At 38.3% G+C, this 116,590-nt stretch overlaps 7 protein-coding genes across 7 annotated transcripts; 4 read left to right on the plus strand and 3 right to left on the minus strand.

The window, feature by feature from the left end:
* The first annotated feature begins 2,527 nt into the window (after positions 1-2,527).
* On the plus strand, positions 2,528-3,980 carry LOC106917267 (P2Y purinoceptor 3). The gene has a single exon (XM_014986084.2). It carries the CDS (start codon positions 2,528-2,530, stop codon positions 3,929-3,931), a length of 1,404 nt encoding a protein of 467 aa, XP_014841570.2. The 3' UTR covers positions 3,932-3,980.
* Positions 3,981-9,901: 5,921 nt separating this feature from the next.
* alox12 (arachidonate 12-lipoxygenase) lies at positions 9,902-21,677 on the minus strand. Its single transcript, XM_014986083.2, has 15 exons — positions 21,482-21,677; positions 18,505-18,651; positions 17,921-18,122; positions 17,103-17,184; positions 16,901-17,023; positions 16,539-16,645; positions 14,730-14,902; positions 14,446-14,589; positions 13,929-14,132; positions 13,492-13,578; positions 12,798-12,967; positions 12,390-12,511; positions 11,648-11,748; positions 11,318-11,488; positions 9,902-10,515 (listed from the first exon to the last, which is right to left on the minus strand). Exons 2-15 carry the CDS (start codon positions 18,649-18,651, stop codon positions 10,336-10,338), a joined length of 2,013 nt encoding a protein of 670 aa, XP_014841569.2. The 5' UTR covers positions 21,482-21,677; the 3' UTR covers positions 9,902-10,335.
* Positions 21,678-25,056: 3,379 nt separating this feature from the next.
* rce1a (Ras converting CAAX endopeptidase 1a) lies at positions 25,057-40,288 on the plus strand. Its single transcript, XM_014986082.2, has 8 exons — positions 25,057-25,394; positions 26,145-26,247; positions 28,210-28,293; positions 28,834-28,912; positions 30,398-30,565; positions 31,812-31,883; positions 31,980-32,042; positions 32,575-40,288. The coding sequence occupies exons 1-8, from the start codon at positions 25,255-25,257 to the stop codon at positions 32,802-32,804; spliced, it is 939 nt and encodes a 312-aa protein (XP_014841568.2). The 5' UTR covers positions 25,057-25,254; the 3' UTR covers positions 32,805-40,288.
* Positions 40,289-46,305: 6,017 nt separating this feature from the next.
* On the plus strand, positions 46,306-50,326 carry cd248a (CD248 molecule, endosialin a). Its single transcript, XM_014986079.2, has one exon. It carries the CDS (start codon positions 46,865-46,867, stop codon positions 48,965-48,967), a length of 2,103 nt encoding a protein of 700 aa, XP_014841565.2. The 5' UTR covers positions 46,306-46,864; the 3' UTR covers positions 48,968-50,326.
* A 1,398-nt stretch (positions 50,327-51,724) lies between these two features.
* On the minus strand, positions 51,725-57,386 carry znf16l (zinc finger protein 16 like). Its single transcript, XM_014986081.2, has 3 exons — positions 56,558-57,386; positions 55,868-56,086; positions 51,725-52,983 (listed from the first exon to the last, which is right to left on the minus strand). The coding sequence occupies exons 1-3, from the start codon at positions 57,297-57,299 to the stop codon at positions 52,283-52,285; spliced, it is 1,662 nt and encodes a 553-aa protein (XP_014841567.2). The 5' UTR covers positions 57,300-57,386; the 3' UTR covers positions 51,725-52,282.
* Positions 57,387-58,277: 891 nt separating this feature from the next.
* On the plus strand, positions 58,278-74,127 carry acox3 (acyl-CoA oxidase 3, pristanoyl). Its single transcript, XM_088015513.1, has 19 exons — positions 58,278-58,385; positions 59,893-60,040; positions 60,455-60,552; positions 60,688-60,823; positions 63,590-63,664; positions 63,829-63,918; positions 64,882-65,025; positions 65,727-65,815; positions 66,229-66,325; positions 67,607-67,789; positions 68,076-68,198; positions 68,272-68,392; positions 68,466-68,588; positions 69,419-69,532; positions 69,853-69,968; positions 70,397-70,571; positions 70,666-70,733; positions 71,454-71,540; positions 72,289-74,127. Exons 2-19 carry the CDS (start codon positions 59,921-59,923, stop codon positions 72,406-72,408), a joined length of 2,079 nt encoding a protein of 692 aa, XP_087871639.1. The 5' UTR covers positions 58,278-58,385; positions 59,893-59,920; the 3' UTR covers positions 72,409-74,127.
* An 11,929-nt stretch (positions 74,128-86,056) lies between these two features.
* nat16 (N-acetyltransferase 16) lies at positions 86,057-89,665 on the minus strand. Its single transcript, XM_088015735.1, has 3 exons — positions 89,158-89,665; positions 86,944-87,602; positions 86,057-86,386 (listed from the first exon to the last, which is right to left on the minus strand). Exons 1-3 carry the CDS (start codon positions 89,371-89,373, stop codon positions 86,158-86,160), a joined length of 1,104 nt encoding a protein of 367 aa, XP_087871861.1. The 5' UTR covers positions 89,374-89,665; the 3' UTR covers positions 86,057-86,157.
* Between the last annotated feature and the right edge of the window lie 26,925 nt (positions 89,666-116,590).

Here is a 116,590-nt window from a genome sequence, read left to right on the forward strand (position 1 = left end):
TTTAAATTTTTTTTACTTTTGTAATTTAACACCTTGAAATTGGGCCTTTCTCTTTAAAAACTCCTGCTCTTTCTGAAACTCCACCTTCAGGAGTGACCAGGCCGTCACATTTCCATCACTGAGGTTAAGTGATGCATAAACTTTTATATTTATTTTTTTATTATGTCTGTTTTGCATCATATTTAACAGAAGACATACTGCCTAGAAAATTCCACTTTCTAGAATTATATACTTTCACAAAAGTCTCTGAAATCAAAGTCAAAATGTTTTGGTCAAAGTCAGACAGGTGTTAGTGTGTTTGTCCTCTTTTTGCTCAGTAATATTTCTGATCTTTGAACTCTCCTGTTGGTGCAATTTCTTTCCAGTTGGCTTCTTATTGTTCTGTCATGACCTCTGACCTTAACTGAGGCTAGTAAGACATGCTGCTTTTTATATGCCGCTTTGGGTTGGACCATTTGGATAAATCTTTGATGTGCTTTTACACTAATTTTCTTAGGTTGGCTCCTCCTATGAATAGTAATTGATATTCCTTGTTTTTCCTTTAAGAGGATAATGTGTCACTGTGTGGTTCACTGGAGTCCGAAGAAATAGTTTGAAACTCTTTCCAGACTGAAAGACTAATCTGTTCTTAATTTGTTAGATTGTTGTTTTAGATGTTTTGCTGCTTTAGATATTTTTGCTGATTTCATGTCGATAGTTTCTCCTTGATAAACGATTTGATTCTCCGGGTCTTGGAGTCGTGTGGAGGAGGTGTGGCGAGTGAAACTGAACAAAAAATGACTCAGTTTACTGGGTTTCTTTATAAGTCACTTTGAATGATTAATTGAGCTTACTGTACTGTTTGATAACTAGGGTCAGTTGCAATGTAAGTATGATTGTTGGGAATTGACCTCAAGTCAATTCAATTTGAGTTGAATTGACTTGGTTGTTCATGATTTGACAAAGGGGATAATCACTTTTTACATGACCAGGTTGGTGTGGAATATTTTCACCCGTAAATTAATAAATGATCGTGGGAAATCTGATCTATGTATTTACTCAGGTTATGTGTGGCTCACATAAAAAAATTATTTGGTAATTAAGAAAACATTTAACTGTAACAAAAAAGTAAAAATAGTGGAAATCTGTAAGAGGACAAATACTAAGACTCTCCTTTGCCAATTGTTCACACAATAGAGCCTTATTTAGAGTCAAAAGGGTTAATGCATGCAGTACTGTAGTCCAACATGAATGATATCTTAATGGGAGCAGAACTCATAAAAGCTTTTACTTTGTTTTACATCAAACAACAAAACAAATATAATGATATCAGCAGGTATATCCTGTGGTAATGGATGTCTGGAACTATGCTACATTTCACATGAAGAACATCCTAAATTACATTCCAATCAAAGATGTTTAAATATGAGAAACACTCAGTGATGATGTTCTGTACTTCAAGTGAAAAAATTAAAATACATTCATCTTTTAGAGCTGGGGTGCCATCAGCTACCATCCACCAACTTTTAGATTCATCTCTTCTCCATCACACCTGAATCAAGTGACCGGCTGATCACCGGCTGAGTGGCAGACCGACTGCTGACCTCAAGGACTGGACTTGGACACCACTAGTTTAGAGTAATGTTGTCAAAGTCCAAAAAATAAATGCATTTACTTTCACATAAGAATAATACCATCCTAGGCGCCTGTTCTATCCTATAGTTTTCATGGTTCCATTCAAGCATTTCAATGTCAGAAAGCTTTCCTTTGACTCTTTTTGGTTTTTAATGTATATACATATATAACACCCTAACTGATAAGTCCCATTCCTTTAATATGCAGCAAAGTCCCGAACCTTGTTTTTACTGAGGTTGATTCTTTTTACCTTTTGGTCTCATTAATTAATGTTGAAAAATATATGCTAGAATGCACAACACAGGTGTCCATTGTGCTCTGTAGTCTTACAGACACCACTGTGCCACGGCTGGCTGTGTTTAAATATCATGCTGTTCTACTTACTGCTGTCTTGCTAAAGGTTTTCTCAAGGCTGGGGTCAGACACAATGAATAATAAATGCAAAAATAATATACAAACATTTGTTGTATAATAAATGCAAAAATAATATACAAACATTTGTTGTATAATAAATGCAAAAATAATATACAAACATTTGTTGGTGAATGACACGTGTCTGTTTCAGTTATAGCAGTAACCCATCCCTTGGCACAATGCCCAGTGATACCTTACAACGCTGCTCTATTTTTAGTTGAAAAACAAAAAAAGTGGAAGTAGCATTTCAGGTCATGTGTTTTTGTTGACTGGGTCTGCTGCTGACATGGAAAGTTCTGTCACATCAGTTGAGGAAAGAAGCACAAACAACACACAGCGCTCATCAGCCACCTGTGACGCACTAACACTGACCAAAGGTGACGATTCTCCATCTTTGTTTCTAGGTCAACAACAGTTCGCCGACATCCAAGATGTGAAAGCTACAAACAATTCTCCTGATGGATTCCTGAAGATAAGCTAACACAGCTTCATCCCTCCCATGTCATCCAGAGCTGAAGAGTTTCCAGACATCAGTTCCACTATGCTCCAGGATGTCCTTAGTTCCTTGTCTCCTTCCACTTCCCCCATGACTCCTCCAGCTTCATCCTGCAGTATAAATGAATCTTATAAGTACATCTTCCTCCCCATTTGTTACTCTTTTACCTTCATATTTAGCATTACTTTGAATTCTATCATCCTCTACCGTTCCTTCCGTCAAGCCAAGCGCTGGAATGCTTCCCTCATATATATGGTCAACCTGGCCTCCACAGACTTCATGTATGGACTGTCTTTGCCATTTCTTGTGGCTAGTTACATAATGCGTGACCGCTGGGTGTTTGGGGACTTCATGTGCCGTCTGGTCCGCTTCCTCTTCTACTTCAACCTCTATTGCTCCATCTTCTTCCTCACCTGCATTTCTGTTCACAGATACCTGGGTATCTGCCACCCGATAAAAGTGATCACCTTGGAGACCAAGAAAGCTGTCAAGAACACTTGTGTGTTGGTGTGGATCGTAGTGTTCGCTTTGACTTGCCCTATTTTCCGGTTTGCCCAGACAGGCTATGTGACCAGAATGGCAGGAACGTGGATCAATGCAAGCAAAAGTATTTACAACGAGAGTCACAACATGCCATCATCAAAGGGCAATAGCAGCTATAATAGCCTGGGATTGCCCCATGAGGAATACCAGAATTGTTGGGACGATGCCATAGACAAAGAATTCCTTGACTACATACCCTATGGGATTATTCTACATTTAATTGGCTTTTTTTTACCCTTTTCCATAATTGCTTGGTGTTACTCTCGTGTAGTCCTCACCATATTTAAGACCCTGCATTCCCAACCCTCATCCCGCAAAAGACCCAGAAATACTGACAGCAAGGTTGTGGAGAGAAGAGGTAGAAGTGGCTCTGCAGCGGGTGGAAGAGGAAGCAACGGCTTGTTCAGGGGGATAGAAAAGGATGAGGAGATTTCTGTTTTCCTTGGAGCTCGTTCCCCGTACGCGAGCCGCAGACGTAAATCCATCAGGACCATCATCACCATCACCTTGCTCTTTGCTTTGTGTTTTTTCCCCTTCCATGTGACCAGAACCATCTTTCTGCTGCTGAAAGTCACTGGGAAAGTTCCCTGTGAAACCATGACGACAGTATCGATGTGCTATAAGGTGACGCGGCCGCTAGCGTCCTTCAATGCATGGCTAAATGCTCTTCTATATTTTCTGACCAAAGACAAGGTGGGAGCTCACTGCTGTCCAGCAGGGAGAACTAAGAGCCCACAGCAGGCTGGACCGCTGCTGCCGCTGAGAGTGATGGGAAAAGGAGACGGTCCAGTGGAAGAAACTATGGGAGACCAGATTAACAACGAGGAAGAGAAAGAATTTCACCCCTGTCATCCAAAAAAGTAAGATAAAAAACACTGAAAGATAGATAAGTAGATAGGTTGATTGAATGAAATAGTGCAAAGCTATTAACACAAATAGCTTGTACAAATACAAATACTGATTGTAGTCTATTGCTAAATGACAGAGATGATGGTATAAATTACACAAATAATACATTTCAAACATGCTATTTATAATCACGTAGCTCAACTTTGTAGTTATTTACATTTGTATGATATGTATGCTATTATGGAAGCTGCAGTTTGTGTGTGAACATTTAAAGAGAGCAGGAATATTAAAGTGAAGGAGTTCAAGCATCACAGAAATCTAACATTGTCTTGGTCTCACCTTTATTAATCCTTAGACTTTTTCACCTAGGGGGCGCGCCCCACAGTTTGGGAACCTCTACCTGAGATGGAGGATTTTAAAAAATTATTTCATCAAGAGATCATCTGGAGATTTATTTATTTAAAAAAAGATAAATTTTTAGTTATTCATGGAACATAATAGCTCCAAAAAATCCCTACCACCCTTTTAGATGCAGATAAGACTGTAGAAAAATATGACTTTATTTGCCTATCTTCCCATTCATGCACAGGAGATGAGCAAACACACCAGGCAAGGCACGTTTATTTGCGTAGTGGGAAATTCAAAGTGCTGCACAGCAAGAACAACGGAACAAAAATTGAGAGAGAAAAATAAGCCTGACACTTAGAAAGACAGAGGAAGTATCACAAGTTAAAAGTTAAACTAAAATTAAGCAAATAAAAATCTGAGACAAGACAGCAGCAATAAAGCAAAATCTGGCTTTCATGGAAAAACAATTGTAAACAATAATGTCTTCAGCACTGAACATCTAAGGTTTTGCTGGGATTACAGAAAATATATTTTCCTGTTGGTCATTTAGCGTGAATGAGCTGGCTGATTGTTTTTGTCTTCTTCTTCTTTTTCTTCTTTATAGTGATCTGGATAGAACCTAATCTATTGAAAATGTCTTCTGTGTCATCCTTTTGGTGAAAAACTTAATGTTTCACATTTATTGAAAAGACAAAGTCTTGCGGTGGCAGTGGGTTTTTTTATTGACAGACCTTCTTAAGTTGTTGCAGTTCAGGATCCATGATGTGTTTTTCTCGCTCTGTGGTCTTTAGCTCCATTTCTCCATTTTGATTTTTAATCTTGTCTTTTTAAATCCAAAAAACGACGTCTGACTTTTTTTATTTTTTGTTTGTTTGTTTGTTTTGTTTTATTTTTTCATTAAGCTGGATAAAATGCCATCCCATCCACTAATGGACATTTTGTTTCTAAATTTAAACAAAAGACTGATTGTGCTAAGTTCAGATTAAGAAAACAAGAAAAAAAAAACACAGCAGGTTGTTTGGTCCATTGTTTGGTTTGATTTTTGTCTTTTTAGCCAACAAACTCAGCTAGTAAGAAAATAAATATATGAAACTTTTTATTTGACTGAAGCCTTATTCTCTGCATACTTAAGGGACATTAATCTGTTTGATCTGTTCTATTTTTTGTTTGTTTATTTCTTCAGTGTCTTGGTATTTAAATCATTTGGTCAAATTCTAACTCTCTCGCTTTGATTTAAGAAGTCTTTGTGATTTTATATCTTTGTGGTTTTGTGATGTTGAGCACCAGATCCTATACAAACAGTTACAAACAGATAAGCAAAATGTTTGGCACTTAAAATGTTCCCGTTTAGTTGAAACTCCCTGACTAATAACCAGTGGTGGAGAAAGTACTCAAAAAATGTACTTAAGTAAAAGTACAAATACACAGGCAAAAATGTACTCAAGTAAAAGTCAAAGTACCACATTAACATTTTACTTAAGTAAAAGTAAAAAAGTACTGGCTTTTAAAAATACTTAAGTATTAAAAGTAAAAGTACTTGCTGAATACATAACCTAATCGCTAATATCATTAAGTGTGCCGATAGTATTTAATTTGAATACATCATAAATGTGCCATTTTAATAAACAATATCACAGATTAAACATGTTCTTATTGTGTTTATTCTCTGTAATAGTTTAGACTTAGATATGTGATTCTATGCATCATAATTTCAGGGATGGAAACATCTTGTCTCCTGTCCTAACATAGAATGAACTTCATTAGTGACATTTATTTAGAAAGAAATCCAACTGAAAGGGGATGGAACGAAGGTGTGGGGGGGAAGACATGCAATCGAGGAGCCACGTAGCAGAGTTGTAGTCAAGACCACTGAACACGAGACCAAGACCAGCACCCTGCGCTACATGACACAATAAAATGAAGTGCACCTATCAAAACTGGTTCTCAGATTGATCTGAAAGATCCACATTTCCATAAAAACACCTAGATATTAAATACTTAGAGCTGAAATATATTTAACCAGTATCAATTACAACTCATTTCATTCTGTTTTGCTTTCATCGCTGTGCTACAATCCGCAGAGGTCTCCTGCCATCCCTATAAAAATAACGCCCTGGGCGGTTGCCCATATTGCCCATGTCAGAAACCACAACTGTCTGCACCATTAAACCATGAAACATAGCAATTAACTGTAAACAACACTATGAACACTGTCCAACGGCGCAACAAGAAGAAGGAGCACCATGACTGTTCTCATCCTCCCTCCCACTGCATGTTTGCCACCATGACAGGAGACGAAATCAATCAATGAGCATGCTCTGTGTTCATACATTCAACTTTCACTTATTCGGCAATTAAATAAATGTGTGTGTGTGTGTGTGTGTGTGCGTGCGTGCGTGTGTATATATATATATATATATATATATATATATATATATATATATATATATATAGCTATTGCAGTGTACACAAGAACAAAGAACGGCTCTCAGTGAGGCTTCAGTCCCATCAACCTTAGTAAAGATCCGTCCAGAAGAATCGGATCGTTCCTGAATGTCATATCACTATATTGCACTTTGGTCACAGCGTTGTCCCATATTTGCGACACCTCAGTCAACACGTCCACACAATAATTCAGCGCATGAGTGACAACTTTTTTTCATCGCAGATGCAACATGTGTCTCAGTACAGCTAGTTTTGCAGCATCACGTCCACAGATCTTACCTTTCTTTAAGCTTTCCTTCCAAGTGACGCTAAAAGTTGGACAAAGTCCCACCGTCTGTGAAAGCGAAGCGCTGCTGGTTTTACATGTCGCCATATCTTATGATTTATGCAGCTATTATCGTTTAGTTAGACATCTTCTCCCGCTCAGAGGAAACCACTGCGCATGTCTGGAGCTCCGCGTGCGAGTAAAGGGGGAGGCGATGGGTGACAACAGACACTAAGTCACGTTATTGCTTGGATTTTACGGCGCCACCTTAGACCCTGAACTTCATATTTTAACGGACAAAAAGAGAGCAGTGCGACTTGGATGTAACGAGTAACGCGACACTTTTGTAGAAATGTAGTGAAGTAGAAAGTACAGATACTTACTGTAAAATGTAGTGGAGTAAAAGTAGAAAGTACCCATTATTAAATCTACTTAAGTAAAGTACAGATACAAGAAAATTGTACTTAAGTACAGTAACGAAGTACTTGTACTTCGTTACTTCCCACCACTGCTAATAACAAACAGTGACATTTTGTAGAAGCTCATTTCTGTCTCACACTTTCAACAATCCACCTTACAATTATTAGGCCCGAGCAGCTAAGCGCTGCGAGAGCCTATTGAAACCTTGCTGTAATTCATTTTGTCCTTTTAATCCATCGTTCTTTTTCATATTACTGCTGGTCGGTGAAACAACTGACAGACTATCTGTGCAAACATAAACATTGACTTGCAAATGAATTCTCAACCCTTGAAGATTTGAGCATAATAATCACAAACTATAATCATATTCAGTTTATTACATGTCCCAATCAGTTCAAGCGTTTGTTTTGAACGTTAAAACTTTTAAGCAGGTATTAAACAGACTTTTTTTTAATTTAGCCCACATTTCTGTATTCAAATATTCTGTACTGCTCTAATTTTACGTGCTCTCTGTAACAATGTGTTCTTTTTATCTGTAAGTGGAAAATCATCATAATTAACAGAAATAAAGGCTTGAAAACATTGTTCTTTGTGTAATTAATCTATATGACATTTCAGTTGAACTTTACTGAGACAGCTTTTCAAATATTACTCTAATTTATTAAATGGATTTTGTATCTGGAGCTGAAAAAAAACCATGTTTTATTTTGTGGCAGTGGAAAACAATATTCATGATGTCGGCATGGTGACGTTTTGGTTTACGTCAAAATCAGTGGAGAGTTATGAAATGTTCCTCTTTGTTTCAAGCTCTGGTGTGGTCTGAGACCAGCACTCCCATCTCTCTAACAGCCAGCCACTTTTCCGCCAAGCTTGACTTGTGAAAAAATTACATGAAAAAATACATGAGAGTCAGACACACACTGAGCACAGGGACCGGCCTGTCATCTACAGACTCAGCTCTGTCGCTTTGCTTTTTGCACACACTCCCAAAATAACCAGGCACCTTTTTGTCCTTCCAGTTATTGAAGGTTTGTTGCACATCTCTGGCATTTAAAGTAGACTTCTGACATACAGAGCTTCCTGTGAGAGACTTTTATTCATCTTTGGTTCCTCTCTTCACTCAGTCTTTTCCTTTTCATCCAGATGTTTCACAGTCTGCTCTGTTCTTTCAGGGTGGCAGTGTGTTGGAGTAGCTCTGAACTTTCATTGAGATTTTTTCTCTTTCAAAATTTTATTCTTGCCTTTTTGAAGGAAAATAGCTTTTTTGGACAACTGTTCCTTCTTGTTTGGATACTGTGTAGTTGGACTGATTCTGGGCAATGTTTTTCATATTTTTGCTATTTTGCTGTGATGCTTAACTGGGTGGTTTAAGCATCTAATCAGCAGCTGATTAACATCAGAAAAGCAGAACTAATACCACAAGTGAAGTCAGAAATCCCAGAGGAGTAGAAAGGGAGGCAGAACAGGAGCAGAGAGGAGGAAGTTCAAACCATCGCTTCCATCCATCTTGATGGGCAACATGACATGGATAAACAGCCAACACACATCAGCATCTACAAAAACACTTTGAATCTGAATTAATGAGTTATGACATTTCATTTCCCTTTGGGATCAATAAAGTATTTTTGAATTTGAATTCTGAATTCTTATCAATGAAATTTTAGTGCATGACATTAATTCACATCTTTCTCCAAAATGAGAGTTCTCTTGCTTTCTCATGTGGTGTGTACATTCGCAGGACGTCATTATTATGATCATTTTGTTGAGTGCAGAGTCATCCTCTTTAGAGCATTAGTGTCCATAGTTTGGCTCCAAAGAGGCAGGATTGACTCAGATAGGAGTTAATGATGTGAGGTGAGGTGGTATAGCTCTGTATTTCCTATATCTGTGCTCTCTGTCCCCCACACTTTTTTCAACCGTTACAAATATTTAACCCATTGTTAACATGTCATAACGTGTTTTTCCGAGACGCTGTTAAATGTAGCAGGAAGGTTTAGCTGCTCATCAGAGACATGCTGCTGTGTAGAACTGCATGGCCAAGTGTAAGAATCATGGCAGCAAAACAAGTTAACAGCTGAAATAACAGCAAATAATGCAAAAATGGAGAGCAGTAGAAGAAGAAAGTAAGAAGTGGTCGGTTTGTTCTCCAGTAGAATTAACCCATGGCAGCTCAACCATAGAAATAGCTCAGGATAACCTAAACCAGTCGAACTACAAGCTTTATCAAAAAGGAAAGTTTTAAGCTGAGCTGGTTCCACTGCAGAGGAAGCTGAAAAGAATCTCCCATCCTAAGTTTAGAGGTTCAATGTGTTAAAATTTGACTTTATTTTAGTCGCTCAATTCATCAAGTGAAGCATATCATACAGGTTAATTCCACACAGACTGATGTTTTTTAGCCTTATAGCCAAGGGAAAACATTTAACATTTGAATATTTTATGAGATCAATAAAATTATTGCAATGTAGTTATGTACACTTAATGAAAAGAAGGTTCATTACCTGCTTAGATTATTTTCAAAAGATATTTTTATTGAAAAAAAGCCTCATTGGAACACATAACATATTGAATATGTAACATGTAAGTTATTCACAAAACATTGTAGAAATACCAGCCATGTACGCTTTGCTTGGTTATGACCCAAATGCAGCATTGTTTCTTGGTTCATAATTATGGATTCTTTAAAAATGCTGCAATAGTTTTAATAGAATTGCTCACCTAATAATGCTAATAATTTAGCATAAAGCTTAGATTTTTGGATTAAATAAATCTATCGCCATGTCTGATGAAATCCATCACCATCCTTTACTGCATTAGACATATGGTCTGGTTCCTCCTCCTGGGGTTTCCATGGCAATGTGTTTTTCTTCAAAGTTTCAAAAGAAATCAAGCACTGCTCAAGACAGACAAAGGAAGTGGTGTGATGATTACACTGGATGTGTTTCTATATGGTGATGCTGTTTTCTATGCGGCTGGGGAGAAGGACGAGGTACTGAAGGTCCAGTCCGGCATTCTGATCCAGGATCTGGTCCTCAATCTCCTTCAGCTTCTTCCGGAACGTTTCAATCATTTCCAGGGCCAGAGACTCGGTGAAGTGTTCCTGTGTGTACTGACCCAAAGGGATCTGGACAAAAACAAACAGCAAGCACTTAAAAAGAGGTGGTTTCATTTCACCGGATACTGGATAAAACAGTAAAGACTGTGAATAACAAGGCACCAGTTAAATAATGTGACCATCCTGGACTGTACTTCAACTTTAGTTTTTAGTAAATATGCAGCATTGTGAGTAGGTGTTTCCACACCTTTGCTGTAGCTCCAGTTTGGGATTTTATATCTAGAGTTTACATGTTTTCAATCTGAACACAGAAAATAGTGGCTTCCTGCACATTCTCCACTCATGGCCATCAGGTTTGTGTAAACGTTTAAGCTTTTTGATTTTAATTACCTTCTGACGTTTTCAGCAGGTAACCAAAGAATAAAACATTTGAAAAATAAAGTTTTGCCTTATAAGTAAATCAGCTCTTTAAATAATTAGCCAAATTTAACTTTTAGAAATTCTCATACAGTTAATATTGAAATTTCTGACCAAACCCATGAACTGTTGAAGTCTCCTCTGGTTTCAGTCAGCTCTTTGGATCATCACATGACTTCCACAGAGGAGAGCGAACCCAGCCAAATGTTTGACTTTTAAATGCACTACTTTAATGATTTGCACCTTATGCAATATGTCATTTTAAGTGAAATAATGAGGAAACTTAGCTTTTAAAATAGCATTGGACAGAAAACTTTACTCTCTTCTGTTTAGATTATATATTCCTCTTAAGTTCTTCAGTGGTGTTGAAATTTAAATTAAATGCTCATACAGAATCTCAAAGGATGTCCTCATATTTTCCTTTACTGCAAAATGAGTAAAGTCACAGACTCACTGCGTCTGGCTGCGCTCGTCCCAGATGCCATGTGATCGCCATCTGCACACAGGACTGGCCCACGTCAGGAAGAGAGGCCATGATCATTTCCATGGTAACAGCATCTTTATCTGACGGTGGGGGGAGTCTCATGGTGCATGGGGTGTTGGGAACCCAGGCACACCAGTCAAACTAAAAATGACAGAACACTGGTTGTAGTGGAGACTGTGGACAGAACAGCCACAGTGGATTAAACTCCTTCAGGTTTAATCCATCAGCAAGAAAATTTGAAGCTGTAATTTAGTTGGTTTGGTCATTTCAGAGCTTTTTGTGTGATTTACTTGTTGGTACCTGTCCATTGTTGGTTGCGGCATGCTGAGCTGTGCTGGTGAAGATGGCCACAGTCAGTAGAGTGGACAGTTCCTCTTTGCTGCAGAGTTTATTTGACAGACCTAAAAAAATTAACACAACAAAAAAGACAAAAAAAATATCTGTAACACCTCGTCTACTCTTCAGATGACATACAGAAACACCTCTATCATGAAATGATGTCATGAGCTTTGGGACTTTTAGAGTGTTTCCACACCTGATGGTCTGGCAGACTAGTAGTAAATGCTCTTAGGTCTGAGGGCATGAATGAATGCTTGTTTTCTGTGTTTCTGTATTGCCCTGTCTCACTCAATGGCAGCTGGAGTTAGTCATTAACCTCCCTTCAACCTGACACATACACTAGTATGTATGTACGGATATAGGTATGGATGTATGGAGCACATGGTACCAAGACAAGTAGATCATTTTTGAGTAAAGTTAGAATGGCTGGTTGGATGAATGAATGGATGTCACTAGAAGTGCAACAACATGGGGAAGCAGACATTAGAGCCTTGGGCTCATTCAGGTCTAACACCTGCTCTGCAGGTGTTAGACCTGTTGCCTTGACAACCCAGACATCCCTCTTTCTCCTGCTTCCTGACACTTTTACAGACATCAACTGGCCAAGCCAAAAGAGTAAAGGCTTGATCATTGGACACTCATTAGCATGTTTCCAAAATAAATAAACAACTATTTCAAAAAAGAATCACTAAGAATGACTTACCAAAGTTGGGCAGTTCAGTGAAGCCTTCCTCTGCTATGTCTTTGATCCAGGCTTGCAGCTCTGGGTCTTTCTCCACATCCTGGTCTGTGTGGTAGTACAGACTCACCATGTCTGAGACGAAACTAAGCAGAGATCTGCAGTTATTTATTATGCACCTACAAGAAACTAAAGACCTGTTCAGAGACGTGTTCTGTATGAGTGTCCAGGTGGAGAATAGGAGAGTTTGACAACATAGTGAGTCAACACTGTAAAAATCATATCGTACAATTGTTCTACATCATTCTACAGAGTTGAGAGATCATATACCACAAACAGGACTGGTTTGAGGTATGTGGTAAGACTGGTTCTTAGATTTCCTAATAAAGGAAAACTAAAGATGAGAAGTCAGATGTACAAAGATAAAGGTACCTATGAATGGCTTCCCACAGCATCAGGGAATTTTCTCTGTAGAAATAGTTGGGGACCTGAAACACTCCTCTATCAGTGAAGTCAAAGTGTGGCTGCAGGGAGCGATATGTCAACACCTTGTATTCCCTCTGGGCAAGAATCAGGAGGCCATCACCGCCTGTAGAGACAACCTGTCCACAAACAGGACTGAGTCACCACCATCCTCAGACTGCAGCCGATGCTACAGAGGGAGAACTTACACATTTTTGTTATTTTCACATGACATCAATAAAAAGGGTAACACTTTATCTGAAGGGCTGTGCATCAGACTGGCATGACACTGTCATAAACATGACAGAACATCTGTCATGAAGATGAAGGAGTGTTCATGAATGTTTACAACTATTGTCATAAACTGTTATTCGGTACATAATTACTATTTTAATGTAAAGTTGATACTTTTAATTCAACTTTTAGTGCAACTTTGCATTGAAAGTGTCATTATTTACCAAATGACACTTCATGACAACAGTCATAAACATTCATGAAGACTCCTTCATGTTCATAAGAGATGTTATGTCATGTTTATGACAGTATCATGTCGGTCTTATTCACACCCCTTCAAATAAAGTGTTACCATAAAAAGATTGTTGCTTTTTTTATCGTTGGCATTTTTAGAGATTTTTGCACTTCATCAAATAACGTAGCGGTATACTCGTTTGAAAATGCCGTTGGGAGAGATTAGCTGCGTTCGCCCCCTGCAATTGATCTCCAGTGTGTAGCGCAGATGAGGAGCCAGGAGCTGCAAAGTGAGAAACACAAGGAGTAACATGAACTAATGATATAATAAAAATACTAACTATTATCAAATCAAACAAGTCAGTCAGGTTTCAGGTAATAAAAAAAAAAGAAATGGCTCAGCTTTTCTATCACCTCATTGTTCCAACAACTAAACTCTTCATCCTTCCCAAATACACATATGATCTGCATGAACTGGACACATTTTTGGAACAATATACTGTATGTAAGCAGCATGTCACTAATTGTCAGAAAATTCCACAAATTCCAAAACTTAATTTGTGTGATTTACTCAAATCTGTCAACATATATGAAACCGCCCAGAATGTGATGGATCCCACAAGCAATAATTACCTTGTACATGGGGTGTACCGCAGGCAGCTGGCGAAGAGTTGCGACACAGAACACCTCCACCACCAGGTGAGTCCGGAGAAGGTGAGACAAAAGCTGGAAAACCTGGAATTCTGAGTGACGCACCCACATCTTGGCCAGCAGCCAGGCCAGAGGAGGGTCTCTGGGAAGGAATATGGGCGTGTCCAGGTCTGGAGTCTGCTCCAGCTGAAGATGAAGCAAAGGAGACTGAAGGCATTATCGACTCCTACATATGACAGTAAAACATGAAGTTTCACCACCAACCATCAGTTTTGTTAACTGTCATTTTAATTGTCATAATCTGGTCATAAACCTTGTAGAAATTTTTCATATAACTTATCCAAAGGCAACATATATGTAAATATTTGTAAAGAAATTCCAATAATTTTAAAAGTCTAATCTTTTGAGTATAGTAGAGTTAGGAATCAGAATACTTTCTCAGCGTTTGTAGTTAAATCATTGAGTATTTTGTGAAGTACAACCAGTTTAAATGGAATACTTGAATTGCAATAGGAATGAGTCCTTCATCTGGATGCTGGTACAGGAGGCAGAGCGGAGCAGCGATGAACTGAGGTTTGCCCTTGATTGTGTTTGCAGGAATCCCATCCATGATGGCGTAGTCCAGCAGGAATATGTTTCCTGCCTGGAGAGATTAAACACAGGAGCAAAGAAAAAGAGGACAGGAGTGTGTAACTTTAGAGAATATTAATTTTGAATGGAAAAAAAGTGTATCTGATGTATAAGTGCATCTACAGTGAAAACAGATGCTGAATTTTTCTCTACCTTGAGTTCTTTGTCCAGGTTGGTTTTTGCTGGCATTGAGCTCTGGACCATGTCTGACGTGACGGGGAAGTTTCCCGGCAGAACCGAACACTTCTTGATCATTCTCGGGTTGCTGCCGTTCAAACACTGGTAGCCGAAGAGCCAGTCCTCCTTCCAGTGATCCATGCAATACTCTTAAATCACAACATCCATGTTTGCATTACTAAATTTTTTAAATATCAAAAAAGTAACTCAACTTGATCCAATCTGCTTAATTGTCCTATAAAAAGCAACAAACATTAGTTTAGGACACTGTTGATGAGCTACATAGTGATGTTTGTGATGTAACACACGTGTTAGAATGTTAAATAAAATTTTGCACAAAATCTAATTTGTAAGTTCATGTGAATTGAATAATTTTATTTTCTAAAAACCCTTCTTTGGGCCTTTTTCACAATGTCACTTCCTGTTCTGCTTGGGCAAATAATCCCAGCAAGAGGTACATAAACTGAAAAATACATGTCTTTAAAATTAACTTTAACTAAAAAAATATATTTAAAATTGACCACCCCTTCCATTCTCCTGCCTCTGTGTGGTGGGAATTCTGATGAATCCTCTGGTGTCTTCTGCTAATCTGAGATTAGGTTATGAGGGATTACATGCCCAACAGGGAAACTCAGATACCTCTCTGTCCAGCAATATATCCAATAGACATGTACTAAAAGTCCAGAAATAATATGTACATTCTCCAGAGGTCATGGGGGTCTGTGCCCAGGTCTTGTTCCAGTTGGAAGTACCCAGGAAATTTTGACCAGGAGGTATTCTAATCAGAGGCAGGAATGATCTAAATGCACAGAAGCAGATGATTAAATATTTCAAGGGTGAGGGAAAAAATGGAGTGAGAGATCAGCAGGTGGATAGATGCAGCATCTGCAGTGAACAGGTGCTATACCTGCCTGTTGTGGTGAAGAGAGAGTAGTCTAAAAGTGAAGCTCTCGATTTACCTGTCGATCTACATTCCTACCCTCATCTATGGTCATGGGCTGTGGGTCATGACTGAAAGAACAAGATCACAGATACAAGTGGCCGAAATGAGTTTTCTCCCCAGGGTGTCTGGGCTCTCTCTGGAGAGACAGGGTGAGAAACTCAGCCGTACAGGAGCCACTGCTCCTCCATGTCGAGAGAAACCAGTTGCAGTGGCTGGGGCATTTACTTAGGATGCCTCCTGGACGAGAACATCCCACCAGGAGGGGAAGACCCAGCACACATAGGAGGGATTATGTTTCTCGGCTAGCTTCAAAACACCCTAGGACTGCCTCAGAGGAGCTGGACCAAGTGGCTGGGAGAGAGATCCCAACTCAGGATAAGAGGAAGATGGATGCATGGATGGGTTTGAATTAAACCCGTTTCACTTGAAAAATGTGTTGAAATGATGTGTGTTGTGAACTGGCGCCATATTCATAAAGTCAACTAAAGTTAAAATTAGTTGAATTATGTTGTTATATCAACACAGCAGTTGTGATTAAACTGTAGGTGGAAAGCAAAAACATTTCTGCATTACTGCATATTATCACAACACTCTCTCATTATGGACAATTAAGTAATTTATTTGGAATGTGTGTAATTCTGAAATTACAATTCAGATTTTTTTTTCTTTCCTCTGCATAGTTGACATATTGCTCTGTTTCTTTCTTTAGAATCCCTCATGAAGGATTTGTTAACACTTCTGACTAAAAACAATCCTCAAAATCATTTCTTGGGAATAAAAACTAAAAAAAATCTTTGCTGTCAGCTATAATAGATGCTTATATATGACATACGTTTGCTTACCAGCTATTGGGCTCCTCAGTTTCCAGAAGATGCGTTTGAAGTCATCCAGGTCACTCCATGATTTCCCAAAAGTGATGGCCAGCTTCTTTAGGGACAGCTCGAGCAAACTAAGGAAGAAGACCCATTTTTACTTTTATTGTCATTTACAGTATCAAGGATGACCCGTCCTGTGCTGGGGAGGTAAGGTCTGACAGGTTTTGTTTAGAGATACAAATAATCTCTGACAAAATATCCTTTAGGTTTGAGAAAATGTCTGGGTTTGCATTTACTAAAATGAAATGAATAGAAGTCGATAAAAAGTCCTAAAATTTATAGAAATACAAATCTGTGTGTTTTTGTGTGTGTTGGTGTGTATCACTCACGCATATTGCAATGAATGTTCGAAATCACTTCTCTTCTCATTGTCGAAGCGAACATCTTGGGGTAAATCAGTTTCTGCTTTGGCATCAACACATCTAGGGATCCCTGTGGCCCACGTTACCCACCTGACAAACACAGACAAGCTTTAAATGACAGTGGTGGGAAAAGAAATAATTCTTCATTGTTTTATTGTATTTGTGGGACCTGAAGGTATTTTGTCTCTCTTGCAACTCCGCCTTCCTGTGTTGCAGCAACTTTGCTGAGGAGTCATCCACCAGGGTCTTTGCTGTGAATGCAGAAAGTAAAATCAGACATGTTCTGTTGTTAGGCCAGATTAACATGCGGATTTGGCAGCATGTGTGAATAAAACTGTTGTTCTTTGCCGTCTTTTTCTTTTTACCCAAAATCAGACCATGTACCTTCCAAACGGGGAGTGTGGCTTAAACATTTATTTCTCAGTGAACTGTGTGTAACCAAGTGGAGCGGTGTCAGATGAAGACCTGTGTGTCACCACAGTTCACCTGCAGAGTTTTCACCATCGACACATGAAACCTAAAGACTCTTCAGACCCATAATGGCTACGACACGTAAATTCAGTTTGGCTATTCTTGTTCCTGAGACGTAAATGATCTAAATGAGAAGAACAGCAAATCATCCCTCACCATCAGAGACAATCATCTGAACCTTTTCTGAACGTGTGATTGATTCATTTGAAAATGATTGGTGTTTTGTAAAGACTCTGATAATGGCTACACTGACCAATACATATCGGCCTATTAATAAAGTTATTCCTTAATATTTAAAGAGTTGTTGGAGTCTTCACCTAAACAGATCTATGTTCCTCTCAATGCATGTTGGGAGAAGTTGGAGCGCTGCCATCATTTTTTTTGGCCCATATAACCAAACATATGGGCCACGTAGATGTCAGAGTGAAACTTGGTATGTGAAGAAACTTCAACATGTCAATGCAAGCAGCATTCACTTTCAATTCTTTAAATGTAAACGTCTGAAATTTCTCCTACCTGTTCCTTCTCTTATTTCCACCCTGGCTTTTCCTATAAGCCAGCGGTAACATGGGAATGTCAAAAGTCGCTTTTCTCCTGGAGGTTCCACTGTGACATATCGACAGAACCAGTTGTCTTCAACAAAATACTTTTCTTTCTCCAGTCGAACCAGTAAGAGGGACCCTAAAGGCTCCTTGCTGGTCACCCTGTACTGGTCCACCTGATGACAATTGGAAAGAAAAGGGAAATCTGTAAGTTGAACATGTCTGGGTTCAGTTATGAACATTTTAACATCATTTCAGTAGGACTTGTGCAGGTATTCATGTGTGCATTCTCATGATAATGCTGATTATTATTATTATTATGATCATTAAGATAGTTATGATCAATATGATTATTTTAATTTGAGACATTTTTGTAAGATTGTAGAATTTTTTTTTGATCAAAGCAACATTTTTATTTATGCAGCCAATTCACGAATAAAATCTAACTGCAGCATTAGTGTGTGCCTATAGAGGTCTCTGCAGATATAACCCAGCCTTGCTCCTAAGCAGTGTCTTCATCATTGGACAGATGGTCACCACTGAATTTCACACACTCACTGCTCCTCGACAGAAATCAAGTCCAGGGTTGTCCAGCAGGGTGCGCTCACTTTCCCCTTTCTCCCCTATCAGGGTCATGAAGATGTAGTTGTTGGTGCCGGAGTACTCTGATGTCCCGGTTGCCACGGTGACAGTGTAGACCTCCATCTGAAGATGTACACACAGAAAACAAACTAGTGATGTTTGGAAAGACAAAGAAGAAATGTGTCACTATATGTTGTTCTGTTGGTAGTTGGCTGCCAGATTCACACATGGTGAATTTAAGAACCATGTAGTTCTATTATTTAAACAGTTGTGAAGCAAAATTATTTACTGCAATCTCCCAATAAATTTTCTCCATATCAGAAGATGGTGAGAAACGTCACCAGTTTGTGTTGATTTCCTGGTTTCTTTGATTTGCTGGAAGAAAACCAGTTTGCTGGTTTTCAAGGTAATTTCACAGTAATTTCACAATCACTGTGAAATTACAGTAATGAAATTACAGTAATTGTAATTTCACTGATTACAATCAGTGAAATTCTCATGCTAGAGTAATCCAAATGTAAAAAAAAAAAAAAAAAAAAAAATCAGCTCAGGGCATCTGGAGGGTTATTTTCCTGTTATTGGTAAGAGACATCTGCACCGTGACTCTGAAATACTTCAGTGTGGGGAAAAACGTGTTCAGTCTCCAGATAAGGACATTCCACTCAGGTTTGTCCAAACTGTTTACAAACGGCTCCTTCTCCATGACCGTGGTTTTAACCGGTTAGGCTGCTGTCAGATTCACCTCCAGGTGCAGATCCTGCTCAGTTCTTTCCTATGTTTTGTACCCAGCTGTCCATTCCTCACAAGCAGACTGCATTCGTTTATTGGGCCATAATTTAATTCACTGCATGAGCAAAGGTGTGTTGATTGGAGAACTTACAAACTCCAATCAACACACCTCAACCACCGAAATGGAGGGGCGGACATGGCATCAGCTGTCAGACCTGCTCATTGTGAAGAATGAGCATCTCCAGGAGCAATGACAGAACGGCTAGGCGACGAAGAAGCAAGAAACTGTCAGAGTTACAGTTCTGCATCAGGACTACATAACATTAGTTTGGAGTGATGCGCAAATACTTTGAGTTTTTCTTTTCAATAACGTTCATGTGTGGATATTGGTGTCCATCTTTCACTGCATTAACTAAATCCAAAAAGGTTGGATGTTAATATAAACCGAATACCATATTATAGATTTGTACATATAATAAGCTAATCAGCTAATATTAGTTGTTTTCATTATGTTTGAGCCACATTGAGCTTATATAAGACAAAATAGAATATCTGAGTTTATTTGAGTCCATTTTTATTTTGTCTCTAGTTGTCTTTGTTTCACAGTAGACTGACAGGAAAGCAGGTTGTGAGAGAGGGGGAAGGCCTGCTGCAAAGGTCAACAGGTCGGCTGCGTGGTGGACTGAGGCCTCCGTACGTCAGTCGTGTTCCTCTGTCCCACCGCTGGGCCCACAGCCTCACGGTTCTCCATTGATAAGTTTTTTCTTCAAATATCATCGTACCGTCGACCACAGCTCCTGTGTGCTCATGTTCCACCCACGTTCCTACGTTCCTTCCCATATTCACGTTCGCAATAGTGAGAAAGCAGAACACAAGGAAGACGGAATCAAGATAGCTAGAACCGGATCAGACATTAACCCACCTGAGTGAGACTTAATCAAGAAGCAGCTATGGAGCGTTTACAGTTTAGTATAACATCTGTATGGGTCTCTTCTTCACCACACATTTGATGACAAAACATAAACTGAGAATGTTTGTCATATAGTCAAACTCCCTCACTGCCCTGGCTTCATGGACATCATGCATCCCTCCTACTCCTCAGTTAAACTAAAGACTTGTTCTTAATTTTGCCTAAAGTCAACAATAAGTATTTTTTAAAACTGCAGATGTTAGTAAAATAAATAAACAAGTAAATAAATAAATACACATTTTCATATTGGTTGTTTTAATTATTATTTAAAATATTAAGATAAAAAATACAGTTTAAATGAGAATAAATTGCGTGTGTATGTCAAGTTGAAACACACAGAGCTGTTCCTGCTTAACCAACAACTAAGGTGAGCCAAACTCTGCAGTGTGAAAATCTCTACTTGCGACAGGATTGCCAGTATATCATGGTTAGATAAGTGGAACATGCTGGACTCATTGAGAAACTGAATATATTGCTCCAGGAAATGTCCCACCCAATATGTCAAAACAAAATAGAGCCATGTTTTAAAATAGTGCTTCAGTGAGGTGGATGCTAATCTGAATGATTTGAATATCACACGTAAGCAAATGGCTAAGCCACATATTTGCAAAGATGCAGATAAAGTGAGACATGCATTGTGTGATACGGAAGGTGATACTTTTTTTTGCTTTGTTTTTTCCTGCAGCCCCAGGCATCATGACTGGAAATGAGATCAGACGTCACATCTTGGTCTTCACATCACATAGAATTTTACAATATATACAGTTTCCAAGTCTTTGTTGCAAATAATATTTTGTAATAAACACACACATACACATACAAATAAATGCAAGTGAGTATATGAGTAAAATATAAAGAAACATGCTTTATAAATTAATTGAAATTGCAGCCCTTTCAACATTCATCTTTATAATACCTGAATATTGGTGCTGACAATATTGTGAGGTATAAGGCCTCATTAATATTTTATGTTTTGGTTTTATGAACACAGGTAGTATTTCCTGCTTCAGGGACACAGAGAAAGTTCTTCTCCGATCAGCTCCAAATTCGACGTACAAGATATTTTTGGCTAAAAATATTTGACTTCTCTCTAATTTTCAGTTATAATCAGCAGCTTTTGTCAATAAAAGTTTAGGACGCAGCCTATGAGAGTCATCATCTAAAGCAAAGTCATTAAAACGCTCTTACTATTGATCTTAGAATGAGAAAAAAAAAACACACTAAAACATCAACCTGTCATCAAATCAAACTGACCTTGTTTTCCAGCAGATTTCCTCTCAACCAGTTTGTCGCCTGACCAGTTGCCGGTTTTATCCTCTCAGCTCGGAGCTCTGTGTCGTCTCTCTTCTTCCTCCTGAATAGTTCCAGCAGGAACGCTCAACTGGATATCACTACTGAGTAACTGTGCAGCTCTCTGTCACTCCTACTCAAAGAACAAACAAGCCCTTTGTGGGAGCTCACCTCACTCTTCCACAGACACACACACACACACACACACACACACACACACACACACACACACACACACACCTACACACACCTACACACACACACACACACACACACACACACACACACACACACACACACACACACACACACCTACACACACCTACACACACATAGAGAGAGAGAGGGAGGAAAGAGATTTAGCAAGATGAAGGAAGTTGGGTCAAAAGGAATGTCAAAACTAGCTACACTTTGCTCAAAATCTAAATTGATGTTGCTTATTTGCAATGGATTCCAAATGTAAAGGGTTGTATTTCACACAGAAAGCAGAAGTTACAGAGTAACACTTTTGTTAAGAAAGCCATTGAAATCATGAATAGCAGTAAATAGTAAATAGGTATTAAATAAATAGGCAGTAAATAGGCATTCAGGTGAACTCAGTTCACCTGAATGCCTGTAGCTCTACGACAGAGAGTGAATTCAGAACCTTCACACTGAAACTGTACAAGACTTTCTTCCCAAAGACTTCAAAGCAACCTAGCAGTGAAGATTTTGAAGACAGACATCCTGCCTACTGATGGAAAAGCAGGAGAGACAGTAATGGAAGGAAACATTATGATGATGACACACACACAGTCACCATCCCATTGGTCAGACAGCAGCAAACACTTTGATGGAGTCTGGCAGAGAAGCAAAGGGCTTCTTATTTGAAACTGTTGGAGCACGCACCCAAACACTCTGCGAGGTTGAGCACAGCATCAGGAGATGATGTAGCTTCACACAGCATATCAGAGACCAGCTGTCACCTTGTCACCTAACTTGTCACCTGACTGCTCACTGGTTTCTGTCTGACTGCTCTCAGTTCTGGTTCATCTCTCTTCTCTCTCCTTAATACTTTGAACTGGCTCCACAGTCAGTGAGCAGGCCTCTGTCGCTCCTACCGAACAGCTGGATGATGTGGCAATCCTGGAAGAATGACACCAGCAAGAACAGAGTGAACACTGCTCTTAAAAGGGTTAAACTGAAAAGAAACACAACCAGTGATGGCACAGTTACTTTGAAAAAGTAACTTTAGTCAGATTACTGATTACTCCTTGAAAAAGTAACTTAGTAACTTAATTACTGATTATTTATTTAGTTACTTTCAGCAGCTGCTGACAACAACCCTCCGCCACCTGTAAAAATGACATTGAGCTTTGCCAATTCTTCCAGCAACAAATTGCACATCTGCCTCCTCCGTCCATTGTTTACATTTCTGTTACAGCTGCTAACTGTCGCATAGAGACAGCGGTCACTCCCCAAAACCAACAGAGGAAATACAATTACAAGAGAAAATAGTAATGCACAGTCAGTGATGTCACAGTGATGTGATGTCACAGTCAGTGATGTCACCACAGTCAGTGATGTGATGTCACAGTCAGTGATGTCACAGTCAGTGATGTGATGTCACAGTCAGTGATGTGATGTCACAGTCAATTATGTCACAATGTAGTGATGTCACAATCAGTGATGTAATATCGTTAAAAAAAGTTACTCACATCACTGACTATGACAGCTAGATAAAAAGGTCAGGAAACAGTTAATTTAAAAAAATAGCGAGGGAGAGGTAAGTACTTCAGTTATGCTAGCTTGACTTTGACAACTTTAACATATAGATGTGTGGAATTCTGTGTGATTTGATTTAGATCAAAAATAAAAAAGGCAACTTAAACACTAACTCTCTGACAGATCATGAGTAGAGCAGGTGTTTAAGTGTCCTAATCAACCACCATTGTGTTAGATTAGCCAATAGTAGCAGTAGCTAATCTAATAATCTCAAAATAAACATCAAGCCTAAAAACATAAATCAGAATCAGAAGAATTTATTGTCATTGTCAGAAAGACAACGAAATTGCAGTTTCAGTTACAACCATCCATCACACAACAACACAAGGAGGGGGATGGGACAGGGGTATAGTTGGCTGAGGCCTTGCAGCCTGACAGTCGCCGCCATTAAACGGGCCTGTTAAACCTTTTACAGACTAAATGTTCTGTTCATTGCGTGGAAATATAATAATAATATTAATCATAATAACATTATGTTATTATATTGTATTGCTACTACTACCATCATTAATAGTAATAATTACAATTATTATTAATATTAATAATAATTATAAAGTTTACATTTTCTTCCATCTCCATCTATTGTCTAATGTGCACAAAATCTTTTTGGACTGTGGGAAGAAGTTGGAGTACCTGGAGAGAACCCACCCATGCAGATGAAGAATATGCAAACCACATGCAGAAAGAACCCAGGCTGGGATTCAAGCCCAGGACTTTCTTGTTGCAAGGCAACAGTGCTACCAACAGTGCCACTGTGCAGACCTGATGTTTTATTTTTGATATTTTATTCATGAAATGTATTTTTTTATTTAGAATTTAGAGACCAGTTGACTGAACAGCCAACACCAAACAGTGATTTCAGACTGTGGCCAGGAAGCTGAAGCAACAGTGAGAACCCAAAACAGGAAATTTAATTACAATTGGTAAATATGTTTTACCAGTTGTAATTAAATGTAAAGCTAAACTGTCAATGCTTGACTTGATGATCCCAACAAATCAGAAAGTCCACAGAAAAAATATAGAAAAAAACAAAAATGTGAAAATACCACTAAAGTAGATAGCAACCCAAGGAATGCTTAAGATAGACAAACCGTCGTTCATCTCTGTGTTTGCTGAAAACGAGACAGAGATCATAATATTCTTTGGAAATAATAAAAAGATCTGGAGGGTCAGTCCCTCCTATGGCTGCCAGGCCTGGAGGAATGTTCTGCTCTTAGTTACTTGAGTGCAATTTTTGGGTAATCTATACCTCTGGTCCTAAGATATTTTTCTAAGCATTGCATGTTTTAAAAAGCTGACATTTTCCTTGATTTTAAAAATTTTGTTTTTATTTTGAATGTCTTCAAATCCCATTGCATCATACAGCCACATAAAATTTCACAGACACCTAAAAAAAAATCTTCCAATCTAGATTATCTCCTCAGTGGCAGTTTCCAATAAAATGTTTTTATTTTTGTTAAATTAATTGTTGTAATATTTTAATTTTAAATGTCACGTTTTGCTTAACGAAAGCAGGATTAAATCATTGTAATTAACAGAAATAAAGGCTGTGGAAGCCAGTCTGTGTGTAGTTAATCTATGTAATATGTTTCCATCATCACTTTCACAGTGTTAAAGTTCCTGAAATGAATGGAATTTTCAATAAAATTCTAATTTATAGAATTAATCTCTAAACCATTTTGATTCACATTAACAGAGTGCTGCAGAGGGGCTGGAAAACAAACTTCTAGAACCCTGGGTTACATATGTATCTCCACCTGTTGGGGGCGATAACAAACTACAACATACCGAGGAAAAGGAAGGAAGCCGATGATGACGCAGTTAGAAAGCGCCGAATCGCTAGCAGTTGAACTAACAGGTATAATAGAGTTTTGACAGATTCTTCTGATTTGTGCTGATGTTGGCGCGTGCCAGATGGTCCAGAAGCCAGCCCGGCTCTGCTTAGTGCTCCTTCTTCACCTGTATGAGCCATCATGGCGGAGGAGGAAGGCATTGTGACAGAGCAGATGGAAGAGGCTTCGGGTGGACTGTGCTGGCTGTCAGTGTTGTCCTGTCTACTGCTTGCCTGCTGCTATGTTGGCAGTTTGTATGTCTGGAGGAGCGACCTGCCCAGGTGAGTTTTAACGAGCATTAGACTAAAGGCTATTCCGCGGTATTCAGCTGCTCTAAGCTACGGCTGCTCCAGAACATACCTAGAATGCTCAACTGAACTGGATTATTCTACAGTAAATGCAAAATCTATTAAAACTAGTTGATAAAACTCGTGAAAAACAGAAAATAATTTGTTCTCAGTTTCCCTCTTTATCTCCATCCATCCTGTCTCTAGCTGAAAACAATATCCCAACAAACCTTGTCAAGTAGCCCATATTTCTGTGACTTTAGTTCTTCTGTTTCGCTTTCTTGTTCCTTTTAACTCACCACTTAAACCCACATTTTACGACTCCAAACGCTTCACTGAGTATATGAAAGAAAATGTGTGTCAAATGAAGGATTGTGATAGTTTTCACCTATTTCACAAAATGACAATAAAGCTAAAGCAGTTTAGAAATGGAGATTTGTTGCTACTGGGGCTTTCTAAAGGTGATTGTTTATAGATTTACTTGCATCCTGTCAGCTGCTGTCTTCAGCTTATTGAACTGTTTTAACATAGATCCAGTTTTTCTTTAGTCACAAAACAAACTATCGGTTTTTAGAAAAAAAAAAAAAACACCACCAGACAAGGTATATCTCCTCCACTATCAAAGATTAACTGTCTTAGAAAAGCTCCCAAGTGGCAGCAACATGTCATGACATGTCAGTGTGTTTGTGGCCGTCTAAATCTCACTAGTGCACTTTGACCCTAATGTTTGTTCTCTGTCTTCAGAGATCATCCTGCGGTGATAAAGAGGCGCTTCACCAGCGTCCTGATCGTGTCGGGCCTGTCGCCTCTCTTTGTTTGGGCATGGAGAGAATTCACAGCAGTCAAGGTGAGTTTAAAACAAACTTTGTTCAAATGAACTGTGTATTTGAGGGATTCAGTCTTTTACAAAGAGCTGAAAAGACAGAAATAAACTATACTGAAATATATCCATATATTTATGTGCCAAATAAATAAATAAATTTCCTCGAAAGAAAATGATTCTTTCATTTAAAAAACTTGATTTTATTTAATTTCTTGAGCTGTATAACATCCCATCATGTTTTGTCATTATTACATCATATGTTTGATGGTTAAATTAAAGATTGATGCATCAAACTGGGCCCAAACCAATAAATGTGAGCTTTGGCTACAAAGGGGTGCAGTTTTTTATAAAGCAGTAACTTTTCAGGCATGTAGAACAGGTATTCATATGCAGCCTGACATACATGATCAAAACATAGCTAAGATGTGTACCATTCAGTCATTACTTACCTGCATAAAAGATTGTGCTGTTTTCACACTAAAACTTGGCGTATTGAAAAATGTAGATAAGTGCGGCCCACAAAAAATTTGGTTGTATAAAGCCATGTGCAAGGCACGTGACTGCGCAGCTTTCCTTGCAGCTGCTGGTCCGCCCTGTCGCTCCCATAAATACATATGTAAATTAGTATAAATACCCGGACGTCTGCCACAACGTGACAGACGTCACGGCATGTAATGTGACATGGCAACATCCTTGTTTGTAGCAGTATAAATATTTATAATAATAATAACTATATATTTTATTTAAAAGGAGCTGTCAGGGCACATGAGGTAACCTCACAAAAATAAAAATAATACATTTTAAAGAGAAAAAAAAAATCCAAATAAATAAAGAGATGCAAATGCCTGTGTGAACAGTAGCGCTTTCAGCTGGGCAGACAGCCTGTCAGAGAGTCCTTTGAGTGGGAATGTGGACGTTTATTCTAAATAGTGGAATCATGTGCATAAGTTGTATATTTACAGAATAAAGATGCTTTCTGTCCATAAAGGCGCATTCACAAAGCAGGCATGGCTCAACTGAAGGATGACTGCAGCTGGACCGGTATCGGTACCGCATGGCTCTTTCAGTTTTGCTCAGAGATCCAGGATGATCAGTCTGGATTAATCTAAACCCTAATAAACCATCATCAACATTTCCCAGGAGATCAATATGATCAATGTCTCCCTCTGAATCCTTCCATTGGTGATGTTCTCCATCAGAGCCAAAGCGCTCCACATTTACGCAACTCACCTTTGCGCAGCTAATTATATAAGTGTGATTGTCTACACACCTGCTCACCTTAAAAATAATCAAACCTGTCTGGAGTTAATCTGCTGAACCAACTTTGTTTTCTTTTTCAGTCAGAATGAAATTACCTCATAGATGCATTTCATGGGCTTCGGCGCACAGACCTGTTATACACATCTTTGAGACAAAAACTGAGGAAAAATATTATTTACATTTGAGTGAGGTTTACACATCCTTCTATTTTTATTTTCTTTATTTTGTGTGCGTGTTAGCTTATTGTATGAGGAAAAATGTGGTTCAGTTTCATCGTTTACGTTTAAACAATAAAATATTAAAATCATAAAAAAACATCAGGTTTGAAACTTCTTGGTCTAAATAACACTGAATGTAGTCAGACTTCAGTGTATTTAGGTGAGTTTTGACGCTTTGTAGTTTGATATCGTCCACATAAAAAGTTTGCGTGGCTGTCACACATTTTCACGCCAACGTAAAAGTGTGCGTATATTTACGCAAACATTGATGCAAAGTAAATTTTTATACATGCTGACTTGTGCGTAAAATATGGCAGCGCACATTTTTTGTCCGCACACACACTTTATGAATGAGGCCCCTGATGTGTGACTGATTTGAAATATTTTGTTTTGAATGAGTTTGCCTATCTTCTTTGCTTTAATGGTCAGCTGATAAGGCAAAAGTGGCGCATGTTTAAGTAAATACTGTTTTTATCCTTACTGTACCTTTGATGTGTGTTTTTGTCAGACTGTCTCACCATTGCTGGCCCTCTTGGGGATTCGTCTTGAAGGTTTTATTCCTGCGATTGTTCTTCCTCTGCTGCTGACTATGGTAAGAAATCATCAACTCTAAATACATTCTGGAGAAAATGCTGAAGTCGAATCCTAATAACCACAGAAGGGAAATAGTTCTTACAGCTTGAGCTAGTTAGACTGTAGAAACATGTAATAGCGGCATTTAATGTTTTAGGGGTTTGTTTCTGGTGGTTGTTTATCCACCACATACAATATTATTTCATTATTAGTTTCAGGACTAATTGATTTCAATCTGAAGGGTGTACTCACTTTTGTTGCCACCCGCTTACATATTATTATCTGTGTGTTGAGGAGATAGCAAATTTACACTGTTAAATTTGTATCAAAGTGTCGTATCTCATGAAAAGATGTATAAAATACGTGAGGGTGTACTTACTTTTGGTAATAATTTACTGTGTGATTGTGATGTTTGCTTTTCACCAACACTGAAGGAGTTTTTCCTTTAGCCTAAACCTATTTCAGCTCCTAAGGTTCAGTCAGTGGGTGGGAGAAACTGTCCAAATGTGAATCTGGTGTTTTATGTATAAAGCTGAACTGATGCTGTGTTTTCCTGCAGGTCCTGTTTCTGGGCCCACTAATGCAGCTGTCCATGGACAGTCCCTGGAGCTTCATAGACGGTGTTCGTGTGGTGCTTGGTGAGTCCAGAAGCTTTCTTTTTGTTTTTCTGTATAAACAAGCTTTTCATTTTAAACTTTAGTTTGTCTGCCTGCGTTGACACACATTCAGGAGTTTGGTTGAATCCCATGTCAACCTAACTGCCTCTTTGTTTCTGAAACATTAGCACCTGCTCTGTTTTTTGCACATTCATGTTACATGTTGAACATCCCAGTTGAAACATTATAATGTTTCATTTTCTGGATATTTGTATCATTTAATAACATAATGACTGGCTCTTCTTAGTGGATATTATTAATGTATTGCTCCAAACATGTTCATTCTCTTCCCATTTTAAACATTCTATGGTTGGGGGATAAAAACAAGCTCAGATTCCCTTTAGTCAAATAGTTACAGCTAAACTATCTTTCACTTTGAACAAGAAAAGGTGTTTTTGTTTTTTTTGTCTCATAAAATCATAATCTCTTACATAAGAAATAGTTTTAATATTGAGTTATATATTTAGTTAGATAAATTCCCTGCAGTGCAGTGACTAAAATATGAAATAGTTTTCTACATTCTCTATGTGGGGTTATATGGCTCCCCTGATAGAGAATATAGAGAGCTATTTCTTTGCACCATGATGGTTGTGTTGCAGTAAACAGTGACATCACATCTGCTCCCATTACTAATAACAACACTGGATTACAGAAAAATATTTCCTGGAGGTTATTTATGTTTTTTTCAACTGAATTATGACTTTTTTGCAACGCTGAATCAAAAAATGACATCCATGTTTCCCAATCAGGTCAGGTTTTTATTCTAATTTCATTTAGAGAAATCTGATCTTATGACTAAATTGATGACATTTTTGTGACATTATCAGTTCATTTCCATTAATATTTCTCTTCCAAAAAAGGTTTTAGGAGAAAAAAAAATGTTTTCTAACAGACTATATTGATTAAAAATGTTACAACCATGGATTTCTGTAAATTGAATAATAAACACTGATCAGGGTAACTACATGTGAACTGAACATTACGTCTTCATTGTGTAAAAGTCTCTGTCCTGTCCTGATGGAATCTCTCCTCCTGCTCATCACTCATTGATCAGATTCTGCAGATGTGAGAACAAGTCCTGCATTTTGATGCTCATGTTGCTCCATAGTTCAGAAAGTTGACATGACTGAGCAAAAGCAATGTGATTTTAGGATTCAGCTCATCAACATGACCCTAAAAGAGATGAAAAACCCCAGACAATTTTTTGGCTTTTGACCAGTGACTAATAACAGGAAGGGCTGTTGATTTTGGCTGAAATTTATATCAGCAGGTCAGAATTTTACAAAAATGATAAAATGGGAATCAGCCAAAAATCCCTGATTGGTGAATCTCTATTTCACCCTCTTTGATGCATCAGTCAGTTCATTTGTAAATAAGTTTACAAATGAATTTTATTTCTGAAGAAAAACATTTTGCATCGACTTTACAGCAGCAGAGCTTTCACTTCTTGTTTGCCTCTCGTTAAAGACCCGTGCTTCTGGACGCTGTGCCTCAGCGACATGCGCTGGTTGAGGAATCAGGTGGTGGCACCACTGACTGAAGAGTTGGTGTTCAGAGCCTGCATGTTGCCCATGCTGGTGCCGTGTGCCGGTCCTTCCACTGCCATCTTCACCTGCCCTCTTTTTTTTGGAGTGGGTGAGTAAAACTCAGCATCAAATTCTGGGCAAGCAAGAGGGGGAATCGCACACAACACACAAATCTTTTTTCACAAAGAAATGTCATTCTCACTATGCAGCATGCTCAAGTGAATAAATCATGAAACAGTAAAATGGCATCATAAATTACTGAGACTTAACTTCTTTGCTGATAATGTTGCATGTTGTGTATTCATTTTTGTGTATGTCTTTTATATGAATGCTTATGCTCCAGTGCTGCAAACCAATTTTCCTACAGGGAAAAACAAAGCTATCTAGCTAGCTGGCTACATGGTAAAAGTTTTAAATGATGTACATTTTAACAACAATAGTTCTAGAATTTGTCTGTTGATATTCCATTATCTCAGTGCTTTATTTAACACAGTTGATCATAATATACTGAGGAAACAGGTGGGATTGTTTAGGACTCCTATTCAGGTCTTAAACGGGCAGCAGGGACTACTGTGTGTCATTTGGTAACTAGTAAGTCTGGGTGTGACATTACTAAAGGTCGATTCTCAGGCTGCTGGTTAAACATCTCTGACGAGATGAAACTTTATATATGTGTGTCAATGCATAATCATAGTCAAATTATAGATTTTAATATTCTTCTTCTGATCTGTAAAGCACTTAATGACAGAGTGAAGTCTTCAGATTCCTGCTTAGTCCATGTTCTCAGTACCAGAACTAAATGAGGTGAGGCAGCATTTAACTCCTCAGCTCAGGAACCAACTGCCTGAAAACATGAGACATGTAGAAACAGTTTGTTCTGTGAAATCAGGTTTGAATTTTAAATTTACTGTCGGACCTAATGTTCTTATTTGCATCTACTCAATGCTTTTAGGTGTTTTGCATATTAAGACCGTTGTAAGGCAAATTATTAAATCCCATTTACTTTTTGAGTTTAAAATTTAAGGCTCTTTGAATTTCCAACTGTTTGCTTCTCTGTAGGCAAACCTGCCTTGGCTAAACAGGCTGACACCACTGAATTACATTTTCCTACAAGACCAAATTAGTTTAGTTTTTTTTTTACCATTTATAAATGAAATCAACATTTGAAAACTGCTCTTTGTATTTCCTCAGATCATCTCTGTAGAATAGACAAGTTGACTGATTGTCCAGAAGAGTTTATCTCTCAGCAGTTGGCTGTTGTATTTTGTACATTTTAGACCCGCCAGCTGGTGTCTCTGTTATTAATCATGAATTCTGTATTTTTTGCTACAGTTGTAACTGTTCTCTTATTTCAGCTCATTTTCATCATGTCATAGAGCTGCTGAGGTTCAGACAGGGCACGCTGTCAGGAATTTTCTTCTCAGCTGGTGAGAGGTGACCTCTTTCATGCTGATTATTGTTGGCATCACTAAACATGGAGAATAATCTTCTGATGACATGTTTGCATTTCTGGTTTGCTGCAGTGTTTCAGTTCTCCTACACAGCAGTGTTTGGAGCTTACACTGCATTCATCTTTATCAGAACAGGTGAGGTCTCATTTATTATTCATTTACATTCTAGGTCTGGATAAATAAAAGTTAAAAAATTTCAGCCACCCCCTCTCCCCACAAAAAAAGTAGTATTGATGGTTGGCCAGTCCCCTCGTGGCCCACCATGTTTTTGTTATTAAAAATGTTAGAAGTTGACAGGAAATTTGAAAACAAAATACACAAAACGTAGACACCAACAATATTCTTTAAAAAAAAAAAAAAGAAAAAAAAAGGCAATAAAACCAATGATCACAATTTTTTGTGCTTCAGATAAGTCCTAATAAAGTATTCAACCAGTGACTCTTCAAACAATCGATGTAATCCTGGTCACATTTAAAAAATAATAGAAACTAAAATCAATATTATCCTAAATGGACTGTATTTGTATAGCACTTTATCAAGTCCAGAAGAAAACCAAAGCTCTTTACACTACATTCAGTCATTCACACACACACTGTATGGTAACCATGAAGGATTGTGTGTCTTCATGACTTCTGGTCACTCTGACCTTTCTCTCTGTCTTTTCCAGGTCATCTGATTGGTCCGGTTCTCTGTCACTCCTTTTGTAATTACATGGGTTTCCCAGCCATCAGCACTGCACTGGAGCACCCCCAACGCCTCGCCATTTTATCATCCTACCTGATGGGAGTTCTTCTCTTTTTCATGTTGCTCTTTCCTTTAACAAGCCCTTCCTACTACGGCGTCCCCACTCCAGTCTGTTCCCTCACCTCGTCCCCCAGCTCGCTCTGTTTTTCCTGACCCCCTTTCTCTGCCTACACAGGCTTATCTGCTTTTGTCCTGTTGCTGTACGATATTTAGGCAATCAAGGGTTTGGTTGTGTTTTAACGGTGAACTGGCGCTGATGTCCTTTACAAATTGATTGGATAGTGTTGACAGGTATGGGGGTTAAAATGAGCCAAATTTCTAAGTAATCATTATTTATGGTTTCCTTTATACGTCGTAAACTAGTGAAAGACATTCACATTTCAGAATGTGTTGAAACCGAGGTTAATGTTCCGGGGAACGTTCTGTTCCTTCACTGACCTGATGACCGGAACACAAATCATCTTCTCGACTCAATGTTTGTGGAACCACATAAAAAACCTTGAGTCAAACTTAGTAAAGGCTTATTTGGTGAAATGTTTCAGTTTTTCCTTTTATTATGCAGCTTTCAGGTCTGTGAGGTAATCAGACACTTTATTTTGCTGTTATCTTGATTCATTGGGACAACCAAACAAATGGTGATGACTGGTTTTGGCCTTCATCCCTGCTGTATGAGTCGAGTCGTAGGAGGATCTAAAGCAGGTCCAGGTTTTGTTGGCTGATCCAGAATTCATGCTACTTGTTATGAGCTACACTTTCCCTTTTGACTGCATCTCCAGCAGGGTTTCTGTTATCTCTGGCTGTGTGAACCTTCTGGAAGAATCAATACTGCTGTAGCTGCACTGAAGCACAGGAACAGAAATTCTGTCATTGGTAGTATATTCTGCAAGATATCTAGTTTATTTTTAAATTCATGGTTTGATTTTTAGCATCAAGTTTTTTGCCACTTTTTTTTAAGCGGAGGTTCAATCTTTAATATGTCCTAAGTTTAGTGATATTCAATAAATTTTAATATTATTGAAGAGTTCATTTATTTCAATAACTCAATTGGGGGAAGCGCAAAGTATAGATTACATACAGTTTCATTTCTGTTAATTATATTTCACTTACAGTTGATGAAAACGTGACATTTAAGATTGGAATATTTCATTGGATCAATAAAAGTTCATTTTAATACAGAAATGTGAGCTTCAAAAAAATGTCTGTTTAAACTGCAGTGTGTAACTTTTGTAAAAGTTTTTTTTTTGTTTTGTTTTTTTTGCATATTTGTTAAAGCTGTCACCATGCTGTGACAGTACAATATGAGACAGATAATCTGTGAAAAGATGGAGCTCTGTCACCTCCTCCCACTGCTTGTATTGCCATCTGAAGAAATGCACCAAAAACAACCAATCAGAGCCAGGAGGAGGGCCTTAGTGCTGTCAGTCTAGCTCGAATATATGCTGCTAAATGTACTAATGGCGGAAAAATAACTTACCGTCCCATAAAAGTTGTTTATTTCCCCTAGGGTAGCACCGAGCATAGGACGGTGGGGGAAATGAGCGATGTGTACATGAGCATAAATAACAGCACTAAGACCCTCCTCCAGGCTCTGATTGGTTGCTTCTCATTAGCACTTGAAGAAGGCAGATGAGTTGGATTTCTTTTCACACATTATTTGACTCATATTGTCACAAGATGGTGACAGTTTCAACAAATATAACTCAGAGGTTACACACTGCAGCTTTAACTTCTGCTTCCAGATTCAAAAGGTACTTATGACTATATAGTTATCTGACTATATGCATTTTAAGTGGCAGTAGTTGAGTCATTTTGCTGATGAACATGGATGATAGATTGGTTCCAGTCATTTGTCTCTGCATGTTTCGTCTTTAGACACATACAGAACCATTCAGTGGCTAAGCTAGTTATCTCCATGCACAAGTTCGCCACATAGTTTCAGAATCTCTGCTTTTTCTTTCTGTCTGGTTTTCACCTGCAGTATGGATAGAACTCTATTCACCTTCATATTTTCTATCACCAAAAGTTGGTACTGCTCATAAAGTGCGTCTTGCTTAAGATAGAATGCTTAGACGTTTGCTAAAGCTTCAACTAAATATTTATTTTATTTTTTTTCAAGCATCTTGCTAAATGTTCCAAAACAGTCAATTTATTGATAGTATGATTGAACATTTAACAGGTTTTTCTCTGGCACTTTGTTTTTTCTTTGTTTTTTTTGTTAGTTTTTTTTTGTGTATTGCTAATATTACAATTATTTAATGGCTCGGGAGAAACAGCAACTATTTGAGAGTTGTCACTGAAGAGTGCACAAATATTTAGTGGTAATGGTTGTTCCTTCTAAATAGAAAATTTAATGTGAATTTCCCACAACCTTTTCCTTAATGAAAATCCGTGAAACAATCCTACAAAAGCAAATTGAGGGAAGAAAGGCAGTTACTAATTCAAGAGTGCAGCCTTGTTATATCTGCTATATTTGTGCAGCCGAAACCAGCTAAGTTTTCCTTCAGATATCCCCAGACAGCTTCCAGTGCCAGTCGGTTGAATGTTTGAGGTCCAGAGCAGTTTGCTAAACATGAGAACAACTTCATCTGAAGGGCATAAAATATTAGAACATTTTCAGCAAGTTCTCAACCCAGGATAACACTTTAGCATTACCTTTGAACTTCAACAAATAACTCCAAATATTAATAATTCAGTTCTGGACTAAACATTTGTCACCATTCTGAGAAACGGAAAGGAAAGATTCAGACTCTGCATTATCAAATAACTAAATTTCACATGTCTGATAGCAATCAGTGATTAAAAACCATCTTCATCGGGACGTTGCTAAGTTATTTTTGACAGCTAGCAACACAGACTGGCGGGAAATATGGAGAAACAGTGTAGCGCAAAACTGAATTTACAGATCTGAAGTAACTTCATCCAAACTCATGCAAACACGACTATTTTAGGAACATGTGTAAACTCAGTGTAAACATTTTAGATGGTTGAATTCCAATGAAAACTTCTTAATGAGTTAGAAACATTGTCCAATAAAACGTTGGTGTGAAGGCGTAATAGTCTTAAACATTTGAAGACTATTACTGGTTGTGAACTCAGCTCACTTCTTAAACTATAACCACTCATTAGTGCCGACTAGCAACACAGACAACTGCAAGTGGAAAAATAAATGTGGTTTGTGTTCCTCAGAGAACATGCTAGTACTCTGTAGAAAACATTGGCGTTTCTGTCCAAACAATATGGGAGCGAAACTTGAACAGTGTGATGTTTGGGGTGGGTTTGTCCACTTTTGTATTAACAATAAAAGTAGAAGTTGTTTAAAACCGATGGTGCATTTTGGTACATCAGATTGAGCAGTTTGGTGGTCCGTCACTGGTTTGTAGCTCAGTCGGTAGGCTTGAGGAAATTAGATGTGGTTAAGGGCAAAAACAAACCAGAACAAAAGCTATAATTAAGAAATATGTGTGTATGCGCGCACGTGTGTGTGTCCAGTCTTGCCTCAGTAATATCTTTGCACTTTCAGCTAGTCTTGTAGAATATCAGCTGCATCAGCCGATCTCTTCAGCAAGACCTTTCACTTGGCAATATTTGAAATTAGGCAGCTGGGAGGCAGAACATTTCTATGAAGATTGATGTTTATAATCAATAAATTGATTGTGTAACAGAATAATTTTTACTCAATCATGTATTGCAAGTTATGTTGTGGCTTGAGGTACTGTGAGGACATTGTTCAGGCAGTGAGTTCAGGTGAAGGGCGGATGAAGTGCCAGACCTAATTTGTGCTTTGGCAGCTAAATGAAACAAAAGCTCTGCAAATTCATGGAGGGTCAAAGGTTTATATCTACTGCACTGGGAATGAATCATTTCAGGGGACACAGACAGAGAAACCCCCTGACTCTCGCATGCAATTCTAAGTATTGAGAGAGAAAAGAAAGCAGCCTGCTCTAACATGTTTAAATCTCTACTTTTTTATTCTATTTTTTTAGTAAACCCCCATCAAAAAAAATCTTACACCTGTTAAAACTCTTCTCTAAAATTACAGACCTATCCCATCTTCAAGGAATACATTTAGAAGAGCTGAATAATCTTTTTCGTTGCAAATTCTCTTCTGTGCTCTTCAGTTATATATTCCAAACTTTTTTTAAAAATCTAATAGCAGGAACGTCACATTAAGCTGCCGTTAAAGCAACTACATCAGGTTGCTACTAGTTATAGCAACTGGCATCTGTTCAGCTTCTAAGTGTGCTAAGTTTACAACAAAACACATACCTTGAACTTTGATTGGCTGAACAAAGCCCGACCACAGCTGACTGGTTGGATTTACTGTCACTCACCACAACAGCAGCACACAAATTAGAATTTGCTGTATGTTTCCTCTCATCCAGGCAGGGTCGGATATATACATACAGTTAAGCTAATATTTGATTTAATATTCATTAGTAAAGTACACTTAGACCAGACACTATGCATGCCTGGATTTTCAACCACTCTTCTTAGTAAAATTGGTAGAATTGATATAAATTGCTTAGTTTCCTGCCACAGTTCTGGCATTAACCCACAGGCCATCAACAATCTACCAGTTGGATTTTGGTTAAGTTGAATCATTTGGAGGCAATCCTCCATCTTCATTATTCCACCCATTGAGGGCAAACCAACTGGCGCTCAACATAATCCTACCACCACCATGCTTGATAGATGGGACAAGCATGGTGTTGCGTTAAGTAGTGTTGCGTTGGAAAGACTCGCACCAACATCTTACAGCAGCTCAGTCTTTGTCTCACCTGAATGTAAACATTTCTCTAGAAGGTATTTAGATTTTCTATGTGGGCAGTTGCAACTTTTAGCCCCAACTGAGGTTGTCTGTTTTGGAACAGTGGCTTTTTTCTTGGGGGTCGCCACATCAGACGTGTTGTGGTTCTGGATTGGAAAAAGCAGGTTAAAGGTTTGATTTTGACTTATTCTGTGAAGTTATTATTGTTAATGGTAGCCATGCATGGCGTCAAATTACAGTGAGGTTGTTGAGAAGTAAAAGCATCCTGTGAGGGAAAGCTTACAAGTCGGAGGTATGCTGCATCATAACATATGTTTAACTTCACAAAACAGCAATAAGCACAACAGCTCTATCTTGTGAAGTGTAGACTAATAGTACAACGCTAACACCGACACACTAAAAATGTAACATTTTTAGTTTGAGAGTTAAATTGATAGTCAGCTAAAACAAATGAGCTCACAGATGCCACAGCTAACATTTTATTGTCAGTAGTTTTTCTACTGCAGGTAGAGAAACTATTGACAATAACTTAACAGAATCTCACTTCAAAAACGCCAAACCAGCCCTTTAACCCCCAGCCCTCACCTGACACTTGCATACATTTCCTATGCTCTTTTTATACGTTTTCTATACTCTTCTATATAATAAGTTTCAAAAAACTGTTTGGCATTAGAATCATTTAAGTTTCCACAAATATTTTTTAGGATGAATCTTATGTGATGAGTTCCAGGTCTTTGACATTTGAAGGCTTATCTGCCATCAGCCTCATCATTAGTTCCCACCGTCTGAGTTAGGTCCCACCTTTCTGGGTCACTTCAACATGTTAGTAGCTCCTGTCAGAAGACACATGCTTGTAAAATTAGAAAACTTTAAACCTTATAGCTGCATAATGTAGCTGTAATACTTTTTTTTTTTTTTTTTTTTTGTATTTTTTTACATATTTGTTGGAAAAGTGACTATGTTGACAGAGTATGGTATGTGGAGAAGTTAAGGTCTTCTGCATCCTCCCAGTGCTAACTAGAAACAACCAATAAGAGCCAGGAGGAGGGTCTTATGGTGCGTTCACACCAAATGCGTCAAAAATTAGTCCAATGCTTCAAGTTCAGCACGTGTGCACTTTGAAGGCAGGCAATGGTGCGTTCGCACCATACGCATTTTGCATGTTGGTTTACCTTCAAAGTCTATGTGGACGAGGGCTAGCTAATTTTCTGTTGCTGGCCCATTTGTTGGATGTGTCAAACACTTAAAACACTCTAAACACGCTGCAACAGGCGCTGGACGCGCCATAGACTTTGAATGTAAACCAGACACGCAAAGCATGTTTGGTGTGAACATACCGTTAGCGCTGTCAATCATGCCTTTGCGCCTGCTGCAATGCAGCTTCTCCACGTTAGCAGAGCGTGTCGTGAATGCGAAGGCTAGTTAACATGGTCACTGCTGACGGCGGATCAATGGTTTTCCCATAATGCCAAGTTGTTTCTCCACTGTTAGCATGTTTTCATTAGGTTGATTGACAGCGCTAAGTCCCTCCTCCTGGCTCTGATTGGTTGTTTTCTGTCGGGAGTGGTTTTCTGCTATCCTTCAGATGGCAATAATAGCTAAGGGAGGAGATCGATTTCTTTTTTTTTTTTTTCACAGATTATCTGTCTCACTCTTCCACAACATGACAGCTTTAACAAATATGTATAAAATATTTTTTTATAAGTTACACACTGCAGCTTTAAAACATCTTCAGATACAAGTCATTTTGGGTTTAACTGTATGAGCATGTACGTTTAATTGACGCTGTTGATCAGAAGTAGACAATAGATCCTAATTTGTCGCGTAATAGCTCAAAATCAAATTGTTTTGTTGTATGTAGCACACGTTGAGTTTTAAAAACATGGGGAGCAGAAACTTGTGACCGTACTGTTGCTCCGTAGTCGATCCTTGTGGAGGAAATCATTTTATTTGAAGGCTAATTTGAGTGAAACTTAGTGAAACTTTAGAAACACAGATACATGACACAGACATTATCACTTTTTTATGGATGTAATAATGTCGGTTCATTGATGTACAGAAATACTGGCTAAAGTCTTAAATTGCGAGATGTTTTCACCAGATTCACCCTGTACAATGACCCACTCAAGATTCTGCAAAATACTTGGACAACGTCAGGAATGTGTGTATGACTGTCATCGTAACACCAACTTCCCTACAACTCAGGCCTCTTTTCTGGTAACCTAGCCCTGTCTGGATAGCAGCCAAACCCCCCTCATCCCCCCTCACCCACCACCCCTCCACTACTATAAAACATGGCGATCTTTTGTGCGTTCCTACTAAATATATGAGCCACTGTGTCAGTTTCATACATGTCCTCTGACTACAAAAAAAAAAAAAAGACATTGTCTGCTGATCTCACTGAAGCACTTAGTTGGATTTTTTGTTTTAACTGTTGTAGAAAATAAAATGTCACCTGCTAATTATTTTTGAGAATCTGCTGCTAAAAATGTGGAAGAGGCAAAGAAAAAAAAAGTGATGACGTTCAGAAGTCGTCTATACAAACTGCAGCTATATTGCATCTCACTATTTTCATATAGAAGACCAAGAGGAAGAAAAATGAAATATATTCATTTTCAAGACGTTTAAAAAAAAAAAAAAAAAAAAACTGAGATGCTTGGTAAAAGAAATCCAGAGGTGTTTTTAACGAGGACTATGTTTTGTAATCAGATCTATTTTGCTGACAGAGTGTACAGATATGTGCATGTATTTTATGCTGCCTATGTTCTTTTTGCACAGTTCAAGTTTGGGACTGTAGAACATTTGAATATGACAATCTTTTTTGTGGGGCATTTGAAGACACATTTGTAAATAAATGTCTTTTTATACAGCTGGCTGTCGTGGTGATTTTTGTAATTTTGTCCTAATATTTTGATACTTAATAAAAAAGTTTCTCTGTGTTTTGAAGAAGGTCCAAAGTTTTAAAATAATCAAGTATCATACCAAACCCAGCCTATAAAAACCAGGCAGGCTATGCAAAGTGTAGCTAGTTGTTCTATTTTTTGTCTTCTAGACCCTCGGCTGGTCAGAAACGGTTGCTTGAGCAACCTCTGTTGAGGTTGCTCAAGTTTGGCTGTGACGTATGTAATTACTGGGTTGCAGACATGTGACCCGAAATTCAAATGGGGGTCAGGAAGTGGGTTCCTCCGATACAAAATACAGCAAAATGGATCACAGCGCTAATGACCTGGGCAGGCACAGACAAGGTATCTCAAACAAATACACGTATATTTAGGATATGATCCATATGGTCTCGATATAAAAGACTTGTCATACCATCTTGAGGACTTACCCAGCGTTAAAGTGATCAACTGACCCCCATCTGCATTGCGTGATGTCAGTGCTACGTCATTGAAACCCGGCAATGCGCCAGTTTGACGCTATGAAGACTACCAGAAGTTGCCTGTGCTGCACACAACCATGTTCCACCACAAAGAGAAACAAGCAGATCCAAATAAGGTAGTTAATATTAATTCAATATTTAGAGGCGTGGCCAACACAGACTGAACGGCTTCCTTCACTTCCTCCGCCGCCATTGCTAAAACTACAGGCTGACTGCAATTGTAAAGCAGCGCAGAAAAAAAAATCTCATTCTGTTCGCTGATTGGCCCAGTAGAACTTTTACTAAAGAACTCCACAGCTAAATACATCTGAGACAAAGGAACCTGTGATTGACTTCAGGAGGGACGGAGGCAGTCCCAGGAGGTGGAGGTTCCCCTCCAACAGGTTCTCTCTGTAATCCAGACCCACAGTTTTCCTCCACCTCCTCTCTTTTAATCTTGGAGCTACAGGTTCAGTATTCCAGGTTCAGTAAATAAACTGAGCCCAGAGGCCAGTGATGGGAGCTACTTACCAACCTATGAACACTGAAGTAAACCCAAACGGTTCTGTGCTTTAAACAAGGGAAGAACTGAACATCATTAGTGTTGCTCTCTCTCTCTCTGTTTGGTCCCATTGATTTTTTTCGAATGTTTATAAAATACAAAACATGTTTTGTGACAGAGAGGGGAATTATAATTTAAGATGAGAAGGAAATAAATATATATATATATGCATCAGAACAACCAAAGAGTTTTTGTTAGTGTGTGTCATAGATTTATGAAATGGACTGAATGATGAGTTAAAAAACAGACAAATATACTGCTCAAAAAATAAAGGGAACATTTCACTTTAATTTTGTGTGTGGCTCCAAATCCAGGCCTCCATTGGTTAATAAATTTGATTTCCATTGATGATTTTTGTGTGATTTTGTTGTCAGCACATTCAACTTTGTACAGAACAAAGTATTCAATGAGAATATTTCATTGAATGAATGAAATAAATATTTCATTCATTCATATCTAGGATGTGTTATTTGAGTGTTTCCTTTATTTTTTGAGATAAAAAAAAAACTGTTTAAAAAGGAGCCTACAAGATGTGTGTTTCAAAGACCAAAAATTTTAATGTATAAATAATTGTACATTTAAGGACGAGAATGTGAGATTTAAGTGTCATGTAAGGAGGAAATAATTTAAGTTTATCTGGTGTTTGGAGATTCAAATGTTTATAAGTTGATGAGATTGAGAGCGGCAGGAAATCATAAGACCTTGTATCTTCTAAATGTAGATCATGTAAAATTACATGTCAATTGTTTTGTTTTTTTTCTTAATTTTACTTTTTGTTTGTTCAAAATAAATAAATAAATAGTTACCATGTCTAGAACGTCCTGCTGAACATCCTTAACACTCTCAGCTGTAGAAGTGTTGAGAGATTGGCGAGGAATGTGTGAGTCGGCACTGGCGGAGAAAAGGAGCGTAGCATTAAGCTACTCATCAACTGATATGTTTGTGTAGCACATATATCATCCCTCTGCAGGATGAAACACATGCCGAAAAATTCTGACCAGAGTTTCACTGTGTGTAGAAGCAGAGTGAAGGAAGCATGAGGACAAACGTCGAATATTACCAGAGACACCAAGACAAGATGTGGCAGTTTGCATTTGTGCTTTAACTGCTGTTGCTGTTTCTGTTTGACTTTTTCATTCCCTCGTTTTTGTGTTTTTTTTTTTTTTGTTTTTTTTCTGTATGTTAATATCTCATTAGTGAGATATTTGAAGCTTAATATATTTTCCTCTCGGATACAAAGGCACCGCAAACTTATGCGAAAAATGCAAAACAGGACAAACATGAACACCGCTTTCCATCACTTCTTAGACTTAAACAGGGACTTTCTGTAAGAAAAGAAGGATAAAACAATACATCCAAACTGTTTGGACTACTTTTGAGTTATTTTCATGGGATAATAAAATCATTTGATAGTTTCGATTGTGACTTCTTTCTTTTTTTGTTGTTGTTGGTAGTCTGGTTAATAAAAGGGGATTTTCATCCTCAGTCCCTTCTCAGCATCACACAAACAAACAGGAACACAGAGTAATAAATCAATTTTCAGTTTTATGCATCAAAGACTTAAGAATGTATAAATGCATTTTCAATGAGGTTCTTTAAAGGTATTTGCAATACATAATAATAAATAGTATTTATTGTGAGGGAACTCCAAAGAAAAAAACTGTCCTCGTGTCCCCTTTGGGGCTCCATAGAAACAGATGCCTGGTGACAAATATCCCAGTATTTGCAGCTTGGATGTGGCCGTCCAAGCTGTGAGTGAGTAGTTCATGTAATAGACTGGATGTGACCCAGTCAATGCTCTTCACAGTCAACCTGAGCTCAACCTGGCGGAGGTCAGCTGCAGGGTCCTGACTGGGACCCATCCACACAGTTTGTGCTGTGGCTGCTGCCAAAGGCCAATCAGCTAAATCTGCTTTTACGATATCAAAGGTTTTCTTTTCTTTTGTCTAAAAGAAAAGACAAAAGAAATTATGTTGATCATGGTTGATTAGTAAAGGCAATAAAAAAAATAAGGTCAAACATCTAAAGGGTGAGAACATTTTTATGGACACTGCAAAACTGAAATAAAGAATATAAACATTGTATATCAAATGGTTGTTTATTTTCAGTAGGAGGGTAAGCTTCACGTCACATGATTTTATTTTTGTAGATGTCAGGCTCGTCCCATTCGCCTTCCTGTTTATTTAACTCTTGTTTTCTATGTGAACTCCTCCAGCTGTGGCTAATCACAGTTTTGTCTTTTTCAGGATTGTGTTTTTCTCCGACTCGATTGTTCTGATGCAGAAATATGTGGAGATTTAAGGCAAAGTTTCTTTAGACTATTATTGCTAAAATCAGATCCATTAAAAGAATCCTAAAAATAAACTGGTGCTGAGAAATGACTGCTCCCATGTGGGACAAGGGACATAGAGTAACAACCAGTTACACCATGTCCCTTAAAATTCTTCCTGTTTGACTCACTCACTTTGGCCCCCCCACCCCCTCACCACCATATCAGCCCCCTCCCCTTCTCGCCTGCCCTCTTTCTGATGGTCTAACCCCAAACTTCCTGTTTTATTTGGGGAAGGGCACGACTGGAGCATGAGAACACTTTTGGTTGAACACAGAGGAGCAACACATAGAGGGTCAATATATTAAACTATTTATAATTCATTGATGCTTTGTTAAAGTGAAATATTTTTTATATTGGCTCATGTTGCTTTTAATATTCCGGTCCATAACTGCACAATGTGTTGCTTCTGCCTAAAATATAAGCAAGTTGCCAAGTGGATAAAAGATGATACAACATCCTGACTGCCTCTCTGATGGGAGCAAAGGTGTAAAAGTCTCTAAAAATCTATCAGAAAAAGGTTTGAAATGGAAACAGAGTTTTAGACTTTAAGTTGGTTGTGACTTTTATGCAGAGAAAAAAACTGACAATTTTGTCTGACTTTCAAAATTTCTGACAAATCCCAGAGAATCGTGATAAACAGCTTTGAGAAGAAGCACGGGTTACAAAGAGATCATTGGAGGTCTCAGAAGCATAAATTAGGCTGAGTGCACTGGAGAGGTTCAAACTGATTAGGAGGTAGAAAATACCACTTTTTTGTTAGAGCAGTTATTTTCCTTTTTTTTTTTTACTTTTTGGTGCTAATGGTCTTTATTTAACAGTAGATAGACATGAAGAAAACATGAATCCTGGGAATCAAACGGGGGAGCCACTGTGCTGAGGACCGCTGCCTCTATCTACTCCACCACATGGGCCCCTTTATGTCTGTTTTTGCACATTAGTGTATAATATTTTTAGTTCCTCTTATTTGCCTCTAAATTGATAGACGCAATTTGTTAGAGAAACAAACCCGCATCCAGTTTAGGAGCACACATAGTCAACTGAAAGGAAAAACAATCCAACAACTTTTCCACAGTGACAATAATAGCTGTGTGTGTATGCGCATGTGTGTGTGAGAGAGTGAGACACACAGGGATGGGGTCTCTTTCTAACTTCCCACAGTAGCATACACCAAAAGTGTACATGTGTCTGTGCCCTTATAAGGACATAATGTTCTAACAAAGACAAATCAGCCATCATGCTGGGAGGTAGAAGTCTAGATATGATCACAAGTTAAATTTAAGTGAAACGATGTTGAATTAAAATCAAAAGAAGATTGAATACTCAATAACCTGCTGCCAGTGTTTCTCAAACCAGCCATAGATGGTGATGGGTGCGGTCAGGAAGAATCTCCTGTAGCTGTCTGTCTCAAAGCAATCCCTACAAAGCCTCTGACTGAAGATCCTTCATCGGGTTCAGTTTCAATTCAGTTTATACATAAAGTGTCAATTCACAACAAACGTCTTCTCAGGGCACTTAACAAAAAATTCATTTCAGTTCAATAACATACGTTCCAATTGTGCAATGTGATGGATGGTTGACCCCAGGGTGACCCCGCCTGTCGCCATGGACACCAGCACCAGTCTGCCTCTATTAAATTGATTGAAGACGAGTCCTAATCTAAAAACTGGAATATACATGTTTTTGAAGTGTTTTTGTGAGCCTGTTGTTTTATCATTTTTACCTTTATTACTGAATTGACTATATTTTCAGATTTTTGTGCAATTTTAGTCCAGGTTGACTTAAAAAGTGAGCTATTATTATGACAGGCATGGCTACTTGAGCCAATACTGATATCTGATATCTGATATTCATACTACTGTACTGGTAGTACTTACCTACATTTTATTTTATCAAGATTTTACTTGAGTGTTCGATTGTCAGAATAATTAATAGATTATTCAGTTACTAAAGTTACCATTTACAACAGGCCTTCTCTGCACTGACCTTGAAAACTTTTTCTATTTTTCCAGCCATTTTAAGAGAAACAGATCAACTGTAATCTGAGGATATTTATTTATTCACCATCAAACTCTACATCACACCCATCTATTTTCTGCGTCCACTTGTGCTTGTTTTGTGGGTGGCAACGCAGAGATACTGAGAATGGAAACCGAATGGAAACGTCTTAAATCAACCGAAAACGGCTCATTAAACTAACATGCATTTCTTCTGACTGTGAGAGGAAGCTGAAGAAAACACAAGAAGTCCAAGTATTAGACTCCTTGTGTGTATTTCCTATCAGAGGAGTTAATCTCACATACCATGACTTACAGAAGTATTCATGTGGGTAAACTTGCATATGAATACTGGGTATTTATTGGGATTTTATCCAATTAACCAAAACAAAGTAGTCAACTATTGTGAACTCACAAAGGCAGTGACTTGAATTTTAATCATGGACCTGACTGCAAAAGAGCTACAGTGAAGTCAGTGGAGTCACACTAATAAGATGCTTGACACTGCAGGAAGAATGCTTGTTTGCAAGACTAAAGGTAAAAAAGACTTGACCTCAGGCATGATCAGAAATCCAGAAGAAGCAGAAGATAACTGCTGAATTCATAGAAGGAATTCATTCTTATTGCAGAGTGAGTGTATCAGAGTAAATGTTTTGCTTTTACATGTCCCAATAGAAGGTGTTTGTGCGTGTGTACGTGTGCGTGTGCTTGTACAGGCAAATAGTTGAAGAGTAAATGTATCCATGAACAGGGTTTATGAAAACCATATGACATACTCTCTAAAAGAAAGCATTCCATCGTTTGCTGCTCCTCCCCCCACTCTAGCACAAAGTCACATCGTATAATCCGTCTCACTCCCCCCAGCACACACATAAACACACACATCCACATACCCCACCCTACCCCACAGAGACACCACTTGCACTTCTTTCAAAAATAAATCATTTTTGCCTCAATTTCCCTCCTCTCTCCTCTCTTGCCCAGCCTCTCTAAGTCAATGGTTCCAGCCCCCTTCCCTATTATTCCCTCCCTTTGTGCTTTCTGGAATCGTGGGACAGTTTGCATGATCCCAGTGCCTGTGAAGATACGCTTAAACACAGCAGAGTAAAGAGTACATGCAGACTGGACGAAAAAAAAAAAAAAAACAAGTCAGAGACTGATGTACACTGGAAGAAGATATCCACAAGAGAAAAATAATGGAGTTTCTTTTCTTTAGTTCTGCTATTTTTCTCTTGTCTTCTGTGCTGTATTCACTCTTTGGATTTTCTTCAGTCCTAAGTCAGGACCTGAGAGAAAGAGATGCATTTTGTAATGCAGAAGGCTGCTTTGTGATTTACTTTGAAAGTAAAATCTTCCTAGACTCATGGAGGTCCTGCAAAGAGAAAGGTGGAAATTTGGCTACCATCAAGCGCAAAGAGGAGGCCAACGCTATTGCCACACTTTTCTCCACTGTGGACTTGAGGTCGTCACGTACCAAGGTCAAAGTGTGGATTGGCTTGCAACGTCAACCTCGTCAGTGCAACTCAGATTCACTAAGGGGTTTCTCTTGGACAACAGGCGATCAAGACACACAATATACCAACTGGCAAACAGAGGACTCTCCTGATATGTGTTTGGTATCTCTCTGTGTGTCTTTTGACTACGACACACTACAACACAGTGATAACTTCAAATGGATTCATGGTTCATGCTCTATCCCTGCTGATGGATATCTTTGCCACTTTGCTTACAACGGAATGTGTTCGCTGTTGCCAAGTGAGGGTTCAGGAGTTGTCCTTTATACAACACCTTTTAACCTACTGACCACAACCCTAACCCATCTACCAGTCGGATCTGTTGCTAATTTACAATGTCTCACAAATGCCAATCAGAAAGTTCAATGTGTGAAGAGGACAAACGATGGTTCAGTAGGATGGTATCCTGAACCACTATTTTGCTCAAATCCCTCAATTACATACCAGTTGTGTGAGCAGGGTAATGGTGGATGTGAACATTTCTGCACACAAGCCGGTGGTCAGATGTCCTGTGGCTGTGCAAAGGGTTTTCGTCTCAGATATGACGGACAGACCTGTGAGCCTGACTTTTGTCAAGAAGACCCCTGTGAGTTTGAGTGCTTACCTCTTTCAGACGGCTACCGCTGTGCCTGCCCTGATGGATACATGCTTGCACCAGATGAACATGCTTGTCTAGATGTAGATGAGTGTCTTCAGTCTCCTTGTGAGCAGAGATGTACAAATTCGCCAGGGACATTTGAATGTCAGTGTCTGGAGGGTTATTTCATCAATGAAACAGGGGAATGTGAGGACATAGATGAGTGCTCGGATAACATATGCCAACATGCTTGTGAAAACATTCTCGGCTCCTATACCTGCCACTGTCATCTGGGTTATACAGTTGATAGAGAAAACCCCACACAATGCCTAGATGATGATGAGTGTCAGATTCCTGGAACATGCGAGCAAATGTGTGTGAATTATGACGGTGGTTTTCAATGTTTCTGTAAGAATGGCTATGAACTTTTGTCTGATCAATCAACATGTCAGAAAATAGGGGCCAATCAGGTTGGATCTACCACTCCTCCATTTCCTTATGTTGGACATATTGAGCCGACCACCGATCACTGGCCAGAAAATCAGGAGCAACCTCTGGACTGGCTGACCAATCCATTAACAGCCTCCAAACCTGAGGAAATGTGGGACACCAGTGTCTCACAGGACGAACCCCGAACTAGCTGGGATGACTTGTATGGAGATTATGAACAGGAAACTACTGCAACTATACCATTCCTTTCCACATCTACAGTCTCAGAGGGAGCTTGGAATTGGTGGCCATCATTTTCTACTTCCACTCAAAGTTTGGACAATCCACATACAGATTCAGACGTCAAAAAAGAAGCAGAGCAGGAAAAGTTCTCTCCCCATGATTACCCCCAGCTCCCTGGGCAGGAGTCTGTAAAGGAGGGAAAGAATTATGAGGAAATTACACACTCTCAAAACCCTGCTGTTCCCACACCGAAGCCACTCCCCCCATTCCTGAATGGGGGTGGTGGAAGTGGGGACAACCTGGATTCTGTCCAAGATGACAGGGAGCATAAACAGAGCAACACTGGGCTCCTGGTTGGCCTGCTGGTGCCCATCTGCATCTTCATCGTGGTGATGGTGGCATTGGGTATTTTCTACTGCACTCATTGTGGCGTGAAGCCAAGAAACAAGAATGCCACCGAGTGCTACCACTGGATATCTGGTGCACATGACAAACAGGGGGCACCCGGGCCCTCAGGGGACAAGGCCACCGTTTAGATCATGAAGACAGAAACTGAGATGTAAACTGAGAGACAGTTTTAGTCATAGACGATGAAAAACCAAGTGGGCAAAAGTTTTAAGTGCAGTAATATCTGTGACTGTGGAAATGAAAACTTTTTGATTGTATTGCTTTACTTAAAAACATATGGTAAAAACATATGGTAAAATAAAAATTTGGCAGTGTTTAGTATGTTTCTGATTGCCATATTAGACATATTAGGATTTCAAAAGATAATTAGGAACATTTCTATTATAACAGCTTTTTAAAAAAAAATTAATAATTTAAATGGAACAGTTCATATTAATGAACATACAGTGTTATTTATATATTGGTTGCTAATAAATCACTGTAATGCAGACTGCTACAAGAGAGCTCTCCTGCCAACATCCATCACCATCTTCAATAACTCTTTAAAGAATCCAAATTAATGAGTTACAATAACATCTAATCTCCCTTTGGGATTAATAAAGTATTTTTGAATTTGAATTTAATGCTAATTTTCATCACATAAAACAAACAACACAAGATGCAAACATTCATAAGAAATACAGTAAAACAAACAGAAAACTATATACAGTCAGAAAACCTATTTTAAGATCCTTATATCATAAAAATGAATGTTTTTCTAATATTTACAAAACTATGTCACTAGGTAACTAAAACACAAAATTCCTTTTTGCATTTTAATAAAATCAAACAGTTATTATAGCAGCTGAGATCTGATACTGCAGTTATTGAAAATAGTGATTTGGTATTATTTTATCTTTCTGAGATGCTTGACTTTGCTTGAATTTTTTTCAGTATTTATGTTTATTTCAAGTTGCTTTCAAATACACTGTAAACACTTTTACAGAAGGATATTTTTTCATATGAATAGCACTTCTTTTATTGACTTTAAGATGACAATGTTTCAATGGGGTGATATGATACTTGTATTTTACCTTTTTTATTTTGAAATTGCAGCTGTACGCAAATTTTTTAAATACAGTTTTTAAATGTCGCTCTACATGTTCTGTAACGTAAACATCATTGTAGAGTTAAATATCATTCTAAAATTACAACTGACTCTTGTTTAATTTTTTCCTTTGCTGATAAATTGTAAAAATCATCAGTATTCTTCTCTCTGTTCCATGTTGATAATTAGTACAATCAAAACGTAAATGTAAAACTGAGATTTTTGAGCCGCAGATCAACCTTTTAATAAAGGTACTGTACAAAGTACAGCATTGTACCAAAAACCCCTGACCATACTTTACTGGTTACCATAGGGACTCTCTGGTATAATGCAGTTTTTAGTTTATTTATTCACAACTTAATATGCGTTTCAAGGCGTTTTACAAAAAAAAAAAAGTAAAGTCAATCTAATAATACAGACAGATTCTAATTGAAGAAGAAAGAAAGAAACGTCCAGCAGAACCTGGCTCAGCGTGAATGGCAACCTGCCACGGCTCACTGGAGAGTTGAGAACACAGAGCGTACACACACAGAACGACATGCCAGATGTAGATTCTGTGAAGAGCAAAAACTGGGAGAGAATAAAGGTAAAAATCGAAATAACAGAATGTGATACCAAATGGGAGCGGAGGAGGAGAACGTAGCTGAGTAAGGAAAAGTCGTTAAGGCTGCGACTATAACAGCAGAACTACAGATGAAGATTAGGATAACTTAAGCCAGTCAAACTATAAGTTTTATCAAAAAGGAACATTTTAGATTAGTCTATTCAGTTTGCAAGGCAGACGCTTTGCAAACTGAAACATGGAGCTGGTTCCACAGGATAGGAGCCTGATACAGAATCTGTCTCACATTCTACGTTTTGAAGTTCTAGGAGCCATCAGTAAACCTGCAGTCTGAATGAAGTGATCCGTTAGGAGCACATGGAGCAATAAGGTCTCTGGTGTCTGATGGAGCTTGAATCTAAACAGAGGGAGGCTAATATTACCAGAGTTGGTTTTTTAATCATATTGGGTTTGACTGGTGTCAATGTAGACAATACCACACTGCTTACAAAGGCCAGGTAGTGATGATTAGATATGCATCATGTTGGCCTCATGGTGTTAAACTGTAAACAGCATAATGAGGACTATTAAAACACCAACAGGGAATGAACTATGAAATATAAGGTCGATTCCTGGAGCAAACATTTTGCCATATGATACCCGTATACTTAAAGATCATACGTTAAACATAATGCAAGTTTTATTTTTCTTAAAACATTTTATATCATATATTGAATATTCAGCCTTATCACTGTCATCAATGGATTCTCAAAGTTTATTATAAACTGTTGCTTGAATGAATAAAAAACTGCTGTATCCTGTAACAGTCCTTTTGAGACATTTTGTGCACAAGAACAAACTAATAATTCCAAAAGCAACAACAACATCCCTAACCCTGTCACAGTAATAAAACCCACATATGAACTAAAACTGGTTAAAGTTTAATGGCATCCAATAAGATTAGGATACTTTGGGCTCAGCAACAAACATGTCAGTAAATGCAAGACTGGCTTTTATGTTTTACTGTCAGCAGTGGAGGCCTCCGTCTCCGTTTCTCCTCTTCTGTTAAACTTCTGCTTCTAAATAATACTGGAAACTGCAGCAACAGGATCAGGCTTGGAACTGATGTTGTAGTCTTCAACATGAACACGTGTGACCTGTGTGAATTCATCAGACGGCTTTATGGTTCAGTTCAATGTGGTGCATAAAGACAAACAAGACTATCACTTTTCAGGAGGAAATGAGCATGGTCAGTCATTTGTCAGCATGTATAAATAAGGGAACCTTTTACTAACATTTTACAAGCAATTCTAAAACATACAACTGCAATCAACACTGTATTAAAATACAAACACGCGGAATGTCATCAATGTCAATGATCATGCCAGGTTTTACTGCCAATTCACAAGGTGGAATAAATCTATAAATATATTTTAATTAAATCTGCTATTTCACATGGATATGACACAAGTTATATATTGTCAAAAATAATTACAGTTAAATGCATACAGTCCAAAAACCTTCAACCTTTAATGTTAATGGGCGTATTCCATGGACTAGAGGATCAGGAGAAAACCTATAAAACAAGTGACGTTTTAAGTCCCTGAGAACATTGCTACTGCTCAAAAATGAACCAGGAAGCATTAGAAAACATGTTCTGAGATGCGTTATGATCATCTTTAGTCATATTTTCCACATCACTAGTGTGTTTTACTGTCACAAAATGCTCAAAGTAACAGAAAAGGATCTCAGGGTCTACAATTTGTTTCTACTTCATCTTTTATGACTCTTACGATCAGTGTACTTTCAAGGCGGTTATGGTGCTGGAGAACACCGGTGACTCTTGTATGTACCTAGATGGCGGAAGCAGCGTCCACACTGCTGACAACAGTAAGGAGTAGCCCCACTGTGGATCCTCTGGTGGGTGTACAGATTTCCTAGCTCTTTGAAGCATCGGCCACACTCGGGGCAGGCATACGGACTCTCACCAGTGTGGACCCTCTGGTGTCGTTTGAGCCCAGAAAGCACAGAGAAACCTTTCCCACACTGCGGACATGGGAAAGGACTCTGGGCGCCGCTGTGCACCAACCTGTGACTTTTTAATCGGGCGGCGTGGCGAAATCTCTCGCCACATTCTGGACACATGAAAGGTTTTTCTCCAGTGTGGATACGCTGGTGTTGCCTCAGGTTGCCAAGGTAGTTAAAGTGACGGCCGCAGTCCCCACATTCGTACCCCCCTTCAGTTTTAATCTCCTTTTTCGCAGGTCCTCCTCCAGCGCTAACACCGGAGCTCACTCCTGGACTGCCCTCACTGGTCCCCTTCCCAATGCTGACAGAATCACTGCTGCCATCTTCCCCAGCGGGTCCAGCTGAGGAGATGAACTTTTGGGCCCTGGCGGCTGATGCGTCGTCAGCCTCTGGGTGTATGAGTTTGATGTGATCCTCCAGAAACACGGAGTCGGGGCAAAAGGTTCCGCAAAGTGAACAGATGTAGGTGTGGCTAGTAAACTGTTGGCCTGAAAGATAAGCAAACATAGTTCGATTAAATACATACTTGGGTGCACGTATGTGACAATGAGGTACTTATTATCCACCAGACAAAAGTAAAAAGACTGGACTGCTGTTCTATAAGCCATCATCTTAGAGACTGTGGCAACCAGGAGAGCAGAGATACCGTCATAGGTTTGATGGGAATATTTCTAAATGACAACTTAAGTTTCAAACACAATGTTACATGACATAAATGGGTGTGTAGTTTGCACTTTAACTAGTAACTGCTACGTCTGTTTTTATGGCTCAGTATGAATTCATATTCCTGCAGTCTTACCTTCATCCCACGTACAGACATGATTTTTCACTGTGCAGAGCAGAGACCGACACATGCAGGGCATCAATTTACATATGTAAATAAATGAGTAACAGATACAGCTTCAATTTCAGTAACCTCTCTCCTTTGACTTTATTTTTACAGTAATGTTTTTTTCACACCAATGCGGCTACAAAAACGTCTGTTTACCAACACGTTTCGAAAGGCCGTCCTCTTCATCACACTTCTGTGTGATGAAGAGCGAAGCTGCCATGAGACAGAAGTGACATTGAGAGCAACAAATAAAGAGAGACTAAGAAAGAGTGTGTGGCTCTTCATTTCCAACACTGAAGCAGAATATGTGGTTCACTTTTCCTTTTTTTAAGCACTAGTGTGTATTTCATTAGAAGTAAAAAGAAAAAAAATCTTTGTGTGTAAATATCTCACATTACAACATGGACACCTGTTGCTTATAGGTTTATACTGCAATATTAAGCAAACATACCCTTTCCACACCTGAGTCAGTGATCAGAAGTAAAACTGACCAGTTTGCTGCCTCTTGTCCAGTTTGTCTCTTCTGTCTTAACTTCTGTCTTAACACCCCGTATAAACCAATCTCTCACTAGTTTCAGTCCAGACTTTTCACATCACGATCCACTTTTCATCACTGAATCAGGAAGTCAAGCCACTCGCTTCTGATTCTCCAGTCATCTCTGACAGGCATCTCTCCCGAACGTTGTTCCTCCCATTCTTTCCACATAGAAGCCGCTTCTTCAGCATCCAGTCGGGGCATCTCAGAATGTTCAAGCTTAATGTTGCTGGTCATCCCAGGCGGACCGTTCCAACAGCCACAACACTCCCAGTGATTTACCACATGCTTTCTCTCACCTCTGTTCAATTGTTGGTTCAGAATCGTTTGAGGGTCCGTTTGGGGCATGGGCGTTCAAACTGCTCAAACAGAGATGTTGGTGCTCCACCTTATCAAATTCTTTTTTTGGTCAGCACATCCAATAAATTAGAGATGTCCAAATAACCTCAAATGAATGATATGTTATCTCTTACTGATCTGTTAGGGATACAATAAGACTGATCAACATGTATAACTTGATCACTTTTCTCAATCTGAAAGCCAGGACTTTTGGGAAGATCTTATAATCAGCACATAACAGACTGACAGGTCTCTAATTCTTTATCTCATATAGATTCTCCTTCTTAGGAACAACAGTGAGCACAGCTCTGCAACACGTTCCCCTCTCTACACTGATACTGAGGATGTCCAATGCAGAGCAGCATGATTTAGAAAATTCCACAGGAAAGCCATCTATCCCTGGAGCTTTACCTCTTTCCCATGCTCAGCAGCGCCTCCTGCAGTCCTTGTAAGGTTAGAGCATGCTCCAAAAAAGGATTACCTCGTTCTGAAATCTTTGGCAACTCTTCTGTCACCAGAATCTTCTCTAAACTCACTGACACAAACTTTGAAAAAATAAATAAATAACAAATATTTCAGTGCATTCTGTAAACTCCTTTCCATCTTCAGATTGAAAACAATGAATGAGGGAATTCACTGCATTATCTCAGATTCATCACTGCTTTACATAAACAGACATTTCATAATTCTCTACTGCTTCCAAAAAAAAAAATCCTTTCTTAAAGCAACCGTCATTTAATAAAACAGCATTGAAGTGCCAAAATGCACTTTTAGGTCTTATTTTGTTTATAAAAACATTTCCTATGACCATATAATGATCAGAAAAGCCCAGCATACATAAAGTACATGATCTAAATATTTGTAAATGACCGTAGCAGTAAAACCAGTCTGGTCTTACTAAAGAAATGTAATTCCCTTTACAATGAGCCCATGAATGCTGCTTTGTTTTTCCATGTTTAGGAGCTGTGGAATAAGGCCCATGTGAAATTTTCTGCATCCCTAGTTTTAATACAGAAGGACATATTAAATATTTAACTAGATGTGAGTAATATGGACCAAAAAAAAAATATATTTTTTTTTCTTAATTCCCCGATGATAATCTGAAAAAATAATTTTTCCTTCTTCTTTTACTGCAAAGATTGTGTCAAAGTCAAACCATGCTATAATCTGTGATGTACATCTCATTATTTAAATTAATAGGGTAAATACAAATAATTAGAAGAAAAATCTTCCCAAAGTAAAATGAGGCCTTTAAGGCAATTACCAATTCTGATATTATTTAAAAAATGAAAAAAAATAATAATAATAATAAATAATTGTATATAATTATTATTATGTTCTTCTTGTTCGGTTTTTAAAGAGTCTGGGGGAAGGTTGTTTTTCTTTTTGTCACCTCACCACTGAAAATTTCCCTAAAATCTTGTAATATTTTTGGTCATATTACATAAACTGAGGGGAAACAAAGCAATTTAAAAAAAATCAATGCAGTGGTAATATGATCATTTTCTCTCTAGAAAAAGAAAAGGTTGAACACTTTATAATAGAGTCAGAATAAATATTATGCCACCACAATACTTGCATTTGAGAAATGCAAGTATTGGGTTGTATAATCCTTAAAAGTATTATTTAACAATTAGCTTATTAGCAGTGATCGTCTGTTTCCCACCTGTCTCTGCCCTGTCTGTGCTGTCTTCCAGCGGAGCCCCTTCCGTCCCTGGAGAGCCGTGGGGTTTGGTGGAGCAGTCCGAGAGCTGGACATGTGAGAAACAGACCTGGGTTTGCTTCTGTCCGCCACCTCCGTCCCTCCTGGACGACTCGTCAGCGTGGTGGTCATCGTCCTCAAGCACAGCGGCCCTGGCGTTTTCACAGTCAGGCTGCTTCATGTCTACGAGGAAAGAATTTGGAAAGCCTCATGAGGGGTAAGACATAATTCTATGAAAAAGTATAACAAGTGAGTTCTTCTGTTTTTGCTCTTTTTGTGACATGTAACATTGTGACAATGTTTCAGCTTGTCAAGCTATTTTTAATATAAGACAAAAATGATCTGAGTAAATTCAAAATGCACTGTGTGGAAGAATAAAAGTATAACAAGTCTACTAGTTTTTCCTGATTTAGAAGAAAAAAATAATGCATTTCATTGGCACCAAAACAACAATAAATGAATAAATCTCATAATGATCGATATTTTCAGCAAAAGGAAGATTATTAGTTCCTTTGCTTGCGAAAATACAGACCAACCCTAGTTAAAAACATTGCAGACTTTATATATTCCACATAAATTGCCATAAATGTTAGGACTTGTATTATTTCTCCATCAATTGTAATCCAAGAAGCATTTACCATTCTGTTTGTTTACCTTTCAGCTCTGAAGAATATGCCGCTGGTGCTATCCATTCATAGTCGTACATCCGTTTGCTGCCGATGGGAGGCATGTTGAAGATGTAATCTGAAGTGGAGTCTGGGTCTCCATGCACCGGCCCTGAAGCTTCCACCCTGCTGTCTGACCACAGGCTCAGAGGCTGGATTTCCGGTTCTTCATCAACCTCTTTTTCCCCTCTGGCTTGGCTGACCAGTTCCGAGTCCATTTCACCACAACCCTTCGAGTTTTTATCTTTCATCAGATAGTCACAAATAGCATCTATATTTTCCCTTTTCACCTCGGGAATAACAGATTTGGCTCTCCTGGGATCGATGCTACCATGCTTGGACCCCAGGTTGAAAGGGAATTTTATAAAGCCAGATTCTGTGGTCGGCTCCAGGGTCGTAAAGGCATCTCTTCCATCCCTCTGAACCACCTCGAGCTTAGCTTTTAACTTTTCAATCTCCTTATTTTTCTCGCGCAGCTCCATCTTCAGGACTTGTATCCGGATACTGACCACTCGTCGGATCTCCACCTGAGCTGTCTCCAGCACCACGGCGATGTTTCGCTTCAGGTGCTCCGTGATGTCGCTGACCGAGCACAAGAGCTCCTCTTCGCGTTCCAGCTCGAGACAATCATCGTCAGCTCTGTCTGCTGTCCCGGCGAGGTCCATGAATGCGCCGTAGAATTCAGGAGACGGTTTTGTTTCCAGAAAACTGGGGTTTCTTTTGCGACTCATAGATGACCGTCAGCAGCGCTTTTAGCTGAAAGCTACCCTGTGAGCTAACTCGGTGATGCTGACCATAGGCTGACGGTGGATGTGACGTCATTTTTTAATCACAACAACAGTCTTCTTCATGATTTTTTATTAGCGGTTGACAAGAAACGTTAGGTAAGCATTACCCCCATCTACTGGTATGGGGTGTGGTTCATGAGGATTTAATCTATACTCTAAAAAAGTATACTTTTTTAGTACTATATATATATATATATATATATATATATATATATATATATATATATATATATATATATATATATATATATATATATATATATATATATATATATATATATATGTGTGTGTGTGTGTGTGTGTGTGTGTGTGTGTGTGTGTGTGTGTGTGTGTGTATAAGCAATAATAAATTTATTCCTAATTCTGTAAAATCATCTGAAATATCATATGACATTTTCAAATTTAACCTATGCATTTACTCATTAATTCAAATGAATGACATATACCTTATCTTTATGAAGATATTTTGAAAGAATTACCTCCTTTTTGTCTGTATCGTCATGTGTCCATTTTGTTTTTTGTCACAACTGTTTATTTTTATTGGTAGTACTTTTAAATAATAACAATATATATAAATATATAAATAAATAATAATATATAATAAACAAAATAGTCTCTGGTAAGTTTGACGTTGTTTAAGGTGTTTGTCCAATAGGAGCGAATAAAGTTATTGTGCTTTAAAAAAAAAGTTTAAACTTTCAAAATAAATTAAGGAAGTCGCCTTCGGGTTTGAAAGGACGATATGTCAGATTAAGTTCATGTCTACAATAAGTCTTTACATAATTAATCCAATGAAAAAGAGGAGAAGTCTCCTGGAAATGACTGAACAGGTTTGTTTTTATCATTTAAATATTTTCAAATTTAAATGAGTGAAGCGGATACTATTATTGTTGAGGAGTCAGACAGGAAGTGTTTGACCTGGTGAGTCAAAAGGACTTGCAGAGTTCGTCTTTAGCAGGGAAGTAACTTCTGATGAACTTTTCACCCACTGCAAGGAAACCTGCAGACGTAACTAAACAAGGTCAAAGGGTAAGAAGAAAACTGACAGAACATTTAGCGCGTTTACTCTATCTATCTATCTATCTATCTATCTATCTATCTATCTATCTATCTATCTATCTATCTATCTATCTATCTATCTATCTATCTATCTATCTATCTATCTATCAGCCCTCTGATTTGACTCTTTTTAAATTACAAGAGCTGAAATAAGGTGTTTATAATGGGTTATTATAAATTCAACCCGGTAGTTGTTTATTCAAACGGTCATATGGTCTGTTCAGAAAACACACATGATTTTACAGGAGAAACTGCATTTAGGACTCAATAGTAAATAACCATATTCTCTAATATAATTACGAGTGGTAATTGGCTGTTAAAGTGTTATAGATTGACAGGATATGTTAAGAATGTGGGTACAACATTAGATAAACGATCCTGCGTTTGTGATGTTCCACAATAATTTCGTCTAACTTTACTTGTGTATATTTTTTTAAAACAAAGTGTAGGATATGCTATAAAGAAACAATGAAGCCAAATTCAAAAATAAATGTTAAGGAGAACATGCAAGCCAAGTTCAATGTTGCGATGTAGGGATTTTTTAATGCACAGGCTCATTTTATCAGGTTGAAGTCTGGACTTTGACTCTGTTCTGTTTCGCTGTTGTGTTTGTGTTGGTCATTCATTGGCTTGTTGATTTAATATACGTTAGTCCAGCCTTCAGTTGTTGGACTTCCAGCCTCACATTTAACTATAGAATAGTTAGTTATAGGAGGGAATGATTCAGTCATTGGTTGAGTGGTGTCCAAGGGGTCTTTTATTCTCTTCCTCTTAATTCTTTTACTCCTATATCACCTTTATATCAGATCTAATAGACACACACAGATGAATTTAATTAAACATATTCAATATATTATAGCATTTTTATCTTGTCTCATTAATTTTTATACTCATCAATTATGTACTTTTATTTTTTCGTGAATTGAACAATATTTTAACTTTGCTTAATTTTTCCACCTAAGCCAAAATTTAGCAAACTGATATGCACTTGCTTTTAAGAGTTCTGCAAACACGTCTGCTTTATATTGCATTTCCTACTCTGTTTTTATATAAATTTAGGATACTACTTCAAAGTAGTATCCTAATAGTTATGCAGGCCCTTATTTTATGTTACCTACTTTTATGTAAGTTTTATTATTTTGTAGAAGTCAGATCCCACTTTGACAATAAAAGTTTTTTTTGTATTTTTCTTTGTAAAATTTGTCAAAAAGATACATTTTGTTAATCATTATTGATTTTTAAAAACATTAAAAGGAGTAAAACATCCCAGAGGGTGACTAACTTTTATAGGCAAAAATGACCATACTGACCATGACCATGGTAAATAAATGAAAGCAGTAAGACATTAAATAACAATGTTTCAGGGAAAGAAAATAATTGTCTGTTATTGAAAGTTTAACTATTTATTATTTCTAAAAGTTTAATTCTATTCTGTTTTATTAGCCCGTTAATAAAACGTGCTGCTGTTCCTTTGCAGGAGGTGAAGATCTGAATTCTTCCTGAACATGGAGCAGGTCGTGGCTGACCTCCCCAGCGGTCCACTCGACGCTTACAGGAACAAAGCCTCCTTCAGCTGGAAGGAGATGCTCCACTTCATTGATGGAGAGGAAATATTACAGTTCAAAGTGAGATCAGATTCTCTGCTGTCAAAGGTTTTCCAAAATAATATTGGATCCGTTTTTTCTTCTTCTATAATTTAGACAGCCTCTTTCAGTTTAAATGTTTGTAATACCTCAAGTTATCACTCCATCAAGGGAAAGTTAAATAGTAATTAATTAATAAAACTCCGACCCTATGTTTTTGACACCCTATGTTTTTGACACCCTATGTTTTTGACACCCTATGTTTTTGACACCCTATGTTTTTGACATAGGGTGAGTGAAGTGTGGCTCAACAAGTAGTTTAATTGTCAACATAAATACATTTTAAAAATGACAGAAACACGCCATTAAAAAGACAATTTCATGCTTAAAAATGAATGTGTTTGTTCTATTTTATGTTGATGTTCCATATATTTTCTCCTCTTCTGTCTGGTGCAGCATCACGTGTTCAAGAGTTTGGAAAATGATCCTGTGTTTGCCCGTCAGCCTGGAGAGGACATTTCTGTTGAGAAAAAGAGAGAACTTAATTTCCTCAGGTATGTTCGAACTATTTTGAACATTACACCATAATACATGTTACATGATAAAACCTAATTAGTATCTGTGAGGTTTTGCTCAATATCTTTTACTAAAAATGATGCGTGAAGAAAGATCTAATGTACTACATGCAGGGTAAAGCAGCTCTTTCGCTACAACTTCCTGACTAAAGAAGATATGATGGCAAACCCGTGGAAGGTTGTCATTTTGGACGACTGTCTGGGCATGTATGACTGGGCTCTGGTCGCCAAGTATGGCCTTAACAGAGGAGTAAGATCTTTTTTTGTTTTCCTGAAAGATTGGGTGATAAAAATGTGATAGTAATTTGTCTGCTTTAGAATAGTTGCTTCTAATAAAACATTTAGGCTAAGTATGCATTATTATTAGGAATAATTTCCTAATAATAACAAACCTGGACAGCCTTCAGTTCGCCTACAGAGCGAACCGGTCAACAGAGGATGCTGTCTCCATCACTCTGCACACAGCCCTGACCCATCTGCAGCATCCCAACACCTACGTCAGGATGCTATTTGTAGACTTCAGCTCAGCATTTAACACCGTCATTCCAGACAAGCTGGTGCTGAAGCTACTCGAGGTGGGGCTGCCCGCTTCACTGTGCCACTGGATCAGAGACTTCCTCACCAACAGGCATCAGGTGGTGAGAATAAGTGGCTCAACATCGTCCCCACTGGTCCTTAACACAGGCACGCCGCAGGGCTGTGTGCTCAGCCCAGCTCTCTTCACCCTGTTTACACACGACTGCGTGGCCATCCACCCCACCAACACAGTCGTGAAGTACGCGGACGACACAACAGTAGTGGGTCTCATTTCAGACAACAACGAGACCCACTACAGAGAGGAGATTCTGCAGCTTACTCAGTGGTGTTCAGCCAACAACTTGGTGGTGAACACAGGGAAGACCAAGGAGGTCATTGTGGATTACAGAAGGTCCAGGAGGTCGGCTCACACTCCCCTTCTCATAGATGGAGAAGTGGTGGAACGTGTGGACAGCATCAAGTTCCTGGGCCTCCACATCACGTCTGACTTCTCCTGGAACACAAACACCTCCCACCTGGTGAAGAAAACACAACAAAGGCTCTTCTTCCTCAGGAAACTGAGACGGGCTGGACTTTCCTCACGGCTGCTCGTGAACTTTTACAGGGCGATGATCGAGAGCATCCTCTGCCTCAACATGACTGTGTGGTATGGTAGCTGCACAGCACTGGAGAGGAAACAACTGACACGGGTGGTGAGAACAGCACAAGGCATTGTGAGATGCCCCCTCCCAGACCTGGACTCCATTTACACAGACCGGGTCAAGAAGAGAGCTGGATCCATAGCGATGGATTCCAGCCACCCGGGTCACAGACTGTTTGTGCCGCTGCCATCGGGCAAGCGGTACAGGAATATACGGACTACAACAAATAGACTGAGAAACAGTTTCTTCCCCACAGCCGTCAGAGCCATTACTCCCTGCCGTCCCCCCCTCCAACATATATCATAACCTCGCAGTCACACATGCATATTCCCCACCCCCACACAGCCATATTGTTCTGCACTTTGCACTGTTACATTATCGGTACTTTGCCATAATTGGACCTGCTGCTACTTCTTTGGTATGGTTGAGTGCCTTTAGTTAACTTAGTTGTATATATTGTTATTATTATTATTGTGTGTTTGCTTATTTATACTGTATATATTTGACCTCTTGCACGGGAGCTGCAATGGAAATTTCGTTGAATTCTGTTCAATGACAATAAATGCTATCTATCTATCTATCTATCTATCTATCTATCTATCTATCTATCTATCTATCTATCTATCTATCTATCTATCTATCTATCTATCTATCTATCTATCTATCTATCTATCTATCTATCTATCTATCTATCTATCTATCTATCTATCTATCTATCTATCTATCTATCTATCTATCTATCTATCTATCTATCTATCTATCTATCTATCTATCTATCTATCTATCTATCTATCTATCTATCTCTTAAGATAGTGTAGATGTACGTTTCTGTCCTACAGAGTGTTTGGAATCATCCTTTCAGAACATGGAAACTTTTAACATGGCTGTCTGTAGGGACCACACACAAGACTGTGAAACCTATCTCTAGCTGTTGTTTGAATTGTGGATCTTGAATTGAAATATTTATTGGAGGCTGTTCGTATTAAGCATAATTCTTTTTCAAATTTGTATTTCTGGATTCTGTATAACCATCTTTCCACTGAGAAACAAGTAACATATTTAACATGTTTAGATATGATCTTAATAGTCTCTGTATGTCCAGTGACACCCTGCAATTATTTTCCATGCACTCTTAGCTCTATATTCTTCCACTTTGCCTAATAATTTTTAGCACTTAGATATATTATGGAAGTCATTTGAGCAACAGAACAATATTCTCTAAAATCAGGTAATGCAAAACCTCCTTTCTCTTTTCCTAACTGTAACTTAACAAACATTACATTTTGATGAGTGCCATCATCAAAATCATACACATGAAATATGGTGGTCAATGTTTCCAAAGCAGATCTAAACAGGTGACTTTTCAGTGTAGATTTTAAAGAACTCAGTGTTTTGGCTGTTTTGCAGATCTCTGGAAGTTTGTTCCAGATTTGTGGTGCATAGAAGCTGAATGCTGCTTCTCCATGTTTGGTTCTGGTTCTGGATGCAGCGCAAGACCAGATCCAGAACCAGGAGACTTGAGTGGTCTGGAAGGTTGATACAACAACAGCAGATATTTAATGTATTGTGGTGCTAAGCCCTTTAGTGATTTATAAACTAACAGTATTTTAAAGTCTATTCTCTCAGTGGACAGACTGTGGAACTGGGTGATGTTCTTTATCTTTCTGGTTTTAGTCAGAACACCAACAGCAGCGTTCTGGATCAGCTGCAGCTGGAGGATTGATCTTTTAGTCAGACCTGAGAAGACACTGTTGTGTCATTTTCTCTCAAATTTTCTTGTGTTCTGCTTCAAAGTACTTGTCAGAGAAAAATGAGTAACTCTTAAAATCTTGTTTCAGATGTTTGCAGGAACCATCGTCAGTACAGGGTCAGGTAGACATGGCAAATATGTAAAGGACATTGAACACATGGAGGTAAGTGACAACTTCAAAATGCAAACGGCTTTATTTTTTACTAATTGAACAAGAAACAAAATAGTGAGTTTTATTCTTCACGTTCTCCTTTAATGTATGAATCTTTGCATGCAGAAAGTGCTTGTGAAGTTTAGTGATTTTATTCTGCCCATATTTTTTCTCAGACATTTGGGTGCTTTGCACTGACTGAGCTGAGCCATGGTAGCAACACTCGAGCCATGAGAACCACAGCCACATATGACCCTTCTTCCCAGGTCAGCACACACAACCACAACACCTTCTTAAATGTGTTTATATAAATGTTTTATAAATGAGCTAAGGGCTTTGGGTTTGCCTGGAGGGACGGTGGTGGCTTGGAGGGTAGGGGTATCTGTGAGGGTGGTGGGTCTCTGAGTCTGGTCTTTCGGTGGCTGACTCGCAATGGGATGTCCTCGGCCTGACATATCACACTGTGGCAGGGGAACATGCATGGGACCTTTGGTTCTCCTCTCAGAGGAAATGGTGAATGAACTTTGCCCTTACAGCTGCCTGAAAGGAGATTGGGAATGAAGTCTGGCAGGAGGGTTTCACAAGGATTCGGTCTTGTTGTATTAATGTGAAACGTCAGTTAATTCAGTGAAAGTTGTTTCACAAACTCCACTATTCTAAAATGAAATAGCATAGAATGTACCCCTCAGACTCTTCACACTGTGATAAATGTCCACTGGAGGCTCCTTGCCTCATCTGTTCTCATCTGAAACTCAAACTCAACTGGATTTCAGAAATCTATACGTCCATGTTGGTTCCTGATCCCCAGACTGGATTATTTGGATATTCTCCTTTATTTATGAACTGTAGCAACTCTATGCAAATGCCTGTGGTGTATGGAATTTAATAGCCAAGAAAGTAATATTAAAATGTGGTTAACTGAACTTACTGAGATACTCTATAAGGAGAGATTGTGGGATGATACCTTGGGCTTTCTGCAGTAACCCAATGCCCACTTTGCCTCTTTGCATTTCACCCGTACCTTTATAGACAGGTAGGTTTGCCCATGTCGTCCATGATATCAGAAACCACCAAGGAGTACCAGCGTTTGGAATTTGGGTTGGAAAGAACTGTTAAAAACTCACAAACAGAACTGAGTGCATTGGGCTGAGGCTGCAGTGTCATAAACTGGTAGTTATTGTGATTTGTTGCAAAATCGATAACCCTCTTTCTTCAATCCTGTGCTGCAGGAGTTTGTCATCAATTCTCCAGACTTTGAGGCTGCAAAGTTCTGGGTTGGAAACATGGGAAAGACGGCCACTCACGCTGTTGTATTTGCTCAGCTCTACACACCTGACCAGGTGTGCCATGGCCTGCACTCTTTTATTGTTCCGGTAAGGCTCCGATTACATAATGTATGTGTTTGTAATCCTCAGTAAAACCTCCCATCCTCGTCACTTCATACAGTGGGACAGTAGAGAGCCTACTGACCAGCAGCATCCCAGTCTGGTTTGGGGGCATTTAACCCCTTTGACTAGCAAAAAAAAAAAAGCAATTAAAAAGTGTAATTTGCTGAAGTTTACAAAAGCATGTCAAAAGTAAGGGTTCACACATCCCTTACTTTTGACATATATATGAAATATGAAATATTGATTTGCACAGAATCAATATTTCATATTGGAAAAATGCATCGTACCTGCCTTTTCCATGCTCAACCAACATATGCAAAGAAATACTGTGTGTCTATTCCGGTGGTGTGAAACAGGTGCCAACTTGCACTACAGGACATTACCACTGAAAAGTGTGTAAGTTATGTGGCCTAGATTGAGCAGCAGTCCAGTTTAGACACATTTATTTGGACTGATTAAGATTCAAATTTTGCTTTTTAGTTATAAATCAACATTGTAAGATTTTTTGAACAAAACATCTTAATCCCAATTAAGCCTTTCTTATCGAGGCCTACTCAGTATGTGATACAACATATTTTTCATGTTTAATATTGTATTGTTATTATACATTCACTATTTCTGATCTGTATCTAAAGATGACATAATCTGATTACTGTAATACCTCATCTAAAACATGTGTTCTGCAGATAAGAGACCCCAAAACCCTTCTGGCTCTACCTGGTGTTCTAGTTGGGGACATGGGAAAAAAATTAGGCCAGAATGGACTGGATAATGGGTAGGTAGCTGCAGCAGTAATTTGAACATCATAGAAATATCTATGTGTTACATCATACTTACTCTATAAGTTTTTGACAGTATATAATCTAATACACTAAACTCAGTTCTTAAAGTTGACTGAACAACAATTTGCCTGGACTGATGTCATACAGTTCTGTGGAAAGTCAGCAAAAAAATATCTGTGAATTAAATTACAAACTTACTTTGAGTTCTGTCGTAGTAGAAGATGATACATGATGTGTAGAGACTCAGGAGAGTATATAGCGTTATACAGAATCAGAACTAGCAAAGTACTGTAAGGAACCAAATATCATAAATGCGTCACAAACAGTTTTGTATGATTTATGCTGAATTGCTTCTTTCTAATAAAACATAACAAGGTGTTATTCTTTTGGCCCTTTTTCACAACAGGTTTGCAATGTTTCACAATGTGAGAATTCCCAGGGAAAACCTCCTAAACCGGACAGGCGATGTTACCCCTGATGGACAATATGTGACACCATTCAAGGTGCGCATTGCTACACCTCTTCTATTTCTTGCCAACACAAGCAGCAAATCAGCCAGTCACATAGCAGCAACTGTGCATTTCAACATTTTGTAGATATAGTGAAGATGATTGGTGAAGTTCAAAATTAGCCTCAGAATGCTTACTGAAGTGACTTAAATGTTGAGGTGGTGGGCTTTTCACTCACACAACCTTCTCTTGGGTTGACGGAGAATATCCCAAAAAAGAGGGTGATGGTTGTCTGGATGAAGTCCTTAGTCTTTTTTGTTTTCTCAAACAGAAAGCACGTGTTTGATGCCGACTATTTTAAATAGAATGCTCTATTTAAAACGGAGCATTAAAATAGAGCATTAAAAAACTGCTCAAACCTGAGCAGTTTTTTATGCTCACACAAGAGTAGTTGGGGAACATTGACCTGTGTTCATTCATAGAAAGCAAATATTCCAGGCCCATTTGTATAAATAACCTGGAGTTCACAGGGATGATGCCTTCAGGGACACGGTCTCTGTTTACGCTTCATGTTCTCATCTTTTGCTGAGAATCCACTTCTTACTCAGACTCAGTCTACTGAGTGAACAAAAAAATGATGTTTTTGTTTTATGGAGCTGCTCACATATTGATGTCAGAATGGAAAGAGAATCTGAGTGTATAGTCAAAGGTTTACTCCACTCTTTGACCCATAAAGCTGATAGGGAGGAATAACCAAACTGAGTTTTTCACCAGAGGCTTTAGCTCCCCAGTGTAAGCTAAACTACTTTAAAAATTTATTTCTACTGCCTTCCATGACATAAACATTGCAACTAAGGTAATCAAATTGTTTACTCCATATGCTGTTATGCTTGAACGTTATGTTTTGTGCTCAATGTTTATATTTTTCACTTAAAAGCATTAGATCGTATGTAATGCCTCCCTAAAAATCAAAAGACCCAAAAATACAAGCTTTTTAAAAAACATCTTTTTTTTAAATAAGTTTCTTCAATACACTAGCCGTGTGTAAAAAAGTAGGATCACTAAGCAGCACATAGCAATTGCATTTAGGAAATATACATGTATCATCTTCCAGCATTATTATTTTAAACCCCCAATTAGTTGTAACCTGTGAAAGCAGGTTAGATCTAACTGTAACCTTTCACACACTGAAAGTGCTTGTTCTTATGTTCTTATGCAGCTTCACACAAGTGGACACTTTGTTGTTAAAGGACTCATTACTTTTTAGACTTGTCAAAATCGGATGACGAGTCTAATATTGACAAAAGCTACAGCAGTGTCCTTTCTTTCTTGTAGGACCCTAACAAGCGTTTTGGGGCATCTTTGGGGGCCCTTTCCGGAGGTCGGATTTACATCACCAGGATGGCTTTGGTCAACTTGAAGCTTGCTGTCACTGTCGCTATTCGATTCTCAGCCACACGGAAACAGTTTGGACCAAGTAACACAGAGGAGATTCCAGTTCTAGAATACCAGTTACAGGTGATCATTTCTTATGAAGTGATAAAAAATAACTCAATGAATCATCTCCTTAAGCATTTAGAAAGGGCAAAGACTAAATTGGATTTAGTTAAAGAACAGGAACAGGATTTTTTTTTTTCACTTCATTTGTTCCACCAGATCTAATTTGGAAAAGTACAGTCTGGTGTTTTGATCTCCGCTTTTCATATGTAGTTATTATTATTACTTCAAACATTCTAAAAGGAAAATGTTCATGTTTAAGATATTGACTATTGATACTCATGCACATGTTTTGTTTGGATTGTAGCAGTGGCGTCTGATCCCATATGTGGCAGCAGCATATGTCCTGGAACACTTCACTAAAACCATCTTCATGAACTTTGTTGAGTTCCAGTTTGGACAGCTGATGAAGGACAATAGTGACAGACAAGTAAGTACAGAATGAGGCACACGCTTCTTTTATTTTACATAGGCATTGACTCTTTTGATCCCATGTTTCACAGGCAGAGATGGGAAGGGAGGTCCATGCCATCGGGTGCTCTGGTAAACCACTGGGTTCATGGACGGCTCAGAGGGGCATCCAGGAGTGCAGAGAGGCCTGTGGTGGCCATGGATACCTTGCCAGTCAGTAGTTCATCACAAACACTCTCCCCAGGTCACCGAGTCAGTGTGAGCGCTATAACTCTGTGTGTTACAGTGAACCGACTGGGTGACCTGCGTGATGACAATGACCCAAACTGCACATATGAAGGAGACAACAACGTATTGCTCCAGCAGACCAGCAACTACCTTCTGAACTTGTTCCATGCCAAACTACATAGTAAGTGTAGGGGAAAGAGGATGAAACGGGCTCACTTGTTTAATGACACTCATATGTTATAATCAAGTAGGACAGTTTTTCACCTATTTTAAGAGACACCATTCACAAGAAACATATAGAAGGTTTATAGTAAAACCAGGGGGGATGGGTGGGCCTGGGCACCCATTCAAATACCATCACCAGATTTATCTGCTATTGACGAAACATAGTCTCATCCAATATTGACAAGCTTTCCTGGAACTGTGATATCGGAAATATTATATCAAGTTATTATATTGACTTTAAGAGGGTAGAGTTTAGTGTAGGAAAGGATGACATTTTCTTGTTCAGAAGACATCGTGCTGGACTTTCTCGATATCCGTCATTTTGACAGATGGCGTTGAAAAGTCCAATCTGTGGGCTTAACTTGAGCTCTGTTTCCGCACTATAAATTGAAATTACACGTGCCATGCGTGGCAAAGTTTTGAAATCAGGGAACATTTCACCATTTGAAATGACCAGAAGTTGGCATGAGTCTGGATGAGGTGCAGCAAGAAGAAAACCCGCAGAATGCGCTCCTTCGCCAGACACTGCAAAGACGAAATGACAGAGCAATGGAGGGAAAAGACATTAGTCATTAATAGCATTAATATTCAGACCTGAATACCTGAATTTGACTGCCTATATTTGAATTCATAATTGCTGTGCAGAGAACCTTATTCATTCTTTGTTGTACATTCATCAGTAATTAATTTATCAGTAAGTGATGTAATTGTACCTAAAATATAAATCTGCAGTTACCCAAGTGTCATCTCTGATTACTAATCTCCACCTGTGTTATTTGGTTTCAGATGACGTTCCCATTCAGTCTCCCTTTCACACTGTGGACTTTTTGGATAATTATTTAAAACATCTGGAAAGCAAGTTTACAGCAACAACAGTAGAGGACTGTATGGAGCCTGAGGGTACGAGGATATGTCCACTTCAGAAAAAAATATGTTTCTGCTGTGCTGCTCTTTATGTAAAATGTTGTGTCCCGATTAGAGTTGAATTCAGAACGACAAAAACGAGCTTCAGTCCTTTTGACAAACATTAACACATCATTGTCAAATGTTTGTATTGAGTAATTTCAAAACTTTGAGATAAATTTAACAAAACTATTTGGTGAGAAAAAAGAATGAGGTCCTTGTCATGTTAGTAACATATTAATATTTACTGCATGAAGTTTATCAGTCTTTTTTTTTAACCCTCTATTAAAACATGATTTCTTTTTCTATGACTTCAGTGTCTTTAGCTGCCTACATGTGGCTCATCAGTTTTCTGCTTGTGGAGAGTCAGAGGAGGTTGGAACAACAGAGCGCCTTAGGCATCAATGAGTTTGAGGCCCGTAACAACAGCCAGGTAACAGAACACACTGAGGTTTGCACAGGGAGGAATTACATTTTAGTTGCTGTAAAATTAGTGGAGGTTCAGGAAAAGGCAGAATGCCTGCCATTTTGCCATATTAGAGAAATATTGTGAATATTGTACACATTACTGGATTGATACCATGTTATGGTAATACTACATTTTTTAGTCAGCAGAAAAAATATTTTTGCAACAACCTTCAGTTTCATTAAAGATGAATTTGTGTACAGTAATGTGTAGAAAGTTAAATCACCTCTGAAATGCTGCTGTTCAGCTTCATGCCAGTTCATTTGTCAACTATCATATTGACAAGCAGACGAATTGAATCAGTTAAATATGTTTATGGTGTTTTGATTCTACATCTCTTTACTAATTTTGAATGAGAGTTCAGTGTTAACTTGCGTGTCCATGTGTGTGTTCAGGTTTACTACTGCAGGTCCTTGGCTATCACCTACATTGAACACTGCTGCCTGCAGAGGTTTCACAGCCTGACCACTGATCAGGACATGCCCTCTGACCTCAAACCAGTCCTAAGAAAACTGTGTGCCCTGTATGGACTGTGGAGTCTCAGCAACCACATGGCAACACTGTTCCAGGGTATGTCACACTCTCTGAATTAAATGGAAACAAACCAATAATGTTTGCCTGTAACATAACTTTAATACTTTTTCAAAATACTGTTCTTGTTCAGGTGATTATATGACTGGAAGGAAACCAGCAGAGTTGGTCCAGCTGACCATCCTCAGACTCTGCTCAGAGGTACATTGTCATGTCTAACATAAGTAATCATAAGTATTAGTGTATGCAGTCATGTACTGGGCTGCTGCATTTTCAGAGAATTCTAGAAGCCAGGATCTAGCAGCCTGTGTGTATTAGCTTGCTTGGAAACGTCATACTTCATTACAGGCAGTGTTTACCCGAAATGGACAATTTTATATTTGATTATTTTCTCTAACACATTCATTTACACTTTAAACATACAAAGAACAACTACAACTTGAAAACTTGTTTTAAAATGGAAGGATGGTCACACACTCAACTATTTGATTTAAATTGGTCCTCTCTTCATTCACTTTGCATTACTGATTAAAACAAAAGCAATTAAGGTTTAAAACAATTTGGCTTCTGAATATTTTTCAGTGTTTTTCTTTCTTTAACATAATAGCTTGCCCACATCCTTTCACATGTACCAAGACCAGTTGCCAGACGTGCTAAGCCCCTGCCAAGTTCAAACAATTTTTTGTCATGTTTTTTTTTTTTTTTATTAAAAATGAGAAGTCAACTATTTTAGCAAGTTTGTGTGCACCAACACACATCCATCCATCCATCCCTCCATCCATCTGGTGTTGGTAATGGTGATGGCAGAGTGTGTGGGGAGTGTTTTCCAGAAGTCATTAGCATTCAGTTTTGTTATCTCTTTTGTGTTTTCATAAACTTGAATCATGAATTGTCATCTTGAATTCCTTTTTGTCTCAACAGCTGAAGAATGAAGCGGTGGCTCTAGTGGATGTTTTAGCTCCCACAGATTTCATCCTCAACTCCCCTATTGCCAACGCTGATGGAGAGGTAGGGAAGGACAATATGGACTGAAAGTGTTATCATGATATTTTATGATACTATTGTGATAATGACAAATGTGATGATAAAAACTATTCATTACTTCTTTTTTTTAGCTACCTGTCTGGCTGTCACTGGATAGCAAACAAACAAACACTGCTCTTGAACAACATATCCATTTCCAATACACTTCTTTAGGAATACAGTCACATAAATAAGTGTTATTTATATCACAAAACCGGACACAGTAACTGCATTTCATCATATTTTCAAATTTATTGATATGTATTCATTCTCTTATTGAACAAACAGTGGAGAGAATAGTTAACAATCCCAGCAATACAGACAGTTTTTTTTAAACGTCATTAAATGGTAATTATTATAAAAATAAATCAAAATTCTCACCATGATAAGATAATTTATAATTTATCAATTTATAAATGATACACCATACAATAAATGCCCACCCCTGGAGAGGTAAAGAAATACAAACCTGAGTGAAAATTTTGCTATTTCCATAACGAGACAGAACCACCCAGAATGACAATAAATTAAAATAAATGAATTAAAGACTAAATTCTGGAAAGTTGTTCTTTTCAAATATATAAAAAAAACATGTAATATCTCCTTTTTGTGTGTTAATTTGTGTTATGAAATCACATTCAGCTGAGTAAGTCTTAATATCAATTAATATTGTTTCTGGTGTGCGTGGCACCTTAAGTAGCTTTATTCACCAGATCATTTCTTCTGTCTGCAGCTGTATAAGAACCTGTGGTCCTCTGTGATGCAAGGCAGTCAGGTGCTGGAGCGTCCCTCCTGGTGGAAAGAGTTCTGCTCCAATAAACCGACAGTTGGATCCCTTCGTTCCAAACTTTAGAGGCTAAACAACAATATGGAAGAGACAACAGATCCACTTTTAGCACGAAAATAAACTTAAGAGGAGACGGAATGTTTCTCTGTTAAAGCGCATCAAAAGTTATTAAATTGATTTGGTTGAATTTAAGGCCTTACAAGGCATTGAATCTGAACCGCAGTGGCATTAAAATGTTTTTAGTTTTTATTAGTTTTGTTCAGCCAGACTCGCTCATTGGTGAATTTATGAATTTTTGCCAGTGTTGTCCCAAAAAATGATGTCAAAAACAGACCTTCCTTCACACAAGTTTGCAGCTTAAAAGTCAACGAATAAAACAATATTATCATTAAAAAACACACATTTATTTAGTAAGTTATGCTATAAAAGTTATACTACTTACTTAATAAGTAGTATAAGATAAGTAATATTTCAAAAAGCAGAGAAATGTTAAGTTTTTTGAACAATAATATTTGTTAATCTGTTGCTAACGAACTGCCACGAAGCATAAATCAGATTTTTGCTTTTGTGTTGAATGTCTGTTTCGTAATATATTTACTGCCAATGACAATGAAAAGAGCAGAAGAAACCTTCTGTTTTTTCAACAATAAGAGTATTTGTTGTTAATCTGTTGCTGAGAGATGAGAGTGTTTTCTGGTAACGAAGTGCTACTAAGCAAACATCTGATTTTTACTTTTGCCAAAGTAAAAATCAGAAGTCAGTGCATTAACATTAGTACAGACAATAGCAGTACACTGCCCTCTCTCTAGCCTTTCCCTAAAATAAGCTTTTTAGCTATTTTTTAAAATGTATTTGCCATGTTTAGCATACTGAATGAAGTAAGTCAATGTAAGACATCATACTAGTGATACTCCAAATGCCACTGGCAGTATTTAGGCTAACATTAGCATTTCAGCTAATTTCATTTTCTACACTAATTTTAACATAATGAATGGAGTAAGTCCATGTTACTCAACATTCCTGTGACTCTCCACATGCTTAATGTACACAATATGTGAGTACATTGTAGCTTACTTTAGCATTGATGCTAAATTTTATTAGCATCAATGCTAAGAATTAGCATTCTTAGTATGCTAATTCTTAGCATCAGAACCGCTGTGTTCCAACCGATGGGCACACTTTGGCAGGCCCCATTTAAATTTCTTCAGAAATGTTAAATGTACTATTAAATCTGATTTAATGGTTTCAGAAAGGATCAGTTAAAAGCCTTAAGTTGTTTAGGATTTCAACTTAATATGGCAAGTATCATAGTTTGATTGTTGTGTTACCATAGCTACACTCTGACACTATGAATTTAATCTTTGTGTTTGAGCTTGGTTTGCTCTCAAATACATCCCAGCAAATAGCATATATTCAAATTCTCTCATCAGCACATCATTTTTACACACGGAGAAATAAAAAAAAATACAACTTCATCCATTTGCCCCGTTTTCACTGGACTATTTATATTTAAAATCATTTGTCAGATTATAAACTGACAAATGATTTTAAATTTGAGTTGCCTTGTCATTTTACTTATATACTATATAAGTATGACCTTACCTTACCATTAGTACTGAATCACAACCTTAAGCTGGTGTTTAACATACTTTTTATTATTTCCACAGCCCTGCATTATTTTTTTTTATTGGTCTGGTGTAATGTTTTAATCTGAACTGTCATGTTTTCATTAGATGTGAGCAGAAAATGATTTCAAGTAGCAAAAATAAAGGATTCTAAATATTCTTTCAGATTCTCTTCCAATCTCTCATATGTGCACATATGTATGCAGGTATTTCCTGCCTGTAACCATCAAACTATACCACACCCAACTCTAAATGTCTAAGTTTACTCTGGACTCATTTATAGATTCAAATATTTCCATCTACATACTTGTTCTTATTTCACTTTATTTTGGTCATATTACAATTAAGTATAATTTCACACTTGTGTTATAAATTTTATATAACTATTTGTTATATTCATATTACTATACTATTTAACACTTTGGATGGGAGTAGCTTGTCAACAAATAAGCAAATGTGAATTAAATTCTCCACATGGAGAGGAACCAGTTGAGGTGACCTGGGCAAATGTTTAGGGCTTCCTAACCGTAGTCCTCAATGCACTCTGACCTCCATGGTTTAGATGTTCCCTTGCTTCAGCACCCCCATTCAAATCCATTTCAGCAAAACCCTATTACTTAGCCATCAATTGAAGTTATGTGTGCTGCAGCAGGGGAATGCTTAAAACTTTCAGGGCAGTGTGCTTTGAAAAACAGTGCCACAAAGGATTTGGAATCAGAGGTCCCAGAAAAATAAAGCTGGAAGAATTTTAGTTCAGGAAATCACATTCAAAAAGCATCCCATGTCTGCCTCAAACAGCACTGCACCACCAAAGACAATAAAACAATTATCTTTGTCAAATCAGTTCATGACAAAAGAAAGCATAACCGCTTTCTTATGACAGTTGACAGTAAACATACTAGCAGGATTAATTAGGATAGCAATAATTTTAAGAACTGAAAAGATGACCGTTTAATCTAGATCTACTGTTACTGGACATGGGTTTGACAAAAGTGTTTGTGAGCATACAGTGCAGTGGTATGTGGGTTTTTTTTTGGTTTGATTTATTTGAATGGCTAGGTTGTCATAATTTCAGTTCAACAGCAGATGTCACTAGTGAGCAATGAATGAAGAAACGGATTAAATAAATAAAATAAATTTATTTTATTTATTTTATTCTAAATAAAATAAATTTTATTTAGAATAAAATTTATTCTAAATAAACTGTTCTGAATGCCCACTAGGGGGCGTTGTTGGTCGTACAATATTGAGTCAGGCTACAACAGAGACTCATTTCTTCGTTCCAACACGACAAGCAAGGGACTTTGCGTGTGTGACTGAAAACAAGAGTTCTGTATTTTTTTAATATGTTGTGTTTTATTGTTTTATTAGAATATAATTCCTACAGCGGAGCTTATGACTGTTTTTTTTTTCCTGCAACTTTGCAATGTGATTTATCTAGCAGCGTTACAGAGCAAATTAAGCTAATTTGGCAAGCTAAATGTTACAGATATGGCTTACTTAGTGATGTTTATTTACGTTGCATTGTTGCTGTATTACAGACACTCTACAACTTTTCTGTAATTTTAAATAGACAAAGTGTTTACCTTCAGTAAATCTGTTAAACTGATATTTGCTTCAATGTCGTTCAACTCTAACCGGGGCCTCACTGTGTACAGTGAGGCCCCGGTTAGCTCACCAGGAGCTAGCGAAACCGTCTCAATTCATTACATAAACATTTAAAGGGATCCATGATTAGTTGTAGCAATAGAATTTATTTGAGAAATGCTTATTTTAGATGCAAAAACAATAATACTGCAAGTTGTTTAGTTTTTATAAATTTTAATAAAATATTGTCACACGTAGTAGTTCACGCTGCAATGCGTCCTGGGTAAATAACATCTAATGGTCTTATGATTACTTTGTTTCCATATCTAAACATATTTAGGAATAATAAACTACTTGCACCTCATTTTCTGCGATATGGAGGATATACACAATCTAGTCTCTAAATCAGGGGTGTCAAACGTACGGCCCGCGGGCCGGAACCGGCCCGCCGAACGATTTAGTCCGGCCCGGGGTCTAAATGCATTATCATTATTCATGAAAAAACATACACTTCGTTTAATTGAAAATCTGCAGTTCCTAAACTGTCCACGAGGGGCGTTGTGTTTTATTCAGAACACACAATATGATGCAACACTGCAGCGGAACTAACAGCAGATGGCAGCACTGAGCTTCAGGTTCTGTAAACAAGTTCGATTCTATGCTTTACCAGCTTTTTATTTTGGCCCTGGCAACCTCATATTTCTCGTGCATGCTAACATACATACATGTTATGTATGCAACTTTTTCTATATGTATGCATTTTATGCATCAACAAATGTACTTAATCAAATGCCTGTTTAAAACAGCTGACACTTAAGATTTCAAATGTGTGAAGCCAGATAATTTGTTCAAATTGCTTTCCAGATGTTGAAAATTGATTTTAAATCTTTTCTTAATTTTTGTCTGTTGTATTTTGTGATGCAGGACAGTGTTTTTAAGTTCCAAAAACTGTGAATAAATGTTTTGCAACATTGTACAATCACTGAGATCAGTTCTTATGCATAATGCACTTAAATAAATGCTTAACTGAGTAAAAGTATTGTTGAAATTGCAGATACCTTTCTTAAAAACTGAGATTATTCATAATATATTTTGTAAAAGTGAAATTTGTTTAATATAAGAATCAACAACAAGTCCACTTTTATTGGTTCTATTTAATCTTGCAATGAGTTTACTTGTGTGGCCCCCTGCAGATCAGATTAAGCTGTATGCGGCCCCTAAACCAAAATGAGTTTGACACCCCTGCTCTAAATCCATCCATTATGTGAACATGCTTATCCTTGCAGGGTCACAAGGGGAGGTGGGGTGCATCCTGGACACGTCACCAATCCATCGCAGCATCTCGAAATTCATGCAGAATAAATGACTCCTGTTTGTGTTAGATTGCCTTTATTTTGTTAATGATGCGTTTTTTGTTGTTGTTTTTTTGTCTTGTGAATGTTTTTAGTAAGTGTACATATTTCATCTGTACAGTGTGAGAGTAAAATTACAACAGAACTACGTTGAATAAGAAATAATAATAAAAAAACAAGATAAAATCACAATAAGCCAAAATCTGTACTATGACATTTTAACTTATGAGACTTTAATAATAATCATGTAACAACGTTTAAAAATGCTTCTAATTTAATAAAGTAAAAGTCTGTTATGTTTTCACCAATCACAAATTTCCACTGTTTTTAACAAACCTTGAAAAATATTCTTGTAGTTGATGTATAAATATTGGCCTGAAGTTCTTTATTTTACCACTTATTTAACAAAATCTGGAATGAGCATTTCAAAAACAATGTTTAGAGAATTACATATAAAAATAAATATTTTCTATATAAAGTACAAAAACACATTTTTCTTTTATATTCAAAGATGTTTTGCCTTTAATATTCCATTTTCTCCATTCATAAGGATTTGTCTGATTTATAGAAATAATTAACATCTTTTATCTGCATTTTGTTTTGTGCAGCTTTAATAACTGAAATAAAACTAGAAAGAGGATGACCATAGAGACGTGTATTAATTACTCTTACTGTACCTTCAAAGTCATCATTCACCTTGAACTTTTCCACATTTTTTGGCCTCCTTAAAAAAACTATTTTATGTTCGGGGTTTTATGTGTTAAGCAGACAGCAGGCTGGCCGCTGACTTTTTGAAATCAGAGAACATTTCACTGTGTGAAGTGATCAGAAGTCGGTATCGTTCTCTGAATGAGGGCTAACAGGAGGAAATCCCACAAAATGCTCTCCTTCACCAAACACACTCCAAAGCCTCATGTCCAAAGGTTTCCCTCTCAAATTGCAGTAGCAGTGTCAGACAAGGCAGACGAAATGAGAGAGTGATGGAGGGAAAAAATATTAATTTTGGAAGTTGAGAACGACAGTAAATCACACCACCAATCCCATTTCTCATTGGCTTTGTTGTGCGATCTATTGTTTTCTTTTAATTTTGCTTCTCGGACCCTTGGGGTCCACAGCAGAGTGGAGCGAACTGCACTGTAAATTAGAGTGATAGAGAACCGTAGTGGAGCAAGATGCTTTCAAGGTCTGAGACGATAATTACGTGGAATTTTATTATTATTTTATTGATTGAATCAGTTACCTCTACAATGTTCTCTGTGCATAAACTTGAAACAGTCTTTGGTCTGCACTAAGTAGTTGTGTGTGAATTGTAATTTGGTGACAACAAAAAATCTGACAGCCATTTCATTTTGTCAGTTTACACACACCTCACCGCTTGGTGCTGACGCACAAACGCCTTCAACTTACACACAGAGAGCATCACGAAAAACTTCCATCAATTTATCATCAATACACAGCCTGTCAGAGGACATGGAAAAAAAAGAAATGATCCTGACTTACTTTCTCCAGATCCTGCAAATGTTCCTCAAGTTCCTGTGAAAACGTATCAAGATTACCTGTAATACAGGAGCTTCTTTATGCTAACTTTTCAGCTTCTTTGCTAGCATTAACAGGAAAAACATAATGTATTATTTTGTATTTGACACACCATCGCATTGATTGCCCATGTAGAAACCCACTGTAGCCATTTAATAAGTCAATAAGCGTTTAATAAATGATTCTAAACGCAATACAAGTTTTTATCTTTAAATCGTGCAGAGAAATATGTAATTGCGCCCGGCAGTCACAAATTATGATGGGTCGTATAATTTGATATAACAACTTAATTTGGATTTTTCAAATATTTCACAGGATTTTGGAAGACTTTGGCAAGATCTCAAGAAACTTTTACAAGTTTTTGAGAGAGAAAGTCAGAATCACTTTCTCTTGTCAGCTCCGCCATCTAAGAGCTCATGGCGGCGCGTTGAAGAGTTGTGGTTTGGTGAGAGGTTTGGTGTGTGTCTAGCTCAGATACCTCACTGCTACGGAATCATTCGCTGAGAGGAGTGTTTGCGGGATCAGGTAACGTTCAGAAAGTTTAGCCAACTTCTGATCACTTTAACTGGTGAAAGGTTCCGTGATTTCAAAATTGTGTCACTGTAGAGAAAAAGTTCTTCAGCTTGTTTAAATATTAAACAATGAAGTGCAACTAAATATTATCAATACAAATAATTGAGGTAAAGTTGACAGGATTTTTTTTTTTGACCCACGTTAGCCAAAATGGCAGACAACGAAAAAGTATAGCGACCGCTTTTGTTTTTATAAATCTGTTGAAATAAAAGTGGAACTTACAAATATACTTCCTTTCAATTAGATCTATTTGACCCACCCATTTATTTTAGGCTTGGCAGAAAAGATTTCTGGCCCCATCACTGAGTAAAATATTTATATGTCGTAAAATTTTCAAACCAAGAACAAAGATTTAAACACAACTACGCCACTGTTTTGGTGAGTGCATCAAGCTAAGGTAGCAGGGCTCGGAAGGCTGTTCGCAATGCATTGTGGGCTGGACATGCGATGTTCATGCAACAATTCTTGGTTGCATCAATGAGGTAGATACAGTTAGAGATTATAATGAGATTAAATTCTAATAATTTTCCCAATATCCATCATCTTTGACAAGGCTTTTTTTAAACAGTGACTGAAAAATCTGTTGGTTCCGCTACAGGAATGCTGAACCACTGCTGTGGGACTATTCTACTGACAGGAGTGTTTGTGGGATCAGGTAACATTTAGAAAGTCTTGCCAACTTTTGATCACTTCAATTGCTCACAAGTTACAGGATTTCAAAACTTGGTGACTGCAGAGATAGTTCAATTTCAGCTTGATGATCATATAATGTGGATTACAATTATATTGACACATTACAATAATAAATTTGACACATCAAATTAATAAATTCAAAATACATAAATCACCACCTACAATAACTCTGAAAAATTTGAACTCATATGAGTTACAACATTTAATTTCCCTTTGGCATCTATAAAGTATTTGTAAATTAATTTTTAATATATATTTGGCCCACTAATTTTTTTCTTAGGCCCGCCCAAAAAGCATTTCCTGGCTACGCCACTGAGTGATACACAACTTTCACATTTTTAGTAAAAATAAAAATGTGACAAATGATGTACGTGTTCTTTTCTGCTGAGTCCAATGTGTGTAATTTAAATCTGTTTCTTGAAGTTCTCAGAGGTTTGCTAGAGAACATCAGTGAACTGGCAGCATTATGAAGTCCTAGGAACTGTAATCAAAGTGAAAACTGGTTCCATGAAGTGTTTAGTGAAAGGGGCTGAGTATATTATACTTTTTCTTTCCTTTTCATGCAGCTTCCCAATTATGCAACACTTCATGTTTGGTCTTTCTCCTTCATTTCCAATTGAAAAAATAGGTATTAACTAAATTTAAACGTGACAAACTGTAAAAATGTTCAAGGGTTATGGGTAAGTTAACAAAGCATCTGTCTGTCAAAACCATTCTTGGCATTACAGTCACCAAGGGAACGACTAGATGAAGCTCGAAAGAGACTAGGTATAGAAAACAGGACAGCCTTGTCAGTGTTTTTGTAACAGTCCTAGGCTGTCATTGGCTCAAAGTGATCAGTGCATAAATAACTGTGCTACGTCACAGAGGACGGCACACTGGAGGGGCTGTCCAGAAACCCCGTTTAGATTCTGAACGTACTGATGGTAATGGTGAAGAATTGAGGAATCCTGACCCCTTTGGAAGTGGGGCATTGAGCATCCACACCCTGAGCATGGTATACAAAACTCTGGTAATGAAAATATCTGTAATATATATATATATATTTATATATATATATAGCTTTCTCTTGAATGATAATCGATTGAATAATCAATCATAATATGTATAATTTGTGATATAAGTGGTAAAAAAAGAATCAAAATTGATTTTTGTAACTAGATCGAAAAGTGTAAAGATGTTACCAAGCCATACAAAACTCTTACCACACGCATTAACTATGAATATTTTGCATTTTATTTAATGCAAAAAAATAAAATAAAGTAAATGTTGGTGTCTTACACCTTCCTTTGCTGGGAAAATATCCTTCCAAAATACGAGAACAAATATTTTCAATTCTAATATCTTATTGTTTCCACTCAAAAGTCAGATCTCACTTCCCAAACACGAATGGCTTCTCCACAGAACCATTTTTCTGTACATGTTGAGTGTCTCATGTACAAATACCTTCTGCATTTTGTTCATTTCTGGTCCTTCTACTCAGATTGTGTCTGTTAGCAGGATTAAACATGATGCTGTATCCTTTATGGCCACAGGTGGGTTTCTTTTCTGCTCTTTTGTAGAAGGAAAAAAAACCCTGTACATTCTCACTGGATTTTATTGAATAATTGTGACATTTTCATGTTCTTTGAAATGTGCTGGTTTTATTCGGAGTTCATCCCAGATTACGGGAATCTAACCGAATTGGACAATGAGAAATGTAAACTGTAAACACCATTCATAAAAACATGCATGTACACACTGACTTGTAAACCGAGTAAAGATATTTGTTCTGCTGGTATAATCCTATTTACACCTTCCTACAAAGTGCAGTATGGTCTACCTCTGGTCTGACTTGTAAGATGTTTTGATGAGTCAAGCCAGCTCAGGGTTGGAAGAACAGAGTGATGGAGTTGGGGGAACTATCTTACTGCTTAACCCGTATGTTTATCAATTGCCAAACTTTCTCCGCATTCATAGCTGCCGCAGTGTGACACAAACCTGTGTCTTCTGGAATGTGTAGTTGAATAGACAGAGGAATCCACTCACTGCTGTGCAGCTGTGATTATATCTACATCTATTGGTTGGGCCAAGTGTGTGGCTAAGGCTTCCTGAGATAAGTATCCTCTTTTCTGACTAACATACATGCATCTTTTAAAACCATGGTGAGAAATAACATGTATGAAACTGACACCAGAAATTATTTTAAGCTGATTACTGAAGATGTACAAAGCATCACAATGATGGCTTTCTAAGAGTTGAGATGTTTTTTTTTTTTTTTAAATAGTTTAAAACCCATTTTAAATGAATATCTGTAAGCTCATTGGTCCAACGGTGCCCTCCACCCGGATGGCAAAACGTGACAGCTGATTGGTTTAGGAATCATCACATATTAGTTGCTTGGTTTTAAGATCGGCATCAAAAAAGAAAAGAATTCACACAGACATGCAGATAGATTTGCTAATTTGCTTTATTTAACCAGAACGAAATAAATTATTATGGGATGTGAGTGTCAGTGTATATCAGCAAAAGGTAGTTTGTCTAAGCATCTTCAGCAGTGATGTAAAAGGAGGCAAAGCACAGTTAGGAATTGTTTTAGTCATGACGATAAGTAAGAGACAGAAACTGCTATATCTGAACATTTGCCAATCACACCTGCAGAAGGAACTTGAACAATCTACCAAGGTGACTTTAACAGGGGAAGGTGTGATGGAAGGGAGACATGATGGTGGTCCTGTTACATTTCACATGTTGAACGTCTGAACAAATACTGTCATAATCACTACAGAGATATATGCTGTCTCCTTGTTTTTATTTACCTTCCATTGCTGGTGAAACAACATGTAAAATAATGTTTTACTATTTTAAGAATCAATTTGCAGATTTTCTTTGTGAATGCATTATTCAAAGAAATGAAGTTAAATACAGTGTGAATACAGTGCATGGAGCTAATCAAATGGGTGTGAGCTTCATGAGTCCAAGCCAAAAAACACACTCCATGTTACCCGCATTGGTAACTTGAATAATGGCAGCTGTATGTCTTCAAAAAAACAACCAATGTATTCAACAAATTTTCAAAAATAGTAACTATGATGAACTATGAACTTACAGAGCTTATTTAAGATGGGTTTTTAGAAATATCAAACAATTTTAAAAACTTTGAATAGCCCCCTTTTTAAAATGCAGAAAAATAACTGGCATGCTAAAAAAACAAAAAACAAAAAAAACATGTAAATAGCAGGACAAGGCACACACCTTCATCACTTCGTCCTTCCAACCCAGAGCTGACCTAAAACCGCCCACAGTGGCTTCTAATGGCAACTGTACAGAACAAATATGTTTACCTTCTCTTAAAACACTGCACATGTTGACCACTGTTCTGACTAAAATTATATTAGAAGTGTAAGTAAATGACTGCAGGAAAAGAGAGGCAATGTTCACACCTAATAATTAGCTGTCTTTCTCTGGCCGGACCGATCAGAGTTGTTCTTTTTTAAACTTGTTCAACCTCTAAAGGGGCAGTATTATGTGTTTTCTATAGGCACACAGTAACTATCACTATCACTTATTATAAAACTACTGCATACATCAAACATGACTCGAGAGAAATTTCACTTTGCAATTTAGCATCTTGTAACTGGGCCTCTGCCTCTTTAAGACGTTCCTGCTCTTTCCCACACGTCTCCAGCGCGTCAACATTACCCTATGAAGCGTTCGCAAATGTTCATCAGACAACTGAACTGAGAAATAGCTCATATAATGAGCTGAGCAGATGTGTTTGCTAATTTCTGCTGCTGCTAGTTTGAAGGAGCAGAGTGCCTTGTAATGCAGAAGCTTGGAAGCTACGTCTCCGGAGAGGAGCTGTGCATGAAAGGCAGCCTTTGGTTTCCCCAGGCGTCTTAAAAACCTGAACAGTTGCCATGGGAAGTTCAAAGATTTCTCAAACATGCTTGAAAGAATCAAAGCAACTCTATGGGTATGTTTTCGATGAGGGAATGACTCTGCAACATGACGTAAAGCTCAAAAAGTCGATTTTGTCATAATACTGCCCCTTTAAATCAAGCCACTTTGTTGCCCTTCAGCTGTAATCTTGGTCAATATAGACAACAGGCTCCCTGTCTGTCTGCAGTGCTGCAGTTTGTAGAGAAGTACAGACGGGTTAGCCTCAGAAAAGTTATGTTTTAAAAAGCCTTCATCTCAGTCTCCAATAATCCATCGAATGGGAAGAGGCTTTCATTCAGTCTCTCATGTTTAGAAACAGTGGCGATTAAACCTGGCAATGTAAAGTTTTATTATGATCACAACCTTAATCATTTGAAGAGCCTGACCTACTTAAATCTCAGCCAAGAGCACCGAGAGAAAAAAAATGGTGCAAGAATCTGTATGACACCAGAATCCTGGCTGTCACCAGATCAGGAAGACGCTGGATTTAAAGTTGATGTAAAAATCCGTCCTAACTCGGGAGCTGCTGAACAGAGCAAAGCTGCGATGGCTTTATGTTATGTTTTATTTACATGCAAAACACAAAGAGCAGAGCATCAAAAACAGGTACTTTGTACCAGCTTCATTGCTTAATGAGGTAAAACGTGAGATTTTACCACCATCAGTGCTAAACCTTTCAGAACGGTCTGGTTGCACGTTTGGGATCAAATTCCTGTCGAACACCCAGACGTGTTCAGCTGCGGCTGTACATGGGAGGCTTATGGAAGGAAGTCTACTTTTAAACTTACTAAAAGTAAAGAAAAAAAAAACTAATAAATAGTAATAGTACCACACTGGTATTGATCCAGAACTAATATTAATGTCTGTATCGGTAGTATTGATCCACCCCTCCATAGAGGACAAACATGAGAGTGCAGATCTGTGGAGCTTTCTGACAAAAAGCAGAATGCATTTGTGCAAGAGGCACTAGAGTCAGTGTGAGAGCAGAGTTCTCAGTGGGAGCAGTTCAATATCAGAGTGAAAACGAGAAATCTTAAATCAGAACAATAAAACATACATTTCTTAAAGAATATGTATATATCATGTGTGTGTGTGTGTGTGATGAACTGCGCAGCCTGACATCATTTAATAGAAGCGCAGTGTTTTCCTTCACCGTGATCCGGCTGACTGCTCAGACAGACAGGCAGGTTTTGACGCGTCTCTGGAAGGACCCACGCATGTTGGGATTATTGGATTACATTTTTTTTAATCCCTCTTTTTATCGCCTGCTAAAAATAATATTCTTTCTTTACAAGTGAGAATATTAACTGGAGGCTCATCAAAAGTAATAACAGAATAGACGAACACTTTTAAACTTTCCGCCCGTGTTGTGTTGCTGGACAGAGGAGGACCAGCTGCAGTGCAGAAGGCCAAACTGAATTTAGAACATAAATAAAGCTGGATCGGAGTACTTTTTTTTTCTTTAAGATTAACTAGCACAACACTGTACCATTGAAGTGAATCTTTTACATTAGATTTGTTACATACATATTTTACAGTCAAATACTTGAAAAAAAGGGGAAGAAGCATCTGGCCCCAAGTGAAATTTAAAAATGGTCTCTACTTGTAGAGCGTTTTGTCAAGTTCAGAAGACCCCCAAACTTATCACGTATTTATATCGGAGCATATTAACATAATTTTAATGCACATTTAAACTGATATTCCTAACCCTAGTTATTGTTGCGACTACAGGAATGAAGGGAATCTGTAATTCTTATTTGATCCTGAACTATCCCTTCTTATAATTCAACACCTCCGTTGTTTTTGTTAAAGTGCCTTTAAACTTGTGCAGACTTAGTAACCCCAACTCAGCCTTTAAACATATATAAAGTTTCAGTTTTTACAGAAAGAGCAGAAGAAGAAGGTTTGAAATGAGGTAAAGGGACTGTTATCTCTTCAAAATAAAAGAACACTTGTACTATTTCTAGAATGCATTATTGCTACCAGCGAAACAAATCTTACCATTCCTCTTAAACCTTTAAAACAAACGGGATGTACAAAATTGAGCTAACATCAAATACACTAATAAGCTAAGAAGGTTATGATTTTTGTCTTACACTAGATTTACTATTCTGGTTTTTTTGTCTCAAACATACTGACACAATGAAAATGTCAATTTTCCTCAGATTTAGCACTAGAAGTCTCTAAATTTGCATGCAATGGACTTTATGCAAGGTTCAGAACAACCCTGCCAAAAATATTTGTGCTATTGCCCTGCAGGAAACTCTTTTGACTATGCAGCATTAATCATCCCCCTAAGTGTTCACTTTCCACTGAATAAAATATATCACAATGTAAGTTTGTTAAAATATACTTTTATCTTAGTTTCTTTCTGTCCAAAAAAAATGTTTTTTATTTTTTTATTTTAGTGTATTGAATTCTATTCTATTCTTTCTTTCATTCTTTCTTTCTTTCTTTCTTTCTTTCTTTCTTTCTTTCTTTCTTTCTTTCTTTCTTCTGTCTTTCTTTACCTCGTTTAACTTCTTCTGCTAGATCAGATCTGACTCCACCACACATTGCTCAGTGTACTCTTTCACCAAATCTACATTTAAAGTGTTCTGACAGAAGTCAGTCATGGGCCTCCAAAGACCAGGCTCCAGGAATATCTGGCACATCACATGACCCTTCAGGTTGTTTGTGTGGCGCTGAAGGTGGCACAGGAACTGCTGCTGAGCCAAACTCAGGTCTTTACCAAACATGTCAATGTTCAGGTAATACCTGTGTCAGAAGAAAAGAATACATTTACTTATTGATTTAAAATAAAAAAATAAAAATAAAAAAAAAAAAAATATATATATATATATATATATATATATATATATATATATATATATATATATATCTCCACAGAATATACAAAACAGTGCTTGTTTATAATCAGTCTCTTTGGTAGATATGCAGAAGGTTAATTTAATTCCATTAAACCTGCCTTCCTTATTATATTTGAGGTCTAAATCTGTTGCATTACAAGTGCATATAAAGTAAATTAACATAGTGAAAACATTCCATGTTTTCTTTAACTTGTTTCAAAAAGTCATGTGTAAGACATACAAAGACAAACAGTAAATGGTCTGAGAATGGGGGATCTAGACAATTTTAAATATGCAGTCAATGTTTTATTCTTCACCTAATTATGTCCATTATGTATTCCTGGAAATTATTTATTGAGCCAATGGAAAAATTGTGAAAACTGTCCTCTAAAATAGTCGTAATAATGTGATGATTAATGTGAAGGATCTAATTAACTTGTTTTATGAAAAAATAAGAAAAGTTACCAATCATCTCCAATGGGCACCTTGAAAGGGAAGGTACAGAGGCTGGCCACAGTCGGATTGGACACATCATCCACCAACCAGTCGATTTCCTTCTTCAGTAGGATCGCAATGTTGCTCGGTAGAAGCTTGAATGGCTGCCAGTCTTGAATGATGGTGGCATTAGGAAGCACGTCGTGCATCAAGTCAGTGGTAAGGTAGAGCTGATGGATAGATGTTTGATCGAGATGCACAGGAGGAGGACCGGGCTGCTGTGAAGAATGAACGTCAGCACTCGGAATAATTTCGCGAAATCGCAGTTTGAGTTCTTCAGCTCTGAAACGCACCAGCAGAATACCCTGTGGAGAACAGGAAATGCCTTTGTTTAATTCTTGAAACGGTTTACGGAGAGAGAAACAGAACAGAAGTATTTCTAGGGTTTGCTTTGTCAATTGTACCTGCTTGGTGATGATGCGATACTTTTCAAAGTCCTTGGGCCCAAGCTGATCGTCACGGGTCAGGCGGGTCACTTTCACATCTGGATACTTGGATTTGACCAACTCGGAGCAGAAGCGCAGCAGAACTCCCGCTACGCCCTTCCCCCTTTCCTGAGGAGCAACTCGGAGACCTTCCACAAGCATCGTCTCCCCGTCATCAATCACACACGCTGATTCCAGAGCAATCTACCAAAGAATAAGAACAAGAAAAGAAAAAAGTGACCAAAATGGCACAGTCTTCATTAAAACTCTAATCCTTTGTGTATAGTGATACACATACATACACAAATGAAGCAATAAAAACAATTGAGGAAATATAAATGTGTGTAAATATAAATAATATTGCAGCTCCACCAAGTATATGTTCGCTACAGTGCATCCAGACATAGTGAAGACCACTCCATGAAGTTCAGTGATGGGGTTTAAGTCAGTATTTTAAAAGTGTTGATCTGTTGGGACTTTCACACACAACCATCTCTAAGAATGGCATGAAAAAGAGACACAACAGAGGAGCAAACCAGGACAAAGTGAACAGATAAACTGTCAGGATGTTGGGTTGTTTGAGTTGGTTTTGGGTTTTGTTCATTTCTGTATTCCTTAGTTCCTTTTCTTTGATTAGATCAGCTGTGTGTCAGTTTAGTCCTTCCTCAGTCACTCTAGTTTTAATATGTTTCGTAGATCCAGGTATTCTTTAGGTTAATTTCCTAGTCTCTTGTGTGCTCTCGCTCGCCCCCTGTGCCATTTTCTCTCTCTCCTCGGTCTGCCCAGGTCTTTTATTCCAGCATTTACCCTCCCAGTATTTAAATCCCTCTCCTGCTCACACTCCTTGCTGGTAATGCTTCATTACTTCCCTTATCTCCTTGTTGGCATTTTTGTTATAGATTACTTTTTGTTCTGCCCTTGTTCCCTGCATGTTTTTTCATATTTTCTTTATTAAGTCTTCATATTCACTTGCTGCCTATGTCTCTCTGCATTTGGGCCTAGCACATTATAGATATCACATGACATATATGTTGCTATAACAATTATTTCTATTATATTTTGATGGTAGATTTTGGCATAAGCAATGAGAACACATTGGTTTGCATCAGCAGTGCAGGCTGATGGTTGTGTCGAGGTGAGGATATTTTTCTTGCCACTCTAGGTTGGCCCAACAAACCAAATCTCAACAAAAAAAAAACAACAATAAAACAATTATAGCAAAATCTAGACTTATTTCATGTGACTGGGGTCAAACTGTTCACAAGTCAAAGCAAAACAGACATTAAAAAGAAACTGGAAGAAGAGTTAAAAGGAAATGAAAAATAGAAAAAAATATCTCAGAAAGAAGTGGCAACAATTTATCCAGAAGTTAATATAACTTTACAACTCCAGAATTGTCCCTTCAACCTCACAATGTGTGGCTTCATAAAAAGTCGACATGAAATAAGTTAAAAGGTGAAACAGTCAGATGAACAGTTCCTATGGGTTGTTTCAGGTTTATTGTGCACCACATCCCCCAGATAACCAACAAAGCACCTTTGAGATATTTTGGAACTCAAGTTCCAGCACAAGTTTTACATCATGGATGTGCTACAAAAAATATGCATAAAAATTTGTTTCTACCCCAAGTTGAAACCAAAGAATTAAGGCAATTCTGAAAGTAAAACCTGATCAAACTCAGAACTAGCAAGGTGTTCTTAACAATGCGACTGATGAGTAGATATATTTGTATGGAGATGTGAGCCAGTAGCAAACTCACCACTTTTCCCTCTTTGCGTGCCAGAATGACTGTGCGGTTGGATTCCTGGAGCCAGCTGGTGTATCTGGTGGGAAGGTAGTCCAGACCACCATAGATGTCCTTGCTCATTGCCATAATTTCATCAAAGTCCTCCTCAGTGGCAACAGCAAACTGAAGACCCGCGTGGGAGGGGGCCTCAGGAAGCTGAGGAATGGTCAGGTTGGTATCAATCTTCATCCTGCAGCAACTGATGAGATAAAAAGTGAGGGAAATGTATTTTTAAATATCACAGAGGAAGACCAGCAAAAACATCCTGCAGCTCTTATGAGTCATGAATTATTTTTTCTGAGCTTAACATGTTCAGTTTTGTAGAAAGAGTGAGCGATATTACCAATGGACCAGCTCTTTACTGCAGATATTTGTAGATCATAAAATGTAAATGTGAAAGTGGTGCAGAGATTAAAAAATAAAAAAATCATGAGGCAAACTTCTAGTGACAGTGGCAAAGGGTAGTTGAATGTGGAGCTGGATCCCTCTTGAAGGCCGATGTGAAGAAAACAGTTTTTATTTCTGCATTGCTTGAGAAAATGGCATCATTTTGTCCTCGGCTTCATGTCGTCCCCCGTTCTTGTCACACTCTCCTGGACAAACTTTATGAGAGCAGCATGGATAGTTTTGAGGAGCAACAGTTCAAAACAGTGAGTCTAGTGTTGAGGCCAGCAAACCTCTTAAAAGTCAATTATAAGTTTGCAAACTTCAAGCCAAGTCTGATTTCTTTTAATCTTTTCCTGTCTAAAATAAATAAATGAGTCAAATGAATGTAATAGTTAATTAAGTTTATTTAATCAAGGTCAGAATTTAGGATACTGTTACATGATAAAACAATGCAATGGTTGTTTTGTACAAAGGTTTTCAATAAAGGCTAATTTGCAAGTACAGTTCTTGGTTGGACTTTTTTAAAAGTACATCAAAAAAATTATATATATATATATATGGGGTTGAAGACTTCTAGTCAAAAGTTTTAGAATACCAATTTTTTTTTCCAGATTTAATGCAGTTCAAAAATTGCAAGTTCAACGAATAGCTTGAAATGGTACAAAGGTAAGTGGTGAACTGCCAATGTAAAAAAAAACAAACAAACAAAAGAAAGAAAAAACAGTAAGATTACCCCAGAATAAAAATTAATGTTCATTTCAGGATTATGCAAAAAGACCTTTCTCTGTGAACACAGAATGGGTTAACAATTTAAAGCAGCAAATGAGATTGATCAAACCCTGAAAGCTGGTGCTACTAATTCCTAAAGGCCTTCCAGATTCTCTGGATTTCTTACAAACCCCTGTCTTTGCGTAAAAGTAGCACTGGAACACACTGTTATGTCATATCCTTGTGAGAATCTGTTTAACAGTATAGTACTGCTGTACAATACTGTACAATACTGGGAAAAATACAATTAAAGGATCATGACACCTAAAAATGTAAGTCTTTCCTACATAGAAATTGCAAAGAAAGTCAAGGTGTCAGTGAGTACAATTTCCTTCTTCATCAAAGGTACATAGAAACTGGGACAAACTGACAGGAAAAGGTCTGGCAGACCCAAAGCCATGACAGATTCAGAGGAGAGGTTTCTGAGTTGACAGAAGGCTCACAGGACAACAGCATAAACAGGCAGATTGCAGCTTAATAGTGATTGCAGTAAGCAGTGAGGACTGTCCTATAAAGTGCACCAGTTTCTCCTGCAGCAAAACAGCCCCACAACATGATGCTGCCACTCCCATGCTTGACAGTTAGGATGGTACAATCTTTTTCCAACTGTATCGATGGTCATTATGACCAAATCACAGGACCACAGGACTTGTCCCCAAAAATGAAGGTCTTTGTCCCTGTGTGCATCTGCTAACTGCAATCTGCCTGTTTATGCTTCTTTTGAAGTAATGGCTTCCTCCTCACTGAGTGGCCTTTCAGCCCATGTCGATACAGAACATGTTTCACTGTGGATAATGACTTTGTCCTACCAGCTTCAGCAGCATCATCATCATCATGTCTTTGGCCTTTGTTCTTGGGTTGATTTCGGACCAAACCACATTCAACCCGTCTTCTTCCTGAGAAATACACTGTATGATGATCGGACAATCCCATCATGTCTTTACCTACATAAAATTGTGAAACAGATGATTCTTCAAGCATCAGTAAATTGTTCCCAAGGATGACTTCTTTTGACTTCCCCATCATGTCACAGTGCCAAACCCAAAACATTTGACCCAAGAAATACAGTTTAAAACAGTTATACCTGATAGTGACCAATATATGTCAACTTTTGAATTTGAGGAAAGTTACAAAAAAATTCTAAAAAATGTTCTCACCACGTTTTCTGGTATTTAGCAAATAGAAGTTTCTGTTTCTGGTTCAGGAGTGATTTGACATCAGGAATGCAACAAGGTATCATATATATATATATATATATATATATATATATATATATATATATATATATATATATATATATATATATATATATATATATATATATATATATATATATATATATATATATATATATATATATTCAGTCTCCAGACTTGGCTTCCTTGTGGGTTCTCATGACAGCATGGCTGACCTCCAGAGGTTGTTTGTAGCTTCTTCATGGATTCATAACAGCTCTTTAGTGTGTTCCTCCACAGCTTCCTCATAGGTTCCTCCAGACAGCCTCCAGCTGAACTGTGTGCCTCATCACAATGACTTTTTGCTTGCTTTGTTTCGGTCCTCCATCAGAGGCCACCTCTGCCCAGCTGCGAAGAGTTGCTTTTGTTCTTTGGTTTCTTAATTTTTCCCACCAAGAATTCCCTCTGTAGTCCTGGATCATCCTCGGCTCCTGCAACAGAACCTGCATATTACCTAGTCCAATCCACGTATTGACTCCTGAATAGTTTTCCAAGCTTACAAAGATGTTTTTCCTTCAAGCCCTGTCTCATTATGTGAAAGATATTAAGAAGTAATGAAAACAGGTAAAGAAGAGCAGCTAAACTAACAAGGAAGGCAGGAACAGACAACAAATTAGAATGAATAAGTAATAACCCTTCCTTCAGTCCCATCCTGGTCCCTCCACAATTGTATGAATCACCTAATATGAGCATGAATGAAAGGAATTTACCTCATTTTAATAAAATGAATTTTAGAATCAGGTTTTTTTTACGCAGTTAAATCACATCTTACAATGAAACAGGCACTGCATTAAGCATGAACAGCACTTTCATAGTTAAGAGTTTTGGTTTGCTCCAATAATCATGTCCCAATAAACTATCAAAGGGCCATGTGAGCTGTACGGGCATTTGCAGTCAAAACAAAGTCTAGTCACAACAGATAGACGCAGTTACTCTATGCAGACTCTGGTATTTTCCCATCATGCAGAGGACCTTGGCTGAATAGTCTGATCCTGTCCTGTCACTGAGCTGGATGCTGTTTTGTTTTCCTGTTTCTGTCTCGCGTTCGCGCACATGCACTCATTGATTCATTGTTCTTTTTATCCTCTCATGCTTCTGCTGGCTTTTTCCATCTGGCTGGCAGTGTACTCCACACAAATGGAATTTGTGAGCAGTGACTCACAGCAGATTCTTATCCAGAGCAACATAAACTTTTGTTGTACTACATGACCAAAAATGTTAGCCAACAATGACTCTTGAAAAAAAAAAAAATCCTGATGTCAGTTGGGTCAATACAGCTTAAGAGGTAATAACTGCAATTCTTAAAGGTACCAGCTTGACGATACAGTTGAATACAACTAACTGACCAATCATGAAACATACACAGGGGTGTAATTAGTTTTTGGCTTCTAACTTTTGCAATATCAAAACATGATGTAGTTTTCATCCCCGTATCAAATACTATCCAATATTTATTTTATTTTTTTTGCAGAGTACTCTCTAACTTGCACAAAGTATTTGGTAAAATAACTTACCATTAGTTTTCCTCTTTGGGTTATTAAATTTGTATGAACTTATTAATATAAATTATTCTGCAGAACTGCTGAGGGGCATCATAAAACTTTGGTTGCCAGGAGTGTGACATAGCAACGTGGCGTTTGGGGGCGACTGATCCTTGTAGATCGTAGTTATGGAGTGGAGGATGTCTGGTTAGAGAACTATAAGGTTTCATCTTTGGTTTTTTCAAATGGTGTTGTTCTTCTTCTCACCAGGAACTTAGCAATGCACTGAAGACTAAGATGAAAGTTAGTTCCTCTAAAGCACATGTGTCAAACTCAAGGCCCGCGGGCCACATGTGGCCCGCCATGTCATTTTATGTGGCCCCCCAGCGTTTTATAGGTCCATGATTGACTTAAAATAGGTTTTGAGCACGAATTGACGACAAACTACATCTCCCATAATGCATTCCGATTGTTACCAGCCAACATTACGGCTTCTCGCCACTAGAGAGCAGCAGAGTCACCTTAAGCTGCTTATTGATTTTCCCAGCGAATAAAACTGAGACACCGACAAGCTAACATCAAAACGTCCAAGAAAAGAAAAATCGATTTACAAGTAAGACTGTGAATGAAGATGTGTGTGAGTTGGTGTCAGGGCGGCAGGTCGCGCTAGACTTTTTTTGTTATCCGTTATGTTGACCGACAACATAAAAAAAAAAATTGGCCCTGTACTATTTTTATCCGTGAAATTATAATCATATTAACATCGGCTATTTAGCCGCATTTTATGCGGTTTAGTGAATATTCACCGTGAATCCTGATCCCATCACAAATTAAGCAGATAAATGCATCTACATTTTTCTCCGTAGTGACAAAAAAGCCACTGACTGTTGCCCCAATAACTTTTAATAAATTAAATTAAGCGACTTCACTTAAATTAGCATCACTTCACCCGCTGGGGTCTGAACGCACTTCCTCCTAGTTCAAATCTGCAGAAAAATCTGCGCTAATTCATCAGTCAGTTGGATCTGTCTGATCCAAACAGATAAACTGAACTCTGAGTGTTTTACCCTGCGGGGTCCGGTGTGCGCTTTAAGGATTTTATTTTCTTTTTTCGCTTCTCCGAAACGGACAGATGTCACGTCTGCAGCTCCTCCAGAGCGCCGCTCTCCTGGGTAACGTGAACCCAGAAGGCTCCATTTGTTAAATCCGCTGGATGAGTTACTCCCAGTGGTTTTTAATTCTTCGCAGTGGCATAACGTAACTGCCTCCGCAGTGGTTGAGCAGCGGACTGCGCATGTTACAATCTAATTAACTTTTGCATCGTCATTTATTTCCTCAAGATAAACTGCCGGCTCCTCAAATGGATTAACACAAAGTTGCATTCTCTTTAGTTTTCTCTGGTCTGTAATGGAGACTTGAATTTAACGCGCCATTTCAAACAAAGGTTTCGAATGGGCTTCCTAACCAGAAGCTCCAAAGAGTTGTTTAACAAACAATATGAGGTGTTCAGTTTATTTTTAACATTGTATTTTCATACATTTTATGCTAGGGGTGCCAAGTCTAGTTTTCCAGAGCTACCATCTCCAACTTTAGATGCGTTCCTTCTCTAACACACCTGGATCATTTACTCATTATAAGGCTCTACAGAACTGAGTTGCTGCTAATGAGGGAAGTCAACCTTTTGTCTGGGGTGTGTTTTAGCAGGGATGCATCTAAAAGTTGCAGTCTAGAGGACTGGACCTGGGCACTCCTGATTTGTACCGTCAATGTGGCCCTTTGAGGGTGGCCAATATGCTGAAGTGGCCCTCAGTGAAATTGAGTTTGACACCCCTGCTCTAAAGGACTCTGCATAATTGAGAAAAACTGACAAAATCACTTCGCATTGTCGCAGCTGTGTGATGAAAATTGTGTTATTTTGTTGTCAGCTTCATGTCGTCCGCCCCTTCCTGTCACAACCCACCCAGGCAAACCTTTCGCCCCTCTATCCATGCAAACCTGTTGTGTGATTGGTCTGAATTTCATGTGTGCACTTATTTGTGTGGGAAAGGTAGCAGATAGTCAGAACACCACTTGTTCAGTCAAAGAGTAGCTTTTGAGGAGGAATTGTTCGAGACCACAAGGATGTGCGTAGTGAAATATCAAACTCCTCCTGCTCGGTTCTGGTTCAGTGCAGTGGGAGAACGGCTCACTGATGCCTTTCTTTCTATTTTTTATGTGAAAAATACAATGAGATTTTGCAGTCCATCACTTATGTCTTCCTCCTCTGAACCTGTGAACTTATAATAGTTGATCCATGATATATACTGCAATGGGATGGGGCGGAGTATCTTGTGGATCATGAAGGGTCTGTCTAAAAACAAACATCCAAACACCACATGACTGCATGTCGACAATTTGCCTTCAAGCTGACCATGCTGGGTTCTTAAGTTCTCAACCAAAAAAAGGTGCACTGCTCCCTCTGTGCATAGTATCAGCCTCTGCTCTAGTTGGAGGAATTAAAGTATCTAGGTATCTTGTTCATGAGGAGGACAGAGCAGAAAATTGGCAGACGAACTGGGGCAGTGTCTACAGTAGAGCAGGCAAATCTCCTGTCTGTTGTGGTAAAGGAAGAGCTGAACCAATCGGCATTCCAACCCTTACCTACAGCAGTGATATGGATCATGACTAAAGGAATGAAATTCCAGGTGCAAGGAGCTTGAGCCATGGTTCCTTCCTATTAAACAGATCATCATCCATCAGGATGCCTTCTGGGTCACTCCCTTTCCTGGTTCCCCAGGCACATTCCAATGGAAAGAGACCACAAAACTTGCTAGAGGCACCATCAATATTTTCTGGCCTGGGACTGCCTTGTAATTCCCCAGAAGGACCTGAGGAAAGTTACTTTGAACTGGGATGTTTGGGTTTCTCTACTGGACCTGTTACCTACGATCCTTAAAGGTTTGCAGCAAGATGCTGCCCATCTTCTACAAGTCTTGTGTTGAGAGGATCATCTCTTCTGCCATCATCTGCTGGGGCAGCAGCATCAGAACCAGGGATTTAAAAAGGCTCAGCAACCCGATAAAGAAGGCTGGTTCTGTTCTGGTTTGCCCTACCACCCACATTTCAACAGTACATTACTCTTGATGCCTGGAATATTGCAAACTATGAAGAAACGGCAATGGAGTCAGCACATCAGTCAGTTAGTACACACGTACAACTGTACAAAAAATTATACCACAGGATACTCTCCATATTTCTTAATGTATGTGAGATAGGCCAGGCTGCCTAATGACATCTGAGGAGGGATAGAGTGGAATACCTTATCTCAAGTATGTGGAGAAAATGAAAAAAGAATTGCAGGAAGTCTATCAGCTGGCTACTGAAACAGCTAACAAGTCATCTCAGACACAAAGCTCACTACGATCATTCACTTAAAAATGGAAGATGACGTCTTAGTTAAAAATACTGGCCTGACAAATCAAAGATCGCTGGAAACCTACCACCTAAGCAACAAAGCTTTCCTTTTTACAAAGTTCAAGAAGACAGAAATGGCAGTGTCAAAAAACACTACATAGAAATCTTCTGCCTATAGGTCATGTGATTCAGATACCTGAGCAAAAAGAGCCTGAGACAGTTAAGAAGCCCCTTGTCACAAGAAGGCATTCTGACTGGATCACCTCTATTGCAAAAGTGCAATGCAAAAAACTAAATTTCAAGAGGCACTCTGAAACTAAAAGTATCTTACCACCCTAGTATCAATCCAATTCCGACTAGGTATTGATATTGAGGATCAATTCGCCCACCTCTACTATCCATCCTCTGCTCATCCAAACCAGCCACACTGTCCTATCTCTAAAAGCATTTGAGAAGTTTGCAGGAATGAACTGCTGATTATTTTGCACTTAGTTGTCTGTTTTAGTTAGGAAAGCAAGTTTGTCATTTGGTTTATTTACTTTTAAATAGGTACATTTTGGTTAAGGTCTGACAAGATGGATCCTCCATGTTATGATCTAGCCACCCTTACACAGGCCGCAACAAGGCAATTTGCTTCTTAAAGGCTTTGTCTGTCGTGTTCTTAGGAATCCGTTGAACCCACATGCAGAATCAGACGCCGGACACAAGTTAAAGAAAAGAATGATTTATTTACAAGTGAATATAAATAAGAGATGTCTTCTCTAGGGGCCTGGCGCTCCACAGGGTCTGAAAGAGGGAGACTGGTTAGAAGCTTGCCAAAGGGGTAAATGAGGATCTTGAATAGATGGGTCTTACGGTGTTAGGGGAGGTTAAAGTTTAGTCTCTAGGCTGGGATCTTGCTGGTGATCGGTTAAAGCTGAGGAACCCGAAGGTGTACGTCCAGCAGGGAGCGGGTAGGCAGGCAGGTATGAGCGGTGTCGGGAGCAGCACCAAGTGATTGTGCCGTTCGTTGAAGATCCAGAAGATGTCTTGATTCTCAGAAAATTCTCCAAGGTGAGGAACCATTAGGAATTCATCAGAACCTGGGGACACAAGGTAAGTTCAAAGGAAAAACTCAGAGGGTTAGTCTTCTCAACGAGACACCAGGCGCTCAGAGTACCAGTGTTGGTTAATCATCAGACACTGAATGAAGGCTCTGCTGCTCCTTAAATGCTGCTGGCAGCTTGATTGGAAATGCTGCCCAGGTGTGCTGGTTGCCAGATTCCCACGCACTGCCACAGAGATCCTCTAGGGAGCAGATGACTCACACTCACACAACTCAGAACACCCACATTGTAAGATCACGACAGTCTGGACCTTAATTATTGTATCTTCTATCGCAGACTCACCACAGCCTCAGTTCTATCAAACTGACCAATGTCATCCGTAGCTAATGTGTAGCAGTTTACCACCATCAATGTGTGAATAGTGTGTTTCCATCCAATTGTCAAGCGAATTTTGAGAAAATATGTAAAATGTTGCAAGAAAGAAAAAACAGAAAATCCAGATTAGGCGTGTCTCCATCTAGTGGTCTGGAGCGAATCAACCAGACTGCACAAAGCAAAATTTCATCAGATGTTGACGCAAACTAGCAAGGACCACACGTCTCAGAAAAGTGGAAAGAGTCCACCACTCCCATCCCAGGCTGGACTGCCTCAAGGCCGACACTTCTCCCCTACCGTGCTGGAGGTTTGGACCCTGGAAGTTTGTTAAGTCAGAACTGATTGGGCAATTGTGTTTACATCTCCGCTTTAGAACATCAGCTTTTTTTAATGTAAAAACATTTTTGCAAAATTGAGGAAATTATTTTGAGTTTGCATCTTCCATGAACCTTTTTTAATGTGATACTTAAAAAAGCACAGAAAAAAAAATGTATGGAAACATGTGTGAATGGGTGAATGATTGAATGTAGTGTGAAGCACTTTGGGGACTTCTGGCCCTGATAAACGCTACATAAGTACAGGCCACGTACTCTGTCAATGAATCCCAAATAATAAGAAGAAAGTATAAGAGAGACAGTAAAACACATTGTATGATTTATTTCTGTCTGTTATCTGTTTTTTCTTTCTTGTTTTTCTTTTTAGAAAAAAACAAACACATTATAATTTCTCTCTATCTTGGAGCATTTTGTCCCTAACACTGTGACCAGATATTAATGGTAACCCCTAGCAACTTTGTCTTCAGACTTGGAGTTCAGAATCACTCTCAGACTTTTGCTGCTGTCTGTATTTGAAATCTTATTTAAAGGGCCTGAACAATGTGATTATTATGACAAAAGAATAAAGGATACGATATCCAAAGTAGCCTTGCCAACTTGGCGCAGACCTCCCTGATAGCATGGACCTATCTGAGTCTTTGCTCATCTACAGAAGTTCTTGGATGACTCAGCTGTGGTTGGCTATATCAGTGAGGCTGATGAGGTTGAGTACAGGGTCACCCCCAGCCAACACACAAACATCGAGCCTAAAGCAGAAGTCACCAATCCCACCCAGAGGGGAACACCCCCATGAGAGCTCCGCCCCCAAAAACCCACAACCCTCCTCTCCAAACGCCCACATCCCACATGACACCATAACTACTATAAATTTAATATGCCATGCTTTCAGACAATACCTCAGGATTGCTAAGAGAAGTTTACCAAAGTTGGTAAAATGTCAAAAACGCTCAAAAATGACCTTTTGATCCAAAAATATAGAGTCTTCTGTTGGTTTTAGGTCATACCTCCTAAATACTTTTACTTGTCTTGGAGGGTTCTACTTGTGTACAAAATTATTGTGCAATTACATAAAACATACACGTTATGATCTGTGTTTTCTGTGTGGTTATTTTTGAGGTTTTTCTGTGTTTTAGTTTTCCCCTGTGAGTCTGTCTTTCCTCTTGATTGCTCCCCAGATGTGTCTACTTACCTGATTACCCTCCCTGTGTATTTAAACCCACCTGTTGTCTTTGTCTCTTGTCGGGTCCTTGTCTAATGTTGACTTACGTGTGTCGGTTTCTGTCGAGTTTTCCAGTGGTACTGTGAAGTCCTGGTCAACTAAGCTCCGTGTCAGTCTTCGCGACAGTGCTACCGGTACTAGCCATGTGCTTTAGTTCTCTCCCGTGCTGCCTGTCCTGGACTGTCTTTGTGCATTATTGTCAGCATTAAATCCATCATTTTACTACAACCTGAGTTCAGCCTGAGTTCAACCTCACCACCACCCACACCTTATGACAATTTCACATTTTGAATTTCTTTTGTGAGAATTTTAAATAAACAACTCAAAAACCTTCAAATAAACATTTGACATTCAAAAAAAAAATTGTGACCAATATGGCCATGCTTCTTTTCAATAACAGTGTTAAACTTACCATTCATGGAGTTTCTGTTTGTTGATCTGTTAAAGACCAACTAGAGTTGTACCTTCTCCCGTTTAAGAACCTCTGACAAGTTCTCAACTGGGTTCAGGTCAGATGAGGAAGTGGACCATGTCATCATAAGTTTTCATCTTTAATGCTTTTACCGGCTACACACAATTTCTGTGATCGTCTGTTGGAAGGTTGAGAACAGTTGTGTCAGAGTATTTATGTGGAATTCTGCAGAGAATGTTTAAGTCCTGGAGCTCTGCCAGTGGGAATAGTTTTGACGGAATCATGGAGTTCAGTGGTTATTAAAGATGCGTACTACACAACTTGTAGTACATTCATTTTATTATTTTAAATTCATTTATCAATCCCAAGTAGAGGGTTACTTAAACAGTTTCTTAAGGGACATTTATTGATGTACTGCTGCTGTCACTGATTATTGAAATTATTATATTTACTTTATTCTTTTTCAATTGATTTGCCAAAGGTTTGGCAGTTTTATTAATATGATCAAAGTTCTCTAAGCTAAACCTCAGTATTTGCAATTGTGTTCTTGTTTCAGGTATTGTGTTAACTTCTAATTTCAGTTTTCTTATTTCATTTCAGCTGCCTTTTTTATTCATATAAAAGAATTTCTGGCATATGTACAAACCATTGCCACCTCCCACATCATAAACTGCTCCCTACCTCAGCGCCAACATGCTGCGCTGTGACAGGCCATTTAAATTATTGTGTGCCATCCCAGGCACACTTAATATTGATTTTAATATTTCATTTGAAAAACATGCAAGCAACTCACATAGTAAGATACTAACATACTCATATATTTTATACTATTGTCCTCAATAAACTCTGAGTGATTGTATGGTTGATATGCTGATGACTGGGAGGTTACTGAGGACTTTTTGAGACATCGTGGACTGCACATACGTTTCAGTTTCAACTTTTGAAAAACCCCTCTTTATTTTTATTGAAACACCATATAGAACAATTGATACACAATGTATCAATTGTATCATTATCAAACATTCATAATGCTATGCCTCACAGTGGTTATTTAATAGTAGAAATTCATGATCATGATGTTTTATTTTGAGTCATGTTCTATCTGTGTATAGCTTTGTTTTTAGCTTGTTTCAGTGTGAATTTTATTTGTATGAGGTTCTATATAAATTTAATTTATTTACATATCAACACTAACATCAGTTTGTCATTCTCTAACCTATCAGTTTTGGTCAGATAAATAAAACTGGGCCGCTGCTAACATTCCATCTTTTTGGTGTGTGTGTGTGTGTCTGCGTTTGCGTGTGTGTGTGTGTGTGTGTGTGTGTGTGTGTGCGTGTGTGTGTGTGTGTGTTTGTGGATGGGAGGCGGCTGCCCTGTGGTTTTTCAGTCATACCACACTGATAGTAATGCGGTGCTGGACTAATGGATGTTTAACTGAAGCAGAAAAGTAATGAAGGCATTGTGGTCACTTTTACATGGTGTGGAAAGTGTATGGAAATACGACATGACGTGCACATATTAGTTATCAACCATAAAAGCAGTATTAATTTTGCACATTGATATGCAAAATCAATGTGCATATCAATGTGCATATCAATGTGCACATTGATATCAATTGATATTAATTTTTATACTGATCCATTCCTATTTAACAGGCTATAAAAACATTGTTGAGATCAGCCTAATGCAAGTAATCACAGAATGCTAACATAACTTTCCCAGTGTTTAAGAGACAGTTATACTGACATAGTAAATGGCTAACAACTAAGTCAAGAACAAATGGGCTTATGTATATTTACAATTTGTGAAATATTCATAATAGTAGACCAAGCACACCTCTTCCAGTTAATGGTCATTCAACAGGATCCAAGCTGCATCACAAAATCACTGTCATTAGTAGTTGTATAGTGCACTTAGTGCACTTGTATTAGGTCCACTAGGGAGACAAGAGAATCCTCCTTCCCTGCTTTCACAACCTGTTGGTCAGTCATCAGCAGCAGGCTACATGCACTGCACCAGGCAGAGGGTTCCCAGTCCCCGCAGGCAGACCAGAGCTCACCGATATATTAGCAAAACAGGATTTTTAATGCATTTATAGAGAGCTCATGCTCCCCTATAAGAGAGCAGCCTTGGGCAGCTGCTCACACCCCCCATATCAGAATCCAGGTTTCATCCTCCTTCAAACATTTTGCCATCATCGCTGTCCTAAAAAAACACCCCACGATTGGACCGGATGTAGGGATCCGATCACGTGTTTTCAAATGTGATTATTATGCAAAAACTGATTTACTTAGTGTAGGTTCAAGCAAAGTGCTTGCAAATCAAGTATCTTAGTCTTCAGGTAAGTTACAAATATATGCTGCCACTTTCTGGTTCTCCTAAATGAAATGAATTGCATCAGGCCTATAAAGTCTTTAAAGTTTAATATGTAAAGTCTTCGATGGATCAGATAGACCAGTGTTTCTCAAGCCTGGTCCTCACCGCCCCCCTGTCCTGCATGTTTTAGGTATTTCCCTTCTGCCACACACCTGAATTGTATCTCTGGGTGATTAACAGGCTTCTGCAATACTTGATGGTCATGCAATAATTTGAATCAACTGTTCTGGACTAGAGGCACATCTAAAACATGCAGCGCAGGGGGGCAGTGAGGACCAGGGTTGAGAAACACTGAGACAGACTGAAGAGGTGGTGACAGCAGCATTTTTTTGGATTGATTTATGTATATTTTGCCCATTGCCTGTGACTGTTGCTGGTGAGGAAAGAGTTTCAGGACTCTGACACAGAATAATAAATAAAAAAATAAAATAAAAACTGTTTCAGGTCCAGTTTGTCTCCAGACAGGCTTTTGCAATCTTCCCATGTTGTCCATTGAAAATCAGTGAAGTGAAAAGGCTCAGTGTTGGGCTCAAGGTGAGTCAGTCAAATGTGATATTTGAGAATAGTTTGGATTTCCAGAACTTATTTGTTCTTATCTTGATCAGAAACCTGTTTTCACAAATTTGAGAGGATTATGTTAATATGTTTTAATTATAAAGCTGTACATGTCAAAAGTTTTACATTTTATTTTACAGTAATCAACATATCTTTAAGTGTCTACGATTTTTACATTTCAATAATGTGTATAATTTAAAAAAAAAATAAAAATAGAGAGTAAGATTTGCACTTTAGTGCATTTGTACTATTTCCAGACCGCTGCTGTCATGAAGTGGGGATGGTGATGAGGAAGAGTTGGAGGCACAGGGTGAAGGAGGAAAAATGATTTAAAATGGTCAGAAATCCAGAAAACACTCAGGAACAGCCGACACAACAAGGAGCGACAATACAGGATCCAGCCAGGAGCAGACAACACAGGTCAGGTTAAATACAGACTGGAGATAATCAGGAAACTGGAACCAATAGGGAACAACTTGAACCAGTTGGGTAAATTAACCAAAATAGAAACACCGAAACCCAAGATCCTCACGGCTGCATGTAGAATTCACCAGCAGTAAATATTGTGCTGGTACCAATATTGGACTAAAGGAAGCAAGACAGTTGCAACCCTGTAAAGTTTAATATGTAAAGCTTTCGATGAATCGGATAGACACAAAAGATTGTGATGACAGCAGGTGAGAAGACGGGGGCAGGGGATTCATTTCTTGTCATGGGACCCAAAATTCCCGGTGGTGCCCCTGACAACAGCCACCAGGGAAGTCTAAACAGTTCATTTTTCTTCTGTGCTGTTTGTCTGGATGGTCAAAAGTAACAAACCGACACAAAATGCTTTTTCCACCTTCCACAACTCACATAAGCCATTTATCATGTCTTTGCTATTCCTCTAACACCCTGCAAAGTATTCATGTCCCTTCTTGTCTTTCACATCACGAGTAAGCAACAAAACTATTTCAATTCATCTGGCAAATCAAATATTCAAACACTAATTACTTACTTCCAGAGCCTCCTCTGAGCCAATCTGTGACAAAATAGACTCATTTTCTTACAATGGACATAAAAAGGTGTGAGCTGTAAGAGTCAGTACCTCTTTGTCATGTAAAAACATATGTGAACTCCTAAGAAAGCATCACAAAAAGCATATGGTAAATAAAATCACCTTAAATATTTCAAAATAAAAGAGAAAAAATGGTTAAAAAAAGGTAAGTGGGAGAAGAGTTCCTGTCAATATGATATAGTAAATGCACTGGGAGCCCTGAATACTGGTGATGCATGTGTTCAGCAAGAAATGCATTCAGACAAAAGCTCCTAAGAATGGCTGCAAACGGCATCATGGAGAAGCACAGTGATGATGTTTGGAGCACCGGAAAGAGGAGATTCTTAAAGAGACAGACATCAAATTGCAAAGTCAAATTTCTTTTAGGTTATATTTGATGTATGGAGCATTTTTTAAATAATTGAAGGTAACATATAACTACATGATTGTGCTATAAAATGCCAATATGTCCCTGGAAGATACATTATACCATCCCTTTATCATTCATCATGTTTTGGTATTGTTGCATAATTCTTATTTACATTAAAGTGTGTTCGTCCACTCCAGTGGTAATACCAGGACTGCCCCGAGTCGATCCTCTGGGCTGCTATCCTGCATATTTTTTGTTCTTTCCCTTCTTCAACACATCTGAATCAAAAGATTTGTTAGCAGGTCTCTGCAGAACTTTATCTGCGTTTCCATTAAAACTCTGCCTAAAATGTTTTGGATATTGTGCTAAAAAACACAATTTCAAAATTGCTGCGTTTCCATTAAATATGAAATGCAATTAAAATCACACATTAACTGGTCATAAGAAACTGAAGAAGCCCCACGTGGTTGTTTTGAGCCTACAAACTGGGCTGCTCTTTGCCAACCACATGGAGAGGACATCAGTGCCATGACTGAGTGTGACCGACTATATCAAATAAACACCATCATCACCAGATCAGTGAGACGCTTCCCTAAAACAAACCCTGGGTCACCAGTGAAGTAAAGTAACTGTTGAACATTAAAAGAAAACCTTTAAGGAGCGAGACAGGGAGTTATACAGAAGCAGCTCAAAGTCAAGATTACAGACAGCAAGAAGGACCGGAAGAATCTGGAGAGTAAACTGTAGAGGAAGAGTATCAAAGATATGTGTTCAGGAATGAAGAAGATCACAGGCTTCAAGCAAAAGGAGGATCAGGTAGATGGAAGTTTGGACAGAGCAAATGGGCTGAACACACTCTTCAACAGGTTCAGATCAGAAACAAGCTCATCATCGTTCTCTCCTGTCCCCAACCAGACAAATGTCCCACCTTCCTCTGACCCACAGCTCTCCTGTCAAACTTCAGATTTTTTATCTTCCGCCTCAGTCATGGACTCTTCTGCTTCCACAAGTTTGTCTTCAACCAAATCAGGAGATGCTGCTGCTCCCTTTACCTCCAACTCACACTTTTCTGTGTCTAGAAGTCAGACAAAGAGGCAGCTGGAGAGATTGACCTGGAACAAGGCTCCAGGTCCAGATTGTGTCAGTCCCAGAGTCCTGAAGGGATGAAGCTGCAGAGCAGCTCTATGGGATTCTGCAACATCTCTTCAACCTTAACCTGACTCAAGAGGAGGTTCTGCTGTTGTGGAAGACATCCTGCCTGGTTCCGGTATCAAAGAAAACTCACCCATCAGTCATCAACGACTATAGACCAGTTTCCCTGACATCCCACATCATGAAGGTCCTGGAGAGACTCCTGTTGGCCCACCTGAGTAAACAGACAAGCTCAAATCAAGACCCCCTGCTGTTTGCTTATTTGCGTTGAGTTGGAATTGATGATGCCATCATACACCTGCTTCAACAAGCCCACTGTCATCTGGACAGAGCAGGCAGCACTGTGAGGATTGGTGTCCTTTAACACAATTCAGCCTGATCTGCTTTGTCAAAAACTCCAGAAGACACAGGTGGAGGCCTCAACAATCGTTTCAGTGCACTGTGTTAAGAAATTTTTTGTTTTGTCTTCATTTTAGTCCTCTTTGTCTTATAAACTGATATCGTACACAACTCACCCAGTGGCTCCCAATGCTGTTTAGATTTGGTGCCAATTTAGGCGACATTTTAAATTCATCCTCCCATCCCTGTCATTAACACCCATATGTTCTTCCTTCTCTAATGGACACCAATTTTTCATTTTGACATGATAAAGATATTAAGCAATTGAGTGAACTTTATTCAGATTGGATATTTGTTAGTTTCCCCAATTTATCTCATAAATTTGACATCCCATACTTCACAGCTTTTGATATTTTTAAATTTGCAATTTTGTGTCAATTTTTTTTTTAATAATTTCCCTTTTTTACATCTTAGCCTGGGCAAGAGGGTTAACTTCAGTTTGACCCAGCACAGAGGGGGGATGATGTTATACAAATCGATTCATGAACCTGTCTAAAACCAAAGGTTCATGAGAGAAGGAACTGGGAAGACACCATAGGAATGATTTTTTGGAGTGAGGATTTAACAGGATATGACTTGAACTAATTTAATTTAAAGTGTTGCATAGAATTCACTCTTCCAAGCTCAGGCTCTCAGAAGATGGATGTGATAAATATAGTGGTTCTCTCTGCAGTTTTCTCACGTTATTTTTGGAGGGCTTTTGTCTTCCATGCTTGGCGTGAATTCGCGGCCCTGCACTCATGTTGCAATCTTTGGGAGTTTCCAGACCCCTCGTTCCACTTACATTTCATGAAAATGACATTATTGCACATAATTCATTAGTAGTATGCACAATAAAATCTATACTATTGCACTGGAAGTCTCCATTGTATCTTTCTGAATGAATGAGGGAAGCAAAAGGAAAAATCATATACACAGGACATACTTAATACAGTGGCAGGCCTTTAAATCTTATCTTACATATTTATCTGTGCTATGTATTACTGCTTTGTTTTTTCTTTTCACTGTGCTGTTGCTAAGAAGAGTTGGGGGTTCTTAGGGCAGAGAGGAAGTGTTTTACCCGTTTCAGTTGTAGTTTAAATGCCATTTATTCCAATTCTAAAGCCCAAAGGGAGTCTAGAAAAATGCAAGAGATGCATCAAGACCTGCAGTCGACCTAATGTCCAGTTGAATTAAACGGAGATCTGCAGCATCTCCCTCCTGTTCGTCTGTATGAAGGTAACTGGTAGTAAACATCCCATTTTTTGTCATAATGACACTGTATGATTGATAGTCAAATCAAAGACGAATACAGGAAAATAGTTATACTTGATTTTATGTAGGTTAATAATTCCATATGTAGCTGTAGAGTAGTACAGTATTTACTGTCCTCCAGTAACTGCTGTATTTACATGTAAGCACCTTTTTATGCTGCTGTTTATTTTTAAGCATTCTCCTGAAGTCAAGATTTTCACAAGCTCATATTATTGAAGTCATTACTCACCTGCTTTTGCAAGTGCAAAATGCGTCCAACAGCGTTCACACTCATGTCCAACGAGACTTTGGATCCCTCATCATTCTTCCTCTGGTTGCGAAAGACTTGGGTTTTAACGGTGACTTCTCTGTTGTTTCCCACAAATAACCTTACAGACCTGATGTACAACTCTTTGCAGAATTTTCTTGCCTCTGTGTTGGCTAATAAGACTCACAAAATGTCTTGGGTAGAACATTGAATTTCACTGTCTCTGCCATAATAGCAATGTTTGTTTGTCGGAGGTTTGCTTGGGGACATGAGCCGGCGTCATGTCAATTATTAGGTAATCCTACAGCTCAAACTGGCATTGTTGGGGGATATTTTTCAATTATTTTTCAATATTTTTATTTCATGTTTGTTCCATCCATTATCTGATCACGTCTGTCTAGGCAGGGATGCGAGGGGGGCTGGTGCATATCAACAGGTGAGAGGCGGGGAACACGCTGGACAGGTTGCCAGTCCGTTGCAGGGCAACACGGACCGAGCCGGGTCTGTGGAAACGCCATCACTTCAGAGCAAAGCGGAGCTGCTGAAGTAGAGCCAGTGGAATAGTTATTTTAGTTATTTTGACAAATGAAGAAAAGCCTCTGTCCATCCTATTGTCTCCCGTGTCTGCTTATTCTTTAATACACCACTTCGTACACAGTGGCCTTCTTGGGCAATAGTTATTTTATTGTACTATAAAATCATACTATGTGCCTGGATAATACATAATACTGCCCCTTTAATAAATCACATTGAGGCATAACATACTCTCGTTATTTTGTCCTTTCTGATGATAAGTACATGTTGTACATGTTGTGCATATTCATATTCAGGCTAAATGGATCGCGTCTGCTCTGATGCTCATTTCACTAAGGCAATCCTGGTTGCTTGTGCTATGGAGTTTACACCTTTTTACACCTTTTTATATGCAAACCTGTTACAGAACAGGCCCATAAGGCTAAGGTGTATATACTATAAACACCATCACTGTTATAGCGCCTCAAGGAGACCCCAGTGGTGTTTGTCCACATAAGTAAGTGTCAATAAATGGAAATACCGTAATCAATTCAAATATGTATTGATCTGTCAAAACCTGAAGTCACAACTGAAAATTAATTTGGCACATACAAAATAGTCAGCTATCACTTGTTAACCAAAAGCACAGCAAATGACAGAGCACACCATTCATCTCTACTGACAAAAGTATAACACAGTGGTGTCCAAAGTTGGTCCCGAGGGCCGAGATAATCCCCGATTCAACATAAGTGGATCTAATGATGGATCTTTAACAGGCCTCTGCAGAACACTGACATCCTGAGAGGGAGAAAACTTAAACATGCAGGATGCCAGGCCTTCAAGGTCCGACTTGGAACACCCAAGTATTAGCATTCTGCTCATCGCTCCCTGTCTAGCTCTCTTTAATCCTTGAGGTATTCTTAGGCTGTATTCACAGCAGGAAAGTCCATTGGTCCACTCGTTTAGTCCAGACCTAAAGCAGACTTTATTTCTTCGGCTTGGTGTGGTTTGCTTTCACAATGTACTTTTTTGCAAGTAAACTATACAGTAGTTATGCTGTATAGTATAGTATGTAGTGCATGCTATTCATCGACTTCAGTTCAACATCTAATGCCATCTTTCTGGAGAAGCTCATTGTGAAGCTACATAACCTGGAATTTTCAACATCCATCTGCCTTCAGATCAGGGACTTTCTCACCAATCAGCCTCAGATGATGAGAATAAGGAACCAAACAGCCGCCACCCTGGTCCTCCTACAGGCACACCACAGGGCTGTTGGTTTAGTCTGGTTCTATTTACACTGGTCACCCATGATTGTGTAGCTACCCACTCATCTAACAGGGTTTTAAATTTTGCTGATACCACCATAGAGGGGTTGACAAGAAACAATGATGAGGCCCTCTACAGAGGAGATGCAGTGCTGTTCAGTGAACAACTTTGTGTTCAACACACCAAGACTAAAAAGATCATAGTGGACTACAGGAAGTCCAGGAGGACAGTGCACACACCTGTTATCATTCAAGAGGAAGGGATGGAGTACATGGACAACATCAAATTCATGGGCGTCCACATCAACTCAGACTTGACCTGGTCGCTGAACACCTCTTTTCTGACAAGGAAGGGCCCAACAAAAACTCTTCTTCCTCAGGAAACTGAGAAGGGCTGGACTCCCTGCTCAGTTGATCAAAAACTCCTACAGAGCCACGACTTTGAGCCTTTTCTGCCTCAGTATGACTGTGTAGTATGGCAACTGGACAGTTCAGGACAAAGAGGACATGGCCCGGGTGGTGAAAACTGCCCAATGCATCGTGGGGAGTCAGTTACCAAACCTCGACTTAATATATGCTGGCGGACTGCAAAGGAAGGCCAGTCGTATTTCTGTTGATCCCACCCACCCAGAACACAAACTGTTTGTATTGGTGCCGTGTGGGGAAACGGTACAGGTACATAAAGACAACAATCACGCGGCTAAGGAACAACTTTTTTCCAAGAACTGTGAAATTCATCTGTCCACCTTCTGTCCCCTCTGCAGAAACAATCACATCCATTTGCTTCACTTTAAGGACTTTTTATGTTGTAGAAACATAATGATAAATAAAAAATGTATGTCTCATAATTGTAAACAAAGCCACCAAGAAGATGATAATTACTCTGATTGGACAGAAAAGACAGGGCACAGACCTGGAAATAAAACAAACATGGAACTTCTGTGAGCTGCAATTCTGTTATTACTAGCAATCCCACTTTGAATGTCAAGAGTAGCTCATTCAATGCAAGTTTTGTGATCTATTTCTAATTTTGGAATGGCGTCTGCAGCCGCATGCTGCAAGCTTAATGAGACGGTATCCTCTATGCATCCAGACCCACAGCAGGAGACGGCAAGTCAGGTATGATTTCAGCACAATCAGTACATGCAGTGGTAGCATTCGCAACACTGAAGGACTAATTTTTCCCATGATGCAACAGTGTATTGTGAAGTATAAAAAGGCCGATTCTCCCTGTTGCTGGTTCAGATTGAGGCAGGTCTGAATTCATACCGGGAGCAAACCGTGCCGGAGTTAATGTGGAAGCGGACCGAGACAACCTCAGAAAGCGGGTTTCAGTGCAGCTGTTTGGTCTGCTCCGTGGTTCGCCTGAGTGCATTCACACAAAACGTTATGAACCAATGAGGAAGCAAACTCTGGTGTTTAAAGAGGCAGGACACCCTACAATGCTGTGAAGTAGAAGTGTCATCAAACATTTGCTAAACCTGTCCCTGTTGTTGGGGACAGATGGTCCAAGATCTGATGTGGTGTCCAGCAATCATTTTAAAGACTGTTCATGTATTGAGACTTCTGATAAAACTATCCAAGACTAGAGTGCGCTAACCAGCCCTTTCTGCACATTTCAGGTTGCATTAAAGGTTGCAGTTTCTGTATTTTTATTGATAAGACCCATTACAACACTCCATTTGTGTGTGCATTTGTCTTAATACTCCTTTCTCTTGTCTTGTTTGCAATAAGCCATTATACTTTGTTTATCTTGTTTTCCTTTGAGCTGTGTTCCCTTAGCTAAGCTACCCCATTTTGTCCACTTTAAGCAGATATTCAGCTGATGGCATATCTGTTTCATGTTTTAGTTGTATTTTTTCAAAAGCCAGTGCACCAACTGCTGTACATTTATCATAATATAAACAATACATTAAAAAGATGTGCATATTGGTCAGACCAGGAATTTAATCACCAAGTACGCCCCCTGATGTCCTGCATTGACTACTGGCCACAGCAACAGTCAAAGCCACTGATTAGAAGAAAACTCTAACCAGGTCTAAGTCCAGCCCACTGACGCAGTACACCAAGCAGAAACAGAGGAGCCAGAGACCAGTGAGTATCAAATCCACTGTCCAGATAAAGTCAACTTTCCTGAAGAACATGAGAAAGATGGACCTTCAAAAATCAACTGCTAAGTTAATGTTCCAACAATCCCTGCAAACAATCTAAAAAGAACTAGTTACATGATGATGGCCTCAGTCAGACCCCAGTTCTGAACTAAGACTGAATAAACAAAACACAGTCAAGTTGAAGAATAAAAACTTGAACAAATACAGTACGAATAAACAGCCTGTGAAATAATACGCAGGGTCACTTAATCTGTTGGCATACATTTTCAGTCATCAAGAAACATCTTAACATGCAAAAGGCGTGAATTCTAAATCTAGGAAACAGACACAACAAAATCCATCAATTCAACTTTTTTAACATTTACTTATGACAAGAATCGTAAGACATGTCAAATATACTATTTCTATACATGGTTTCGTTTAAATTATTGATCAATTTGCTCATTGTTTTCTCAATTTACTAGCTGTTTGGATTTTTAAAGGGGCAGTATAATGTGTTTTCCAGGCACATAGTGCAATTTTATAGCATAATCAAGCAACTACATTGTTATAAAAATGCCATATAAATATATATATATATATATATATTTTTTTTTTTTTTTTTTTTTTTTTACTTCCTAATTTAACGCCTTGAAATTGGGCCTGTGTCTCTTTAAAAACTCCTCTTTCTGACACTCTGCCTTCAGGAAGTCATCATTACCTGGCTCCTCTATTGACCCTTTAACAACGTCTTTATCAGCATGTCACTGAGAAGTGGCTCCTATAAAGAGCCCAGCAGCTGTGCAGTTCCAGGAGGTGTTTGCTGATTGCGGCTGGCTAGTCTGAAGGAGCAGAGTGGGGGTGTTGTGTGGGGGAGGGCTTCTCTGTGAGGTGGAACTCCAAGGAGGAGTTTCATCTCGAAGGCGGTGCTAGATCCAACCAGGCACTTTGCAGAGCTGACTGGTTGCCATAGAGATTAAAGGATTTCTCAAACATGCACGAATCAAGGCAACTCTCTATGTGTGCTTTTGATGAGGGAATAACATTATAACATGATGGAAAGCTTAAAAAAGTCAATTTTACATAATACTGCCCCTTTAAAGAAATAATAATAAAAAAACAGAATTGTACAAAGCATCATCACAGTTATTCTGTCAAAGGTGATAAGATAAATTGTTACATAAAGAGTGTTCAAATGTAAATTAATTGAAAAGAAGCAAGTCTTACATTTTTAGGAAGCTTCAACTATAAAGTATTTTAAAGAATAAAATGACTGAGTGCATATGAAAAATAATCTTTTGTATCAAAACATTCCCTAAACACTCACCTTGAGATTATTAAAAATGATTAAAGCTGCCTTATGCTTGCATTCATAGGAATAATTTATTAATCTTTACATTTCTATCTTTCTTACTACATTGCCACACAGCCATGTACCAACACAGCATTGTCTTTCAATAAAAGACAATGAAAGTAAAGACGGACCAGAAAAAACTAATCAGCATTGTAGAACGGAGTAGATATTTACAGTGAGGTAATTATTTTTCCCCAGTTGACTCAACACTTTTATTGACGGTGCTGAAAAACCTGATCTCTTTAAAGATTCTCCCTGGGGAAATTCTTTTTGCCTTGACCGTCCTGGTGGCTTCCAGGCTTGTAATTGTGGGAATTGTGATGGAGGCTTCATGGTTCAGTCCCCACTGCAGCCAACCTCATGCAGTGACTCCTCCTGCTGTAGTATTGTTACTTATAGTCATCTTCTATAAATTACAGTAAACATGCCTATGGCGCTCGTTTATCAGATTAAAATAACAAGCTGTCAGCAGGACCATCTGAAAATGCTTTATTTATTGGTTTGAAGTAATATTTAATCTAAAATGTTTTCTGTGCTACCATAAGCAAAAACAATCATCATAATTAGCAGAAATATAATCTATAAAACATAAAGATAACTTGTGTTTCACTTATTGAATTACGCCACTGAAATAAATGAACTTCTCAATGACATTTGAGTATTTTAAATGGGTCTGTATATAATATGTATAATATCATATTTATATTTCAGAACATGTTTTTTTTTACATTTTTGGGTTAAAACAATAAAACCTTGGCATTTCTATCTTATAATCGCCTAAGAACTTCCACATTTTAAGGCCTAGTCCAAACCTCATATCATGTGTGTCAAACACAAGGACAAATCCAGCCACCAGAAGTTCCTGTGTGGCCCTTTAGACTGTAGAAACAGAACCTTCAATATTACAGTTGCCTGCTTAAATATTATTTTATCGGTTAAATCAGCAGTTTTGTCTACATGCCGCCTTTCATTAAGGTGAAAAGTTGTTTGATAACATTTCATTTCAAAGCGTTCTCATGAATGCAGATAGCTATTTATTAATATTTTAACAGTTTGTTAATGTTTCATCAATAGGTTCCGCTAAAACTGGCCCTTTGAGGCCGATCTCGATCTTGATGTGGGTCCAAATGAAATCGAGTCTGACGCTCTTTCTGTCGGTCCATTAAGAGGCTCCTGGTGTTTCCATACACTCCCTGCTCATCCACCACAGGCTGCTACTCTGACCCTTACAGCTGATCAGAAAGTGCTTAGTATGTATCATTAATGAATCTCATCTCTGAATTAAAAATGAGATCAGTCTGGTAGTGTAGGTGTTATTGTAAAGAAACTTTATGGTTTTGTCAACTTTTTAAAATCTAATTTGTCCAACTTTTAGAAGTAAATAGATAAACATGACAGATCCTCGCTCTGTGATTTAAGGTTGAAAAACATCCAAAGTATATCCAGTCACATATCTATCCATCATCAGGGCTGTCCACTGAGTCCACTGCTGTTTGGTACGGAGCACAGGGTCTCACTTTACTCTTATGACCTGTAACTCTTCCTCTCATTCAGTCTCACTGCCTTCTGTTCTGTTATTGATCCAGGAATCTGGAAAACATTCAGACTCATTAGGTTCCAATCTAACAGAAAACAGGAGAAATTCTCTGAAATGATCTCATGTCAACTCTTTTTGAATGCAGGATTCTATGGTTTTTATCCACAGGTTATACAAGTAATCAAACAACGCCACACTAAACTTACATTTTTTTGAAGTGTGACTTGCAGACATTTCAACACGTTTTTGACATCTGGACTGATCAAGCACTCAGCTTTATTTCAATATCTAAACCTCCTGGACATGTTAAAATAATAGATTTGCTCAACAGTTTGTTTTATTTTCTTAAAAAGCAACAACAACAACAACAACAACAACAACAGCAACAAAAAAACACATCAGCACATCGTTCAGCATGTTAGACCCAGTTTAGGTTCAGTTCAACTTGAATTTAAAGTTGTTTCAATGGCAAAATTGTCTCTTTTTTATTTTTGTAAATGTTCCTTTAGTCAGCAAGTCAAAAGTCAGAAAAGCCAAATTTGTTAGAATCAAAGTGAAAAGTGGCAAATAAAAGATTAAACATGTCAGATTAAATTAAATTAATGAGGAAATCATTACATTTATGAAGCATCTTTACATTTTTCCCTTCAGATTTTGGCAGGATTTTTTATTTTTTTATATTTATCCAGATCTGGAAAATAACAGAAGCAGATTTCACACATTTCCAGGAGTTACAAGACTGTAAGAAACCTGAGAATATGCAGGATTTCAACAGTGATCAGGAAAAAATGCAGAGAAAAAAAAAGGAAAATGATTATTTATTATTTATATATTATTTATTTCTATTGTAAATGTCCTAGTTTCAAACATTCAATGGAACTTCCATATTGTTCATACAGCAGCATGCAAATCGAGAAAATGTCTACCTAACAATGAGGCATGTTAAATTACCTTTTTAATTTAATGTTATTTTTTTTATGTCTTGAATATTTATGTGCAAAGGTCACGCAGGTCAGTCCTACAAGGTCAAATTGAACAAATTAAACTAGCATCTACAATTATTTGGAAAGACCTAAAATTATTTATTATTAAGAATAATAAAAAGAAAATTCTTTTTAAAAAATTAAGCAAGTACTTTCTAAAAATAAATCTGTTTTCAACTAAAGCCTTCCTCTGTTTTATTAAACTTTTTTTTTTACAACGCAATTTCAAAATAGAGTTATTCTACACCAGTGTTAAAATATTAACACCTCCAGGTAACTGAAACAATTTTTTATTGTGGACACTTTAACTGTTAATTAATTATTGAATATTCATTTGGATTTCGCTCATATTGCTACACCTGTCAATTAACAAGCATACCAGGCTTCTCCTTCCATACAGCTGAATGCCTGGTTCGCAAAAACAGTCAGTCAGAGCGGCTACGCAGAGAGACGGAGAAAGACGTCTTTTCTGGAGATTCGGACATAATGTGGCAGAAAAAAAACCAACAAGCATCCTGGGCCATTTCTGTCTAACGCGCATCCGTTTTGACAGGGGAAGCGTGTCCCGATGGCCTAACTATAACTTCTTATTTGTCGCTCTTCCATGAAAACGGGGGCAGAGAGAAAGGATGGCTTGGACAGACCTGAAACGACCGTAGTGACCCAAATTCCAATTTATGACCTTAAAATACAGAAAAGCGTTCAGTTGATGGCGACCGCGCTTCTTACGTGGGAATGATCGCAGGCTGCTGCAGCGGATCGCAGTGAATGAGATGGGATGAGTTCGGAATGAAAGCACTTGCAGAGATGCTGCAGTGATGATGCTATGGCTGGTAATTTTCCCTCTCGCAGTCAGGCCTTATAGGACAGCGCTGAGCCATCAATTCTCTCTGACCGATCAATGCTCCACAGCCCGCCGCTGCTCGGCTCTTACCGCGGATGATGGCCGGCGGCGGTGTCCTCGGTGTCAGATGCCGGAACAGACAGAGTGGCAGACGGGATCACAACGCTGCACGAAGCACACCGTCCCGCTGATGAATGAGGAGCAGTCAGACCGGTTCTGTCGGAGAACCACCGGAGACATTAGTCACAAGCTCCGCCCACTGAAAGCCCTACGTCACCGTTCGAGTGACGCTTCGGGTTCTCAGTGTTTCAATGTCATTCAATACCAAAGCAGCCATCCACTGACCGGACTCAGACTGGGCTGCCGACAGCGGGCCGGGCCCACCATCAGCCTGCATCTCTGGTGTAAATGTCCAAAGAAACCAAAGATTTTAAATTAGGTATTAAAAACGCAAATATTAAAAACTGGAGATAAAATATTATTGTTTTATAAATGTCTGCTTTACAAATAAAAGCTGCATCTCGTTTTTTTTCTGTATTCAGAGCTGAAGTCTTCAATTTTTCATTAAAAAGTTAAATGAAATTTTGTCTCCATACTGGGACATCACAAGCATTAAAAAAAAGAGGGAAAAAAATTGAGCTACGCTCCCCAAAGCTGAGGGAAGCTATCTCACATTGTGCTTGGAAAATATTGCAAAATAAAAAATACACTTAGTTATTTGATTTAGGAATACATGTAATAACACGTATAAGGACTTAGTATCTGGTTTACAGGCTT

This window comes from Poecilia mexicana, unplaced genomic scaffold (genome assembly GCF_051168715.1).
Source record: "Poecilia mexicana isolate PSO_F unplaced genomic scaffold, ASM5116871v1 scaffold_18, whole genome shotgun sequence".
Classification (NCBI taxonomy): domain Eukaryota; kingdom Metazoa; phylum Chordata; class Actinopteri; order Cyprinodontiformes; family Poeciliidae; genus Poecilia; species Poecilia mexicana.

What these genes read in the sequence shown, in the direction of transcription:
- cd248a (XM_014986079.2), top strand. Translation starts at nt 46,865, where the DNA reads ATGGAGTTTCTTTTCTTTAGTTCTGCTATTTTTCTCTTGTCTTCTGTG.
- rce1a (XM_014986082.2), top strand. Translation starts at nt 25,255, where the DNA reads ATGGCGGAGGAGGAAGGCATTGTGACAGAGCAGATGGAAGAGGCTTCG. An exon ending in TTCCTCTGCTGCTGACTATG is followed by an intron (nt 28,294 to 28,833) that starts GTAAGAAATCAT and finishes GTTTTCCTGCAG; the next exon opens with GTCCTGTTTCTGGGCCCACT. An exon ending in CGGTGTTCGTGTGGTGCTTG is followed by an intron (nt 28,913 to 30,397) that starts GTGAGTCCAGAA and finishes CTCTCGTTAAAG; the next exon opens with ACCCGTGCTTCTGGACGCTG.
- acox3 (XM_088015513.1), top strand. Translation starts at nt 59,921, where the DNA reads ATGGAGCAGGTCGTGGCTGACCTCCCCAGCGGTCCACTCGACGCTTAC. An exon ending in CAGAATGGACTGGATAATGG is followed by an intron (nt 65,816 to 66,228) that starts GTAGGTAGCTGC and finishes TTTTCACAACAG; the next exon opens with GTTTGCAATGTTTCACAATG. An exon ending in CATGGCAACACTGTTCCAGG is followed by an intron (nt 70,572 to 70,665) that starts GTATGTCACACT and finishes GTTCTTGTTCAG; the next exon opens with GTGATTATATGACTGGAAGG.
- nat16 (XM_088015735.1), bottom strand. Translation starts at nt 89,373, where the DNA reads ATGAAGATTGATACCAACCTGACCATTCCTCAGCTTCCTGAGGCCCCC. An exon ending in CACGCAAAGAGGGAAAAGTG is followed by an intron (nt 87,603 to 89,157) that starts GTGAGTTTGCTA and finishes ATTCTTTGGTAG; the next exon opens with ATTGCTCTGGAATCAGCGTG. An exon ending in GTGCCCATTGGAGATGATTG is followed by an intron (nt 86,387 to 86,943) that starts GTAACTTTTCTT and finishes CTTCTGACACAG; the next exon opens with GTATTACCTGAACATTGACA.
- LOC106917267 (XM_014986084.2), top strand. Translation starts at nt 2,528, where the DNA reads ATGTCATCCAGAGCTGAAGAGTTTCCAGACATCAGTTCCACTATGCTC.
- znf16l (XM_014986081.2), bottom strand. Translation starts at nt 57,299, where the DNA reads ATGAGTCGCAAAAGAAACCCCAGTTTTCTGGAAACAAAACCGTCTCCT. An exon ending in ATATTCTTCAGAGCTGAAAG is followed by an intron (nt 56,087 to 56,557) that starts GTAAACAAACAG and finishes CTTTCCTCGTAG; the next exon opens with ACATGAAGCAGCCTGACTGT. An exon ending in CACAGACAGGGCAGAGACAG is followed by an intron (nt 52,984 to 55,867) that starts GTGGGAAACAGA and finishes CTTATCTTTCAG; the next exon opens with GCCAACAGTTTACTAGCCAC.
- alox12 (XM_014986083.2), bottom strand. Translation starts at nt 18,651, where the DNA reads ATGGAGGTCTACACTGTCACCGTGGCAACCGGGACATCAGAGTACTCC. An exon ending in TTGATTTCTGTCGAGGAGCA is followed by an intron (nt 18,123 to 18,504) that starts GTGAGTGTGTGA and finishes AATTGTCATCAG; the next exon opens with GTGGACCAGTACAGGGTGAC. An exon ending in CTGTGGGAAGCCATTCATAG is followed by an intron (nt 12,512 to 12,797) that starts GTACCTTTATCT and finishes ATCTCTGCTTAG; the next exon opens with TTTCGTCTCAGACATGGTGA.